The following is a 141,403-nucleotide window of genomic DNA, read 5'->3' as shown; positions in this document are numbered from 1 at the left end:
AGTGTAGTGCTCAAAAAAGCGGAAGCCGGCTTGTAATCGATAAGAAAATCACCCAACCAACCACCCACCCACCCACTCTCTCAATCAGTAGCAGATCTGCAGCTTTGGTGGTAAATTCCCGTCTGAATTAACGCGTGTGCCAGTCGCAGAGCATCCAAGCATCCCCAAACATCCAAACATCATTCCATCAGTCGGAAAGCGTGCCTGTGTCTACCGCCAATTTGTTGCTGCCTCCTCGTCGACCTGCATTCTGCTGGCCCGGCTAAAGAAACTGGCCCCAAGAGACGGACTCTGTGCATTTTGGGCTGCTTTTTTGTTTTTTGCTGTGGTTGGCCAACGTCAAATTCGATTTTTATGACTTTTGAAAGCGTGACTAAGACGTGATTTATGATGGCGTGTGGTTTTTAATATTCATGTGGACGCGCGCGCTCTTCCCCAGCCCCAGCTACGGCACCAGCACCAGCACCGATCCGATCTGCAGCTCTCAGGAACCTGCGTAGGTGCGCCAAACAATAAAAAAAAAGGGTTGCATCTTTTTTGCAGCAACAGCAAGAAGCCCACGGGGCACAGACTCCACCGATATCCAGCTGTGTGTGTGCGTGGATTCGACTTTTTTATGGATGCAGTTAAGCATTTGAGTGCTGCCGCTGCTGCTGCAACAGAGAAGAGCGATATGCAGGAGAGGAGTGCAACATCTGTGGAGGCGGCTGTCAATGAATTGGTGGAACTAGAGGGCAGTGCCACAGCCACAGCAACATCCAAGGGGAACAGTGGCTGCCACAAGGAATCCCCCACGACTGCTGGCAAAGACGCCAACAAATCCGACAAGAGCCACAGCACTGCCAGCCCCAACAAATCTCCGCCTGCCACAAAAGCCAGCAACGCCGCAATGGCGGCTGCCACCGCTGCCACAGCTGCAGCGGCCACCAATGACCTTGCGGCGGCGGCAGCAGTAGTGCTCTCCCTCCAGGGCACGATGGTGAGCAGCCTGCAGCAGGCCGCGCTCCTTCCGGCCAACTCTGCGGCGGCGGCAGCCCTCAATCTGCAGGCCCTGGAATCCTACTTGGCCCTGCAGCGCCTCACCGGCAAATCGGATGTGTATCGGTACAGCAACAATCAGAACAGCAACAGCAACAACAACAACACGGCTGGCAGCAGCAACAACAGCAGCAGCAGCATTGGCAGCAGCAGCTGCCACAACGAGGCAGAGGCCAGCAGCAGCACTCTGCCCAGCCTCATAGACATCGCCAGCATTGAGCTCAAGTCGAGCTGCTCATCGAGCTCCTCGGTGGGGTCTGTTGTTCCGTCCAGCAATGCTGCAGCCTGCCACAACACCTCCTCCTCCTCCCCCAGCAGCGGCAGCACCTCCACCCACAACAACAGCAGCAACAGCCACACTTCATCCAGCAGCAAGTGCCTGCCACTGCCTTCAATTGGAACTGTAAGTGCTGCTGTGGCAGCAGCTGCTGCCGCCGCCGCGGCTGCGGCCAATCAACAGGCGGCCCTTGACTGTGCCACAGCCGCAGAGCTGGCCGCCGAGTGCGATCTGCCCCTGCTCGATGGGGAGGATGCGCTGTCCTTCGAGGCCGGGGATCTGGACAGCAGCTATGGCAGCTTCATCTTCAATCCCTCGACCTTTGGCCAGGCGGAAGCGGACACCTCGCTGCACTCCCTGCAGGCCACCATGTACCAGGACAAGATGAGTGTGATGGGGGGATCGGGATCCGGATCGGGCTCGATGGCCGGAGGCAGCGTGGAGGAGGGGGCCAGCTCCACGGCAGCGGCTGCAGCGGCGGCCCAGCGCTCCAAGAAGCAGTTCATCTGCAAGTTCTGCAATCGACAGTTCACCAAGTCGTACAATCTGCTGATCCACGAACGGACCCACACAGACGAGCGACCCTATTCGTGTGATATCTGTGGCAAGGCCTTCAGGCGGCAAGATCATCTAAGGGACCACAGGTAGGTGCATCAACTCCACTGCCAGAGTACGAGTTTGGGGGAACAAAATCCAACTTAAGCATATCCATCTATTTCCATCTTTGAATCTTTGTTCTGCCCCTCACAGATACATCCACTCCAAGGAGAAGCCCTTCAAGTGCGTCGAGTGTGGCAAGGGGTTCTGCCAGTCGCGCACTCTGGCGGTGCACAAGATACTGCACATGGAGGAGTCGCCGCACAAGTGCCCCGTGTGCAACAGATCGTTCAACCAGCGCTCCAACCTGAAGACCCACCTCCTCACCCACACGGACATCAAGCCCTACAACTGCGCCTCCTGCGGCAAGGTCTTTCGCCGCAACTGCGATCTCCGGCGGCACAGTCTCACCCACAATCTCTCCGCCACGGGCGGTGTGGGTGGCAATCTGAGTGATCTATTCGGCCCCGGCACCCCCGGCTCCAGCTCGAGCTCCGATCTGGCTCTGGGTCTGGGTCTACCTTTGGTTGGCGCAGCAGGCGGCTCCTCAGCCACTTCCTCCTCCTCCTCCAGGGATCTGGTGGCCGTCAGCGATTGATCCCCACTCCCACAGATCCCACTCACACTTAAGATAATCTCATTTGCAGCTCTCATGACACACGACACGAATCCCTCCACGAACTCCCCCAACAGCTAACAGCATTTAACTTACAGTTAGTTTAGCCTAGCCCTAAGACAGGTTTAAGCCACGGATATTTGTGACGTAAGCCTAGCAGCAAAGTTTGACTTTGTAAGAACCAACTCGATATCGATACTACGTCTAGTGTTTAAGCGAAATTGTGAACTCTTATTGTACAATCGAATAAATGATAATAGATTAAAAGAAAAACTACACAGCAATGGTTTACTTTTTGGGATGCAAAATTAAGACGGGCTTGAATTCTGAGGAATTCAAAATTTGGAGAAATTGGAGACATATATACATGATGGGATGGAACTCCTAAGATATTTAATTGTAAGACTCCTAAAGTGCCTGGAACTAAGACTGGATCTTCACAGAGTTTACATTGAAGGATGTACAAGTTCTATGCGATGTTGCTTCTTGAAGTTCATCCCAAAGCGTATTTCCAAGAAAGGAAAGATTACTCTTTGCAGACACAAAAACCTCAGGGTTTAAAATCTCAGTCGAAAACTCCCATAAGTTCTTAAAGTCTGCGATGAGCGAATGGTAAACTCTTTTGTATACCGACAATATCCTTTCGAAGCATTCAATCTGGAAAGTTCTCTGAATTGAAGTTGAAAAATTCCCTGAATCGTAGCTGGAAAATTCTCATCGTTTAGCCACCCCACCTATAACCCTACTCCTATTCCTCAGTGGACTCCTCTCCTGATTCCTCTGTTGTAGTGACATTATTTACACACTTGTAGAAAACTAAAATCAAATATTTGTACCGATGTTTATCACTCAAGTGCCAACAAGGGCAATTAATGTACCATTAAAGGTGTACACCGAACACCGAACACCGTATACCGATCTCCACACAACAAGCCTTTGACAACAAACGACAACGACAACGACTACGACATCAAACAAGAATGACAACCAACAACCAGGGCGAGACAATGCGACGCTTCGTCGATGACTGCTTTTCCCATCAGTTTTCCCCCAGTGCAGGCAGTGCCCAGCAGTACTGTATGTCTATTGGTGTGGGAGGAGGATATGCCACTCTCAGGGCTGCCTTCCATTTCTTTCATTCATTATCTCGCGCTCAAGTCAAACAATGTTGAACAAGGCGAGCGACAAGCATGTAGGGCAGGCGCTATCAACCGATTTGACCACCCACGATCCCTACCCTACCGATCCCTGGAGATCCTATCTGAGAGGAGAGCAGCACAGCGCTTTCCCATGGAGTACGAGTATTGTATATCCCGCTCTGTGCTCTGTTAGGTGTGTCCGTTAAAAGTCTGCGGAAATTTTATAGCAAAAAGTGGGCTGTTCGGCCAAGAACAAGGGTGGAGCTCCAGCAACAGCCATACAGCCAGACAGATGGTCCGGTACGGATGGCCATCCGTTCGGACTGCCACAAAGTTTACAATTTTTATTATCGACTACAAAAAGATGCGGCCATAACGACACATACAACAGTTCAAAGGCGAACACCGACCCGGGGTCCAGTCGCTGTCGCAGTCGCAGGTCCAGTTCCAGTTCGAGAGTCCAGCCCCCTTTCCGTTCTTCTTTTAAGGCCACGTTTGTCAATCGTTAAACGGATCAATGTAAAGCCGCCTGCAATGTTGTCTCTCTGCTGCATTTCCTGTGCTCCAGCTACAGCTCCAGCTACAGCTACAGCCAAACCAATTACAACGATCAAACAACAATTATGGTAAGCGAAGAGCCCAAGCCCATACATAGTCTCCCCCTTTCGGTTCGGCTCTTCCCAGAGAGAGGCTTCGAATGGTTAAACATTTTCAACACGATCTGCCTGCTGCTCTCTGCAAATATTTGCGCGGATATTGTTCTATTCAATGGAGGAACAAGCGTGCTGGGGAGACATCTACATCTACCCATTAGGTTAGGCCTTAAACAGAGGAGTTTCAGAGCAGCAGAGCAGCAGAGGAGAACCTCTAAAGTGGCAGAGGAGAGGAGCGCGGCTCCAGAACGGAGCGTCTCTGCGAATTGCCAGCAATTTCACACTTTATGCGCGACGGCTTCATTTCCACAAGGAGGAGTGCAGGGCAGTGCATCCACTCTTGAGGCAAGTCCTACTACGTCCTCCGTCCGCCTTCCTCCTCCTTCTTCCTGCTTTGCTGGCAAAGCGGCGCGTGCGGGCGAGGCGGATGTTTAAACGCTTTCGAGGCAACATTTTCAGCCGGACTCGTATTGATGGGAAAATTATGAAATTCATTGTTTGTGTTTGACTAATAATTATGACAGCAAACGCATTGTCGTCATAAAACCAAAGGGACAACCCGTAGATGGACCCGGGTTTCGGTATGGTGCAGTGGGTTTATTTTTGGTGAGGGGGAAGGGGAGCAGCCGCACTAAATTCCCTTTGAGGCACCGAAAAGCTGACTAACTCTAATAAGCCCATCAGCAGCAACAACACCCGACAGTCGACAGTCGACAGCCAACAGCCAACAGCCGCTTCGATCTGCAACACTTACAGGAAGGAGAACAACAACCAACAACCAACAACCTACAACCAACAATGTAGTTGTCTAGTGTCGAGGCGTGGCACCGTGGCTCTGGGCCTCTGGGGCTCTGAAGCTCTGCAGTTCCGAGATTCTTTGAAGTCGAAGCCCCCCATTGGACTGGGGGGCTCTTTGGTCAAGGTGTTTGTTGGCAGAAGAGAGAGAGCGAGAGAGAGAGAGAGAGAAAATATTTTGTTGCGTTTCCCGGAACCAACGCAATGCAAAGCCAAAGCCAAAGCCAAAAAGCGGAACGTTCTCGTTGTCGCCGGTTGTTTGGTCGTTGATTTTCTTTTCTTTATTTTCTGTCGTTTTGTTTTTTCGGGGTGAATGTGAATGTAAATGTCATGGCTGTCGGTTGGTTGTTGGCTGTTCTGTTTCTGTTTCTCCTGCTGTTGCTGTTGCCGTTGCCGGTTTCGGGTTATTTGGCCATTTCGGCACTCTGGCCAGTTAGTTGTCGGCACCATTTGCTTTATGATTTGATGTATGCCCCACCAATAACTCGGCGCGGGTTATCGGCACCTCAATGGGAACGAATCCATGTTTGCACAACGCTGATGCATGCCACGTATAGATCTGCCCACCCCACCCCATCCCATCCCATCCCGTCCATCCATGCAGCCGCCGGCGTCCCAAAGTTCTGGGTCGGGTCGGACTTTTGTGCTGCGCCACGCCATCCTCAGGGGGAACGTAAATTTCTGTGGCGTTCTTCTGTCTAATTAGGTGCCATATCGTAAAGGTTTGGCAGACACATTTGTTGCCTTTTGGAGGAGCCATTGAGAGGTTTGCTAGCTGCAGTGAGGCTTCAGTACCAAATGGCAAGGTGTTGGCATATTTCTACATAGACTCCTGAGAGACACTGGAATGTGGGAGGGCACTTGCGGATGGGTGGGAGTGGGATGGGGAGTAAGATTGCAGATGCAATCGATTCGCCTATCCTCTAACTTTTATCAGCTGCAGCCATACCCAAATTCTCCCCTAAAAAACCCAACCATTCTGTCATCACAGCTGTCTTAGGAATGCAGTGTCCCCCCCCACCATACCCACCCCATCCACATTGCTGCCTTCGTCACGCTTCGAAGCCCTCGTCAGCCGCCACAAGATCATAAACCATGGAAAACTCAATTTCTGGAAACGCCAAGCAGACTGGCAGCGGCGGGTCGGTCGGTCGGTTCGGTCTTTGTGCCAATGTCATCATACAGAAGAAAAGCTGCCGAAAATCGTGCAAGTGAATAGATAGAGCTTGCTTATCTCGGATCGCATCGTCTATGGGGGAAGCCGCACTCGCACTCAGCACTCCGCCGTGTGGGGAGGGGGGGGAGAGCCAGAGGACTGAGGAATTGTGTCCCAAGTGGTTATTAGATTTTATTGGATGGGACACTTTTGCCGACGGCAGAGTTGGGAGTCGCTCTCACGTTGCGGCAGACTACTGACGCATGCATATCCCACATATCCACCCCCCCCACATACCCCACAATCCACACACACACACACACACTACATACGAGTATTCCCTACGCACTCGTATAACTCTTGCGCCTTGATGTTGCACCGTTTGTCGGTTGTTGGATTTTATTGCAGGCAGGCGCAAATGCAAACAAAATTCTATGTATGTATGTACGTATACGCGCTATAATCGTTATATATTTAGAAGTTGTACGCCCTAGAGTACTCAAATAATTGACAATCATGAGTGCAATCATCCGTTCGTCTGCACTTTTGGGTTCGTTCTCTCTCGCCTGTCGCTCTCCACACACACCACACTCAACACTCTCTTGCTCTCTGTGTGTGTGTTTGCACAGGGCTTGTTTGACAAGTTCGCGCGGCACGTAGCACGGAGCAGTCGCCGCATCGAGTTGTGTACTACACATAATCATCAAACAGAAACAGAAACAGCAACAGCAACAGAGCCCAACAGAAAGCAACAGAACCCATCCAGAATGCAGCGTATACCCCAGCAGCACTCAGCAGAGAGAGCGAGAGAGAGAGAGAGAGAGATAATGGTATGGGCTTATCTCCCCACCCCCCCAACCCAACCCAACCCAACCATCATCCCATAACTGGAGGGTTATATGACTTTTCGGAAACCCGATAAGCTCGTTGGTTCCATGGACAGCCCAGTGTACTCCATGGCACTCGTAGTACTCCCCAAGTACTCCCCTTCGAAGCTAATTGACGACGCGGTTAAATTAAAACGAAATCATTTGCAAGCACAACACTCCACCCCATAGCTCCTCCCCATTCCCCATAGAGAGCAGAGACCAGAGTACCAGTACCAGTGCGAGTACGAGTACGAGAGGGTACTACCTAGGCGGCAGTCGGCGATGATTAGAACCAAAACAATCAAACACAAAACACATCAAAGAGCACCGGGGCCCGGTGCCGTCAATTTGTCATTAACGTAATATACTGACAAGATTGCTTTGCACGGATATGGTTGAACGTCGCGTCGAACGGCTAACGTGTCAGCCAACCCCTTCAGCCCCACCACCATATATGTACATACGTATACGGTACTCGGTACAGTACGGGGGGGTATTTGTCGACAAATATAGAGTTTAGCGTCTGTCAAGGTGTTGTAATACTGTTACTTACTCGCGTCTCCCCAGCGAGGTTGGAGGGTTGGAGTGGCTGGCTGGGGCAGTTATAAATTTCCGTTTTTAACAAAAATGTGACATATTTTCAGGTATCTGTTGTTGTTGTTGGTGTCGCTGTTGTTCTTGGCTCTCGAGTGTTTCTAAGGTACGTAACTGCGATCTGCGATCTGTGTGTGATCTGTGTGTATATAGGGATTAGCAATGTGTGGGATTTTTCCCTATAGAGGTACTCGTGGAAAGAGTGTACTCGTAGTCGTACTTCTATTTGGACAAGTGATTAATGTGCCATTAGTGAAATCTTTCGGACTTTCAGAGTATTTGCATATAGAGCGGCGGCTTGGCTCTTTCAAGTGAAATGGAAGAAGAAATCCAAGAAGAAATATGTGACTGTACATTTACCTTTCTGATTACCCTTCACAGGCCCCTAGTTTATGTGTCAATCAGCATTCCCTTCCATTCTATTGGAATCTGCCCCCTTTTATTCAGTTGTAATCCGACATTTGTGACATTATTGGCGCTCACTTAATGGTTAATTGGGTCTGTGTCTGTGCCAACGATTACCACACCTAATACGAGGAACAGAGTGCAATCCAACGGATAAATCTGTAAGAGAAAGAAGAGTTAGAGGCACATTTCCCCATATACCACAAAGCGCAGCTCTAAGCCGATGGCAGACCTGCGATAATCCCAAAGAAAGGGAGAGAGAAGGCGAGATGGTTCCCTTACCAGTTTACGGGTTCCCTTCGAAACCCAACAGATGCAACAGACTCGAGAGCCACATCCACAATTATGGTTATATAAGCCGTTTTGTGTTCAAAGATCAACGATGCATATAACCAGGGAAACGACAATATATCCGGCACCCGGCAGCCGGCAACCGGCAACCGACAACCGACAACCGGTACCATCCCATCAGAGATGAGATCCCTTTGGTCTGGCTCCGGGTCTGGCTGCCGTTGACAGTTCCAAGGGGCGGCCTTTAAAGTGCTTTCAGGACATAGATAGATATATTTCACGCTTATCAGCATTCTTAGTTTTCAGACCCGCTCCCTACTACCCCAGAAACAGGGCTACAAATTGCTGCTTCCCTTTTCGTATCCGTGTCCGTATTTTTGTTGTTTATTAGCTTAATAATTTGTACCCACTTCGCACCGCATTTGCAGGTCTAAACCCTCGGACATCCCCCCCATACCATTTATAGGCCTAAGCCTTGGAATATCCCCTGAATGGATAGGGTGGTGGATGTTTAATGAACTTCTGATGGGCGTGGCATGGTGTAGATTACAAGCGAAACAGTTGCTACTAATGGGTGAGTATTTCGGGGGTTGATTGCTCAGGGTATGGGATGGCAGAAGATGGGCGTCGATGGCATGGCATGGTAGAGCATGGGGCCACCATGCTGTGATAATTGAATCAACATTGAGGCGGGACAAAGCGCGTTAATGTTTGAAGTTCGTTTTGATTGCCGTTTATTCCGGGCCCGTTAGGGGTTTCCCAGAACAGTTTCCCGACGATAAAGAGCATTGCCGATCTACGGGGGCGTCGCAACTCGATTTAAATCATGACTTTTTGCTTTGTTCGTATTTTTGCATATCTGAAATGGAAATCTGACTTTGGAAATCTGATTTTCAAGGGTAAAATACCAAAGAAATTTTATAATAAAGACATAGAATTTTTCCGTGCAGTTTTGATCCAATAATCATCTCTAAATTTATCCAAAAAGTTGAAAGAAAATACAGGGAAACCCATAGAGAGGGTACACTGCAGGTTGGATGATACTTAAACCCAAATGTATATAAAATCCACAAGTCCATGCCACGAAAGTCCACATACAATAATTAATTTGTTAGACTCGTCTGGTTTTTGGCCAAAAGAGAGAAGCGTGAAAAATGTTGTATTTCAAGCGACTGAGCTTCCTCCCAGTCGTGTCCCGAATTCCCCGATCTCTCGCTGGAGATTGATGGGCCCAAGACGCGACTTCTTTGTACCAATAAATTCCCAGCAAAATTCAGACACAAAAGAGACAAATTCTTGGCCCAGAGATAAGGTCACAAAACACCAGAAAATCACAGAGAAGAGCAGAAGAAGAAGTGTGGAAAAGAATAATCATCAATGGGGAATCTGTGGACCTGGACCTGGAAATGGGACGGGGGGAATCCACTCCATCTCTGACGGTCCGTCCGTTCGTCTGTCTGTCTCCTCTTCCGGTTGGACATTTGACATTTGCTGCCATAAATAAGCGTACAATGATTTTGTATAAACAAATTAGAAATCACACAACGAAAACTTGACCACTGATCGGGTATCTGTGAGTGCGGAGAGTGCGGAGAGGATGAGCGTGTGCGTGAGTTTACTTTACAGATGATAACAAAGTTGAAACAATAAACATTTTTCTCGCACAACAAAACACACAAATCCACTTAGCCACGCGCGCGCGCGCGCTCGCGTCCCTAGAAAGAAAGCCTCCAAAGAAGAGACCACCCGAAACCCAATCGAAAGAAGAACGTTTCAAATATACTTCGACCCAGTGGATACCCCCTGAATGGAGTTGCATTTCCCACCACTGAATGGAAGCCTCATATGTAATTAGAATGGTTAGAATATGTAATAGGTAACTCTACTAAATGGTAGTGAGATATCTTAGATACGGGGAACACCAAGGCTTTCTTGCTGTGAGATTTGGTTACTCTTTTCCCTATTGCAGAACAGATCATACCCCTTGCCTTCTATAAAACACAGGGTAACACAAAATTCCACATGACTGAAGAAGAGAGAGGAAGAAAGAGAGTGAGGGCATGGTGGTGCGGTGGTGCAATGCGTTGCGTTGGTGGTTCGCTGGCGTCATACTCGTATAACCAATGCGAAACAGACGGCAATTTATTGATGAGTTTATTGCAACCACCACTCCGAGCTCCGAAAGAGGATGGAATGGACGGAGGGAGGATCGGTTGAAATCTCCTCTTCCTTCGAATGAGAATGATGCTCGATGATGTCTATGTCGTCGCTTGCGCATCAGCATCATCATCATCATCAACAGTTGATTCTTTGTGTTGTGCTGGTACGAGTATCTTGGAGAATGGAGTCTGAATGGAGACGAAGACTCGGGACCGGCGTACAATTTGTAAATTTCGTTTTATGACAACGCGCGCCACGTAAAATAAAAGCGTCTTCGGGTCCATGTGTCGCCCAAACCCAAAAACCAAACCAAATCCGAAAACCCCAGAAGAGAGGAAAACAGAAATGCTAATTTAAAAAATTATGAGTTTCGTTCGCTTTTGGTCACACCTTAAAAATGTGAGCAGAGACAAGCGACGAGCTAACTTGATTTGAGTTGAGCTGAGCGGAGTCTGAGCGGAGCAGGGACAGCAGAGCCTCTGACTTGGTGTGTATTTTTGGGCAGAGCAGAGCAGAGCACAGATCTTCTTCTGGCGTATACGGTAGGTACAGCTCTAACTGTTATTTATCGTTAGACAAGACAAGCGGCAAGCTGCCGCTGTTTTCGAGTGGAGTGGCCCCTCTGCCTCTGTCTCTGTATGCCTCATAACCCTCTCCCCCTGCATCGTCTGCCGCTGAGACAACGATATTTGTGTGATATTTATAACGAATATTTATGGCCAGACGAAATTTGTTTTTGTCTGTGACGAGGTTATAACCAAAACTTCAACAAAAAGCCAGAAAGGAAGCCATGGCCATAGAGGAACCGAAGATTTTGATACACTTTCAAAACGATTATAGAAAATTTAGTTATGTGATTTTCCACAAATAAAATTATAGCCTTCGAAAAGAATAAATTTTGATATTTATTGACAGATGGGGTGATTTTTTTTAAATTATTTCTCTGCATTGCAAACATCTTGTGAAGTTTGTAGTACCCTTTAAAAGAGTATGAAAATCAGGAAAATTAAACAACATTTCAATATAGTAGATGAATGGAGAATATTGCACTAGAACTGAGATTTATAAGAGGTGAAGTGAGGTGAGGTTTGGTGACTTACAGAGTCATTTGCCGTTAGTCTAAAGTCACACTTAAATATGAGTTATATCTTTATTACCAAAGCACCACGCCAAAGCACAAACATAAATCACACGTCACAATTTACAATTAATATGCTGAATGCTCAAATAATGACTCAAGAATGGTTCGACAAAGATTTAAGTCCACGTCCACATCGAATCTTTTAATTTTATTGGTAATTTTGAACCTTTTAAACCGACGTGATCGAGAAACTATTGTGTAGCGGTTATTAATTTACCGGACCCATTCCCTCTGAAAAAAATTCGCAAGTTTTTTACTGATTGAACTCCGCAAAAAAATAATATTATGGAGGGTCAACACTCTACTAATAAATACAAAAGTAAATGAATAAATCTCCAATAAACATTTTCTCAAGCATGAAGTACATATATATTTAATTATATATTTTTAATTATTTGTTGGTAAAATATTCAAGAGATCCATAATGCACTCCTTTTCGCTTGGTTCCAATTTCGAGAAAAGTATTGAGACAAGTGTATAACAATTCAATCGGTGTCTGGCATTGGATATTTCTATGCGTTTCTCAAGTGGATGTCCGTATGATAATAGTACAATCGTACAAAAGTAGCTGAAGAACACTGTTAATTTCCAGAAGTAAATCATGATGAGACTATGCGGCTGCCTTGCGGATCATCGGTTGATAGTCGACTGGCTGATCCACTGAATGATCACTTCTCTGTCACGTCTTAATTAAAGACGGATTCCGATTTCAGACGACCTCAGAGATAGCCTTTCAGAGTGCTATCACTCCCGCAAAATCTTGTTTATATGGCAAGAACATTTGTGTAACTTTATAGAATAAGAGCACAGTTCGATTAAGCTTCATAATTTGTATGTCGAGTTCTTAAACATTTTCCTTGCTGATTTCTCTGTTGACAGCCATTTCCAAAAGCTTTTTCCAAATTTGCATCAAATTGTAGAAGAATAACTAATGAAATCCAAACAAGTTTCCACAGAATATGCATTTGACTGGAAGGTGGCTGTTGTCAGCTCGAGAATCGATTTACAACTGAATGAACACTGGGATTGCACATGCAATATGCAGTGGAATGATTATTGAATAAATAACAAATGGAATTATGCTTCGAATACACTCACTCGAAAGATTACAGCCACCGACAACTGATTGCCTTTGGCAATTCATTCGGAATGACCCACAGATCAATGCTCAGTAATAGTACGATTACAGGGTATTACGAAAAGTTAAGTTTAAAAGTGTATTATTCCATTACCTATTTTCCGCAATATATTTCCATACATGGATCAAGCTGTTAAAACCTGCAACTGATATAACAAACATGAAATATTTTCCATTTATTTTATAAAGTGTGCTTTATTTATTTATTTTAATGATTAGAGTATGTTTGATCTGGTTAGAGCCAAGTTTTGAATATCTACTCTGAACACATATATGTACATATTTTTTATAATAAATTTCTAATTCATTCTCAGGCATTGACCAAAGGCATTCCTCCTTCGACATTCGTTTCCAGATGCAATCCATTTGGGACTCCAGTCGGAATCCAAATATACTGTTTGTCCATACGACAAATTCAATATTGCGAACCAAATACCAACGAATAGTAACAGCTCAAAGATTCGATGCATGCTGCCTTATAGAATTATAATGCTGCCTTTTTGTTTCAGAAATAATTTACAACTGAACGCAAGTTCGCTTAATTCCATTGAGACAACAGCGACCGAGATTACACTGAATGACCCCAGATAGCTTTTGATAATTAAAAATATTACATTTCCATCAATCAGCCGATAAGAGAATACATTGAGTCGATCAGGAAATAGTAATTATTATTATTATTCTTATTATAGTAATTATACTTATTTATTGATGTGCACAGCTTTTCGTTGCAGAGGGACAGCAGATTCTCAATAAAGGAATATTCTAAAAGCGATCTCCATAGCTTGCAACCCTTCATTTATTCAATATTACGACGGAGTACTCAGACAGTGTTCAGTTTAGTGTTTAGGCCACCTGAAGGTGTTATTGAACATGTTTCCTAAGCCACATTAAAAACCGAGACAGATTTTGGCTCACTTCTCCCCACCTTCTGACAAAGTTGCAATGTTCGCAGGTCCTCGGATCACTCACCAATAAAATAATGTTTTCCATCGATCTACATGGCATCGATCAAAATGCTATCCTGTATTGAATACATTCAATCATTCAATAGGCGGCGCTGAGTTGGTGAGTGAGTGTTAAAGGCGAATAATTTTTGGAGTGCAGTGCAAATGTTCCTCGTCGATGTGGATGTTGCTGTTTGGTCTTTTGCCGAAAATATGATTTAACTAAATTATTACCTGGAGCACACCTTAAAGTAATACAAAAGGCACCACCACCACCACCATGGGCACCACCACGAGCACCACCAGCAGAAAAGCACCAGAAAACCAACAGCAACAGCCGGCAACAACAATAAAGGAAACGCTTAATTCTGCATTGTCTTTCGGGGGAACTCTGGGATCTGGGACTGCGGCTCGAAAGCAGACTAAACCGAGCCAAAACCAAACCAAACCGAAACCGAACCAAAGTCAAGTCAAGTCAAATGGAATGGATGGATGCACCTTAGCCAACTCGAAGTCGAGGCAGTGGAGCCGTGGCGGGGAGTGGCTCTCGACGCGAAGCAGTCATCATCATAGTTTGGCCGACTGCTCGTGGGTGGGTATCATACATTTGAGCAGAACGCCTCTCTATCCGACGTGCTCATGAGAGTGAAGTGAGTCGCAGATGGAGATGGGGATGGGGATGGCCAAGGAGACGGGGTCTCTGGGCCGCTTGCTGGGTTCACTTTTTTTTCTTGGTTTTTTTTTTTTTGGTTTTTGGTTTTTGGTAGAGAAGGCAAAACGCATCACCATCACAATGTGCCATCAATAAGTGGTAACAGCGTGTGTTGTGGCCACAGATACCGCTCGCAGAGGCAGACCTTTAAGGGGTATATTATGCTTTCGGTGAAGCTTGTACACGCTTAAGGGGAAATCTCGAATGGAAGTGGAATGCAATAAGTCATAAGTTGTAGGGTTTCTTACTGTAATATCTAAAATTTCAATCAATTTAAATTTCGAACCAAATCGACTTTGAATTATTTCAGTCATATAACTTTTTAGTTTCCATTACATTAAATATCGTATATAGATAGGTACTCCGCGGTTCATTCTTCACAGATCTCTTCTAGCTTTCTTATTGTTGTAGTTGTTGTTGTTGTTATTGGTGGCGCGTACCCTGGCCGGGGTTCACTCGTGAGCGGAACGTCCATCAATGTGGCAATACTGTTGCTTATGTTGCTGTTGGGCCGTTGCGCCGTTGCGACTCCGACGACGACGACGATCATAACTTGAAGTTCAATCGCAATGCCGCGGGCCATTTGCCGAGCCTTAGTGCCAAAGCCAAAGCCCAAAAGCAGCAGAAAACCCAGAGCCAAAAGAGCCAAGAGAGCCACAAGAAGAAGTCGCAGCTGAGGCCAAAAGCTGAGGAACAGATGAGGCCACGAGAAGAGGTACGAGAATCAATCGCCCACGTTTATGAATTGCTGCGGCGCCGAAACCGAACAAGTCGATGGGGAAGGGACCGCGACTGCAACCGCGACCGCGACCGCTGCGCCGCCACCAGCAACGTGCAACATTTTAGTTGTCCACCATGCCCCCGCTTGCCACAGCCTGCGACCGAATGCCTTGCAACCACAAAACGTCGCCACTTGCGCCTCATAAAAATCGAAAGAAAAAAAGCAAAAAAAAAAACCTAACCAAAGAAAGAATGAAGCAGGGAAAATAAGGGCTAGGCACACGCGCCATCGAAGACTTTTCCCTTTTGGGTCTGCACCAGACTGCGCCTCATGCTCCATTGCTCCATGCAGCATGCCGCATGCAGCATGCTTCATGCACCATGCTCCATGCTCCATGGGGTTAAGCCCAAGCCACCTACGCTCCCTCGACTCATGGCCAGAGAGAGAGTGAGAGAGAGAGGAGCAGAGAGAGAAGGGGGAATCAACGGCGGCTCTACATCCACATCCGCATCCATTTGGCGGCATCGTCAGCGATGGAACGATGGAGATGGAGCTCGTGGATCGGTGCATGCGACAAATATTTCAACACAGTCTCCGCTCGATTCTAATAGACCGATTTGTCAGGGATCAGATTACATGCCTGCCTGCCAACGCCCACATCCGGTCCGGTCCGGTTCGGTCCGGGGTCTTGGTCAGAGCTCAGCCCCCGAGTCTGGCCCGGCCCGGCCCCATGATAAAGAAGTGTTGAATGAATGTTAGACCACGGCCAGCAGTTAAGACTGTGAATGAACATATTTCACGCACACACTCGACTGGGAGTCGGACTCGGGTTCAGATTTGGAGTGTGGTCGACACCCTCTGGGAAGGAGCAGAAGAGCAGGCTACCAAATGGGGGGGTGAAGCTGCGCAGATTGATCGTGAGAGAAAGAATTTCGAAGATCTGCTTATGATAGGAGGAGATCCCTGCACATATCGATGTGCTATGAGCAGCTATTTCCAAACTATTTCTTCCATAGGTGGAGGAAATCCCACTGTTGGGTTCAAAGGTTACCAAATTAATCGTGGGGAACATGATCTCTAAAATAAACTCAACCTACGGGTATCTGAGCAAGCCAAACGATCTCTTCATGATCGGAACCCATTAAGGATCTCCCCTGATAGCACCCTCCCATAGCCCGCTTGGGACTACCACATAACTGCCTCCCCTGGGCGCATTGTTTATGGTTAATCTTTATCAATTTAAAGAAATATCTTTGTTTCGACATTTGCACATAAACAGCGTAAAAAACTTTTGAAAGAACCGAAGCAATCCAATGCACAGCGATCCGTTCCGATCCGATCCGCAATCCAGAGATCCAAAGATCCAGAGATCCAGAGATCGCAGGGAATTGCCATTGCGCCAGTGTCAGTGGCGTCTCCAACGGAAGCAAAACCACAGGGGGTGGGCGTGGTGGCGGCGGCATCTGTCTCTCTGCCCCACTCTGCCGCTGTCTATGGAGAGAGAGAGAGAGGAGAAGGAGACACCTTTCCCGATGGTCCACAGACATTGGGCTGACAACAAGAAGCACCAAAAAGCACAATTTTAATGAGAATATATTTTGTGAAGTGGTCAAATGACAGGGCCCCCAAATGGAGCGGGAACCAGGGGACAAGACGGGGGAGTAGACATTGTTCTGAAACAGAGAATAATATTCCGTGAATTATGAAATGTAGGGATGGTAGGTGGATGATCCTTAACGAAGAGCCCCAAGCCCCCCGAAGACCCCAAGAAAATGTCGTTCACACAGCGTGAAATGTTTTTGAAAATGCCATCACCAGAGGCACAAATCCACAGAGTTGCAAAGGTTGGTTGATACCCGCGATACCCAGATCCCCGGACCATTCCACTCGAAGGTTCCAGCATCCCCCCTGCTGTTGGGTGATGACTACTACCAGGCCTGGCAACTACTACTGTGGCTCCCCCGAAAAATGGAAAAAGGCAGCTGAACAAAGTCCCCAAGCCCAAGCCCAAGCCACAGACCCAGTCTCAAGCCCCATGGAAGAGATTCAGCATTTATATGGTCATCAATAAAAATAAATCAAAGCGCATTTTTAGAAACCATTTAAACAAAATAAAAAACAAGAAAAGAAACCCAAAATTTACTTTGGCGCATAGAAGGTTATATACCCTTGAAAGTTTGACCACTCATAAATATATATTTATTTTCTGGCTGCGAGAAATATTTCGCTACTATCCTTACTATATAATATGGTGATTCATTATGGGGAAATCTTAGAGGATGCAGGAGCAGCAGCAGCAGCAGGAATATAGTAGATGGGCAAACTTCTAACTTATCTTATAATACCCGTTTCAAGGGTATTAAAAAAGATGGTAAGGTCACAAGATTTCTGTTTTGGCACAAAAAAATGCGAGGCTATACTTTGGTATATATGGAAATTAACAAGAGTTGCCAGGAACCTCCTTCAGTCACACATCTCTTGAGGGTTGGATGCGAAATCCTTGGCACAGCGTTTTGCGAAAACAAACATTCATTCACATATGCCAACATCGCTACCGGATTAAATATATATGAGGAATATAATGCCAACTGTGACGGCTGTCCCTGTCCCTGTCCCTGCCTCCACTCCTGGTTGTGTGCTCGAAGATCTGAGGATCATCGTCACCACTTGGCACTCTCGGGGCGTCTTGTTAACATATCAACATCATGTCGCACTCTCGTTTGTTCAGTTTCTCAGATATATACACAATCCTCCCTCTACCTCTACCATTGCCTCTACCTCCCTGCCATCCCATCACGTTGCCTTTTTTACGATTATTATTATTTTTACCGCTGCGGCGGCATCGGCATCGGCATCTGCATCGACATCGACGGGATTCACACACGAGGAGGCGCCTGCCTCTTCTCAATGTTGGGCTCAGTGTTTTGGTTATGGCTTTGCAGCTAATTGGGAATTATTTTTATGCATGAATTGTGTGAAGAAATTGGTAATCATTTGCCGAGTGTAAGCCATGACAGCGGCGACAGGCGGCCAAGACAGCCACGACAGCCAAGGCGGCGATCGGCGAGCGGCCTGCTGCTGTGTTAATGCCTCTCTGCCGAAATCAAGGAGCAGCTTTGAGCTAATCCCCGCTTCAAAGGCGCCATCTACAGAGGGATTTCACTGGATAGCCAGCTGTCATTTCGTTGCATATCCAGACAGCAGCCCACATTTAAGCTTAAAGAGAAGTTGCCTCTTGAAGAAATATGTGCCTGAAGTTAAAATTGAGATGTTCTCTTGAGTGGCTCCAACTACAGAAATAATTGAACTTGAGTGAACTTCAGAGAACTGCAGAGAAGCTTCAACTGGTGTCTTAATGTCATCCATTTAATGATATTGAACCCTAGCACTATTACTAGTTTTAATTTCGCCTTTTACTGATCTTCCAGTGCATCCATTGATCCTTTATTAGTTTGGTCATAGTTTCCAGCTGCTCTTCGGTTGCAAAAACTATTCTTGGGGACTCCATTTACACATAAAAATAAACTCAAAACTAGAACAAACAGTCTCCCCTTTGAACTAGTTTAACTTTTGCTGATCTCTTTTTGAGGAATGATACCTCCATTAGTCATATGCAGGTTCTTTCACTCCCCGCTTCCCCTGAGTAATAACCATTTCCGCAGTGTCAACCACAAATCCCAGGCCACAGGCTACAGTCCACCGTTCACAGTCATTACAAAATGCTTAACCGCAGACGATGTGGATGGCAGTACTACGGCCGGAACTACGATTTGTTTGAATGTCAATAAGCTCTTCAGAGGCACACACATGGGACACACGGATGGGCTCTTGGGAAAATTGATATTTCGCATTAGCGGCAACAACAACAACAGCAACACCAACAGCTACAGCTACAGCAGTGACAATGAAAAGGTGTCAAAGTCAGGCCGACCAGGTGCGTGGGATTTTCAGGGATTGCAGTTGCATTTAGGCCCTGGGAAGCGCGCGGCTCAATGAACCCCAACGCCGAAACTCTGACCAACATCGGGGTACTGCGACTGAGGACTGCATTGAGCCATTAAGACAAATGGGTTAGCATTCAAAGCAAAACGCAGACAAACAAAGCAAAGCAAAGCTCCAGCAAAGGCAAAGGCAGACTCAGAGTCAGAGTCAGCGGCCAAGACAAATGAGGCAGTGGCTTGGGGGGCACTCAGACAATGTGTTGACACGCTTTTGCCGAGCGGTGCTGTGCGGTGAGATCTCCTTCTCCTTCCTCCATTGGGACACAATTTGTCAGCACAACAAATAGCTAATGTACGTGAGCGAGCAGCACAGCCACACAATTCTCGTACGTGAATTGGGTGACAGACAAGCAGAGTGACGAGATCTTCGATCTCCCATCTCATCTAGCATCGGCGCGAGATGCTGTCTATTGATCTTATGCAATCGCCCAAACATTTGTCTAGGAATTTCATCGATTTGTTGTGACCACCAAACAAGACTACAGAATCCTACAGACGAGGGACACCGCTTACCCTTCCCTTCCCTACCCTTCCCACCAGGCAGAAGAGTCTCTCGTCTCTCGCTGGGATTCGGGCCCTGATATCAATCTTGATCTTGATTTCAGTTCGGCGCCTCTTTGATGGCCGTTCCAAACAAATTCCTTTCGAGCTTTGGCTACACGACACCATGCCGTGGTCCGACCTCAATGTGCGCTGAATTGTGTAAACAAGCTGACTCCAAACATACTCAACATCATCAATTTCCAGAGCACAGAGCACAGAGAACAGATCCAATGCGGAGAGGAGAGCAGCGCAGCAAAGCAGCAAAGTCTCTTATTGGAAATTATCATAGCAGAGCATCTGAGTTATGCCCTATGCCGTCTCATCGTCATCGTCGTCGTCGCAGTTGTCGTTGTCCTGCCGATAATCAGACGCGCTTGGTGGCTCTGGGGGCTCTGATTCTGAGCTCTGACTCCTGGTAGAGGAGGCACTGCTGCATGCAACGCAGTTGGAATATTTCAAGCGAAAATCGCCCGGGCTTCGCAAATCCGCGCATGCGCAACGCGCGGTATCGATTGACGCGCCACAGAGAGAGAGACTTCGACATCGACTTCGACTTGGAGTTGGAGTCTCTTTGGGTGCTGCTGCTGCTGCTGCTTTCAACAAATTGACTCGACGATAATTGAAACTGACATGTGACTAATCTGCACCGAAGAGACTGCGTTCAGGAACTGGTTGGGCACCGACTTGTCTTTTCGTTTTGGCCTTCTTTTTGGCCTTATTTTATTTTATTTATATGTAGTTTTTTTTGTTGCCTGGTTGACAATCGGGCACTGTACTTTGCGCCATAAATTTCCCAACTGTTTCTCGCTCTCTGAAGTGGGGATCGGGGGGCTCCATTCGGCTACTTTGTTGGACACAGTTTTCAATCCGATTCGATTGCCTAACATGCGGGCTGGATATTTTATTTACGATATATACAAATACAAATGTACATATATGTACACACGTCAGTGCGTGTGTGTGTGTGTGTGTGTGTTTTGGAGTGCCCCTGTGCTTGTGGGTGGCTTATAGAAAATGTTACTTTTGATTATTATTTATGCGACATGATGAAGCGACGCAACGCGACGCGACGTCTCGCAGCCAAAGCGTGAAAACAACAACAATGATGTGGGAGGCCCTCTATGAGACGGAGAAAGTGTCACCAGAGATGATGTAAAGCTCCAATCTTGAGTATGAGCGTATCTAAAGAACTTGCTAATGGGAGAGATTTTAATAATAGTCGCAGATGGCTCTCGGCTTTAGAATATTAGAGAATGTTGAGCGGAGAAGATAAGCTCATAAATCAGAGCAGGCTTAACCGCAAGTTCCAACAGTTGATGAATTGAGACAAATTCAATGCTAAAACTACATCATAGCCAAAGATCATTCCCTGATGACTCATATTCCAATTTAATTCTCTTATCATCATGACCAAAATAATCTGCCATGGGATACACCAATTATATTTTCGTTGCAGAAAACCCAACAAAAGAAAGTTCTTATCTATAATTTCAATGGGAAGCTACGACACGAGTACTACCTTCCCCTTTCGTCACGCCCTGACCACTCGTTCGAGTGGAAGCCATAAAGTAATTTCGATAGGCATGGGATCGGAATATAATTCCAGTAGTTTTTCCATATACTTCTACATGCGTTTTTATATATAAAGCTTGTGCCCGGGGCCGATTAAAGGTTTATGGCACGAAGGTACTGAGAAAATTAGATTTTGTTAGATGTTGTCCGCCCACAAAACGCGAATCGATAAGTGGTGTATCTTATCGAATAGCAGTCGATAACACGTCACCGAACACTTGGCACACTTACGAACCGAATCGAGCGGAATCTCTCACCGATAATGGGTTCTTAATTAGCCATTGCCGTTGCCAATTGCAAAAGGAATGCCGCAGAGCAGACACTAGAAGCGGGCCAGGCCCCAAAGAAAAGATACGATTACGGTGGGATAAGGGAAGGTGCCTTGGGGTAGGGGATGAGATTGGGGCGACTCGGGCGACACATTTCGGGCACAAACATTTCCCTTGGTTTACTTTTCAGAGAGTCAGCCTTAACTTAACTTTTATATATTTCGATAGCATCGATCGCCATAAATTCAAAACGCGCTGTATGGAGACAAATTTTCGAAATACTTGTTGCAGCTTTTTAGGAAAGAAATACCCTTTCCACCGGGAGGCATATGACGATCTATTAAAGATGATACCTCTCCTTTGTTATTGATTTTGTTGTTGATTAGTCAGTTAGTTCTCAATCTCTTTTGAACAAAGCTTATAATATGTTTTCCCAAGAACCCATGTAAATATTTTTTTTTCCCCACAATTCATCATCAATCAATCAATTCTTGATCTACATATTCTCTTCTTTCGATAGACCTTTGTTAGATCATCTAATATTCGACTTTTTTCGATTATTTGGCTCCATCTTGTCATTCTTCTTTAAATTTTTTGTTTGGTCTTTTTGGCAAAAAGAACGCCACCATAAAGATAAACTCTAACATGCTTTATACATCATTAAACATTCCTGCACAGTCGTCGCTCTTTTTATTGGGTGCCCAACCACCTCCTCTTTCCCCCCACCGTCAGGACCTTCATATTGGAGAGAGGGTCCAGAGGAGAGGTTGGTGGTTGGCGCAAGCTCTTTTTCGGGTGATTTATACATGACAGGGCGGGTTTGGGCCTTTGGGGTTCTCCTTGCCCCACTCCCACTACCACTACCACTGCCAGCCACTCCATCCCACTCCATCGGTTATCGTTAAAGTGGCGTGCCACAAAAGCTACACGAGACCCGATAAATGTCACTGATATTTAATTAAGTCTGGTCGACCAGGAGTCCGTCTCTCTGGTCCCAAAAACGGGGGGACGCGGGACACATACATAAATGATATAGCTTGACTTATAGCCATGATGCCTGCCCGTATACTCACTCGTATTTATATGGCTATTTCGGCCAATCCAATAAATCGTTAACTGAAACAATGCCAACAGTTTTATTTCCTTTTTTTACAAACGTTTTATTGCCGTTAAATGGCCGACAGATCTCTCAGACTTAAACAGAATACCCTTTTAAATTAAATCAGATGAATGCACAAACATATACATATGTACATACATATGTATGTATGTATGTATTAACTAAGATTAAGAGCTTTCGTGGGCGGACATGCGAGAATATACATATATATAAAATAAGAGGGGACTTCTGACTAAGGTCAGAATATGTCATAGGTGGAATAACAATTAGTAGCGCAATTAGAAGAATTTCTCGTCATCATTCAACATAGCAAAATAAAATACCAAGGGACTGCATGAGGAACAAATGCACCCCCCGGGGCGCGCGGGGCTATTTTTGCAATTCTCTTTTAGGCTCTGAAATGCTACTGGCTTCGTCAATGCTAAAGTCTTTGTCGCGGCACAGTGGGGCTCAGCCGAAAAGGTGTTGCACAGGTCAAAAAATTGTATGCGCGCTTTGGATAAAATATGTAAGTATACGCATCCAATAGAGAATTTTACAAATCTTACGAAAATTTAATTTTGAAGATAATTTGATATAATTGTATCAGTGTACAAAAATGTATTGAACTCTTGTTCGGTTATTAAAATTAGACAGCTGAAATAGGCAAAGGCCCCACTGTGCGCAAGGCATGCAAATGCATGCACAGACGAAAGCCGTTGGGCAGCGGGTCTCGCGGTGAGAGACAAGGCATTGCTGAAAAGAGAATTGAAACGGAGCGCGCTCCCTCTGTCTATGGGTCGTAGCGATAAGCCCCGCGCCATGAACAGGTTTTTGGGCGCTCATACAGCATCTTGTCATTGTACAGTCTTTGATCCTAGTTGGTTCGTTATTGTCACATTAATTAAATGTAATATTTAAAATTCTGTGAAGTATAAGTGTAGTAGTAGTAGAAGTGTTCCTTTAGATATATGTATACCCCCAAGAGATATCTGTCCATTAGCAGATCTTTCACTGCAAAATACATACATATCTGGTGTATTCCACCGACAGACTCCAATTTCTACCCCCATTTCAACTCACATTCCGATTGTGCTGATTCAGCAAGCTATAAACTGAATAATTTATACGCCTATACCTCAAGAGGGGTGGCGGGGGGCATTGGGATCAGATCAGGGAATTGGTATTCGGATTGTATTGGAATCACAGAAAGTATCTGAAAAATCTCCGCTACCGCTGCACGCGCCATAAATATGTGTTAAGTATGGCCTTATATCGAAAACTTGTGTTCATAACAATTTAATTTTGCTTTTGTTTCCACACCAGAAACAAGGAGGAAGCCTCGGCCAAGGGAGCTGGGGGGAGCCACAACAGAAATCCGAGCACAATCCAAGAACAACAATGACAACGAGGCTACAACGTTGTAGCCAGGCTGAGGCTGCTTATCCAGCGAAAAAGATTGTCGCGTGTCCAAGACAAGACGACGACAGCAGCTCGGTGGAGAGCTCTGGTCCAGAGTCAGTCCCCCAAGTGGGCCTCCGTCTCCGAGTGGTAGTGGAAGTGGATCTCGAGCGACGAGCGACAACAAGAGACGCGTCGCCTTGCAAGACAAGAGTCGTGCTAATGGGAATAGTATGTAAACGGATGTTTTAATGTCCAAAAAGTAAACTGCGAAAAAAAAAAACAACCAACAGCAACAACTTAAAAATCGTTCGTTCCGTTTCGATCGATCGGGCCCAAGAAAGTGTACATTATAAACACCTACGAGAATTTCTGTTGCTGTTGCCACAAGTTTGCAAGTTTCGAGGCGAAGCCTCCATGCGAAATGCGTTGAAAATGCGTACAAATTGCCCAGGAAAGTGGTGACAAGCTCTCCACCGATCTTCGGCGACAAAAGCATCCAAAAAGTAAGCAAAAAGTAAAAATTCCAGCAACAGCGGCCAAAGTAGAATGGATGAATGAATGCTGGAAGCAGGATCGGCGGAGAATCGTATCGGGCCGATCACACAATGATCGGTAGATGAGCTACAGGAAGGCATAAACGTGAGTATTTATGGAGTTTCTTTGGAATATGTAATATTAATACATTCGATACAATCGATTAAAATAAGAAAATTGAATTTCCACGCTTGATTCTCCCAGATTTTGGAGGCTTTCTAGGGGGTTTCATGCTCATATTAATATCAATGAAAAACATTGATAGTTATAGATAAATATATCACTGAAAATCTGCAGTCAGTTCGTAGTTAATAATTCCTTCGTTGCTTTCCGAAGATACTTTTCCCAAAGATCTATCCTCGACAAAGCCATCTTCCCTGCTCATTCCTGCATGCCTCACTTTTGTAGGGCACCTCCAAATACCAAAATACCAATAGCCGTGGCTTATCCCTTCTCCATCCAACAGGGGCACCAAAATGTCGTCCTACAAATTAACAAAAATTCCAACAATTTTTCAAGTCTGCAGAGACTGACTCCTTCTTCTCTCTGTCACACGCACACACACACACACATGTTTGGGTGGGGGCATAAAAGTTTCCTGCCACACTGATTCAATCATTTTGGGGATGCTATCAACAAGACATTATATGCACTATCTCACTCTCCTCTAAGTCGGGTGTCCCGCTCTAAAGGCAAACGCATTCCAATTCGATTGGGGTATAGGAGATCTGTTGAATGGCCTGCAGAAGAGGGAAGTATAGATTCTTGATATCATAGGAGATCATTATAATTATTGGGAATAATTAATGTATATAGCTCCATTAGAGAAGAATTTGGTTCGTTAGGCAGGATTTATAGGTGACTTAAAAGTCTTCCCATCCGAACACCAAACCTCAACGATCCTCATGATAATATCGCACAAAATTTGTGTAGTGCAAAGAGTGAACGAGGAACCCGGTCAAGCTTGACCAACGAACGAATGAACCAATCGACCACAACCGGACAGGGAAGTGAAGTGAAGCTGAGGCTGAGGCCGAAGCTCAACTGGCTGTCTCTTTCCCGCCCTCTTTTACTGCCTCTCTGTCGCTGAGTCTGTCTCTTTCTCAGTGTCTGTGTCTGGGGGCCCGCGCCCATTCATGTCATCAAGCGTGGTAAAACATGCAACGTGCCATTAGCCTGGGCGATGCGACAGACAACATGGGGAACGGAACCCAAACGGGGGAACCCACAACCAGGAGGGAGCCAGGCAGGCAGAGAGGCAGGGAGCCAGGGACCTGAGGACCATGGACTGGACTGGAACTTAACTGAACGCCTGGCAAAATCGAATTCCTTGTTAGATGCATTCCGACAAGTTGTTTCCTGACACCTCTGTTGGAAAATACACTCATAAGCAGTCGTCCAGAGTCCAGCCTGGACTCCGACTCTGCGTCTCTAGGTGTTGGCTGCAATTTTACGACTCTCAGGCCACCACACCACACAACACCACACCACACCACCGATGATGTCGAGGGCCCTCGCTATCGACTCGACTCTTGACAAGAGTTTATGAAACGAGCCACAGTCGTCGCCTGGTTTTATATGGGCCGTAAGTTGACAAGCAACTGGGGATTGGGGATTGGGGTTTGGGGTTTGGGTTTTGGGATTGGAGATACTGTAGGTCCGGTTAGTGAATCACTGCCAAAGAGCTGCTGTCTGCTGGCTGCTGTCTGCTTTCTGCTGGCTCTTTGCTGTTGTGGTTGAATTAATTATGAAACTTAAGCAGAGTCGCTGCTGCCGCTTGCAATTTATTTTAATCGCACTTAGCTAGACGCATTTATAATCGATTAGCTTGTATCTTTCTCTCTCTTTTCCCCAGGACGGGGGGAAATGTGTGTCAATGGCTGTCGTAAAGTTAAGCCCAGTGTCTGGTCTTAGTTTTATGCTAATTCGGTGTGTTTTATTCATTTAGTTAGTCAGAGACTTCATCGTTGTGGCTCGCCTGCTGATCGCATTTTAATTGCGGTCTTTCCCCCAAAGATCATCCATTCAGCAGGCAGGAGGCAGAGTCTGAGGCTACTGTCGGACTCCAACTGAAACTGAAACTGGGAATGGCTCTCCGTCCCCGTCTCCGTCTCCGACTGAGTCTGCGTCTGCGTCTGGGTGCTTAATTAGCGTTTGATTTGTTTGATTCTCAACTTAAATATGGAAATTTGTATCATTTGTGTCCGGGGAGCGTGACTAATAGGCCTAAATGGGTCAAATTGGTCTGCTTGGCTGCTGGTTTTCCGATCAGTTGGGGGTAATACTCTCGGTATCGTGCTGGATATTAAATAATCTATCGAAGATCATCTATAACATAATTCAAAATTGGTTAAACGAAGGCGGAGGGTTTGAGATTTAATTTTTTGAATATTTACTCAAGAGTTGTAGACTGACTAAAAGAGTCATTCACTCACCAGTTAGCAATTAATAGATGAATTACCAATTAAAATTGATAATCACAAATATGATTTATTGACATTTATTAGTGCAGATATGTAGGTACATTTTCTTAAATTAAAATTCATTCCTTACCAGAAACCACAAAACAAAAGTACACCGTCGAAAGTTCCCACAGTAATTCCCACACTCATTTCATTTCATTCTCCCATCAATAGTCAGGGGGTATTCAGGGGTGGGGTGGGTATTCTCCCATCTAATTAATAATAGAGCAGACACAAAAAGCGATAGCATAGCACTTGCCACCGCGCAAAGTGAGAAGGTTATCGGAATGAGAATGAGAATTCGGGGAAAGGTATGGGTATGGGGCTAGGGCATGCAGGACAGACACAGACACAGACACAGCCACAGACACATTTAATCTTAATCATAACTTTGTTGTGAAGTGGCACTGAAGGTAGAGCTAAGAAAGATCAGAGCAGAGCAAAGCAGAGCAAAGGAGGTCCAGTTTCCAGTGTACGATTCCCAGAAATCAATCAGACACAAGGCGGTGGCGTTGTAGTAGTCTGGCTCGGGCTGGGGCTGGGGCTTTCGGTAGCATAGCCAACGGTTCCCCCCCAGCAACCAAGCAAGCGAAGGGGCAGCCGCCATAAGTTGTGTGTGCGTCTTCTGTTTTCGGTTTTGGGGCGCTGCCCCGCTGAATAAACGCATAAATCTGAAAACCACAAATTGTAACATTGGCTGTAATAAATGCCGCGATCCGCCCACCATTTGCCCAGGCCATCGGACCAGCGGATCTGTGGCAGACAGAAGTAGCAGCAGCCACAAGGCGACGCTAATCGAGAGTGAGACAGAAGGAGAAGTTTGAGTTCGAGCTGAAGTTGGAGATGGTTGGAGGAGGCTGACCCGGTACAGACATTTTGGAATTTTCGACAGTTTTTTAGCCCTGAGCCTTTGAAAATTCACACGGGCCTAAACACAAAATAAACAAAATGTTGTGGCTGCCACAGCCACAGCAGCAGCAGCAGCAGGGGCAGCAACAGCAGCAGCAGGGGCAGCAGCAGCAGTCAGGATCATCCCGAACCCCTACCCAAAGCCATATTGTCTTAATGCGCCGTGCCCTGTTACCGCCCCCTGTGCGTTGTGCTGTGCCCCAACCGTTGTTGCCCCAATTAGTCCGATCTGCTTCTGATACGCGCGCCGAAACTCCGCCTGACCCTGGCCCAAAAGGGTTCAGCCTAGAGATGGCAACACACAGACTGATTTTAATCGTGAGAAATCGTGTTGTGGAATGATCTGGAATTAGCTAGGGATTCGATCCTTATGTTGGGGAATTTATTGGGCAAGCAAACGGTTGCAGATCTTTATTAATGATTTTGTAAATATTCCTGGATACTTCGGCAGAAGTAAACAAAAGAAAGAAGAAAGCTAACATATAGTAAGATCTGAAAGTTTTCATTTTCTGCACTCCGTATAGTGTATAGTAATATATAAATTTCATTCACGCAAAGATCACATGACCCCTCACGCACTCATCACCAGTCACAAAACTCATCCAAAGATAAGCGACCACCTCTCTCTCTCGCTTGCTCTCTCTCTCTCACTGTTCGTTTTGGTATTATATATTTTTCGACCTTTTGACAATTTAATAATAGGTTTTCTCCCGTGTTGTACTCGCTGACCAAATGACGGACTACAATGTGGCTGCTGTGGCGGTGGCTGTGGCGGTGGCTGTGGCTGCGGTTCGGTGTGCGCCCACCACATTTCGTAGAAATCCATGGCGACCTCTCTGGTCAAAACGAAACGAAACGAAACCCTGCTGCCCCTTGGAATCCTATATTGCATGCAGCATATAGCATATAGCATGTAGCATGTCCATCTCCCCTGTGGATGGTTGTAGTAGCTCCCTTTCGTTTTCGATGGGCGTTAAAATTGGGCTGATCACGTTCCTGCACGCCGTTCACTTTAGGTAGCCGTTTATATCTGCGTGTAATCCGAGTTTCAGTCCCATAGCTACAACTCCAGTCCCAGAAGAATCCCACAGTTGTTCCTCCTCCTCAATGCATCATCCATCCACAGCGTCGCGTCGGCGTTAGATGAAATTCTCTCTCGCATTTAAGCATCGGTTTCGAGACCCATTCTATTGGATTCTCAGTGACTGATTCCGTCTATGGCTTTTGGTTTTGATAAACGCTGCTAAATTGTGGCAAATTAAATTATTAAACAACATTTTTTTCCGTTGCCTTTTACTGATCGTTTGGCTCTGGCTGTGGCTCTGACTGTGGCTCTGACTCTGGCTTTGGGTTGGGTTTTGGCCAGGTTTTGATTTGGGGACGCTGCAAATTGTTGGCAAATTATTTTTGGCCTTGTTCTAAGTTTGGCTATATGGAACGTGATCCGATCCGATCCGATCCGAGCTCCAAGTTCTGTGGGCCGTCTACAGCCATTTGCAGTTTGTAGATCGATTTAAGCCACAATTTGGAGTCACTTTGATGTGGTTGTGATGTGTGGTCGAAAGGGAAGCCGAAGGCTGCCGCAACGTGTCATTAGACAAAATTGTGGGATGTTTTCTGTGGGATGTGGGTGGGGTGTAACCGTAAAAGGAAATTTGGTTTATTTTAAGGTTTATTTATAGATGTTTAGTTAGTTTATTGGTATATTCATTCGGGTTTTTATATTTTTATTATGAATCCTCAACGATATTCTTCCCCATTCAACCAACTCTCTGGCTAATTTCCGCTTGATAATTCAACCCAGATTCCATTTGGCACTAGTTTCCCTGCCAAATTGCATGACACATTCGACATTCGACATTCGGACATAATCACGATTACTTTCCCGCATTACCTGTCTTCACGGTTCACTTTCCCCGCGCATTCTGCCGAAATGCCATTGACTAATGATTCAGTTGACCATAAAACAAAAATTAACCAAAGGGAAAACCAGTTCCCAACCGAGGGCTCGCTCACTCCACTGCATTTTGGGGCTGACAAATTTGCTGACAAATTCAAGGCAGCAACAGCCACAAAAGCTGCCAGCCATCAATCAAGCCATTAAAAAGAATGCACCGCACAAATGACTCAAGGAACGCCACCTACAAAAATGTACGCTTACCCTGCAAAAAGGGTGGGGTGCAGGGAGGACGGAGGAGCAGGGGTCCTGAACCTTCCTTTTCGGATGGGGATCGCTTGTGGGGATCGTTCTTCCGACGACTGGCGAAATTATCAGCAAACATGTTGATTGTTATTGATCAGCGATGCTGATTAAAGCGACGGTACCCCGGAGTTACCTTTCGAAGGGATCGCATTGGACATCGGACATCGGATATCCATGGCCTGGGTGGCCATCAAAGCGACACTATGTCGCCTGTCAAAATTCTTAATCAAATACGCAGCGGAATGTCATCATTATGCAAAAGAGGCACTCTCTGGAAGGTAGGTAGGCAGCCGGGCAACCGGGCAACCAGGCAGCCAGGCAGCCAGACAACCAGACAGCCAGCCATCCATGGAGCTGCCTTCCTCTCTTTGGAGACATGCAAAGAGCTTGCCGCTTGCTGCATGCCGCAGACATTTACAATTACATGGGACAGGCATTGGTGGTGCCACCTCTTCTAGGCTTGAAGTCTCGGTTGACAGACGGCCAACAACATTTGCGCCACATTTACTTCACACGGCGGCCATCATCGTCTCCAAAGTCCTTCTCTCTCTCTCTCGTTCTCTCTCTGGTTCTCTGCTCTGCTGATGTGACATTTTAATCGCATTTGCTAAAACTCAGTGAACAATTCCCCTTTCAGCGGCAAAGGGATCCAAGAACTGCGATCTTTTGGGTGTTAAAATAGTAGAATATTTAGACACACTATTAGTCGGCCATCAAGAAGGAAAGTTATGGATATTCCTATAGGAAATGTATGCCTAAGAATTAAAAGGGAATATTAATGTAAAACCCCTTGAAGAAGAGACTTCACTTGATTCAAGATTCAAGTGTCTAAGTGTCTCTGCTGATCACCTTTCCATTTCTTGAAATTCTCTGAATAGACCATTTGAAGTTCTAGTTCTTTCACAGCTTCGAAAGTCAGTTCTTTAACTTAATCTCGCATTGGCGGTAATAAAGATAAAATTGTTCTCTAAAGCAGTCATTCGCCTGCCCAAATCTGATCATATAGTCACCATACCCTGCCCATAGACAGAAGAGACCACGAGTGAAGCTCCGTCTACGACTGTCATTAAAAGAGAGGATCGCGAACGCGCGCGACTCGCACACGCATTTTACGAGGCAGAGGCAATCCGCAAGATCTGGGCGTTCCTCCACGTTCCCGTGCCCCCAGAGCACATCTTGGCCTGGCCCACTGTGACAAAGCGTAGCTGGAGCCAGAAGACTCCTCCGACTGAAGCCTGAGCCTGATGATAGCTTACTTAGCGACTGGAGAGGGGACTGGACTGGACTGGATGGAGTCGGAGTCTCAGTCTCAGTCTCAAGTCTTCTCTCGTGTGCGCGCCTGTGTGTGTGTGTGTAATGTATGAAGCGGATTTGTGCAGACCGCGTCGCCTTATTTAGGAGATCGTGATAAAAGTTGGAAGTCGCTTGATTTATGTCAACGCACACACCAGTGCCAGAGCCCCCAGAGCTCCCAGTGCCCAGAGGGACTTGGCCAGAAGAAGAACTCCAGATACGATACCGCCTAAGATTCTCATTCCCATTCCCATTCGCATTCGCATTCTGGGGGCCCAATCCCAATGCCGCTCAGCCTCATTGAATTTAAGTGCCAAATTAGGAACAATATTGAAGCACAATTGCCAGGAGGGGAGCTCTCTGGGTTCTCTCTCTCTGTCTCTCTCTCTGGCTCTGTCTCTGTGTAGAAAGCCCCCAAACACTGTCACTGGATGAAGTGAGCTGTCACGTTTGCGGTCTGCTTATGTCAGATTCAGCTGCAACCGTCTGCGGTCTCAGTCTCAGTCTCAGCCTCTCCTTTAAGCCCTTTAAAATGTGTTGTTATGATCGGGCGGCAACGATAAGTTAACTTTTCAGTTGGAAGTTGGAACTGAAACGAAGACTGGCGACTGCGACTGCAACTGCGACTGGGATGCTGATGGAGAGACTGCAATCTCAGTTGCAGCCTTGCGACAGGCTCTAAAGTTACGCGGCATTGGGTTTTAGGTTTTCGACTTTCGATGCAAATCATTTTACGTGTTGGCGACATTAAGCGCGAAATGACCCCGTTATCCCACTTGTCATCATCACTTCATAAATTAATGCTAAACCCAAGGAGGTAGCCACAGACACAGACAGAGACAGAGACACAGACACAGACACAGACCCAACCAGGCCTTCGCCCTCCCATGGCCCATCTGTTTGAGGGCACAAAGAGGGTCAAGATCAGAACCAGAAGTTGCACTCCCAGTTTGGGTGGAAATTTTGAATCATAAACTTAATTCCTAGCCCATGCCCCTGTACCCCCTACCACTGCCATCAGTCTCAAATTTGTGCCAACAAATTGGTCCCTTTAGCTGGCTGTCTGTGAGTGTGTGTGTCTTGGCCTGGCCTGGCCAAGAAACAGATCTCTGTGGTGGAGACTCTCGGTCTGGGGCCGCCTCGAGTGTGTGCTCCGCTTTGCGATTACGATCACTTTTAGATCCAATATATCAGAGGCGCGTTGACGTTGTACATTGGACGACAATTGATATAAGTTGTGGTGAAAAGTTTAGTGGCATTCAACGATTGCTTTGCTAGATTAAAAGCGACAGGCAGCCAGGACGGGACTTGGACTCGGACTGGGACTGGGACATCGATGTGGACTTGAAGCTGGAGCTGAAGAGCTGCAACGAGGCGGCACCGGGATCGAGGCGACTGTTGGCTGCCTGTGCCCTGGCCCACAAATCTTTTGCGGTCCCACCAACAATCACAATGCCAGAGGAAAAACACAACAACAACAACAAAACGAAACGAAACAAAAAACAAGGAAGAAGGCTATGGAGTTGATATGTGGAATTCAGGATACCCACTACTTACACTCTGCTATTCGAAATACCGTGTAAGAAAAAGGAAATAACAATAGCAACGTAATTTTTGAGTAACTTTCCCAACATAAAGGAAGAAGATTTAATAATATTCAAGATTCTTCAGGATATATCAATATCAATATCTGGGATCCTCCTGCCTGTTACAAACTTCTCAACATATTCAATATACCCTCGTAGTCCCCAAAATACCGATCGCAACAAAGTAAAATAAAATAAGTAAAGAAGCAAGCAGACAAGTCAGCAGACAAATAGCCGCACGTTGTACGTGCCGCTTTGGAATCTGTTTGGATATATGTACATACATATGTACACACATATATAAATCCGTATATATGTACATACATACATATATGTATCTGATCTGTTGCCGTGCTCTCTGTACATTTTATGGTAGTTGAGCTTTTTTAATTGCGGCCACAGCCACAGCAGAGCCGCTGCTTCAGCAGCAGCCGCCACAGGAGCGGCCACATGTACCCATCGGCCGTCTACCGTCGCCCCGTTAACAGTAAAACGCAAAATTATGCGATGCTACGTGATGACAACAAGGTGGAGCATTCCAATACGTCTCGCAGATGCTATCAGATCCATGGGGATATATCTCTGTGGCCTGTGGCCAGCCCACTGTCGGTTATTACGTATAAATTAGGGAAGAATATTTTAGTACGAATATTAGATGCTCTCTTTAACGATTTTCCCTTCATTCTTTTCATATTAAGATTTTATTGTGGCATTTATTTTGAATATTTTATTGATATAGATATTGGTAGGGCAAAGTTTCAGTGCCCCATTACCATTAAAATTTCTACATATATACAACTCCATTTGCTGCTTATAACATTCACTATACCCCACCTGCTAAAGAGAACACCGAGAGTTTATCATCAAATGACATCTAATGAGTTAGACATTGTCGCTTAGCGGGTTCCAGAGGTTCCACTGGGGTTCCAGAGCGCGCTCAACCTGCGGCTGCTTCTGCGGCTGAGCGCACCTTGAAGTTGATCGTTCGGATGGGGAGGAGGCTGGAACCTGTTGCCAAATATCTCGTAGATTCAGTGAGATTTATGCCTTTGCAAGGCTTAGAAAGAAATTTGGATGAGTCAAGGCGCGTGGTGAGGCGACTCAGTTTTGATGTGGAAACCGTTGATGATGAATCAGATGAGAAATCTGCATCTGCATCTGCATTTAAGCGGAGGAAAAAACCCAAGCCAACCAAAAGAGTTGTCACCTTCCCGAAGACGGAAATGATGATTGGGCTACCGAAGTGTTGAATCAGTCGCTGGTCCCCGGGAAGATGGCCGCAATTGATAAGTCCGTATGGAAAGAGGTCTTTCAGCAGCGAGTGGGTGCAGTGGGTGGGCAGTGAGTGGGCATTGAGTGGTACGCCCCCTGGCCTGGAGTGCAATAGAGCCTTGGCGATCGGCTTCGATCGGCTTCGATCCGCAGATCCTAAGCCAATGTGCGGCCAACAAAAGCAGCGGGTGACGGCGCAGCGCACACAGCGGGCCACCTCCTTCAGGTCGGATTTGTGCGTCGTCTCTGGATGGGAGTCGGAGTCAGAGTCAGAGTCGGAGTCTGAGCCGAAGTCAAACTGCGTGGATGTCGTCCTTTTGGTGGAAGGTGGAAACAGTTTAGGTTAATGCCATAAGCAGCAGCAGGCCAAAACCAACGGCAGCGGTTAACTGGAAAACCACACGTGCCTCAAAAGGCGACCACATGCCGATCTATATGGCCACAGCCTACATACAGAATACAGATCCCAGCAGCCGCATCCACATCCACAGTCCACATCCTGGGACACACTCGCCACAGTAGCTGCTCTGGCATTCGTTTCGCATTTGGAAACGCTTTCATTATAGCCAAGTCGAAGTGCGTTCTGGGTTGCTGGGCTCTCGGCTCTGGGATCCTGCCGTGAGACGCGCTAACATTTAAATTTGTCGAAAATGAACCTCAGAGAGGGTCCTCCTCCTCCTCCTCCTCCTCCTACTCCTGCTTCCCGGGCAATGTTACGGCTTATCAAAACATAGTCAATATTTAATTAACACGAACGCAGCAAGCCAGCAAGGGGGACAGACGCTTCGGACTTGAGTCATGCACGGGACGAACGAAGGCCCGAATGATTTATGATCTCTCATGTGAAATTCTCACTCTCTATCTCTTTCTGTACCTCTATACCTCTGCACCTCTGTATCTGTACCTCCTTTTTGTTTCTGTTTACCAATTGCGCTCACCACGAATCAATGTGCGAGCCGACAAAGGAACAGTTGTTCTAAATAGTGTACTTAATTGTTGGTAAATACCATCGTACGCAGTTCCCCTAAATGCTAAGCAAATGAATTGATTATCGCATCCCGCACAGTAAACACTCATAGGGTAGGGACATATCCTAAATATACAATGAATACACCCACATAGGGTAGATCCCAATTGAGTGCATCAACATGTGAAATCGTGGTTTTTACCAATGCAAGATGCTCGCAAGAGCACATGTAAATATCCCCTTTATAAGCAGTGGATTTGGTTCATCTGGTCGAATGGGCACTGTAGTTTCAACCATCAATCAACTGCGCATCAATTTAATTCTGCCTCGTATTACAAAACCAACAATTAGCTGTAAATGCGCACGAGAGGGAAGAGAGCGAACCACTACCTGCTTCAGATTATGATTCTGCTTCTTCACCTCTTCTCCCACCACCCTAAGCTGCTTGCTTATATGCAAAAAACATCGACCCATTGCCCATGCAAAAACAGAGCGGCGATAAGAAGCAAAGTAAGAGGAGACGAAATGAAAGCAAGCTTATGCGGTGTTCATGCTTGTGCATGCTTATGCATGGTGTGTAGTAGTGCAAGGTGATGCATTGGCAGTAAATGCTCTCATCATAGATGCAAATATCTGATGTGTAGAATTTTAGTCGCGCAAGGATGCAAATAGAGCAGCAGAGTGACTACTTTAGTACATATGTACATATATGTATGTATGTAGTACCACTTTTGTGGGCCTACCCTATGTAAACAGATCATCTTATGACAGATACACATGAAAGCAGAAAGTTCCAGCCAGTTCCCAAGTTTAACCCAAGCAGCTTATTACCCACTCAAAAATCATATAAAAACACATCATTTAAGGCTTTTTTTTGTCTTTTAATTGTATAAATATGTTTATTTATTAACTTATTGGTTTGCTGTCTCTCTCTATGAATATAAGTACATTAATTGCGTTTATTTTTAGCTGATTTATTGGAAAATAAAACAGAAAATTTCTAGAATTTTACACTGTCTGCATTTTATAATTATTTTAGTTTTTGTTTTATAGTATATATTTGTATAAATTGTATAAATAGCGGAAAAACATGTACAATCTTATTGCCGGGCACTTACAAAAAGAAATAAAAAGAACAAAAACAATTTCGGGGTAATTTTTTGTTTAAATTTTTGTTTTGTTTTTGTGATTTTTTTTCGCAAATTTTGTCTCATTTTTTATTCATTTAAAATTTAAACTTAAACAAAACAATCGCATATCGTAATATTTATTTGATAATGTTTTTTTTGTTGTTGTTGTTTATTATTAATATTATTATTAATTTTATGTAATACATTTTCAACGTGTTTTATTTTCATTTTTTGATTTTAAAATAAAAATACTTATGATTTAGGGGTGTCTGTGTGTGTGTGTTTTGTTTTTTGTATTATTGTTAAGTTTTAATTAATTTCATTATTCATAAAAATATAGCGAGGGAGGGCAGGGGGTAAAATGTTCAATTTTGAAGGCAAGAGAATTGCAGCTGATTTATGTTTCTATTTCTAAATGTTGCTAAGGGAAGTTAAACCCTCTGTGTGTGACTTTCGTTACCGTTAGTATAGAAAGCGCAAGAAGCTTAAGCTTAATTGCACTTTCGCTGGCAATTTGAGCCACACTTGAGAAAGTTTCTGGCAACATTTTGGTGGAGTTTATGTGGTTCTAATCAAGCGGTTAAGTGTTGCTTCCTTCCGGTTTGCTGGATCGGTTATTGTTGCTCTAGCTGTTAATGATGCTGGGTAGGAATATCCTGCTGGGTTGACAGATCCCTTGAATCCTGTTGGATCCTTTAAGGGGGGTGTTGGATCATCCCCCCCCGAATACTGCTGGATCGAGTGATTATATTGCGTTTTTAATGTGGCTTAAGCGAAAGCTCTATCGGTTATTGTTGCTAGGAATAAATGTTCCACTGGTTGCTTTAGTGGTTTCTTCTACCTCCCATAACCACCACGCCCACAGGTGTCCTTGTGTAGATTTCTGCAAGTATTTTGAAGAGAATTTTGTTGCTTCTGTTCTGTTGTTGTTGCTGCTATTGTCGTTGTTGTTGCTGTTGCTGTTGGTGGTGCTGCGCCTGCGCAACATTTTGTGAATGTTTTTTGTTGATGGATGGGGGGGCGTGGCAAGTGCATTGAAGAGACCAAAGAAACCAAAAAAATCGAAATAGATAAAACCAACACCCGATCTAGCCATCCATTCATTCATTATAGTACACGATGTTGTGGCTGTTGAACTTAGGCTTAACGTTTTATATATATATATCTATATTTTTTTTTTTTGAGTGGTGAATGAAGAAGGCGGTGTGTGTGTGTGATTGTTGTAGGCTGTTGCTTTTGCTTTTGCGTTTGCTTTTGCGGCTGTTGCTTCGTTTTGCTGTTCAGATCCCATTCAAATGGATTTATTGTAGTTTATATATATAAGATATAGCTGTGATATTGCGTGCTGTTGTTGGTGCTGCGGTGCTTAGATATCGGTTTTACTTTATATATTGCTCTGTGTGTGTGGTTTTTTTTTATATATATTTATATATATATTGTATGTATATATGGTATTTTAGCTTATCGCCAAACACACTGACTACATCTACAAATAGAAAAGAGAGAGAAAACGAGAAAAATATAGAGAATAATTCGTGATGTGGCAGAAGGTTGTGCGATAATTCGGTGAAGAGAAAAAATTACAATATTAATGATATATTAACAAAGCGATTCGGTGGTTCTGTTTGCGCCCGAAATGAGATTGCGATTGCGGTTCTTTTATGGTTGGTTAGGTGTGTGTGTGTGTGCGTGCTGTTGTGGGTGTGTGGGGGTGTATTTGTATGTTTATGTATGTACATTTATGTATGCGTTTAAGCTTTTTTCCCCACTCGAGAGCTTTTGTCCGGAAACTATTTCAATTTTGTGACTTATGTCCTCAATAATGTATCGAATTGATAGATTAGAGCTCTACCAAAATTTGGTATTTCCTGTTGGCAGCATATGTAGAATAAATATGTGGGGACTAGACACATATTTAACCCATATTTGCACGAATCTATTTTGGAATATAGTAAATAATTTGTTGGAAAATATATAAGATTTCCCAATTCTAATGATGTGAAGACTTCTCAACTGCTTCCCGAACTCAAATGGTAATATTCTCAACAAATTTCAGTCATAGTATTCTCTCTTAGGTATTCCATTTCATTATGATACTTAGAAATGAGCTCTACTCAATAAATCATATGTTAACATAAGCTACTTTCTATGGGAACTCATTATAGAGACTAAATATAGGCATATTCTGTATATTTTTACTATTTCTAGCTATCGCTCAATTAGAGAGAATTACGCTCATTGAAAGGTGATTACTATATCCATCTGCCTGTGCAAAACCTTCTGTTATCAAAGTTTTTCCCCTGGCTATAAATACCTCTGGTATATCTCTCGTATACTTCTATATTCTATATTTAATTCTTTCCATTTAAGGGGTTTTTTTATATCCAGCAATATAACTTGATATATGAATAATCTGCCCAAGCAAAACGTTTTACCAAGAAAGTGATTCCCACTGGCAATGAATAGATATCTACAGTGGGGAGCAAAAGTGAGTACATACTCAGTATCACCGACTTTCGTCGCCCATAACAGCTAAACGCATAAAGCAAAACAAACCAAATATTTTTCATATATCAATTACTTTATTCTTAGAAAATAGGTAATAACAACAAAAACAGATGGGAAGCTTTCATTGAGAGAAAAATAGAAAACCAAAACAACTCGCATGTACTCAGTTTTGAACTTTTTACAAAAATCTAAGAAAATCACTTAAACTTAATATTTTGTCCATAGACCCTTATTAGAAATGACATTATTAATACGCTTTGGCATACTCTCTACCAGTTCTCAATGAGCTTCGAATACGATTCCATTCCATCTGTACACGGCCCCAGAGGTCGCCTAAGTTAGATGGGGCTGATTCGTACTGCCCAAGCCGTCGTTTCACGATTGACCATAGGTTTTCAATCGGATTGAGGTCGGGACTTTGAGCTGGCCATTCCATCAACTTAAAGCTTTGATTCCCTAGCCATTCCCGAACAATTTTCGCTGTGTGCTTCGGATCCCCATCTTGTTGAAAAGTAATTTCTGCTTCGGAATAGGCACATTTGTCAAGAAAATTGGGAAGATGGGCTTGCAAAATTTTTAAATACTCCTCTTTTCGCATGATCCCATCTATTTTTTGTAGAGGACCAACGTTCCACCATGTAAAACATCCCCAAACCATGATACTGCCGCCGCCATGTTTCACGGTTTGCTTAACATGATGTCTTTGCAGTTTTTCTCCGGGCCTACGCCAACAATACTGCTTCCCATCCGATTGATAACGGTTAAATTTTGACTCATCAGACCAGATTACGCGTTTCCAGTCATCCTTCGTCCAATTTTTATGCTCCCTTGCAAATTTCAACCTTGCTTTGACATTTTTTTCCGACAATGCTGCTTTGTTTTTCTTAACGGCTGCAATGTACCCAATGTTGTGAAGCGCTCTTCTGGCTGTCGAGCGACTAACATTTTTGTTTATTGCCATAGAAGCACTTTTGGTGTTAGTACTATTTTTCCCATTTCCGAAACATAAGTCTAGCTTCTGAGTCTGTTAACTCTTAGGGCGGCCTTGGACTTGCTGTTTGGGGACAACATTACGCCCTTTTCACCTGATCACCACCGATTGACTAATTCCAAGCTTTTTAGCAATAGTACGTGTCGAACAGCCACTATTAGTAAGGCACACAACACTATTTTCAATTTCAATAGATAGTTTTCTCATTTTAGGCACAAAGTATAAAAAATTTAGTAAATTCAATAAATCTCACCGACTCGTAAGAAGAACACTTAAATTAAATATGTATGACAAGAACACAAAAGAAGAGTTTAACTGTAAATCTTCAAGCTTTTTGCTGATAAGAAACTTGAGAGCGGAAAAAAAGTGCAATGACGAAAAGTTCAAAACTGAGTACATGCGAGTGTTTTGGTTTTCTATTTTTCCAATGAAAGCTTCCCATCTGTTTTTGTTGTTATTACCTATTTTCTAAGAATAAAGTAATTGATATATGAAAAATATTTGGTTTGTTTTGCTTTATGCGTTTAGCTGTTATGGGCGACGAAAGTCGGTGATACTGAGTATGTACTCACTTTTGCTCCCCACTGTACGTCTAGGAATACACATCATAATGACACCTAGTTCCCCAACTCTGTCTGTGACCAACACCGAATATAGGGAATTCTGATCCATGCACTTTAACCTTAGATGTGCCAGATATGTACATACGAGTGTGTGTCTTTAAGCAAGCCCAAGGCACAGCCCTGACTCGGAAGCGATTGGAATTGAAGGGTCAGAGGGTAGGATATTAAGACTCACCTGTGCTGGCGAAGATTATCACGCTGCTTGAAGTACTTGCCGCAGACCTCGCACGAGTATGTGATCTCGGGCGATTTGTGGGTGCGCTCGTGGATCATCAGGTTGTATGGCTTGGTGAAACGCCGCTGGCAGTACTTGCAAATGAACTCGCACTTTGGACGCATCTTGCGACGGAAGTCCGACCGGCAGTCATCGTTGTCGATTCGCATTACAGCAAACATTTTGACGGCGGTATGTGGCGGCTTCTCCCTCGGGGGCTTTTCGGTGGCTTTTTCGGCGGAGTGTACTCACTGTACTCACTGCTCTCTCTCTCTCACCTCACTCTCTGTGCTGGGCTGCTCTCTTTCTCTCTGACTCGCTCTCTCGCCCAACCAACAAATGGGGGGACTGACAATGACTTGCTCGTTCTCTCTCTCTCTCTCTGTCTGTCTGTCAGTGGGGGAGTTGCCGTGTGCCGTGTGCTGTGTGTTTGGGTGAGCTTTTGCTCGGTGTACACTCTCTTTCGTCTAATCGTTATCTCTCGCCAGATAACACCGTTAATTACGGTGAGTGTTGCCAGTTGGTTGGTTTTTTCCTGGTGAAATGCGGCAACGCTGCTCCCGTCCGACTATCTTTTTTTCTGCTGCTGCTGCTGCTGCTCTATCTGTGATTTCTCCCTATGGTGTTGTGGGCGTTTTGGGTGGGCCGCACTGCTGCTGCTGCTGCTGTTGACTTTTTGGTTTATGGCGCACTTTAAGGCAAACACCTAAAAACAGAGACAAAAATATAAAGTTAGCAACGCCTGCGACAGCTTTTATGTGCCAATAAATTCAGTCAGAAAAAAAAAATATACACATATGTATATTGTATAATGTATATTCCAACCGACAAGTTGTCTGTGTCCGCTTCGGCGCTCACGCAACATGAAATTGAAAATGACTCATTAACCAGCAACCAAATCCGTGCCTGAAACTCGGTGTTGACATTTACAAATCACCACAGATGCCCCATACTCGTACTCTCCATTCCCCATACAGCATACACCATACACCATATCCATGCCCAAGTCTCGGATGGTAACCTTCGAGAGGCCTTATAATAATTTGTCTTCAACGACACCATCGATTGTTCACCGTTGTCTCTGTGTAGTGCTTTACGCAGTGTCGCCTTTCGGCTTCGCTAGGGACTGTGCTGTACTGTACTTTACTTCCGCAAACACAATTGTTCAATTAGCTGTAGAGTAATCATATGATTGGAATCATATTTATAATCATATTATTTTGGGCATTTTTTATACAACTGAGTCATATCAATAATTCACCCAATTGGGGCTACGGCTACTCCCCCGTCGCGTTATAACCAAGTACAGTTGCCAAATACGCCCTGTTCTTGGCCACTTCATTAAGGTGGCGCTGTAACAAGTTTATTTTTAATTGGCGCCTTGCCAAACCGAATGAATATTTATGCCCAACGCTTCTCTTGGGATTCCTTGATCCCTCGATTCAGAGTCCGCGCCCGCGTCCGCGTCCTCGCGGTAGTTAACAACTGTTATTTTTTATGTAATTTTATTTTTGTCATTTCGGCGCCGCTGGATGGCAGTTTTTGTTCTTTTTAGGATATATATTTCCCAGATTTAGTATGTCTCTGCCTTTTCTTTGGCTCGGGGTTTGGGATTCGGATTCGGATTCGGGAATTTCTGTGCGAAACAAAAGCCAGCGCTGACTGGTAGCGACAAGCGTCTCGGCAAGGCTCGATTTCGATATTTATTTATATGTTATGGTGCTTTCAGCTCGCAGCTGGAGCACTTTTTGGGTATGGGAACGGGTTCCCGATTCGGGATCGGTTCGGTTAGGGGAGCTAACGTTGACAACAAAAGCCAAACGTCACAGCGGGTGCTGCACCGGCCGCAGACGGTACGTAGTTATTGTCATTATAACATTAATGCCCACTAAACATATTCAAATTATAACACTGACTTTCCAGCCTCTCTGGATCTTTGCTTGTGTTGGTGGAAGAGGTCCAGGTCCCCGGTTGGGTCCATGGCTGGGTCGCTGATCGCATTGGTCATGTCTGTCTCCGTCTCCGTCCACGTCTGCCTTGCCGTCTCCGTCTCCGTTTCGGTGCCCAGTCTCTCTGAGGGGGACTCTGCGACTCCTCCAATGTTAATTTGTGTACACAATGTGGCGTCACATTGGCATTTTAACGCCGTTAATCATGCGACACAGGGCGCCTGCATAAGGCCATCCATTCGATATGGATTCTTTGACTCTGTCGCTTTGGCTGCCCCAGCCTCGCTTTGGTCTCGGATTTGGATTTGGATGTGACTTCGACTTCGACTTTGGCTATGCTTTACTTTGGCTCTGACTCTGTGGCTTTCAGCGTGGGCTTAAGTGGAGCACCATTAGCCACGGGTTACGGCTGGGGGTTAAGCACTCTATTTGGTCATTTGGTGGATGAGTCGCAGATGATGGTTGAATTATATGCAGTTGCAGAGAACAAGGAACTGGGGGGACAGTGCTGTAGTCAACTGGGAGAAATTCGAGCTGGCAATTGAAGAAAAATCCAAGGTTAAATGAGTTGGGATTAGAGTACAGATCATCACCTAGGGGTTTCGGAGCGCATACCAACTCGTGAAACTTTTCCCAACTCATTTAACTACATATACCCAAGAAAGAACAAGGAATTGCCATTTTTAGCGTTAGCCAAATGCCATTTTCTGATCCACTTAACAGATTAGTATAATCTGTCGAAAATCCATCCAAACAATCATGGCAAACCATCACACAATCTTGCCAAAACCATCGCAAATCCCAATGGGCGTTTCTTGGCACCTTCAGCCGTCAGCAGCCGTCTCCAACTGTTAGTATTTGGCAACTGCGAATCCGCTTAGCCACCGGAGCCACAGAACACCCACAGATCGGACCAGAGAACTGCCCAAATATTGTATAATAAACTGTTGTCCAACGCAAAGATAATCCCATTAATCCGCACTGAAAATAATTAGTGTTGTGTACACACACACACATACACTGAGAGAATCTTTGAGGGAGAGATGGAGTGATAGGTGAGAGAGAGAGACCTTTGCTCAAAAGATGGTTCACACAGCGTGATCCTGACTCTGCCTTCAACTCATCCCGAGCCGAGTCCGAGTCCGCAGTCCCAGAGTCGCAGTGAAGGGCATGCGAAAGGCGTTAATGCTGCGTGAAATTAGATTTGCAGCAGGGAAAGAGCAGGAGAACCAAATAAAAATGGCATGCCAGCGACAGAGAGAGAGAGAGGGAGAGAGAGAAAGAGCGAGAGATTATTCCATATCTGTGATGGGAAGAAGTGCAAAGTAAGTGCGACTGAAAGAGCGCCTTCCACGAACCCACAGACAGAGTTACAGTTTAACACCCCGACAGAACCGAACCAGAGATGAGATAAATGTACGAACGTAGCGGTACGAACGATAACCAGAGTGACACACACGTCGAAGGGCCGAGGGACATGGTCAAAAGCGATTACCACACTTCTCCTGGGCTCCTTTCACAAAACACTTCTCTCGTTTTTTTGTTTCATTTTCAATTTTGGAGGCGGACAGTGAGTTGGCAAGGTGCCATTAAAAATTACAACCGAAAAGTGAAAAAAAAAACGCAGGGAGAGATGACAATAAAGGGACAAAAGGCACCGAAACCCATTTGATACGAATCTAATTGTGCTAATGGCACAGAATTCTTGGGAAAAACACCCACACCGTCACCGAAAAAACAGAGAGATGGAGAGCAGAACCAATATGTTGGCAGTGGAAACAATTAGGATATGTGGCAGTGCCACTTCAAGTAGAACAAAAGGTGAATGCAACACACAAGAAAAGATGACCCCAAACAACACACCGCAACAGACAACGGACAAAGGAAGAAGGATCTCTCTAGATCTCTGGTTCTCTGGTTCTCACTCATCTGCTGCCAACAACGAATGGGGAAGAATGGGAAAGAAAGTTGATTTCTTATGGATCTCACAGCTCACATCTGAGACGATATGACAGTCGGTCAAAGTCAGGGAAGATTAGGTGCCAGCTGAAGTCCATTTACAGTAATCGTTTAGCAAATTAGACTCTAATTGATGAGGCACAGCGTGTGGTCTAGACGAGGTCACACGCACAACAGGCAGAAGACCAGACACCCAGAAGGTTGAAAGTCAAGAAAGAAATGGGAAAGGAATGAAAGATAAAGGAACTAACTACTCAGGAATACCTAACATCTAGTTTAAAAGTCACACCAGTTTCCCTCTTGATTCATGAAACTTTTTCAACAACTGTTAACCCATTCGACTCGACACTCATTGGTATTTCATAATCCAACGAAAGGCGAAAACTTCATGGCTCAAAGCTATGACTCACCATCTGGAAATTTTGGCCAAATCTGTTGCTCATGATGAACAGATCATCGTTCGACATTCCTGGCGATGATTCGCCTTGCTCGGTGGTGCCTTCTGTGATTAACCTTCTCTAGGCTAGACCTTGTTTTAAGCCACAAGAAGTTTGCCTCGTTTCATGCTGACTCATCTGTTGACCAAACCAATGGGGAAGCTTTTGACTTGACCAATTGCCGACGGCTCTTTGGTGATATGTTTTTTTTATTCCTTAAGGTGGAATAGTGTTGAAAACTTTATATTCAGTTGAAAATGAATAGGAAAATTATATTTTTAGGAGTTTCTGATATATGAAAGCTTTAGATATTGCTGCTGATTAGTAGGGAATACCCGTGGAAACTTTAAGGAATACTCGAGAAACGCACAATTTTTTTAAAGATCTTCTAAAGTTATGAACTTTGCTTTGTTAAGAATAAATGTATATAAGAAGATATTTTTATGACTCTTTGATGGATTCATAATCATAAACTGACGAAAGTTTTTCTGCATCCCATTCTTTGTTTATTTTAAAATTCCGGAATTCTTTTTTAATGTTTCTGATTTAAATTTAATCAAAATAATTAGTATTTCTTTGATTAAAAAAAATTGTCTTTCACTGACGATCTTCTAAGATATTATTCAAAAGTGCTAGTTTTAATGCCCTGATCAAATAGATATATTTTCAAGAGATCGAATAATTGGGAATATTAAGGAACGTGTTCAATTCTAATAGGTTTGCTATAATATTTGAAGTTGGGTGCATCTTTATTTTCTCCCATTTAAGAGTATTCTTTGTTTTACTTTCATCTCCTAGAATCCAATAGGGAAATGTTCGATTTGCTGTTCGCCATTTTGGCAAATGGCGACACTTTCCCACACACACAAAAACATCAGACAAGTGGCCGAAAAAAGCTCCATTTGCCACACGCACGCCATATTAGCATTAGACCAGCAGCTCTATCTCCCTCATGCACACACACACACACACACACGCATACACATTCCCAAAGAGAGTGAGAGAGAGAGCGAGAGGGAGAGAGTCACGCACCCACATTACGTGGTTGTCCAATGAAAGAGCGTAAAACTGGTAGCCGAAGCAACAAGTGAAGTGAAGACGGGGCATGCATGCGGCAAGGCAAGGCAAGGCAAGGAAGGGGCAACAAGCCAACAAGCAAGTAAGAGGCAGAACAAGAACGAACACGAACGAGCGCCATTGCTACTGGAATTGAAATTCGAGAATAAAACTTACCCAATGGGAGAGAGCGGAAATGTTACGATGCTGCTGTTGCGGCTGGGAAACAAACGGGTGGAATGTTGTGGAAACTGGAAACTGGAATTACGCGACGGTTGTTGGAATCGGTCTGTGGTCCGGGCCTGGGCCTCTGCTCGAGTCACGTACTTAACGATGTGGTATTTCTATGGGATCTGTCTGGGGATAGATAGATGGATCGCTGGCTGATGGCTGATCTCTTTCTGGAGGTGCTCGTACTCGCGAAGGAACTGAGGGAACTACGCACTGCGCGGCACAAAGTTGAATGAATGAATGAATAACTGAAAGAAATAGTAGTCAACGCTGTTGCTGCTGTTGCTGCTTGCTGCTGGCGTCGCTGCCAGCGTCGCTGCTGGCAAGTGAGGAAGGCGACGCAGAAGCAGAAGCAGCAGCAACAATCGCTCTGTCTCTGTCTGAGCGAGTGAGTCAGAGCATAAAATACCAGTAGTCCCGAAGCGGGTTCGGGTAAAAGAAGAAAAAAAAAATTTCATGCTACTGCGCATGCGCAACACTTAAGCCGTCTCGCTCTGGCGCAGGGCTCCACACTCTTCGGGTTTTAGTGTATGCGTGCGTAAGAGCAGAAGCTTTCTTTCGAAAAAGGGGTAACGGTCACAAAACGGTAGCCACAAAATGGCTACACTTCTAAGAGCAACAAAATGGCGGTGCGCTTACCTACGGTGCGTTCTGTACAGCTTTTGTTCTGCGTGCTTGCTGGTATTTCTTGTTGATATTGTATATTCCACAGATCGTATACACCATATAGCCTTTGTGGCAAGAGACCTCTGTTGCCTCGACGGTAATATTATTAATAAAATATATTTCACTTCCGAACGCTTCTGTGCGCGAGAGTCAACTGCAAAGTTACGATCGAAACTTCAGGCTTGATGGGTTGTAGCTTTTTGTGTGTGGTTTTACCTTATTTTTTTGTTGCTCACTCTCACTCTCCCTCCCGCTCTCTCAGCTGTGAGTGCACTGGCTCTGTCCCGCTCTAACCTAAGCGCTGTGAGCGTAAAACAAGTTTTGAGTGCGACTGCTGATTGGTTGTCCAGCGATTGAGCTCAAGAGCGAGTGCCAACAGAGTGGTAAAGTGTGTGTGCTACGCTCTCCGTTGAGTGTTTTCTGGGGCGTTACATGATTTGACTGCTAATTAGGTTTAAGTAAGGCAACATTTCAATTAGGCGCTGCTGCTTAATGAGAGAAAGGTGAGAGCTTTTAATGGCTTAAGCTCTCTCTGTTTCAATGCAACGGGAGCTCTCTTTCTCTCTGCAAACTTTCTTTCACTTGGCTTAGTGTCAAGTGGGCGTGTCCTATTCTGTGGCGCTTTGGGCGGCGCTCTGAAGCCTGTCAAGAGAGCAGCGCAACCGTATTACGCAGTTTCAATCTCTCCCTGTCTCACTCTCTCTCTGTCTCCCTTTAGCTGTTGTTCTTCTTCTGCTTTCAGCTCCATTTTGTTCATGTGTGTGGGAAACTTTTTGTTCAATCCACTCTCGAGACATTTCCTTTTGGCTTTTGCCGCCTTTTGCCGTGTGTGTGGCCTCTTTTGTAGATTGTCTGTTTGTCTTTATCTTTCTATAGATATAGATTCTCCCCTTGCTCTTGCTCCCCCTCCTCCACTGCGTTCGTCTTCTCGTTTGTAGCGATTTCTCAATGGAATCTCTCATTCACAAAATATTTCATTAATTTTTTACATCTGTTTTTTCGGGTCTCTTTGTTTTGTTTTGTTAATCAAGTGTTTCGCCAAAAAAGGATTTGCTGGCCAATTTTTTAATTAAGTTTTCGCCTTTCGACATCCAAGCATCAATAAAGTTTAACAAATTATATCTGTCTCGCTGGCCCTCTGTCTCGTTGTCTCTCACTCTCTGTTTTTGGGCATTTTTAAGTGCAATCTGTTGGCGGTATTCAATGGAGACTCCAACTCCATTTGATGGCTTCATTTTTGCTTTTGTTTTTGTGTCAAATTTGCATATTTTAAATGGGCAATCACGAGTCTCGAAAAGGAGACGCTCCGGCAATTGTGAGGAGCTTCCTTATGGAGGCGAAACTAATTATGAAACGGCCACAGAAGACGCTCCACAAAACAAAAAGGGGGAACAAAAATGAGAAATCAACTTGAAGACTTCATTCGTATGATGAAAAAATTGATTAAAAGTCGGCAGTTATATGGATGAAAACAGGGGAATTTTATTCACAAAATGTCTGAAATTAATGCCATAAAATATGATCGGAAATATTCTACATACATTTTTACGGCCCTCTCATCACTTTTCTCTCCATTTTGACTCACCTCAAAAGTCTTTCCAATGTTCTTTTAACCCATTTGAACTCCCATCGATCATCCGTCTATCATCAGAAACCCTTCAAACCCATTCAAATGGACTACCCTTCTAACTCGAATGATTCAAATGACTTGCCACAACTTTCTCAATGACCAAATCAACCTCAAAGAAGGCAATCTCTCAAGCCAACAACCACTACCCCAGACACAGACAGTGCACAAAAAGTATTAAATTTCATTAATTGCCAAAATTAAAAAGGCAAACAAAATCAGGCAAGGCAACAAACAGCAAGCACAACAAAAAGAATAAAGATTGGTGAAAAATTAATAATTCATACGGCAGCGATGCGGTCACATAAATTTTAGGGGAGCAGCCAACAAACCGAGGGCAAAAAGCAGACAGATTAAAAAAAATTATAATAAATATACATATGTGCGAATACACGGAAAGAAATTGCGTTAAATATTGATGGGAAATGTGGTGGTTAAACACAGTTACTTTCAGGAAAATTAAGATTCAAAAATTATGATCACAAAGATGATGGATTATAATGATAATCTCTATTGTAGACGCTGTCCCATTTAATATAATAATTTTTCTCTCTGTAAAAATGGGAATCTGTTGAAGAAGCCACCAAGCAAATGCTAAAGACGTGGGCGTTCAATTTGATCTTTTTGTCTGGGGGTTTTTTTATACATCTTTTTTTTTTTTGGTTAATAATAATGAAACTGGACCGCAGCCACCGCAGTAAGGCGTTGTCAACAGTTGGAGATGATGATACCCGTTTGATGAGAGGAGGCTGATGACGAGACCGACCTGGCCCTCGGAGCTGGAGTCCCATCTTCATTTGGCACACGGTAGTTGTCTCAGTTGTCATTTAGCCACAGCTCTCATTCAAGGTGTACTGGCAACCGTTCGAGGCGAAGAGGTCTTTCTCAGTGTCGTGACTTGATTTATTTTGGCCCACACTTGGGCTCAGACTTGGGGTTATACATAAATTTGAATTATGGTACGCTGGCTCGTAAATTCGTTGGATGATGTTTCTATTTTAACAGTTAGTCGCTGGTGGTAGGAACCGAACGATCTATCAATGAACTCGCAGCTGAATGAATTGCCCCAAAACCTGAACACAACATTCGATTGATCGAATCGAATCCCTCATTTGATATGCAGTTTCGATCTTCAGTTTGTATGCTAATTTCCTGCCTGTTCGGTTTTCAGTTTCAGTTTTTAGATGTCCATTGTGTTCGCATTTTCGGTTGGTTTTTGTTTTGTTTTGTTTTGTTTGTATTTTTTATTTAATTTTAATTTTTATTTCGTAAATTTTAAATTTGTTGTCAATTCTGTGGGAGCAGCAAAGGTTTATCCACACTCCACTCTCCACCGACTGACGACTGGCTTTCGAGCTGTTGGTCGTTTTTTTATTATAATTGGGTGCGGTTCGGTGTGGTTCGGTAGTGTTTCTGCAGAACTCTATGAATCGACGGTATTGTTCAGTTATAAAAAAAAACACACACGACTCTTTTTTGTGCGGCAGCAGCCATAGAAATTAATAAAATTTATGGTTTATTTGGAATTCTTGTTCGTTTTTTCGGTCATTAATTCGCCATAAAGAAGTAGGCAAAGTGTGTGGCAAAAGCTTTTAGAGTCGAATGACAGGGGAGAAGCTGTAGCTGTTCATTGGGTGTATTTTTGGAATGATAACTCTATTGGCAGCAGAGTTACGATGCTGTGGTGGGGTGTATATAAAACACGATGGATTGGGTTTTAGTGCAGATTTCTCTTAAGTCTGCTCGCACTCGAATGGAGTCTCTTCAGTTGAAAATTCTGGGAAAGCCATTACTTTAAACATCTCATTTAACCCATAATAATCCCCTTTGCACTTTTGTCCATTCACTCTTAAGCATCCGCATCAAAACCTGGGCTCCCATAACACTTATCGCTGAACCATTTATCTCAAAAGGTGTCAACCCATGTCTTCTAGATTACTATGTACGAGTATATGGCAGCCCCTCAACTCTTCCAGCCCCATCCTCTGCTTTGTGTTTAAAAACCTGTAAATTGTCCTATTTTCATGGGAAGACAATCCAACTTCTATACAAATTACCAGCCCACATCTTTTGTAAGAGTTTTCACTTTGATTCTAAGTGATTTACGATCGATTTGGTTCTCTGGTGGTGTCCTAAGCGCCACATGAACTTCCGTTCCATTCGAGAGAGGTGTCGCCCGCGTGGGTGTCTCTCTGTCAAACCAGGAAAAAATACCAAATTCAATTCGAAATTAATAGTAGAGGAGGGTATCCCATGAGACACCGAATACGAGACCGAAAAATGTTTTATTACATTGATTTGCATTTAAATCGATGTTGGCGGCGGCGTCATTCATTCTGTTCGAGTGGGGACTTTGATTGGGGGGGAGGGCCCATGAGCGGGGGGATAGACCGATGATTACGGACCCAGCGAGCGGTCAAAATGTTGACAATGATCCCAGATATCCCACACCGAGAAGTTGGCTTCAAGTCGGAATTGGAATCGGACTTGGGACCCCCAAACTGAAAACTTGCAAGTTTTCAATGAATTTGTCTGTTTCTTTCTGGCTGTTCGTTGCGTTGATCGTCTCTTGTGTTGGTTCTTCATTCGGATGATCTTCTGCTACTTTTTCTTACGGATCTTCGGCTTCAGATACCTCTCTCTGCTTTCTGCTGCTTTTTTCGATTTCTAATTCTTTTTTCTAATCTTCTTTCCCCTCATTCTGTTTCCAGCATGAATGAACGCGTCGAAGTTTCTATCCTTTCAAACCGAAACTTTTTCTCTTTGTATATTAGATCATAAATTATTGGATCTTTTGCATATATGACAAAACAAATAATATTCGTTCTTTTTCCTGTTCCTTTTTGTTTGTCGGGTATGTCGTGCTTCCAGTAGCCACCCCGCTGTGCAACCCATACCTCCCTGCCCCACTGTTTTGGGCAAAATTTATTGGTTTTTTCATTTTTATTGAGAAATTACAAAGAGTCGGGGGGACAAAAAGAAGAAGGAAGTAAGGAATCTCTGGGGAGTAGGTGGCGCCTGGCTTTAGAGGATTAGAGACAAGCGCTTACTCACTCGCACAAAGAGGATGATGGAAAGAGGAAAGAAGAGAGAATCTGAGTGAGACAGGCACACATACAGTATTTCCGAGAGAGAGATAGAGTGAGATCGATCCCCCTCACGATTTATGCCCACAAAATGCTTTAGGGCACAGCATATTTCTGTTCATTCAAAGTAAAGTCGAAATCGGGCAACAGGTTTATCTTTTTGTTCCCCATGCCACAACCTCTACCCTACTCCCCTCCCCCGAAAACAATGAGAAAATGAAACTCTTCGGCAAAGCACTCGCTCTGCTTGCCCAGCAACAACAACAGCAACAACGAGAGCAGCCAACAGCTGCCTCCCACCAAGTGCTCCCGAAGCACAGCGCTCACCAAGCCGAGCCGAAGATTGGAGCCGAAGCGCCCAAACCTTACCCGAAGCCAGCCCCAGTATCGAGCTCAAGTCAAAGCCAAGAGAGGGGCCGCCACTCGTTCCACTCAGTGGAATGGCATCCGAATCCTACCGTGGGAAATGAACAGTAGTCGTTTCGCTGAGGCTTTTTGCCAGCAGCAGCAGCAGCCAGTTTGCTGACGTTCCACCTCCTCCTCTTCCCACTCTTCCACCTCTTGCTCTTTCTCTTCTTCTTCTGCTGTTGCTTTTGTTGCTCTCTTTGAGCTTTTCGCAATTTCTCTGCAGCGTTTTGCTTGTGTCTTCGTCGTCGGTCGGCGCATATCAAATAAGCCTAATAATAATGCAATTTATGTAAAAGAGAGAAAGAAGTACAGAGGAAAGGAGAGGAATAGTCTGCTCTATTTTGAGCAGAGCGAGAGAGAGATAGAGATAGAGAGAGATATAGAGCTACATTGTTAAGTGGGGAATAATATCAATTGGTTTCCTATGAGGAGTGGTTTTCTAGCATTACAGCGGAAGCTACCTAAAGCCAATAATAATGGAAAATTCTGTTTTACAGATGTTGCCATATTCATCTTCAATCAAAGGAAGCTTGCACAGTATCTAAGCCCAATTTCGATTTGGCTGGGAAACTCCTGTGCACTCCGCTTTAGGGAAAACCTTTTAGCACCTACCTCTGGCAGGCCGCAGCGAAAATCACAACAAGTTGCGGGCCAAAACCGCACTCTGCATCCATCCCACTGTACACACCGTGTGCAGAGTCCAGTCCCAGTCCCACTGTACACACCGTACACACCGTACACACTGTACACATGCAGGCGGCTTATCAGTGCGAGTGGGCAAACAAAGGATGCGCGTGCGGGGCAGGCAACACCTTCCCTTCTGGATTCCGGGTTTCCAAGGCTCTCGACGGCGGCGGTTCTCTGTCAAGTAGTACGTGCGCAATGAACGATAGTGCAACAGCTAACTAGCTCCCTCGCTCTCCCTTCCCGCTCTCACTCTCTCTCTCTCTCACCGTTATCTCTGATCGTAAAGGATCGCGCGCATGCGCATGCGTATATTTGTTGAAGGAGCAGATAACAAAGAGGTGATAATTGACCGCCCTATTGGCCTTTGCAACCAATTACGATACTTATCAGCGCGCGGCAATCAAATTAAACAGTCCCCGAACAATTCTCGGGCGGTTCAACGCCGGTGGTCCCACTCCCACTCTCCCACTCTCCCTCTCTCTCTCTCCCCCACAATGGATCACTAATCGCTTGCCAGATCGAACGTAAAACGAGAGCAGCGCCGCACGCACACCCATTGCCCAGGTGTGAAAAATACCTAAACCAGGCTCCAGGACGGGGTTTTTGTGTAGGGAGAGTATGGATTGTGTGAATTGTATGCTAAGCAGCCGCATTATCATTTTATCAGTTGTTTGCCTGGTCACCGGCCTGTCCCTGGGCCTGGCGCACCACTGTTTCCTGATCGTGGGCATGCACCAGGAGGGCCACCTCCAGATTCAGTTGCGCAATGTCCTCCTTTAGTTTGACGATCGATTTCTTGATCTGTTGCACCGAACCTGAAATGATAGCGGGATTAATACTCTGCATCGTGTGTGGTTTATGGGCGAGGATTAGAGCTGTGATTCAGATTCAGAATGGATCGCAAATAGTGAGTGTCTTATCAAGCCAGAGATCGGAGCAGATTGAGTGTGAAAAGTAGACGTGTGAAAAAAGGTATGTTGTTTGCTTGAACAGATTCATTACGATATTACGGATACGGATACCACATTGATAGCCCATGAAACTGTCTGTTCTATTTTTGTTCTATTATTTTGGAATTCCTTAAGATTCCTTTCTAAGATATTTCGATCTTTATTTGCTTTTTTTTTTGGCAATGTTCAGCAGCTATTTGTATGTAAATTCTTATGGACTTCCATCACTCTTTCAATATTCAAACTTGGTTCTTTATGGTATTCCCGATATTCTGATACCCCCCCCCCCATACTCACTTCCATCGGACATGACCTGACCGCGTCGCTCCATTTCCTCCTTCTTGAGCTCCTGCTCCAGCATCACCTCATTCAACTGCCCCAACTGCTTCTCGGAGTCCGCCTGCACCTGGTTCTGGGCATACTGAATCGTGGACAGCTCAATGGAGAGCTCCTTGAACTGTTGGATCAGAGGCTGCAGCTCGTTGTTGAGATGCTTCTCGCGGCTCTCCACCTTCTCCAGGCTGAAGGTGAACTCGCTGTGCAGCTTTTTTAGCTGCGCCTGTGTGGTCTCCGAGGACTCGTTTATGCTGCTCTTGAACGCATCCATCTGGCTGATGTGGGTGCGCCAGTCGCGTGCGTCCGACTTCACAAAAACCTTCAGATGGGGAAGCACTCGCTCGAGTTCGAGGCGCCACTCCTGATGGTCGCTGAGGCGGGCGTCGAGCTCTTGGGCCTGCTCGTCCAGAGTAACATCGCCGATGGACCGCTTCTGGGGGCGATTCAGCCAGTTTAGTTGCCTGAAATTGTGCGCCTCCAGCTCCAGGTCACTGTCGTCGCTGAGGCCGGCGGCGTTCTGTTCGTCCTCCAATTTTTCCAGTATGATTTCGGCATTGTCCTCCAGATAGTCGCCCAGGAATTCCTCCTCCTGCATTTTCTGCACCCGCTGATAGCCCACTTTGGCCACTTTGCAGGCCTGCGTGGAGAGGATGTCCAGGACGTTGAGGCAGATGGGTCCTGCACCACGAATCAGCTTGTTGGGTGGAAAGTCCACAGGGACGTCCTGCAAAGAAGCAACGGTTACGGAAAGGGATACTTTTTCAGCTTTTACCCAACTTACAATCTCTTCCAGCATTTGAATGATATTGGCAGCCACCGTATTCGGATCATCGTATTCCTGGGGCCGCTCCATGTCCTTGCCGAGCTTCTTGCAGAGCCACCAGCAGATGAGGGTGAACATGTAGAACTGCTCCCCCGGATTGGTGGCCTTCACAAAGTAGAACCGCGACAGTGGCTTTAGCTTGAACTCTTTCAGCAAATGCTTTTCATAGTTGAGTAACTTCAGTTTCTCCAACAAGTCATCCGACTGAAAGTTCTGCAGTTGTTGGGTTTTCTCCGGACCATCATCTTGCTGCATTTTTGCTCTTAAATGTGGTATACAACTTTTCTTAGGAAAACTTTAATGGAATGAAAATATTTGTTTTGAAATTAGGGTTAGTTTCCATGGTAACCAGGGACCAGCAAACAAAGTGACAGCGCAGGTGCCGAATGGCCTTATACGACGTAACAGAACTTTTGCGAGTATCAGATTTACTTAAAACGGATGATAACTGTGGATTGTTGACCTGCGAATAATTTTGCAAATTTAAAAAAAAGTTTTAAATATGGCGCCTATCTTGTTCCCAATAGATGGAGCCAGTTAACATAACATGCGTCTAACAGCACCTATTAAACATCACGCAAAACTACCGATAGTTTTCTGTTCGCGACATCGGGAATTTCATCGCAGGATGGCTAATTCTTGCGTTGGGAAGTGAGCTCCTATTATTTTTGTATAATTCCAATACCGTTTGTGCGCTATTGTGATTGAGCTGTCAAACGATTGATAGTTGAGCCATCGATAGTTTTGAATGTTTTGAAAAAACAATCGATACTATCGTGCTAGTATCGGGCTCAAATAAGTATTAAAAAACCAGTGAAGCCTTTTAGGAACTTGTCCATTGTAAAAATTAGTTACCACCTGTCGATTTGCTTACAAATTTGTCTTCGTATTTTATAGCAGCCAATCGAGCTACAGTCGATACTATCATGATAGTCGCAAAACTGTCGATATTAGAGGCTAGCATTAAAATATCGATACTATCGATTGTTTAAAAAAAAAAAAAAATAAATAAACACCCCCGAATCGAAAAACGGCAAAATTCATAGAAAAAACAATGGATCTGCAAGTGATAATGCAAAAGATGATGCAGGATTGGAACGGTTACGGCTATGGTAATGGAATGCAGGGCGGACAGCAGCCCTTCGACCAATATCCGCCAAATGGGATATTCGACCAGGCTGCAGCTCCAGACGAACAGGAGGACGAAGACGACGAGGACGATGATGAACAGCGCACGTTGTTCTGTGGCAATCTGGACGAGCGTGTTACCGAGGAGATCCTGTTCGAAGTGTTCCTGCAAGCTGGTCCGATTGAGGGTGTACGCATTCCCTCGGACAACACTGGGCGGCAGCGCAACTTTGGTTTTGTGACCTACCAGCGCATATCTGCGGTTCCGTTTGCATTGGAGTTGTACCAGGGCTTGGAACTGTTTCAGAAAAAGGTAACCATCAAGCAGCAAGGGGCAGACAAGATCAAGCCACCGCCAACATTTGGACAAAATCGTTTGCGGAACCCGTTCATGCACGAGTTGCCCCCTCACGCACCCAACGACCCTGGAGCATTCCGCCACGGTCGTCACAGCTTACACGGTGCTAGACCGTATGACCGCAATGCTGGCGCGAACAGCAAGTACAACATTGGGGACCAGCGTCGCCGCTCCGACAGCGCCGTTATGGATCGCAATCGGCCAAGGGCGCATCCGCATCCACCGCCGCAGCATCCGCATCCTCAGCAGCACCATCAGCACGACAGACGTTTGGATCAGCGCAGCAATAACAAGCGCCGAATGCTCTGACGGTATACGTACAAAGCAATCCGATTCAGTTAAAGATAACAATGTTTTTATTAGTCTTTAAGTATTGCTTAAGAACATCTAGATAGAAACTTTTGTATGTATCATCGTAAAGCAGATCACACTACACACATTCATCAATGAAATTCGCATTCCCCTGGAATGTGCCTTTGCCTTTGTATAAATAGAGCTAAGCTGTACAGATGACAGATGCAGATGCTGAGTGTTTACTAACGTGCTATGCTCCGGAGCGTCTTCTCCACATTCCTATACGTGCGCGGTGGTATTACTTCCAGCAAGAGTCGCTGGTAACTGCTGTGCTCGGACAGGGCGCGGAACAGGGACTTGGCATAGCTGCGAGTTTCCAGGCTTCCCTCAAGCAGCAGATTGGCGCCCACCACAAAGAACTTATCGCGATTGTCACGGCCCATGGCATATATGCGATCACTGCCTAGTCGCTCCACGAGTCGGAACAACAGCTTGGCCGTGGAAGTACGAACCAGAGCGTTCTGGTGCTGAGCACCCTTGGTTGCAAGTATATTTAGCACCTTTACTGGCTGGGCGTGATCCACCATCGACTCCAAGGCGTGCGTTGCGTCCGCACGTATAAAGCGATTCGTGTCTGCGGTTCGATGCAAAAGCGCACACACGAGATCATCACATTCCTGCTCCAGGTACTTGGACTTTAAGCTGAACAATTCGGCGGCGGCTTGACAGGAGGCGCGAGCCACCTGAGAGCGCAAGTTCCGGACAGAGCGGGTGAGTTGTATGCAGGTCATGTGCATGTGGCTGTCCAGAAACTCGGCATGGCAGCGTATCAGCCGTACCATGCCCTTCAAGCCGACTATGTTCAGCTCCCAGTTGCTGGAGTCTAGCTGGTCAAAGGTCTTGAGCAGGGCCTCGCGAGGCTTCTCGAAGCGCGACATGTTTTGGGGGAACAGCTCCGCCTGCGATATCTTGATGGCCTGCTTCACCGGAGAGACACGCCGTTGCCCGCGCAGAAAATATGACGTCTTTGACTTTTGCTTGAGCGGCGTGTGCTTGGTCTTCCCTCTGGCGTTGACAATGACATTGATGTTCCCTATTTGCGAACCAGACTGCGACGACGCATTGTCAGTGGTACTTGTACTGGTGTTATCCAGAGATCCTTGCTTCGAGGCAGGGCGTGCTCCACCGTAAAGCGACTCTAGGGAAATGCTGCGGGGCTGTATAGCCAGGTTATCCTGCAAAGGTCGCGATCTTGAGCTAGAGCAACCGCTGGTATGATTCGCGGTTGTTGAAATTTCGCTTTCCGCCAGCTGGCCCTCCAGTTGCTTAAAAGGCGAAGACTCAGTGGGTGACGCCTCCAGCTCGTGCTGAACTTCTTCCACCACCACGAAACTGTTGCTGCCCTCAATGTCTTCTTCAATGGGCAGCGACTTGGTCGATTGGGCCCTCGAAAGCTGCGGGGATGCGTCTTCCAGCTGTGTCTTGATGCTTTCTGTTTTACTGTGGAGGCTGTTGACACTCTCGTTACGTTTCAGAGTGTCCTCATGGCGCATGGCATGGTGTTCTGCTTCTTCCTCAATGTCTGTAAATATATTTAGGATTTATGTATTATGTATGGCTAATGGGTTAATAAGTAGTCGTACTTGATACAATGTCATCCACTACGAGCTCTCCAAAGGACTCCACCGCGTTGCGCTCCAGACTCAGGACTTCCAATTTTGTATCAACGCTGTCGCCACTCCTAGCCGGACTTGTTGGTCGTCTCTCCTTCTCGCAGTTACAGTTGCTGTTACTGTTACTCGACTTGGCCGAGGCTGTGGACTTTTGTGAGTAGCTTGTGGACTTCACGGATAGCGGGGACCCGTCCGTAGTTTCTTTGTCCGCTTGCGACCCTGTGGCCGATGACCGAGCTGTTTCCGGATCCGCTCCAGTGCGAACGCTTGTACTGGGAGAGATAATATTCGGTTTTAGAGTGGGATTTAATATGTAGATTATGGAATAACTTTTGAAATGTGTCAGGTCAGAGACTTACAACTCCTTGAACGGGAGCACAGCATACGAATTGTTTTTTTCACCATCTGCCGGTGCCTGAAACACTTCCCAGGTCGACTTATCATCGACATGTTCGCTCTGTATCTCTGCATCAATTTGCATCGATTTTCTGAACTCTTGACGTTTGGTGTCCACCGCCGCCGTGTCCGTGCAGCAGGTGCCGCAAAGCTGACGGTTGCAAATAGCCCCGCACAGTGTTGAATGCGCCTCAATGGCCCTTTGGCGAATGTACGCCCAGCCGGAGTGGAGGAGAGTGCGTGTCCGACGCAGTAGATTGGACGGCTGACCGCCGCAGGAAAATACATTCTGCATTTTGGGGAATGCCACCACACCAACTACCTCAACCTCAACTACAATATTCTCCTGGCAAGGCCCATTGGGGACCAGCGCAGAGCGAGGACAATTAACGCCAAGACAGTCGAGTCAACTACTTCCAGCAACACCACTGTGCAGACTGTTTGCAGTGTTCGTCCGAAGGCGCTTTGACCATTTCGACCATCGTCTTCTGCCCCCACGTACTTTGTGTATTTCCCCTACCAGGAATCCACAACAAAGCCAGAGTTGCAAATGGAAAACAGGACATTGCGTTTTCCAAGTACTCGTATTCACACGAATACTCACAAACAAAAGGTGGGCCTCCCCATCCCCACCCCCCACCCAGTGCACCCAAAAGCCAAAGGAAAAGCCACGCAAAAGGTCGCAGGATGGTCTAAAGTGGTAACTAGCGACGAACTTCCAGACGAGCTAGCCATGGGCATGGGTCTGGCCAGGCGGTCGCTGTATTCACAGTTGGACACTTCATTCTGGTTTGTAGACAAGCGAGCGAGCGAACGAGCGAGCGAGCGCCTTCGCCTTCTTAGTCATCTTCGGGTACCTTCGTTTCTCTATGGGGCCAGCTGCTGCTTCTACCCGAAGTCTGCCGTGTAGCTATGAGTGTGGGATGTAGGTACGAGTATGTATGTATCTGTAGAGGTGACATTTTCACCAATATTTCTCCGAAATAGATCGGAATATATGCATACTACTTACATACTTACATACATACGAGTATGTACATATTCTATGCACAGTTCTAAGCAAAGTTTCTATACGTAGGGCCAATAAATTGTATTACTCCTTGCTCTGCTCTGGAATTTTGCCTTCGAAGTCATAGCCTAACAAAGGAAAATTGATTTTCTTGGGAGGGCAGATGCCTCCAGTGCCCAGTGCCCAGTGTCCAGAGCTCGACAGTGGTCACTTAAAGGTTTCTCAGATTCCCCACATTCCCCAAGCCACAGCCTTAAATTTCACCAACGCGCGTCCTACTGCGCATTTCAATTATTTAGGTTGAGTGGCGCGACACCTTTAAGACCTTTAAGGGTCCTTTTTTGCTGTGCCTCAGGTACGGGTGCGGGTGCGGGTGCGGGTGCGTGTACCGAGTGCCAGGTGAGGCGCGACCGCTAAATTCGCCGACAAAAACTGCGGTTAATGGTTAACCCGCTTGGGGCTCGGAGCAGAGCTCGATACTATATCAGAGTTGGGCATTTAAAAATGTAGGTTAACATTCGTCAACGGATATGGGCATTGGCATGGGTAGACGGTTGTGGTTTTTGGCTGTATACAGCTGACCAGCAAAGCTAGTATGTGTGTGTGTGTGTGTGTGTGTGTGGGGGTTTGATTCCGGTTAATTAAGATATTGAAGGCAGAACTTACTCTGATTTTGCGGCGCCGGCGCACTCCCTGCCCAACGTGTGTGCCGATTGCAGATTATCTATGGAAAAGCTTCGCTGTTTCTTGTGTATTTCATTTGGTTTGAGCATTTCTCCATCTACAGAGTCTGGATATGAGAAGAGTTCAAAAAGGGCTTGGCTTTGATATGTGTTCCTTGCCTTGTGCTTGGCCGGAGTGTCGTGTCCTAGTGCTTTGCTGCGTAAGCGTGAAGGAGTGTTGGTGCTGCAGCTTCTTGCGCTTCATCTGGGTCTGGTGCGGCTTGGGGTTCGTATAGCTGACTTTGGGATATGCCTGACCATCCATTGTGTAGGATGTGGTGGATCTCTGCATGCTGCGCATGAAATTGTTCACAAAGTCCGTATGTTGGTTCATGGCGGGAAATCTTTAAGAAATTTGAACTTGCATTAATTTTAATGGAACTCTGTGCTCCGTGCAAGCTACCTTGAGCTGGGTCCTGCAAAATGACTCCCAGTGCGCGAGGTTAGCTGTATGAAACTGCCAGTGCTGCCACTGCTGCAAGTGGTTGCCGTGCTGTCAGTGCTTCGGCCATCCATCGAAGTATCTGAGCACGTTTTGCCCACCATGCGACGGTCCATAAGGTTGCCTTCAGTGGGCGGGGAGACATTACTTGGGAACATTGCCATGCAGATAATATTGAGCACTTACCATGCATTGTCCTAGCACCAAAACTTAATCGCTGAGAAAAGTCCTGCGGGAGAGAACGTTTAGGTTTTTGGTATGGGATAAACGGAGACTGGAACTCACATTGGGGCTAGTCATGTCCAGGGTCTCTGGAGGAGAGTGGAAGGAATGTCGGTGCAGGTTCTCATTGACGTGACTGAAACTGAAAGTAAAAGTAAAAGTAAGAGTAAAAGCATCTGCCTCTGAGTATGAGTGCCTCACCTGTGGAGTGTCTGTGTCCTGTCCTTTGGCTCTGTGCTTTCCTGGACGCCGCCACGCTGTCTGCTGGCAGCACGCATGCGTCGCCTCTTGATGGCATTTGGTGAGGCTGAGCCGTCGCCCTGGTTTATCCAGTCAACATCTGCACCACGCCTGTTGCCGGGCGTGTCAATTTGGTTGAACACAAACAAGACGGAACTGTCCGGCGTTATAATGGGCAACTGCAGGCGGGACAGACGCATTCGCGCAGCCTCGAGCATGGGCGGACCGAGCTCCACGCCCGCTGCCATTTCGGCAACGATTGCCAGAACCTGCTTCACAGATGAGATGTCAGCCAGGACGGCCAGGACCTCCAGGGCTGCCTGGCGCACGCGTCGCTTGCGATTCAGCGAGGAGTATATTGTCTGTGCCGTCAGCAGGTTGATGTCGAAGCAGGTGCCAGGAAAGGTCATCAGCGCGAATATGGACATTTGGAGGGCATGATCCCGGAACTGAAAGCAAATACACGGGCAGTTATTTAATGTCGAACGTGGAACGTGTCTCAGGGACTTACCTTCGAGCTCTTGGCATGCATGAACTCCGGCGCAGTAAGTCTGGCCACAATGGTGCCCGCTGGCAGGCGCTGCATCAGTGCCTTGCACACTCGATTGGCTCCGGCTGTGCCCTGGCGACACAGCCCCGTTAGAATCTGCAGAGTGCGCTCCTCCAAGTTGTCCAGCGGAAGGCGTGTGATCAGGTTTACCAGCAATTCCCGCTTGAGTTCGGCCACCTCAAAGTGTCGCTCCGAGGAGAGTAATGTTCGCAGCAAGCTGTCCAAGTACGGCTGCACCTGAGCCAGGTTGCTCGACGAGCTCAGGGCGAGCTCCAGGTGAGAGAAGCCCTGCAAGCGATGGCGCCAGTCCTGTGCACGAAAAGAAAGAACAGAACGCTGGTCAAACCATCGGCACGGCATATACATTTGTACGAGTATGTGGCAAGTGTTTTATTTCGCAAACTAGATATGTCCATGCAATGCAAATACTTCCCAAAAGTGTCCACTGGCCACAGGAGAGTGGAAAGTGGAAAGTGGAGAGTGGAGATGATTCCAAGCACTGCCTATGGCCATGCCATTTGTGGAGTCCTCGACTAGGCGACTTGTCTTACCTGTTTTGTATTTGGTACGCGCTATAATTTCGGTTAATGTTTTTTATATTTGTTGTGCTCGGACTGACCCACTTCCTGGCACGCTCTGCACCGGCCCCCCTCCCCTGCCACCAGCCGGCGTCTTCATCCAAACAGCGTTCCGTAATGTTGGTCTTACTATTTTATCGTCGCATTTGCAAGCTGGGTGTGAGTGATTGTTCTCCCACTTTGTTCTTGTTTTGGTTTTTGTTCCGGCAGGCTGGCTATGAATATCGCGTGCACTTAAATGATTGACCGGCCAGCTACGCTGCTGCAACTGCCGGAGGAGGACTCTTCTGGCACTATGCAGCCAAGCCCAAGAACTACAGCTGCAGCTGCTGCTGCAGAGAACCAAACGAATCCAGCACCCATTCCGCCGCATAACATGCAACTGTTTGTTACCGGAATCCCCAAGTTCTTTTTTGCTGTTCACCACTCAAAAAGTTCGGCTTGATAAGGGGGACATCTCAGAATGCCAGAAAGTTCCAGAATGATTTCCACAGAGTATGTCCAACTTTAAACTGCTGACGCACATTGACGTTAACATTTTTACAATACTCAAGGGGCTTTCCCCATGAGAATCGTGAATAACGTGGTACTTGATACAAAGTGGCAAAGTAAAAATTTGAAAAGTCTACTTTCTGCTTGGGGGGGTCTCCCTGAAAGACTTGCCCCAAAAGTGCTCACGAAAAATACATCAAACAAATAATTTTTGCTGCTTTGAAATGTATACGTCAAAAATTAATAGGTCATTGATACAGGGGCTCGCTTCGACACCAGAGCCACGGTCCGCATTGTTTTCCATCGTCATCGATATGAGTGCGCAGGGGGATGGGCAGGGGGTAGGGGCAGGGGCAGGTGGAGAAAAGGGGGGGGGAGCGCTTATCGCTGAAATTTTCATTAGCAAGCAAGGGGTCACAGGGAGTCACCGGTGCCGTTGCCGGCAATGCGAGTACGAGTACGGGTATAATAGCAATATTACTACTATACTCGTAATGGCGACTACGCTTTGGAGGTGGTTGGTTGGAGGTGGAGTGATGCGTGTCTCGTACGTAATAAAGCCAGGCGGCTGCCATTATGAAGGCAGAATTATGAACGCATATGAAATTGTACATATCCTAGTAACCCAGTTAGAAAGGGAAAAGAGTAGGGCGGCCCGGCCCGGTCCCGGGCCGCGACAGGCTGCGTTGGGGTAGCGTGTGGTATAATTTCATTTCTTCACTTTTGGAAGGGATATTTTGTGAGAGGAGTGCAGGAGCAATTACCCGGAGCATGCTAAATTTTTGGACAATAACTCGACTGCAATTATGGGGATGTGGCACAAGCAGTGCCACTGGCACCGGCAACCTATTTTCTGGATCAAAACTGCCCGCTAGATTAATGGACACAATTTCGCAACTTACCCCAGATCTAAGGTCCATTAGAGTTTTGTAGTTGACAATATCCAGGTCCTCCCAGGACTTTGGTGTGGTTGGGGACTCTGCCGACATGATGGAGGTGGTACGTGCTCTCCTGGATTGAGTCGGGGAGGGTGATGGCGATGCCCCAACGGACTCGGCCAGGCGCTGAGATCGCGGCGAGGGATCCCGCTGAAGATTGTGCAGCACCTCGATCTGTTTGTGCGGCACCTTGGGACTGATATTGTTGCTTCCAGCCGGACTCGTGCTGCGACTACGGAACAGGGGCGAGTGCGGCGGCGGAGTCAATCTCGATTCCCCTTCCTGACGTTTGGGACTGGGACCTGGCGGCGCCGGATCGGCTTGCACGTTGCTCTGTGGACGCACCGACTGAGAGCTAAATGGGCGAGGCAATGGCTTGGTATTATCATTGGGTATTTCCACGACCAGGGCCGATGTCTTGCTGTCGCCGGTGGCACTTGGTATGCCCATCCCGACAGCTTCATCCTCTGTCGGCGTTTGCAGAGGAGACCCCGAGGAGTCATCTAGCGCTATTATAGTGGGGCCCTGCATGGACTGAGCTGTGCGCTTGGAATTGTATGAGGAAATGGCCGCATCGCTGTCGGGAGTGCGCATTTTCACTATTTCTCCGCCAAAGGTCACTCGCTTCAGGCCACGAGAGGGCGTGTTGGGCTCCGACTTGTTCTCAGATCCGGCAGTACGGGGAGGCTCGTCCAATTCAGAGTCGCTGATAACTTGGACTATTCCCGCGCCCTCCCTCAGATCCTGATGGGACTTCGACTTCGCCATCGCCTTCGCACTACCCACCAGGGCGCGGCAAACAAGCTCCGTTGGTTCGATATCCTTGGCGTATACCCGGGCTGGACTGTCGGACTCTTCTGTCTCGGTATCCGCCTCGAGCAGCCGCATGGTAACAGTGTCGTCATTGATTTGGATCTCCGTCTCCATGATGACCTTCCCTTTGTCGGAACAGCTTGCTTGGTGGTCCGAGGGGTGGCTACTGCTCCGCCAGCTCTGTTCCCGCGGCAGAGCTCGCCACGCTCCCGTCTTCCCGACATCTCCCACGCGATTCAGATTCGTCTTTTCGGAGACTCCATACACCTGACACAGCTGATAGTACTTGGACAGGGTGGTGTGGCCGCCCACCGTGTTCATAATAGCTTCGAATTCGTGGACTCCCAAGAGCTCTCGCATTTTCGACAAGACCTTCAGCGTGATCTCCTGCTGGGCCAGTTGGTCCAGGTGCTGAACGACACGCTGCAAGGCTTGCTGCACTATGAAGTGCCGCTGGGGGGTGTGCAAAATCGATTGGAGTATTGCGGGAAGTGACAGCAAGACGCCGCAGCTAAGTCGGCCGTGGTCAGACTCCAGGGGAGTCAGGCCAGTGTCGAGTATCTTGAGTACGACCGATTCCGGTACAGCTGTTTCGGCCAGATAGACGCGCAGGCAGTCGAGGGCTCCCTTGCGAACAGTCGGCGCCTGGTGGCCCAGGTTCTCGACCAGCAGGCCGATCAGCTGGTGCTCCTCCATGTGATTGTCGGCCCTGTCTTGCATCACCACAAGGACGTCGACGAGAACTCGCAGGGCGTGCTGGCGCACCTGCCACTCTGGATCCTGTAGGCGTTCGTGGAACTCTGCATACATGGCGTTGGGGCAAATTGTTTCCGGCAGGCGGCGAGTGCGAAGAATATGCTCCCACAGCGGCGTCAATTGCACTGCACCCATCTGAGGCGGAGCCTCTGTTCGTCGCTGCATTTTCGTCTGGGTGCCCCCAGCCCCCACGCTGGCTGACTGGTTGTTATTCTTGTCCTTGACTTCGCTGCTCGTTGTACCACTCACGTAAGTGACACTCTCGCTGTCCTCGCTGTTGTAGTCATTCAACGGAGTGCGAGTACGAGTGCCAGTGCCAGTGCCAGTGGCAGTGCTATTGGCCGCTGCTGACGTTGCCGTGGTCGCTATAGGGAGCGGCACATTGTTACTGCTACTGTCTTTGCGCTCCAAGATACGTCGAAAGAACATGCTGGTCGGTCCTTGGGACTCACTTTTCTGACTGCAATTATCTCACTGACTGACTAACTGCCGTTGGTCGGTCCGTCGGTCGGTCGTCGGTCTATTCACTTGCTTTTAATTTTTAATTGTCACGCACGCTTGCATCCGGTCCGAAATGTCCCATGACTAGTTCCACCTTCTCTTCATTTTTCATTTTCTGTTTCTGTTCATTTCTAACTTTTGGGCACAACAGCAACTTTCAGCTCGCTAGCAACGACTGAGGATATATTACTGTTTGCTGACTGCTTTTGTAGCCAACGCTAGAATTTTGACACTGGGAGCCCTAGCCAGAAAGCAGTGAGAACCGATCGACTGCGCATGTCGCCGAAGCGTTGCTCTTCGGCTCGAATAACCGCTCTGCTGCAACAGATAGTTTGCTACCACCACCACCACTACATTGCACTGCAGACCCCTGGCTATGACATTTTGGAATATCACAGGAATATGGATACAAAATTTGGTTGCTCGAGCCAATAACCATACCGTATATAGATGTGCCACTTCATACAACGAAAGTGGCTCACCTGAGTTTTCAGCGTACGTTCCCAGGTCTTCGGCTCTGGGGCCGATCGTGTTCGGCTCTGGGATTGACCGCGTTCGGCTCATGACGTGACACGAGCCGACAGACAGCAAGCATGTACATACGTGTGTACGTTTAACACTCCAAAATATATGATTGTATGCATAGAATAGTTTTTAGCATGCCGAAACCGATTTTGCTTGAGTTAATAAATACAATATATAAAAATAAAAAATGTTTTTATTTGTTATTTGTTTGATTTATTTGAAATTGCACATTTACATATACATACATATCCCTAATTAAGACAGGTTTCTTTTATAAATTACATATTGTGCAAATGCCGTTGAAAAGGTTGATAGTACCTTCGTCAGTTGTCGCTTTGGAGTTAAGCGGCAGGGTATTCTGGCTATGTGGTCTTGTATTCTGATTTGGAGCATTTTGAGTATTCACTTCTAGGTGTGCCAGCAGCAGCCAGCATTCTACTCTATAACGGAAGAAAAAAAAGGAAGCGAAAAAACTCTTTAAAACGCGTAATTTTCGTTTGAATTGTTCAATTTGTAAACAATAACAAAGCTACGCATTGCTTTTAGCTAATTGCATTCTAGTTTTTACATTTTTCCCTTTATTTTACTTTTTTGTATCGTTTTTCGTGCTTGTCAGCGATAAATTATACGTCCCCTTTTGTCAGGAGAATTATTTCGTTTCATATCAGTCAGCTTTTGTCAGCGAGCAATTATAATTTTTCGTTTCATATCAGTCAGCTATTGTCAGCGAGCAATTATAAGTTTTCGTTTCATATCAGTCAGCTATTGTCAGCGAGCAATTATAAGTTTTCGTTTAATATCAGTCAGCTTTTGTCAGCGAGCAATTATAATTTTTTCGTTTCAGATAAGTCAGCTTTTGTCAGCAAGGAATTACAAATTTTCGTTATATATAAGTCAGCTTTTGTCAGCGAGCCATTCGAATTTTACGTTTCGTATCAGTCAGCTTTTGTCAGCGAGCAAATTTAATTTATCGTTTCATATCAGTCAGCTTTTGTCAGCAAGCAATTAGAAGTTTCCGTTTCATATCATTCAGCTTTTGTCAGCGAGCAATTAGAATTTTGCGCTTCATATCAGTCAGCTTTTGTCAGCGAGCAACTCGAATTTTTCGTTGCATGTCAGTCAGCTTTTTTCAATGAGCAATAAAAACATTTTTTTTGGGTTTTTTAACATTTTATTACATTTTTATATTTATTTTACATTTTTCCAAAATTTTTAAATTTTTCATAAATTTTAAAATTTCATTTTGCCCCCCGTAAAGTATCGACACTAACCATACATATTGTATTTATTTCCCACCCCAACCCACTTTTCCCATTCCTCATTCCTCATTTATGTTGCGACAGGTCATCTCAGGTTGCTACATCAGCCCCCAAAACAAAACGAAAAACCACTTTCGGTTCAAGCGGCCAAACATTGTAGAACCCACACAAGCACAGTGTGTAAGAATACATGGCACACACACATTTACGTAAGCTGAAATCTCAAGAATCTCTCTGACATCTATTTACTGTATAATTAGTGCTCGAGCTTTTATAGTCTCTGATGATATGAAAAACCGACGAACTAATTTTTGAAAAATGTATACTTAACCAAAAAAACTAAACTAAAAACTAAAAAAAAATTGTGTACTTTTATTTACTAAACAGAATTAGGGGTGTCCGCCTAAGGTCACGTCTAATGTAAATACATACGTACAGGATACTTTATGGTTTTGGAAACGATTCCTCTGGCTGTTCCTGGATGGCGAGAGTCCGGGCATTAAAATCTCGATTACGAAAATTCGATTATTTTTCTTGGCAAATTTAATGATGTAACACATCAGAACGGTCCTGTAGCAGGACCAAGTGAGTTATGGTAGGGGGGATTTCCCCTCTCTCCAACTCCGCCTTAACCTAACCTAATGATGTAACACACCATCAGAGTTATAGCGAAAATCATCCAAAAATATCCTAATCCAGGGATATCATAGCCAAGGATCAACTCTTCCATGATCGTGAGGAAGTTTTCTTTGCAATTGTAGCAGTGTTTGCAACAGCCTCGGCGGGCCCATCGAAAGTTTCAAACAGTTTACAGCATTTCAGAATATTTATGCTAGTGTTTTTTTTTAGGTATTTATTAACATTTTACTACGTAAGTAATTAAAATACCAATTTTACATGTACATGATCAAATGTAAGAGTATTGTATGTCTAGAGGAATGCGAAGTATTTCTGAATGTCATTGTCTATGGCTACGACTAAGGCGGTTAGGGGAAGTGTCGGTCGGAGTAAGGTGAAGTGGGTAGTGGGTGTCAATAAGTTAGAGCAATGTTTATAATGTAATGTACTTAAATGGCAATAAATATCAATACAAGCAGTAGCTACTGGAACTAATTTAATATAGCACACAGAAAACATATACACAAGTAAGGAAAGTAATTATCAATTAAATGATCCAATTTTTCTTTTTGCGGCTTCCTCAACATATATGTACATACACACTACAATATGTACATATGCATATAGATCAGTCAAAAACCTTAATGGAAGTTTACTTAGGATGGTTTGGCCTTGATACAAGGCGTTCAATTTGCAACTAGTCTCTAAATTAATACAAGGCATAAGATCTACGGATCTACAGATCTACGAAATTAAAAGCTACTTAAGTATCTTCGTTACGTTTTCGTTGTACATTGCGAAATGGAATGGCAATACTTAACACCTACTTAGAGGGATGGGTGAGGGGTGAGGAGTGGCAATTTTACACACAATTTACACATTAATTTCTGCCTTGCATTCCTTGCTTGTACTGGTTGCTGGCTAGCTGGCTAGCTGGCTGGTCGGTCTAAACGTACTCCTCTGGTGCTGCCTGGCCATTCGAGGGCATTCGCAGAGTGGACACGGACTGTGGCTGCTGCTGTTGTTGCTGCTGCTGTTGCTGCTGCTGCGTGCCCGTCGTATCGGGCAGCTCTGCGATATCCTTGAACACGCCCATCAGATTCTCATAGCTTGGCCCCCAGTTTAGCAGGTACTCCCAGCCCAGTGTTGTGGCGGATGGGGAGGCGGCGCCGTTCGCTTTGCGATAAATGCCGCTCAGGTGGTTGGCAATGTCGTCGTCACTGGCCACGAGAGTGCTGAGCGAGCCGCGGAACGAGGATTCGAAGCCATCGTATGGGTGCGGCGGTATGGGCGGGGTTTTCACGACACTCGGATTCCGGGTGGGCTCACCGCTGAGCGCTCGAGCGACAGGACTGCGGCCATCCAAGAGGCTCTTGCTGGTCGAGTACTTCCCATCCCCACTCAAGCTGTTGTTGTCGTACTCGATCTCGGAGCAGGTGAAACTGTCGTTGCCGCTCTCATCGGTCGAAGTTGAGCTGTGGGCATCCACGTCAGTGTTGTGCATGCCACCGCCCAAGGACATGTGCAGGGCGCTGCTGGGCACTCGTGGCGCCTCGCTACTGGAGGACACAGCGTCGAGTGTGGAGACGAGGCTGCAGGTTCTCGGACGGGCATTAAGGCGTTCGATCTCCTCGGCCGTCAGACCCATCGAGGTTTGTGGGGGCGCCTGCTGCGGCACGCCCGGCTTCTGCCGGCTGGCACTGGAGCTCTGCCCAGAGAGTTGCGACATCACGGGGCTGTTCAGGCTGCGCTCACTGTTGCTGTGCAGGGCATCCTTGCCCACGCCGCCAGAGCTGGAGGTGGTGGCCAGCAGCGCGCTCTGCAGCGGCTTGCCCGAAATGTCGTGCAGCGTCAGAATGCGCGGCTGCTGGGAACTCAGCTCCGAGCTGGGCGAGAGACGCGCCAGCGGTGTGCTCTGATGGGTGCGAGAGGCACTGTTCGGCGGCGGCGGCTGTCCGCCCTGGTTGCGGGACACGAACGGAGCGTTGACGGCGTGTCGTGGCGAGTGCCGATGCTGCTGCTGGCTGGCGGCGCTTTGGTGCTTGTGGTGGGTGTAGGCGGCCACCGGCGGAGAGGTGGCCTTGTACTTGCGCATGCCACCCGCCTCGCGGTAGCCCTTGTAGTGGTACACAATGTCAATGTCCGAGGGAGCGATGGAGCTGGCGTTCTCCAGGTCGTAGTGTTCCGGGTATTCGGAGCCCATGTCCACGGAGCTGCCGTGGTCGAGCGGATGCATTGAATTCGGCGGCGGTATGGACAGATGGTGCTCCTCCCTGATAAGGGGACTCTTGCCCACGACCTCCCGTTCTATGATGTCCGGTCGCTGCGGACGCTGCTGTGGCTGTGGCAGCTCTGCCGTGGGTGTCAGTTCGCTGCGTTCCTTGAACTTCTTGGTGAGGAGCTCCGGGCCCACCAGATGGTGGGTGGGTGGGCGCAGGTGCTCGCTGGCTCCCACCGGTGGAGCGGGGGCTTCGTTGGGGTGCAGGCCTCGTGCCAGCACGTGATCCACTTGACTCTGCGGCACTGGTGGCCCGCCCAACACTCCGCCAGGGTGTTTGATTTTGAAGCCCGGCACGCCGCAGCTGAGGCTGCCAATCTTCTCCTGCTTGCCACGGAATCGGTATATCACGTACGATCCCAGGATGGCGACCACCAGAATGACGAAGAACACGATCACCAGAGTGATGCCGATGCTCAGTGGGTCCGCCACTTGGGCCGCATCCACGCCAATGTCCCCGCTGCAGCCGAGCTCCACTTTTCCGTGATGCCGCACCTCGGGAAAGATGCTGCCGGACCCGTTCAGTGGCTGCAGCTCGTGATTGATGGTGAAGTTTGCCACGCAACCGACAAACACTTCGGCCTGCTGCTCACTGGGCGCTCCGCCCACAGTCAGTGTGGTTAGGTACGGGTCCAGGAAGTCGTGCACACCGGCAATGTCGAGCTCGTCGCCCACCTGATGGCCGTCGATGAACAGCTGCAGACTGCGACTCTCGCTGTGCAGACTCACGTTGTGCCACCGGCCATCGTGCAGCGTCGCTGGCTCCTGCACCGTCATGTTGATGGTCAGTTGTTGCTTGGAGAAGTAGACGAGTCTTCCCTCCTGCAGCGACAGCGAAGTGAACATCTGATTGGTGGCCGAATACAGGAGCAGTCCTTGCGCCTTGTAAGTGCGGAAGAGCAGACTGAGTACCTTGGGCGCTTCGTATATCTGGGATGCTGCCGAGATGCTAATGTTCTTCCTGGAGCTGGCACTGGCACTGGCACTGACACTGACGGTTTGGCGTCTTTCGCGTGTGCTAATGTCCGACCAAGCGTCCTTGCTGTTGTACAGGTTGTCCAGCAGCTGCATGCGACGATGCAGCTCGGAGATTCTGAACTCAAGGAAGGCCCCGCCGCTCAGGGTGACTGGCTCCAGGGAGTCGGAGCAGTCGGGCGATTGCAGGTGCCCGCCGCATTGGCACAACGAGCTCGACCAGCGGTCTATACACTGCCCGGCGAACCCTCCGCAGCGCTCTGCCGCCAAGGAAGGCTGACACGCCTGCCGATTGCATCCGGGCAGAATGCCCCTCTTTTGGAGCGGTGTGCTCAGGTTCAGCGAGCGTCCGGCGATGTGCACGCTGTGCAGGCAGCCCACCAGATCATCGCTGTGCACTTGGCCAGGCCGCTCGAGGATGGGATCCGCAGAGGCCAAGCCACCGATCAGCAGCGGTTGCTTGTTAAAGTTGAGTGTGCTGTGGGGGAGGGGGAAGGGCATACATATTATACATATATATAGAGATGTAATGTATCAGTACTCACCCCACTGGACCCACTTCGTCCGCATAGCAGCTGGAGTCACCCGGAGTGCACTCGGCACACACGTCCCCAGAGTCCGCACACTTGGCCACGCTCAGCGACATGACCCGTCCGTTGCGTGTGGCCGTAACCTTGTGCCAGCTTCCATCGGCCAGATTGCGGCCGGCTATCACGGTGCTGATGGCCGTTCGGGCCCCGCCCGACGAGAAGTAGGCCTGGCCCTGCACCAGCTCAATGGCCAGGAAGTCCGAGCGGCCGCCACTGTGCATGCCGTAGTTGTAGAGCAGCAGGGAGTTGGGCTTTGTGGTGGCAAACACAATGGATATGTCGTTGGTGGTCACGTCCAGGGCGGGGAAGGTCATGAAGGAGAGCGGCTCGAAGCCGTAGCTGAAGCGCTCGCAGTGTCGCCCGTAGCGACCCGAGGTGCAGCTGCACTTGTATCCCGGCTTAAGGTTGACGCACAGGCCGCCGTGCAGGCAGGGATTGGGTCGGCAGGAGTCCGAGACGCTCTCGCACTGGTTGCCCCGGAATCCCGGCCGGCAGAGGCAAAAGTACGACGATCCATCGGGGCTGCGTTGGCAGCTGCCTCCGTTGCGGCAGGGCTTGCTCCAGCACACGTCGCTGCGCTCCCGCTGGCACTGCTTGCCATCCCGGTTCGCTGGACAGACGCACTGGAAGTCGGTGCCGATGCGCCGGCACTGGGCCTGCAGCTGGCAGGGATTGGGCAGACAGGGGTCCTGCCGCCGGTTGCACTGTTCCCCGGAGAATCCATTGGTGCACTGGCAGCTGTAGTCATGCACGATGCGTGGCCCACTCAAGACGAGCGTCGGACTGTCCACGCTGGCGTAGCTGTGGGTGTCCAGCAGTCGGATGGCGGCACTGCATACGCCTCCATTCTCACACACTTCGGGCTCGCTGCACGGCTCGTAGCCAATGACCACCTCCTTCTGCAGCAGCTCGGACAGAGCGGCTCGCTTCTCCCGGAGACGCTCAATCACGTGGCGCGGCTGCTGGTAGCTGCGCTTGGCGGTGCGCACGGCCAGCAGCACCTCCAGGCTGCTGGCATTCCCCCCGTTTCCCAGGAGGCTGTACAGGAAGAGCTCATCGTCGCTGGCCAAGCGGGCCTTGAGCATATCCACAACGGAGCGATAGTGCTGCGCCAGGAACTGCGTCGCTGTCATGTTCCGCACCAGGACGGACACCGTGTGGGCAAGTGTCTCATTGTTGAAGCTGTGGAAGTCGACGGTCAGCTTGGAGGTGACATCGCTGTGCTTGCCATCGTTGCCCGTGTAGCTGTAGGCGTAGGCTGTGGGCGTGGTGTGCGCCGTGGTGTACAGGTCGCAGCCTCGGGGTATGGTCAGCTGCAGCTGTCCGTGGGACTGAGTCTGCAAGCGGCAGCGATAGTCGCCGACAATATCCACGTCATTCGGATGGATGTCGGCCAGTTTCAGGTGCGCGGGCAGGTCTCCGTTGAAGATGCTGACGGCCACGTGCAGGTTGCGTGGCGTCGATGGATTGTCGTTCTGGTCGAGCACGGTGATTGTGAGCGTGTGCTGGGCCCGCTGCCTCGGCTTGCCGCTGTCCTCCACCTCAATCACCGCCTCCAGGGTGGGCGTGATCTCGCGATCGAAGCTGGCCGTGGACTTCACCAGGCCGGAGATTTTGTCCACACTCAGCCAGGATTTGTGCTTGCCCGCCACCAGCTGATAGCTGAAGGGTCCGCCGTTGCGCGGCAGATCCGGATCGGTCGCCGACAGTGTCATGATCGATGTACCTGGGGCTTCGTTCTCGGAGACGTAGCCGAGTAGACCTTCGGGCGCGAACACCGGACCATTGTCATTGACGTCATCCAGATCTATGCGGACTGTGGCGCTGCCCGTTTGGGGCGGCAGGCCGGTGTCGATGGCCCCAATCACCAGGCTGTAGTGGGCGATATCCTCGCGATCCAGCCGCGCAGCCGTGCTTATCTCCCCGCTCTGGACATCGATTTTGAAGCCCTGCTTCAGGTTGCCGTTGATGATGGAGTAGCTGAACTGGTTGTTCTGCGGCCGCACATCCTTGTCCACGGCTCTGACTGTCGTGACTTTGGTGCCGATCGGAGCGGCCTCCGAGATGACTGACGTGTAGTAGCGCTTGAGGAACTCGGGGGGATCGTTGCCGTCCTGAATGGAGATAATGACCTGCGCCTCGTCGGTGTCGTTGCCCCTAATGCTGCCGTAGTTCTTGGCCATGACTGTGAGCACCACCCGGTTCTGAGTCTCGCGGTCGAGGTGCCGGGCCACGTGGATTACACCCGTGTAGGTGTTGATGGCGAAGCCCTTGTCGTTGCTGGAGCCCACCAGCAAGTAGTAGACGCGCCCATCCTCGCCGCTGTCCTTGTCCGTGGCCTGGACGGCGCCCACAATGGTGCCCACGGCCGATGTCTCGGACACATCGAAGTGGAAGACGGGCTGCAGGAACTGCGGATAGAACTCGTTCACGCCCAGGATGTGCACGTGCAGCGTGGCGTAGCTCTCCATGCTCGAGTCGGGGTTCTTGGCCTTCAGCTGCATCGTGTAGGTGCGCCGTTCCTCGTAGTCGAAGGTGGCCGCGGACGAGATGCTGCCGTTGCTCGAGTTCATCACGAAGAAGTGGCGATCGGTGCCGCTCGGCAGGAAGGCGTAGTGCACGATGGCATTCTTCGGCGAGTCCTTGTCGGTGGCGTGCGCCTGGAACACGAAGGTGCCCACTGGCCTGTTCTCCGCCACGTAGCCATGGTACTCGGACTGATTGAAGAGCGGCGGATTGTCGTTCACGTCGGTCAGGATGATGGTCAGCATGGCCACAGCGGACAGCGGCTGGAAGCCCAGGTCCTGCACTGTGATATTCAGGTGGTACTCCTGCACCAGATCGTAGTCCAGCTGCTGCCGAATCAGAATCCCGCCCGTGAGCTCATCCACCAGGAAGTCGCGGCGTTCGTTGCCGCCCGAAATGGCGTAGCGCAGCATTCCATTGGGCCCCACATCCTTGTCCGTGGCGCCCACTGTCAGGATTGTGGATCCTATCGGCTCATTCTCGGGCACAATCACCTGGTAGCTGCGCGCTGTAAACTCGGGCGTGTGGTGGTTCTCGCCCGTGACCACAATGGTGACGCGGGTCTGGTCCGACTGCGGCGGCACCCCGTGATCGATGGCCTTGACGGTGAGCTCGAAGCGGGAGTTCGTGGGCACATTCAGGAGGGGCTTGGCCAACGATATCCAGCCATCGTGCTTGCCGATGGCGAAGGACGCGCTCAGGTTGCCGTTCACCAGGGCATAGTCCATCTCATTGGCGGCACCCATGTCCTGCTTGTCCGTGGCATGCACCCGCACAATGCGCTGGCCCGGACGGGCGTGCTCCGGCAGCGGCGACAGGTACGCGGCCTGCTCGAACTTGGGCGGATTGTTCTTGGCATCCACAATGTTGATGTTCACCAGACACTCCGAGTAGAGGGGCGGCTTCCCATTGTCCGTGGCCAGGATCGTGAGGGCGTACATGTTCTCCGGAGAGCGGACGTACTGCGATCGCTTGTACTGGATCACCTTCTTGCTGAAGATCTCGCCCGTGGCTGGATCGATGCTGAACATGGGCGACGGCTGCTGCAGCGAGTACGAGATGACAGAGTTGGGACCCTGCTTGTCCCGGTCGGTGGCTATGATCTGGCCCACAAGGGCCACCGGATGCAGCAGCTCCGGGAAGCTGAAGCTGTAGAAGCTATGCTCAAACTCCGGGGCATTGTCGTTCTGATCCTGGATGGTGATCGTGATGGGCGTCTCCGCTCGCCAAGCGCCGTCCGAGGCGACCACCTTCAGTATGTACTCGTCCTGCTGCTCCCGGTCCAGATGTCCCGCCACGGTGATGTTGCCGCTGAGGGGCTCGATCCTGAACTTCTCCCCCTCATTCGCGCTGAAGGAGTACGTGGCGTTGGCGTTCTGGCCCAGGTCCAGGTCCGACGACGTCACGCGGATGACAAAGCTCCCGATCTCTGCGTTCTCCGTTACGTTGAGCGAAAAGAGTCGCGTGAACTTGGGCGGATTGTCGTTCTTGTCGAGGAGGTGCAGCAGCACGCTGGCTGTGCCCGTTAGCTGAGGCACGCCCTGATCGACGGCCTCCACCACGAAAGCGTAGTCGCTCAGCTCCTCGCGATCGAGTCGCATGGTCGTGTAAATCTCGCCGGCATCAGTGATCTCGAACGTGCCCTCGTAGTCGTTGCTCAGACGGTAGCTGACCTCCCCATTGTCCCCAGAGTCCCGATCCCTGGCCTTGACAACGGCAATCAGCTGCGGCGGCGACTCCTCCTCCAGAACCTCTGCGTTGTAGATGAGCCTCTCCATGACCGGGGCATTGTCGTTGGCATCCGTCACGTTGATGGTCACCAGCATAACGCTGCGCAGGCTGGGCATGTCGCCATCGGCCGCCTCCACCCAGATCTCGTACAAGTGCGTCAGCTCATAGTCGAGGCCGTCGCGACCCACACTGAGGGCTCCGCTGCTGGCATCGATGCGCACCGCGTCTCCCATATTGCCACCGGCTATTCCATAGCGTACGTTGCCGGCGGATCCCTTTTTGGGCGAGGTGGCTGTGACTTTGGTGACAATCTTGCCCGGCTGCACATCCTCCGGCAGGGTGAAGCGTGTGTTGGCCATGTACGAGTACGTGGGAAAGAGTTCGGCGGGGCGCAGCATCACCGACAGCTCCGCCGTGGAGGTCTGCGGTGTCTGTCCCTGGTCCGTGGCGTGCATTTGGATGCTGAAGATCGCGGGGTCGCCAGGGGGTTTCTTCTTGCTCTTCAGCTCCAGCCTTGTGCTTATCGCTCCCGTCTTGACGTTCACCTCGAAGCACTCCTGGTCCCTGCCACTGATGCTGTAGTGGATGACGGCATTGTCGCCCTCGTCCAGGTCCACGGCCCTGGCCCCAAAAACAAACTCTCCCGCTGCTATCCTGTCTGGCACCGCAATGCTGTAGCTGCCGGACTCGAACTTGGGCTCATTGTCGTTCACATCGCCCACGCTAATGGTGAGATTCACGGACGAGGCACGGGGCTCGGTGATGGAACTATCCTGGGCCATGAGCGTCAGATGGTACACGGCGGTCTCCTCGCGATCCAGCACAGTGGCTGTGGTGATCTCTCCCGTTTCCGTGTCTATGTGGAACCGCGCCATGTGCTCGCCCAGCAGATTGAAGCGAAGCTTCGCGTTCAGCCCCGCATCCCTGTCCGTGGCTGTGGGCTGCAGCACCAGGGTGCCTATGGGCAGGTTCTCCTGGATGCTGGCGTGGTACGACTGCAGCTCGAAGACGGGGCCATTGTCGTTGATGTCCTGCACCTCGACGCGCACGATGCCAGTGCCTGTGAGGGGCGGGGATCCCGTGTCCATGGCCACCAGCGTGAGTATGTATTCGCTCTGCATTTCGCGGTCGAGCGGCTTCAGCAGGGCGATGGCGCCCGTCGAGGCGTTTATGCGGAACAGATCCGTGTCGCCCTCCTTCAGGAAGTAGCGCACCTGCGAATTGAGGGGCGGTGTGTCCGCGTCGTACGCGTTCACCGTGAGGACGTAGCCATCGTTCGGCGGCACCGTGTTCTCCATGACACGCGCCAGGTACGGCGAGTCGAGGAACGTGGGTCGATTGTCGTTAATATCGAGGATGCCGATGGTCAGCTCCGCCGTGTCACTGGCACTGTTCTCCACGGCACAGTCCTCGGCGCGCACGGTGAGGGTGTAGCGTGCCTTCCGCTCGTAGTTCAGGTTCTTGGCCACCCGCACCACGCCCGTGTCCTCGCTGATGCTGAAGTCCTGGTTCTGGTCGCCAGTCATAATGGAGTAGCGAATGCGGCCGTTGGCTCCCTCGTCCACATCCGTGGCGGACACCTGCAGCACCATCGCCCCAATGCTGGCGTTCTCCGCCACCGAGGCCGAGTACTGCTTCGGATCGAACACTGGACTGTTGTCGTTCTCATCGAGTATTCGCACCAGCAGCTGGGTGGCGGTGGCCTGCGGGGGCTCCCCCCGGTCGCGTGCCGTTATATTCAGAACGTAGCTGGAACGCAGCTCGCGGTCCAGGGCATCCACAACGCGCACCAGGCCGTCGGTCGGATTAAGGGAAAAGGGAAGCGGCTCAGCAGCGTCATCGTCGTCGTCGTCGCCTGTCGCTGCCTCCTCAAGCAGATAATCGATGTAGCCATTGCGTCCCTCGTCGTAGTCGACGGCTTTCACCGCGATAACAACCGTATTGATGGCCACGTTCTCCATGATCGACGTTTCGTTTGCGGAAACGAACACGGGCACTTCGTCGTTGACATCTTTGATGAGTATCGTTACCTGTGGCGACAAGTGGAGGGCAAAAAGGGGGATTAGCGGATCGTAGATATCGATCTTAGGCTTAGGCTAATTGTGTGGATAGGCTGCCATGAAGCTGCCGATCGATGGCAGCTGATAAAACGGTAAACACACTTGAAACGGACCCCGCGATGGCCCAAGCAAATCTCTTAATTAATTAGGGCTGTTGCTATTGCAACTGTGCGGAATATTCCAAGGAGGAGCCGCCTCGAAAGACGCTTTTTCCTGGTCCTGTCTTTTATATATTGCAATAATTTCAGAGATCCCTGCCCGCCCGCTTACCTTCACAGTCGATGAGAGTCGCTGCTGCTTCTGATGGGCCAGAAACTGTTGCTGCTGGTGCGTCTGCTGGTACCGTCTGGGCGAGCGGTACTTGAGCTTCAGCTGCGTCTCCTCCAGCTCACTGAAAGTGGCAATTTCATCGGCACAGTCGCGGGCTGTCACCGTCAAAGTGTACGAGGAGCGGCGCTCCCGGTCGAGCTGGCGACGCGTTCGGATGGTGCCGTTGCTATCGATGCCAAACTCCTCGTCGGCGTCTCCTGCTGTGATGATGTACTCGATGAGTCCATTGTTGCCTTGAAATGAACAATAATTAAATTAAATAATAATAATAGTTGAAGGTTCCTGGCTGTAGCTTACCCGAGTCGATGTCCTTGGCTGAGACAGTGACCACCTCCATGCCCGTGGGCACATTCTCAAACACTTCGCTCGAGTAGCTCATGGGATCGAACAGGGGCGCGTTGTCGTTGAGGTCGAGAACGTTGCAGTACACTGTGATGGTGGTCGATAGGCTGGGCTGACCACTGTCCTGGGCCTGCACAATCAGAATGTAGTGCTGCACCTGTGCGACCCAAAGGAAAAGCAATGTGTAACGACACTTGTGGATGGATGGATGGATGGCAGGGGTACGTACCTCTTCGTAGTCCAAGCGGGCAGTGAGGGTGAGCATCCCCGTTTGCGGATTAAGGCTGAATACATCGTTGGCCCAGTCCGAGACGACGCCGTAGGACAGCTGGGCGTTCGGGCCGAGATCCGCATCTCTGGCCACCACCTGACCCACCTGATAGCCCCGGGGAGCATTCTCCGGAATATCGAACGAGTACACGGCCTCCTCAAACATCGGTGGATTGTCGTTGGTGTCGCTCACCTGCGGGCACACATTAGGTTAGGTTGGAGTCCAAAGCAAAGGAAGGGATTCGCTTACCTCGATGGTTATGTAGGTCTCCGTGTACTGTACCCCATCGGAGACCCGAATGCGCACATCGTAGTTGCTCTTCGTCTCCCGGTCGAGGGTGTCGTTCAGCGACAGCCTGCCAGTCGTCGGATCCAGCTGGAACTTGCCGTCATGGCCGTTAATCAGCATGAACTTGACAGTGCCCAGGGTATCGGGATCGTGGGCGCGTATCGTTGCAATGGTGTGTCCGATCTCCAGCTCCTCGCTGACATTGTAAACGAATGGCGCATCGAGGAACTGCGGGGGACTGTCGTTCTTATCGAGAACTGTTACTTTGACCTGCCGAATGGAAGAATAAAACATAACAGTGAGAACAGTGACCCATAAAGCAGCTACAATTACGATTACGAGTACGAGTATGTGTGGTACAGTGAAGCAAATAAAACGAATGCCGAATGCCGATTCCATCAAGCGGAAACTCGTTCCATATTTGGCACTAAATACACCAGAATACAGAATGTATCTACGAGTGCCCGTACCCAAACTTCTGTCGCAATGTCAATCGCATTCTTCATCTCTGTGGCCTGGGCTTGACCCGCTTACGCTTTGGCTGTGTGGCTGTGGCTTTAGCCTCCGTCTCTGGCCATATGCGCAGCCAGTTACGTGAACTTTCCGCCCGAAGCTGAAGCTAAACCTGAATGTTCCGCTTGTTTATGACCGAGCGGAATATATAGTTTAGGCCAGCCACTCGCATGACCGCCATTGAGTTCCAACACAAGCAAAAACCGGCTAAGCCTACTCGTTCGTTGGTACTTTAACAAATTTACTTTTGGCTGTCGCCATTGTCACCATTTAACATTCATTTGAATTTGATATGTCTGTGCGTGCAGCATGCCTCTGGCATCTATCTCTCTGCAAGTGGTGGAGTCCCGGAACATGAACATTTCACTACAAGACACACACCACAAGGGAATCTCGTAGAGTAGTGTAGTGTAGTGGGGCATATGTGGGGTAGGCGTTGAACACTCTGGGGGGACTCTCTAAACCCATTATTTCCCAGCGGAGTCTGGAGAGTTTTTCCCATTCCCATTCCCTAGTTCCTAGTTTTAGAATCAATCCTCTAATCAAGCCGCACTAAAATCGTGGCCGTTGGGCCACATAAACCGAGCTCGTAACTCTTGCTTAACTTTAACTTCCACACACAGTGTCCAGTGCCCAGTCTCAGTCCCACTCTGGACTCCGGACTCCGGAGGACAAAAGCCAAGAAAGCAATAAATACGCCAGAAGAAGAGAGACCAGACAGAGACAGAGCCAGGAGACTGAGGCTCTGCACGTAAAATATAGCATCGTGTGCTGGTGGGGCTGGCTGGGTGTTAAGTCGGTCGCTGGTGAGTCCAGGGAAGTGCATGCGAGTAAATACTGCATTTGTAATAAAATTTATGCAAATTTGTAACATCAGACAGCGCCTTGAGTGTGCCATTCAACAGACAACGACTAGGACTAGGACGTGGATGGAATGGGATGGAATGGGATGGGATGGGATGCATTGCTGAAGCGATCCTCAGGAGGAGCCGCACATTAGTAGACACTCAGGCCGGGCCGGGGCGGCTGTTTGGCTGTTTGCCTGTTTGCCTGTTGGGCAGTTTGGCAGAGAGTCGAGTCTATCAGCAAAACACCATTTACGGCCCCGGGGCAAAGTGAAATGTGTGCAGCTAATTGAACTAATTTGAGCAGTGGAAAGCGGGTGCAGCTGCAAGAAATGTGACCATTTGTCAATCCCCTTAATGGCCCACGGAAGAGGAACACTGCACTACACGACACGACACTAGAAGACACAACACGACTCGTAGCGGAGCGGAGTCGAGTGGAGTGGAGTGCAGCAGTGATTAGCAATAGGATGGCAATAAATTTGCGTAAAATTCTAGACCTGATCTGTCCTGAGACCGGCGACATTTTGATTGAAAGCCAGCAGCCCAGCAGCAGCCGCAAGACAATCTCTCCATTTCCGTTTATGCCACGCGTTTTCTCTACTCATTTCTACTTCTCTGTGTCTCTCTCTCTCTGTTCCTCTGCGCTTTAATTGAGTCTCGTCTGTTTTCAATCGGTCATGCGGCCAAAGCAGGTCACTCGCAGGCCGAAGCAGACTAGCAGACTAGAAACCGACACTAAGCACCAGTCAGTCCATTATCATTATAATCCCATATTGCCCGGGCCTGCCCGATTGTTCCGGCTGTTTCAAATTTCACGGGCTTAGTATTGGCCACCGGATGAAGGGACAGTCAGTCAGCGTGGCCGGCGGCGGCGACGGCGGCGGCTGGCGAATATTTAAAATTAACGCAAATAAAGCAACAAAAAATTGAAAACATGACAATCGTTTTAAATCAATGCAACCCAACAATGAATTGATTGAAACCCTCTTCGCACGCGAGCAACAGCCAGGGAAACATCCACTAAACCATAGTTCCATGTAGTGCCAGCGACGCATGTGTCTGTGGCTGTGTCGGTGTGTGCCTTAAACGCTGCTTCGTGCCCCATGGAGATGCTGCTGCGACTGCTGCTGCTGCCTGCTGCCTGCACGAAGCTGGAACTGGAACTACAGCGCTCACATTTGCATGCGTACATTGTTGGCATACCTACGCATCCAACGTGTCTGTCGGGGTCCCGCCACGAACACGCGGATCGGTATTAGCATCGGGGTCGAAGGGAGGAGAGCAGTGCAGAGCAGAGAAAGGGCCGACCATTCCGATGGCTGCCTGCAAACAGAGCAGCTCAGAGCGACGTCGGGGGATTTTTTTGTGCTTATATGTATTTTTATTCTTGCTTTATTTGTGCCTGCTTTCTGCCAGAAAACCAGTAAAAGAAGGCCAGCAGCAGTCGAGTTCTGTGCGGGGCGGGGAAGACTGGGGGAATGATGCTGTGCAGAGGAGATGCCTTGACTCCTGGCGTGTAGGGTACCAGCAGCAGCAGCAGCAGCAACAGCACCAGCAACAGCACCAGCCATAATTAAAGGCATCTGCCAATGAAGCAACTTATTATAATTCTATCCCTGCGGCCCATTTATGCAGGCAGCTCTCTGCGATGTAAAATATATTTTCTCGATACACAGGTCTGGCTGGTTTCCTCTTCCTCCTTTCCTTTTGCTCTCCTCCCTAGCCCAGCGCCTCTATCAAATTCATTCAGCAGATAGCAGGAGAGCCAGAGAGCAGGAGAGCAGCTTAGGGACGCCGAATCCGCCTGTTGTTTGTCTGTTAATTTGCATTTCAAGGCATAACCGCATCTGCATGTAGAATGTCCGAGTCCGAGTGCGAACCGAACCGATCCGATCCGAACTGGGGCCTCACTTGGAGTTGCAAGCTCCTTGGAGCGCTCCAGCGGCTCGCGTGTAATCAACATTTCATATCAGCACAAGACATTAAAAGCGCATTAGTGCGGTCTCGACTTGCACTGATAAGCCGGGCCCTTAAAGCTGCCCTGGCCCAGTAATGGCTGCCACAATGGGCCCAGGCCAGGCCAGGCCAGGCCAAGCCAGGCAGAAGGAAAGGCAAAAGAAGTCTCAGCGAGCCTCTGCTGCATCAGCATCTGCCCTCTGCATCATGCGAGTGGAATGTGAAATGTGAATGTGAATGTGGGGGATATGGGGACTTACCTTTGTGTGCGCTGTGCGCGGCTGTCCGCCCAGAGCGATGGCATAGACCTCCACCTCGTAGCTGTCCGGCCCGGCCTCGCGGTCCAGTTCGGCCGCCGTCGAGAGTATTCCCAGCTTCGCATCGATGTCGAACAGGCGGTCCACCTGCACGGGCAGGGCTCTGTTCCCCGCAGTCACATTCGTCACAAAGTACTCGATTTCGGAGCCCGGAAGATGGGCACTCACCGTGAGGATGCTCGTGCCGATCGGCTCGTTCTCATACACGGAGCCGGACAGGGCGTTGGGCTGCTCGAAAAGGGGCACGGGCAAATCGTTGCCGGGCGTGCCAGGCGTGATGATCGTTATGTACACCTCGCTGCTCCTTCGCTCGCTCTGCACCGCCTCGTCCGTGGCCTTGAGGGTGAGCTGGTGCCGGATCTCGGGCTTGTACTGGGCCCCCGGGCTGAAGGTGATGATGCCCGTGTTGCGCTGCAGCCGGAACAGCTCCTGCTGGCCGCTCACGATCTCGTATGTGACCAGGCCATTGCTCGAGGAGTCCGCGTCCCGTGCTTGCACCTGTATCACGGGCTCCTCCCTGTTGGCCAGCAGCTTCAGTGGCAGGATGGCCGCATTCATGGACACAAAGATGGGGGCATTGTCGTTGATGTCCTCGACAATCACCGTCACCAGCTTCTCCGTGGAGAGCTGCCTGCTCGAGGGCTGTGCTCGATCGGTGGCCACCACCGTCAGCCGGAACGTGTCTATGGTCTCGCGGTCGATCTCCCGCAGAGTGTGGATGACTCCCGTCTCCGTGTTGATGCCAAAGTGCCGTCCGCCCGCCAGCTCGGGCTCCTGCCTGCTGATGGCATAGCCCACTTTGCCGTTCAGTCCCGAGTCGGGATCGTCCGCAGTGACGGTGACTATCGGGGTCTTCAGGGCAATGCCCTCCTTGATTTGCCGCACAATCGCCGTGCTGGGGAAGATGGGCGGATTGTCGTTGTCGTCCACGACCACCACGTTGTAGAGGACGGTGGTGGACAGCGACGGAGTGCCGCAGTCCGAGGCCGTGATGTTGAGCGTGTAGCTGGTGATGTCCTCGTAGTCGAGCGCCTTGTGCAGATAGAGGCTGCCGCTCAGGCTGTCGATGTGGAAGGTGTCCCGGCGGTTGCCCGCCGATATGCTGAAGACCACCTGGCTGTTGACGCCCTGGTCCGCATCGCTGGCCCGGAAGCGCATCAGTTCCGTGCCACTGGGGCTCGTCTCCAGCACCGACACCTCGCTGCTCGACTGCGTGAACTCCGGGGCGTTGTCGTTCTCGTCCAGCACCACAATGCTGATGCTGGCATTCGAGCTGAGCGGCTGCTTCAGGGCTGCGTCGCGGGCCACGACGACCAGGTGATGCACATCCTGGGACTCGCGGTCCAGCTTTCTGGCCAGCGTCAGCTGCCCCGTGGCACTGTCCAGGCTGAACAGGCCCGCTCCGTTGCCCCTGGCGAGGGAGTAGTACACATCGCCGTTCAGGCCCTCATCCGCGTCCTGGGTGAACACGTGCATGATGTGCGTGCCCTCGGAGGCGCCCTCGGAGAGGGTCACATGGTACGGGGCACGCAGGAACTCGGGCGCATTGTCGTTGACATCCGTGACAATCACCTTCACCTTGACCTTGTCGTGCAGCCGCGGACTGCCGTTGTCCGAGACCATCGCCTCCAGGATCATATAGTTGGCGTATCCCCGGCTGGCACTGCGCTCCTCTTCGCTGCTGCTGCTGCTGCCCTCCGTGTTCCGGTTCTCCTTGACCAGGGCCTCCCGATCGAAGGGCCGGAGGGTCTTGATGAAGCCGTTGCGCGTGTCTATCGTAAAGTCCTGCGTCTGCGTGGACAGCGTGAAGCTGAGCTCTGCGTTGCGGCCAATGTCCCGGTCCACGGCCAGCAGTTTGCCAACGAACGTGTCCGCGGGCGCGTTCTCCGGAATGCTGAAGGTGAAGGTGCTGTTGGTGAACTGCGGCGCATTGTCGTTCTCATCGATGACATGGATGACCACGGGCACAACGGAGGAGCGCGAGGGGTCGCCCGCATCCTGGCAGGACACTGTCAGGGCGTAATAGTCGCGCTCCTCCCGGTCCAGTGGGGCACGCACGAACAGATAGCCGTCCGGGAATACGCCGAACATGCGATCCGCGTTCCCCTCAATGATCTCGTACGAGATGCGGCCGTTCTCCCCCAGATCGATGTCGGTGGCGGCCAGCGCAAAGAAGCGCGTGTTCACCTTGGTCGTCTCCAGGAGCGACGTCTCGTACGAGGTGTGGTCGAACACGGGCGTGTGATCGTTCACGTCGGCAATGTGCACCAGGAGGCTGAGCCTGTTGGACAGCGGCGGGCTGCCCGCATCCGTGGCCATCAGCTCCACGCGCAGAATGGAGCCCGGCTCCGCTCGGACCGGGCGCTGCAGATACAGCACTCCAGTCACTGGCCCAATCCGGAACTGCTGGTCCGGGTTGTGGGTGAGGTTGTAGCTGACGCGACTGTTGATGCCTGCGTCCCGGTCACGCACTCGCGACAGGTAAATCTCCTGCCCCACGGCAGCGTTCTCTGGCAGCGAGATCGTTGGCTCAGCATCACGATCCAGAGCGAAGCTGGGCGCATTATCGTTCAGATCGATGATCGCAATGTTGACATTGCACTTGCCATACACAATCCCAGTGCTAGGGCCAGGGCCAGAGCCAGAGCCAGTGGCAGTGGCAGAGTTGGAACTGGATGCCAAGATAACCAGCCGATAGTGGGACTGCTCTTCTCGATCGATGGGGCGTGCGGTGGTGATGCGGCCAGAGTGGGGATCGATGGCAAAGTTGCCAGCCCTGTCCCCATGGATAATGACGTACTCGATGGCAGCCACCTGTCCCTTAACCTTAACCTGCACAAGTCCCACCTCGCGACCGAGGCGCGCCGGCTGCTGCTCGTGATCCTCGGCAAGGTGAAACTCATAGGCGCCCTGGCTGCCACACTCCAGGTCTGTCCCTGTCCCTGTCGCTGTCTCTGTCTTCGACAGCAGCACAATGTCCACGACAGCGTCCTGTGCGCTACGTCGCTGGCCCGAGTCCCGGGCAGAGACCAGCAGCTTATAGTGGGGCTTTGTGGCGGTGCGTAGCATGTCGCCACGCAGCAGCACAGCGCCAGAGTGCGCGTCAACGTGGAACACGCCCTCGCCACCTGACTCCAGGGTGTACGTAATTAAGGCATTATCGCCCTCGTCCCAATCTGTGGCCGTGACATGGAGCAGCGTTCGTTCCTTTGCCTTCCCGCTCCCGTTCCCAGTCTCAGTCTCATTCTCCATCTCCATCTCCTTCTCATTGGCATGGCCATGGCCATGAGCATGAGCATGAGCATAAGCATGATCATCCACGTCGCTGAACGTGTAGATGTAGTGCTTGGGATAAAACTCGGGATCGTTATCGTTGATATCTGAGACGCTCAAGTAGACGGTGGCCGTGGCCGACTGTGGAGTGGGTGCACCCTGGTCGCGGGCGATCACAAAAATTTCATAATTCGCCATTGTCTCACGATCGAGCGCCTTGCGCGTCGTTAATTGGCCCGTTATGGAGTCGATCGCGAACTGCTGCGGATAGAGACGCTCCACGCTGGGCGCCAGCGCGAATGCGACAGAGCCGTTCGTGCCCTGGTCGTGATCGGTGGCAGTCAGCATGGAGACCAGGCTCTGGGGTGCCACGTCCTCGCTGAGGCTCACGTTCAGATGCCGCTGCCCGAACTGCGGTGCCTCGTCGTTCTCGTCCAGAACGGTCACCTTCAGCTGCGTGTAGGCGAACTTTGGATTGGGGCCGCCGTCGCGGGCCGATATGCTCAGCTCCACGCTGTCCCTGATCTCCCTGTCCAGAGCACCGGCTGTGGCAATCAGGCCGGTGGCGGCGTCAATCGAGAACCACTTGAGCTCGTTGCCCGAGAGGATCTCGTAGTGGATCTGCGCATTGACACCCGTGTCCTCATCCGTGGCCGTTATCGATGCCACGTAGCTGCCGGTGGGTGCCAGCTCGCTGAGCACCGCCGAATACTCGGACTTCTCGAACACCGGGTCGTGGTCGTTCACATCGTTCACGTCTATGATCAGATGGGCCGTCGTGGTGCGTGCCGGCGTGCCCTTGTCCATGGCCACGACGGTCAGGTTGTACTTTCCGATCTCCTCCCGATCGAGCACTCCGTTCACGCGCACAATGTGAAAGAGTGGCGTCTTCTCCAGCCGGAAGTGGCCCAGCTCATTGCCGGACACGATCCGAGTGGTGGTCTCTCCGTTGAGGCCATCGTCCGAGTCAATCACAGACACGGCGGCCACGACGGTGCCGTTGGCGGCATTCTCATCGACGGTGGCCACGCTGCCAGTGGGTGGAAAGTACTGGAATCGAATGATGGGATCGTGGTCGTTGGTGTCCAAGAGGTTCACCGTCACATAGGTGCGCCCGTCCTGCCGCGGGGAGCCGTGGTCCCGCGCAAACACCGTGAAAACACAGCTCTTCTGGCCCCCGCCTCTGGCATTCTGCTGCGTCTGCTGGGGGCAATTGACGCGCTCCGTGGTGGAGATGACGCCCGTCTCCGGGTCCACTGTGAACTGGTGCTCCGTTTCGGCCAGATAGTACGTCAGCTTGCTGTTGTCGCCCAGGTCGTTGTCCGAGGCCATGACAGTGACCACTGGGGTGCCGGCCACAGCCGTCTCGTTCAGCGAGACGTTGTAGTCGCTGTGGTCGAAGATGGGCGGGTTGTCGTTCACGTCCAGAATGGTCACGTTCACCTGCAGGTATCCCAGGCGGGGCGGGGAGCCGCCGTCGCGGGCCGATATGTTCAGCTGGTAGCTGCCCCGCGACTCGCGGTCCAGGTTGCCCGTCGTCTCCAGGTGCAGGTAGGATGTGTCCCCGCTGGGATTGGTGGTGGTGGCCAGGCGGAACTTGTGGTCCACGTTGCCGTCCACAATCTCGTACTGGTCGGTGACCCCGTTCTCGCCGGTGTCCGCATCGGTGGCTGCGTCTAGCAGCAGACGCGTTCCCGACACGGCGCTCTCGGAGAAGGAGACCGCGATGCTGGGCTCCGGAAACTCGGGCGCATTGTCGTTGATGTCGAGCACCTTGATGCGGACCTCTATGGGGTAGGTGGGCTGCGAGGAGAGCACCACCAGGTCGTAGTGGTCGCGCATGCCCTCGCGGTCGAGCACCAGGTTCGTTTTCACCTCCCCAGTGACGGGATCCAGCGAGAACTCGCGCGGGGGCTCGTTGAAGCGGTACGTGAACTTCGGCTTGGTGGGTATGAAGCCCACGAGGGTGCCACGCGGCTGGCCCTCGAGCACCTCGAAGTCTGCACTGGTGTCAACAGCGCGGGACTGCATCTCGCCCGCCGGCGAGGAGCTGCGTCGCCTCGGAAAGGCCGCGTACTGTTCGTAGGTGGTGGCGTAGCTGCGCCCGCGGGGCGCTAGTAGCTCCAGCGTGGGCCCCAGCTTGATCTCTTCCGCCTGGCAGCAGGGGTCCATGGCAGACAACAGGAACAGGAGCAGCAGCGGAGCCCCAACTGCTGCCTGCGTCCCCCATCCGCGGCCACGGATCCGCCCGTCCATCGTCTCTTTGGAGCTCCTGGGAGCTGATGGTGGCCGTAGTGGGCCGTGCTCCTTGATTTTCGCACTGTCTTCGTCACTTCTTCTCCTCTTCCTTTCCCTTTCCCTTCCCCTTTGTCTTTGTTTACTTTTCAATGTTTTCATTTGCTTTTTTACTTTCTGCTTTGCCTTCTTTGCATTTTTACGTCATTTCACGTCTTTCGTATGGTTTTTCGATTCGCCAGTAAAATTCGCCTGAAAAAAAAAAATATATGAGTAGAATTAGTCGACTTATTAATGGACAATTAATGCGCTTATCGAATACGAATATCAGCACGTGCTTTATAGGTTATGTACATATGTATGTCGGGTCTTGGTTACATTTTGCACCGGTTTCAGCATTCTGTTCCGCCCTTTTCCAACATTTCTCAAAATATAAAATCAATTGCCTGCGACGCAATTGCGTCTCCCTCTCTGTCTCACCCACACTCATCATTGCAGAGGCGCTGCTTTGATCCTCTCTGAGCGAGTCTATCACTACACTCACTCTCTCTCTCACACAGGTAATAGAATAGACAGACGACAAGAAGAACTGTAAATCGACCAGGGAGATGAGCACACAAGAAGGAGAGTGATAATACACTGAGAACAATCACATAGGGAATTCCATAGTAGCAGACAGAATGAAATACACTGAGAATATCAGATATTATCATTATTATGATTCGACATGCTTATAGCATACTTGTTGGAATAACACTTTCAATTAACCAATTTCGAGCCAGCGCGGCATAGCAACCACCATTTCATACTCCGTCGAGCATAAAATTGCATGCGGCACTCAATCGGGCGGCGGGTGCAAGAAGCTCTTCGCTCTGCGGTCCCCAGTGGCATATGAGGCGCGAAAGCGTAAAGTTTAGCCAGTGCTAAACTGCAATTCTGCTGCCACGAAGTGTGGCAAGCAAATGACTGAGGAAACGAACTTAAGCCTAATTTTCCCAGCTAATAAATCAACCCCTATTAGCCCACGCCTTTGCCATGGACTGGGGATCTTTTGCAGTCAAAATAGAAATACGGGCAGCGTTTGAAGTGTTCGAATTGATTGAAGGCAAGGCCAGGCAAGGAGAGGCACGGCTACGGCAGGGCAGACACAGCTCTTCTTAGGCTTTTTGGAAAATCTAATCAAGATTTAGGCGGCGTCTATTAATCAAATGAAATTCCAAAGCACACACACACAGGCAGAGGCAGAGGCAGAGACAGAGACACAGTGAAGAAGGGAGGGGAAACAGCATCGCATCCATTAATACCATGCGTGTCAGCTTTGGACTAAATTAATGCTTTGTGGGCAATCTCTTGTTAGTTTTCGATTCCATAAGAGTATCAATACAAAGACGGGAGACCCCCTGCCCCGCTCAGCGATGACCAAAGCCCAAGAACAACGTGCAGCACTGTATAGAATCGAGAATCGAGCTCTAAAACTGATTCGTATTCGTATTAACACTCGAATAGCGTAAAATCCCAAATGGACAGCAACAGCAGGGAGTGCTCGACCACGGTATACCCTGCCGCTCACCACGCATGGAGCACCATTGTTAGAAATGATAATACCCATTGGAAGGAAAAAGAAAAGGGTATATGCCACTGCTAGATGGACTAACTAGACAAAAGTATGGCAGGGGACCCGCAGTATCTGTCAGAATGTGGGCTGTGGATCGGATCTCTACGAGTATGCAGACATACATACATATGTATGTATGTGTGTAGCTGAAAATGCGTCGTAAATTTCGTTTTTGTTGTCCCGAAGCGAAGCTTTTCAAGCCGAACCCGTTCATTAATCTTCAAAATCTACCTGCTCTAATGGTATTGTTGGATGTTGTTGCTGGCTGGGCTGTTGCTGCTGCTGTTGCTGCTGGTTCTGGTGCTGTTCCTGGCAGACTTCTCATTTCGTTTTTGGTCTCTATCAAAGATATTTTTGATTTCTTAGTGTTTTGTTTTCTTTATTGCGGGACGGGACCAACACTCACACACACACACGTACACGTAACCCAGAAAGGGGTCTGTACCTGTGCCTGGCCTGTCTCTTGTTTCTATCGAATACCAAATACCGAATACCGATTGCATTAGTAAGACATTCAAAATGGTCCCCGAGTATTTCAAACTTTTTGAAACTTCTCCCCTTCTCCACCCCGCAACCTTCACCCAACAAGGCGAGCATGTCACTCTCATTGTACCGGTCCGGTCCAGATGTTTCCGATGTAAGTGAAGCCCTCGGGGGCGATATTCGCCAGTCAGTGTGCAGATTGAACTCCAAAAAGCTCACTCCGAAGAGTTCACTGTTCAATCGTGTTAGTGAACCCAGAGAGCCAGGCATCGAGATTTAAATATTGGCCCCACGAATGTCTCGAGGAAGGGAAAGAAAGGCAAAAGCCATTTGTTTGATTGATGTATGCATATTGTTTTATCTGTCTCTTTTACACTTTCCCATACTCATCGCCGGCCCATGGCATATCTGGTATCTGGTTTCCACGCCATTAATATCGATGGGATGGCTGTGCGGGCTATTTTTGAGAGCTCATAAATACGATATCTGTGCATGATTTGGCTCTGTCTCAGCCTCTGCCTCTGCCTGGTCCTGTATACACATACCGTAGTATACCAGATCAGAGCGAATTTGCAATGCAAATTCAAATACACAACAAAGGGCAGAGCGTAGAAAATATGCAAGTATCGCTAGAACAGAACAGAACACAACAGAACAGAACAGATATCTTTCGGCGACAAGGAACAGAGTCGTCGAAATTTCGTGAGGAACGCTCATTGCAGCATCGCCTGGAGCAAGACGAAGAGGCAGTGGCAGTGGCAGAGGCCCCAACACACCCATGCCCATGCCCCGCGCCCGATCCTTATTATTATGAATTTTTATTTTATTTGGGCTTTTCACTTTACATCTCACTACAAGTCGAAGCAAGCAGCCGAGCAGCAGAGCTGCGGAGTGGAGTGGAGTGGAGGAGCTTTGTGAGTTTGGAGTTCGGGTTTGGGTTTGGGTTTGGGGCAAAGAAAACGTGTTTTTCATATTTCCATATTCATTTACATTTCGCTGCTGAGCGGCGTGCAAGCGCAAGCCGATACCAGGCACAGATACAGATACACAATGGACACACCATGGCCATGGAGAGGGGTTACAAGATTTTGAACAAAAAGGAATATTTTCTTTCTTCTTTCTTTTGTCGATATTTCTTACAATAACAAAACTCACAGAAAACACACAGAAAATGCTCAACCATTTCAGCCATTACGTGGCAACAGCCATTTGTGCGCTCGCTCAACTCTCGGCTCAGCTCAACTCTCGGATCGGATGAAATCGGCTCACGGTCCCCAGCTATGGTTGAGCCCCAGCATCTCAGCATCCGACAACAACAACAACAACAGAGGCCAACCTTTACTTCAACCACAACGACAGCGGCAACGACAACGACAAGAGCAGCAACTGCCCCTGCCACTGCCTCTGCCTACGTTACCGTTGGCTTTGGCTTTGGCTTATAATAATTCAACAATTAATCTTATTTGTGTTAGTCGCGTCAAGACGCTGCGGCTCTGTCTGCTCAAAGGTACGAGAGTACGAGTAATCGTATGTGCTGTACGTGTGTGTCACATACATTTTACATTCACATTCATCGTTTCCTTTTGCATACCACACTTTTATTGTATTCATTTCTAATGAATGCCAATGCATTAGCCAAAGCTGTTTGCAGTGCGCGTGGGCGTGCTCCCAGAATGGGAATGAGCGGAAAAGCGATTTGTTTTCTGGTTTATGGATTTTATGCAAATTTTTAGTTCGAGTTTCAGCATTGGTTTGGATCATTGGTAGATCCATTCCCCAACTCCCCAACTCAGTATCAGATCAGTGTAATCCCCTCCAAGCTATATGCTCAGGCATGTGCTATCCATAGCATAACTATGAATATTTGTATGTACATACATACATAAGTATGAGGAGTACCTACCATTTTTCTTCACATTTTTACATGCATTTTAGTGTTGGTGGGCTCGCACGGATACGGACACGGACACAGGCAGAGGCATGGATACCGATACCGATGGGGGCACACACACACGAACGCACAGGGGCACAAACGGCCGCAGACGCAGCATATTTTTTTTTTTTTTTAGCAAAACGTGTTTTGCTTCATTTTTCGCTCTTGTATATGGCTTGTTGCAGCAGTGGCTGCTGCGGCTGCTGCGGCTGCTGCTGCAACGTTGTTGGAATTTTTCACTTATAAAAATTTGCAACGGCGACACACAGATGCACACGCACACACACAGGCGCAGCAGGTACACAAATACACTTGGGGCCAGAGCACAAAATTTGCCAGCTGCTTTGGATTTATATTTCAACAAATTGATTTGGATTTGTGCCTAGAGAAGGAAGCACTGCACTGCACTGCACAGGGGCACCTTCGGAGGAGGCGGCCTTATGTTCGGATATATGCAGTGGCATGTATCTCCCAGTTGGGTAAGGCAAACCGAATCCAAGTCTCCGACGCACCTTCACTTTTGTCAACCGTTTCACGCACGCGCGCCTTTTCAAATCGCAGAACTCGGCCCAAAGCCTCGCTCAGTGGTCGCAACGTAACTGAAAACTGAATGCCGAGCGCCACGAGTGGAGTTGCAAGCAGAGATTATGAGCATAGCGGGAGCCGACCCGAACCGAACCGAACCAAGCCTGCCTTGGAAAAGCCGCCTGACAGGTTTAGGCCAAGAGAAGAATCTCACACAGAGAGACGTAGAGAGAGAGAGCGAAAGAGAGAGAGACTCTGCTGACCGCCATATACGTGCCAAATGTGGTAGCTTGTTCTTCAGCGCTCTTCTCTGCGCTCTCCTGCCCAGTCTACCTGTTGTGGCAGCGGCGTTGTGGCAGCGGAGGCCTGCAACACATTTTTCACTTGTTGCAGTTTCGTTTTTCATTTTCTTGTTCGGAAATGTTGCCTGTGCTGCGCTCTCTCTCTCTCTGTCTCTCTCTCTGGGCAGCTCTTCTATGAAACTATTCGATTCGCTCTCGCTGTGCCTTGGACTCTGGGGGCGCAGACGGAGCCGGAGCCAGAGCCAGAGCCGCCCCTCCGACTTAGGCCATAATGCAGCCCCGCAGTGGTGCATACCCATAGCCAGTCCGACAAGATTCAATAGCCACCGGCGACCCATACACAACAACAATAAAAATTACTTGCCTGCTCTGCAGTGTACATAGAGTGTGTGTGGTGGGGTGTGGGGATGGGATGCTTCACTTGCTCCTGTTGTTGTTTCTGTTGTAGTTGTAGTTGTTTTCGTTATTGTGCTCAGTCGTGCTCACTCGGTCCCACTCCGACTCCGACTCCGATTCCGACTCCACCACATTCAACTCCACCAAGGAGCTGCTGCCATCCAAAGTTGGCCGGGAGGGGGAGAAGGAAACGAAAACGATGATGACGATGACGACGAAGGCCTGCTTCCAGGTCGGGTTTGGTTTGCTTTAGGAATAAGAAATTCTTCTGTTTCTTCGGCTCTCTCTCTCTCTCTCTCTCTCTCTCTCTCTCTCTATACAACAACACCGAACACTCACTCCCTCTCTGGGGTCTCTCCTAGTCTCTTTCTCGCCATCGCTCTCTTTGTTGCGGGCACTTTTTATTTGGTTACTTCCCTGGATCGGCGGACCGACCCGACCGTCTTGGGCAGCGCCGTAGAATTTTGTTTAGCATAGAAACTGGTTTCAAATTAAAATTATCGCTGGTCATTTTTCTTATGGTTAGTTGTCGTTTACTTTGCTGCTGTTGTTGTTGCTGCTGCTGGTGCCTCATTTTTTTTCGATGCTGGAATTTCGGTGTTTGGTGTTTGGGACCTGCGTTTTACTTCCCTTTACCGGGGCTGGACTGCTGCTGGGGCTGGTAGTGTGAACTAGCTCTGCTCTCTCGCCGTCCCGTCCATGTGATGCGTGTGTCGGCCACTGGGCGCCCTGGAGTATGTATGTATGTACATATGTATGCATGTATGTACATATGTATGAAGGAGTCAGAGAGTATGAAGGCTGACAATGAGTCTCTGTCTGGGGCTGGCTCGGATCTTGCCTGCAGACTGACGGGACGGTGGTTGGTGGTTGTCTTTGGTCGGATGTCGCTGGATCTGGCTGGCCATCTTTATTCTTATTAGGTTCGAAATTCGAATCTGGGACTGGTGAAATTCCAGGAATTCCTGATGGCACTTAAAACCTAAGCGAGCCCTCGGTTCTATATTGATTGTAATCTGTGTGGAACAGCCAAAGGTACCGTAGAGTGCAGAGGGAATAGGGTTGGGTTGGGTTGCATCCGAAAATCCCACACATACTTCAGGTACGTACGTATGTACCATGTGCACTCTGCCTAGACCACATTGAATTGCATGGAGAGTGTGCAGCATGTGAGCATGGGGCAACTGGGCGAGCGCGCGCTCTCAGGGAACGAACTGAAAACGAAGCAAACCGCAGCCAAGTCCCGCGACTCGCTGGCTGCCTCGTAAAACTGTCACTTAATGTAGTAAAAAGAGCATAACAAGAGTTTTGTCCGATTTTATTTCTTTATGAATGTCGTCGTCGTCGCTGCCGAAATGCCAGCCACGGACCGCGCCAAGCTGGGATGGGAGCAACAGCAACAGCAAACGGCAAACGGCCACAGCAGCCGCAACAGAGCAACAGAGGCAGCCCGGTCTGGTCGCATTCTTATCTTTTGAGAAATATTACAAAAACACGCAAAGCCCAGCACCAAATGAAACTCCAACTCCAAGTCCCAAGTCCTGGCCAGGCAGCAGCCCAGTGATGCGCCGCGGCCGCTGCTGCTCTGCTTCTGCTGCAGGCTGCGATTGGAGCCAAGTCCACGCTCGAGACCCAAGAGCAGTCAGAAAGGTAAACCAATAAAAATAGCTGAGCCTACGACGCGACACATTGCTGTTGTTGCCAGTAGAGAATTCGCGGATTCTCCTCCTCTCCCTCCTCCTACCGTGCTTATCGCTGCTCTTCGTTCCACTTCCACTTCCAGCGGCAGCCAGGCCTATAGTGTGGGCGATGGCCCCAACACAATGCCCAAGTCGACAACAAGTCCACTGCCGCGTCGTTGTCGTACGTGTGACTCGATCATTTGTAGCCCAGGAGCAGCATAATATTTGCAGTGGGATGCATCCAAGCACTCATTATATGAACATTTATATAAATATAAGAATTGGAGAGAAGGTTTTTAGATATTTAACCTTTTTTTTTGTTAATTTCATTACACATATTTCCTCTGCGAAATTACCTCCTCTGTGTTGTGGTTCACGTGTTCTTTTGAATTGTTGAAATTTACCCGGGTACGTGTTCAGTGCTGTAAATTGTGGAAGAGCCAGTGTTGCAAAGTGGACGCATATTAGCAAACAGCTGAGCCAATGTTTTCATGACGGTTACTTATCCATACATATGTACATATGCATAACAAATAAAGAATATTCGTATCAATACACATATATACAACATTCCTAGTATATACACGTGTATATTAACAGATGTTCAATTCCCTTTTCCTCAGGCATGGGGTGATGTTCCCTCGAGCCAAGCATGATCCATCCGACTTTATCTAGCAGTTTTGGCGGGTGTGTGGCCACATCATCGCTTGACGAGATTAGATAAGATGCAGTGGATTCGTCTTTATCTCACACTTAATTTATTTGATCATCCAACGCTGGGAAGAAGCGTGGTCTCGAAACACAAACACGTTAACACAAATACGTACATACACATACAATTTAGCCCTAGGGAGTGGATTGGTGTGGTGTGGAGGAGTGTAGCGAGGGATAGGAGAATATTTTGACTATATGTATACTGAAAACTGATTTGATTACCATACATATTTAGAGTATAATGTAGATATTAGATATAATATGTAATGCCTTTGAAATTTCCTAATGCATATACTGGCTACTGGCTCGTACATGTGGCCAACATGGCTCTATCTAGTCCTGCTTCTTTTGTGCGGCTGTCTTTTTGGTCGTGGGGGCCGCCGCCTCGATGGCCGCCCCATTCGCATTCGCCTGCCCCTCCAACGGCAGGGGCTTTGGCTTGGCGCCAGCTGCTCCTGCTGCGGCCTCCTCCTCCATCTCGCCGGAGAAGCCGAATTCGTTGACTCGCTTGAGGTCGACGCGGTACTGCCAGCGCTGGTAGAGGAACACAAAGAAGATGATGTCGTCGCGGAAGCAGCCTAATCGGTACATGGTGGGCATCTTGATCACAAACGCGAAGATGTCGTCGATGAATGTGTTGAGGAATTTGTAGGTCATCATGCGCCACGGCATGTGGGCGACCGACTTCATCTTGTAGTTGATGAACAGCTGCGGCGTCATCAGGATGAATCCGAACGTCAGCAGGTAGCTGTAGAGCATGTTCAGCACAAAGGAGTACCAGCCCTTGTGCTCGTTGTAGATCAGCGAGTAGATGAAGTAGCACACCAGCAGGGGGAAGCAGGCCCAGCCCAGATACTTGAAGGCCAGCCTGTCGTACTCCTTGGTGGAGCTCTCAGAGTAGGAGCCCTTGTCGTTGAAGCTGATCCGGGGGAACACGCCCAGGATCTTTTCCTCATGGTTGTAGTTGATGTCGACCACCTTGTGGATCTTCCACACCTCGATGCCCAGGCCCACGAAGCAGGATATGCGTATCATGAAGTTCGTCTCATTGTCCAGCACGTACAGCAGTATGATGAGCGACTGGAAGACGGCGAAGAACACGGAGCGGACGGACAGGCCCTCCAGCGACTTTCGGTTGTTCCAGAACTGAATGTCGTTCTTGAAGGCGAGCAGCTCGAACACCGAGTGCAGTATGGAGACGGCCACAGTGATGCCGAGCAGATAGATGTTCGTGTCGAGCAGGGTCTCCTTGAGCGAGTCCTGGTCCTCGTCGGTCTCCTCCACCGCACCAGCTGCCATAATGTCGCCCAGCATGTTGCCAGCCCATTTGTTCTTCATCTGCTTGGCGGCATACAGCTGCCACTTGAACATGCCGAGCGGCTGGAAGGTCAGGTGCAGCTCCAGCTCGGGAGTGGTCTGGTTTATGGGTAAATATTCACGCTGCAGATTCCAGTAGTCATTGACAAACAGAATGGGCAAATAGGTCTTACCGCCATCCACAAACTTGACATACTCGTCCAGTGGCGGCGGCACCGATCCCTGGGCCCAGTTCGTCTGGTCCACCACGAGGTTGACCGTCAGATTGGGATGCCAGTGGGACACGATCTGGTCCTTGAGATTCGCGTGCTTCAGCTCGTGCTCCAGCTTCTCCTTCTCGCTGGCCAGCAGGTTGTAGTTACGATTCACGCGCAGCTTCTTGAACTTGTTCAGCTGGTGCTGCTGGTGGCCCATGTGACCGCTCCGGGCATAGTTCGCCGATTTGGGGTCCGGGCTCTCGCCGCTCCTCGTCACAAAGGCGTGCAGGTAGACGCTGCCGTTGTTCATTAAATGCTGACTGGCCCTAATTTTCAGGTTGTGGCTGTAGATGCCGTCCCTGGAGGGGCCCGAGCTCCAGTCCCCATACGTGAGATCCTCCTGCAGCCACAGCAGATTCGCCTTCTGCTGGAAGTTCACAACGTCCGGTTCCTCCGACAGCCAGACGTGCAAATCGAAATCTGTTCCGTTCTCAAAAAAGTTCCACGCGGTTATTTTTGGACCCGCTGCGGCCACGCTCTTGTCTTCGCCGGCATTCGTCGTCGGCTTTCGGAAGAACGAGCTGACAAAGTAGATGATCAGGGCTCGCAGGATCAGCGACTTGGTCATCGCAAAGAAGGACTCCATGCGAGAGGGCTGATTTTGGGGTGGCTGTGGCTGCGGTTCTTGACCTTCAGCACCCGCATTGTTGGCCAGCTCAGCGTTCCCATTCCCAGCAGCCACCTAAAAAATGGGGGCATTGAAATGTCTTTAGCACGGCTGATGCAATCGAAGAAGGCCTTGATTTAGCTTACCGCGCTCTCAGCCGCAGGCTGTTCATCACCCGCAGTCGACATGTTGTGTACTTTAAACGTTATCCACGTTTTTCTCTCAGGGTTTTTCTTTTTACACAACGTTCTTTATAAATTGCAATTAGCGCCCAGTGTGACCGTGGTCGCCAAAATATACCTGCTAATTTTCGAAATATACCGTAATATACCAAAAATATATACCTACGACAAAATATACCAAAAAGTATATAGTATATATTAGCTGACAAAGAAACGATTGTACTAAAGAGCTTGCAAATTCTATACACATTGTGTTACCTGATTCAAATGTTTATTTTTAATTATTTAAATGTCAAATGTTGTCCCAACACTCCCACTAATGCATCGTTTCATACCGCATATCGCACAAAAGTATCGATTTCATTCGCAGCTACCCTGCCTGCTTATATCGATGTATTGACATATCAATGTAGTCACACCCCTAATTTTCCTTTTCTTTTGAAATAGCATTTGGTTGCACGTTTTTCTGGGTAAGTTTCTGAAATAATGTGAAAATAATTGGCAAACAGCGAAAGTGTTACAAAAACATACTGCCCATGGGCGAGCCATGTGTTTGTGCACCGAAAACTGGTGGCATCGAGGCGGTTTGCCCGGAATAGAACGCCAACAAGACCGCCCACTTGGCAGCAGGTCGGACCTAACCTCGAAGCCGCCACACAAACGAAACATGTCAGAAAATGTGACGCTTTCGTGAAATTAAACTAGTGCGAACTGAACTAATTGCGACTTTTGTGCTTGCAGCAACGATCCGAAAATGCAAATTTTTGTGAAAACTCTCACTGGCAAGACCATCACCTTGGAGGTCGAGCCCTCTGACACCATCGAGAATGTCAAGGCTAAGATCCAGGACAAGGAGGGCATTCCCCCAGATCAGCAGCGTCTGATCTTCGCCGGCAAGCAGCTGGAGGATGGCCGCACTCTGTCCGACTACAACATCCAGAAGGAGTCGACCCTGCACTTGGTGCTCCGCCTGCGTGGTGGTATCATCGAGCCCTCGCTGCGCATCTTGGCCCAGAAGTACAACTGCGACAAGATGATCTGCCGCAAGTGCTACGCCCGTCTGCACCCCCGTGCCACCAATTGCCGCAAGAAGAAGTGCGGACACACCAACAACCTGCGCCCCAAGAAGAAGTTGAAGTAGACGCTGTCCCTGCCACCCGGCTGTGCCTGCTGCTGCAGCAGCAGCATCTACTCTGCCCCAACACCATCCATGGCGGCAACAACAACATCTAATCCAATGGTTAACAATCTAAGTAAATATATGGACATTTTGTAAAACGGTCAGCCCAAGCTACGATTCACTGAGAAATGTATTTGCCTGTATATTTGCTACAAGGCGCACCGCAACCACCCCATCCCATGTGTATCTGTTGTTGTGTCTTGTTATGATCTGTAAGCCAGTCTGCAACCCGTTTTGAGTCACAACTGGAGCTACTGGTACTGGAACTCTTATACTGCGTCTCTCTCCCTCGCTCTGGATGACACTCGAGCTTCGAGCCTGGCAAGCCTGTTTTCTGTTTATGTTTCTGTTTGGGTTCTTGCCATGCCAACTGTCGATGCGATTGAGCAGCAGCTGGTTTCAGCTTACATCCAGGAAGCGGCGGGATGGCGACCGCAGTAATTGATATGCCATTTTCCAGCGACCTTTGCTGCCTGTTGCGAGCTGCGGCCGAGATGTGGTTAGCCAAAGGGAAAGGGGTCCGCGTCGCGTCTGTGGATCGTCATGGATCGATGGAGCAGACCTACTTGGGCACGACGACTGCTGCGAGTACAGTTAATTGGTTGCATTGGATCTGGACTCTGCACTGGACTCTGCAAGAACTGGCACTTGTCCCGCACCAAGATGGCAAACGGCTTCCGCTGAGCGAACAGGTTATGATGCCATACCCATCCATCCATGCTGGTCGAGATTCCCCCCACTGCTCTTGGACCCCCACCCCACCCAGGCAGAGCTTATTTTATGAATCTCTTAATAACCCAGTGGGTGACTGCGGCAGAGCTGTGGAATGGCATGGCCCCCCCGGGGGGGCCGGCGCTACCTGGTGACGGCCCAAAGGGTTCGCGCCTCCGTGCGAAAAGTCCTGATAAACAAAACCTGATAACACAAACGGAGAAAAGCAGCTGCAAGAAGGACCAGGACACAGGACGGCGGCCAGCAGCCAGGCACAAATTGCGGTCAACATTAATTAAAAAGTACAGAGTGGGCCACCCAAGCCAGATGCCCTGCCCCACCCTTGTGGCTGGTACCGCGCGAATGATGAAACAACGGATTCACAGCAATGCAAAATGTTGATGGCCGCCGCTTACCTACACCTCCGGCTGTGTGCGGGGCACTGGAAAGGTGGAAAATGCGAACACCAGCCAGCCCTACCGTGCGGCTGTGTACTGTGGTCCATGGAGGACCGACCTTCGCCAACTGCCTGCAGTAACTACGCAAAGCTCCGATCTCGGAGCTGCCACTGTGTGCGGGCCACGTTCTCTGCGTGCTCCCTCCGAGCATGTCCCCCCCGCATGTCCCTCATGCTCTCATATAATATAAAAAGGTGTTGTGTGCGGGCGTGGGGCGTGGGGAAAAGTATTTTAAAAATTAAGGCACTGCTCCAGGACAGGTGGCCGCTTATTTATGGGTCCCGGGTCCTGGCTCCTGGCTCCTGTCTTCGTTTTTAATTTTTGCAACGCACGAGAGTGGGAGGGGCAGCAAGCAGCTACCGCACCGCAGCCTCCGCACCACGTCGCCGTTTCGGGCTTTGTCTTTTGGGCTTACTTCAGGCGGCGCCTCCGCCTCTGCCATCTTGGGGGACTTTTATGGCCTGGTCGCAGTTTACATAACAGATGTGACCAGAATAATTAAGAGTGCGCTTCGTGGTCGCTGCGAAGGATGGGATGGTGAGTGCCTTCGATTCCTCGATCCGGGTCCGATGCCCGATGCGGGCCTCCCGAGTGACCCAAATATCCCCGCTCCCCTTTCCGCACAACTCCGCTCGAGGACATCCACTTGGATGGCTTCTTCTCTGGTCACTCGCCGGCTGACACTCTTAACGTTTTGGGCGTTTCTCTTTTGGGCGGGCTGGGCTCGGCTGGGCTGGGCTGGGGGGACGGGCGTTTGAAGCGCATTAATATTGCAAACGGAGTCCGTTCCTCGTCCCTCCCCCCTCACCGAGCACCGTTCTTCTTTACGACGAAAAGTGCTCATTGAAAATTGAACGAGTTTCCTTTTGCGCCACTTCCACTTTGCGGATTTCTCGTTTCCATATGGTGCGGCAGGACAGGACAGGGCGCGGCTCGGCACGGCACGGCACGGCAGGGCACAGATGGGAGGATTGCGTGAGTTATGGCCGCCGCTTATGCAACAAAGTCAACTCCTGATTGCCTGGATGTTCGAATGGATAGTTTCTGAATATTGCGGCTCCGGCAGCAGTGTCGAAAAAAGTCGAAAAAAAAAAAACGAAAAAAGTAATTCTCCTTTCGCTCTCCCAAAACCAAGCCAAACCAAACCAAACGGAGGAGCACTGCAGTAAGTTGCTCTAAAATATGCACTCCGCGGCCTTCGAATTGGAGTGGCATGGGGAATGGGGCATGGGGCATGGAGGTGTCCCTCTGTGTATATGGCGGCATGAAAGTTGTTTGGCTCCTGGGGGCTCACTGAGCGAGAAAAAAGCGGATTTTTCAATCGGCAAGAAGAATTTTCAATTTGAAATAAATTTCCAGCTCGACTGGGAGGGCCCCGGTCCTGTCCCGCCTTATCCGTGCGTCTCCATCTTTTGGCCCGACTTTCTCTTCCTGCTTTTCTGGACTTTTCTCTCTGTGGACTCGCCGCCAAGTGTCCTTGCAGGGCGGGCAGAAGAAGCGAAAGAGGCGGAAACAGCCCCAAGATAAGCCAAACAGCCAAACGTTTATAAATTGGGCGCTAGTGTGGAATCCCAATGGTAATGATGTCGAAGCAGGCGGAGGCCGAGAACTGAGATGTCAGAAATACACACGCAGTGGCACAAGAGGGGCTGGATGGCCAATAAGGAAATATAAATTGCTCGAAAGGAGCACCGGGCGGCGCACGAATCCATTGGATACAAATACAAATACAAATGCGAGCAGAGCGGAGCAGAGCAGAGCGGAGCGGAGCATAGCGAGTATTGTGTAAGGCAGTGCGTGTAATTTAATATGCATAAATCGATACTTTTGCTTGGGGGTGCCCGCATCCGCATCCACATCCACATCCACATCCTCCCATTGCCCGCCCCCCATCCTCTACAGATATGTGAATGCGATTGGCTGTGTAGGCGCTCCTCTCGCGCTGTTCCTTCCTTCTGTTGTTTGTGTTCTATTTTGAGCGCAAAATTGTTATTTGTTTTTACGTATTCTCCGCTCACTCTCTACGGCCAGGACTACTGGCAACAGAGCAGGGGAGTGTGGTGTGGAGGAGGAGGGCTTTGCATATCTACAGTTTATGGGTTTCATACAGTTAACATTTTCCCATAGATAAGCACTTCTGGCACCGCCATGTGCTGTCTCTGCCCCCAGCGCCTGCTCCTGCTACTGCTCCTGGGTGTCGCTCTCCTCCGCTGTTGTTGTATCGCAAATAATTTGAAAAGTAATTTTATTCAATTTCAATTGTGTCCGTGGGGGGGGGTGGGTTGGGGGGGGGAGTGAATGGGGATGTGAATGTGAATGGGCGGAAGTGAATGGTCTCGATTTCATATGCCTCTCCGATACGAAACGATACGAGTACCGAGCGGAAGCTGGGGAGATGGGAGATGGGCAGGGAAGTAGGCAGATATACGGATAGGCGGATACACAGGCACAGGATAGGATGGACGGACAGGCAATCGGTTAGGCGACATATTGATTTCCTTGATAAATCGCAAATACTTAATAAAAATACACTCCAGTGATGGTGATGGTCTCCGCTACCCATCCTACCCATTCTACCCATCCGCCTTCCGGAAGGAGTTGCTCCAAGTGGAACCCAAATATATTCTCGGGGGGTGACGGGGACTCCCAAGGACTCCCATCTAATCGCGTTACAAAGGTTACTTTAAGCTTTGAGTCCTTGCCGCGGCCTGCGGGTTGGCTGCATGCAACGAGAGTCAACTCTGCGTTGCAGTCTGCTGGGACTAAGAAGACTAAGGGACTTCCCCTTCCCACCATTTCCACCCTTCCCACGCGTCTATTTGCATGGCGCACAATAACATTTCTATAACTATTCGAGAGTAAACAGAGCAGTCGACTACACAATCCAACGTGCCGGCGCGGAGGAGTCTGCTCCGTGCTTTGTCCTTCTCCTTCTGCTGCTCTTCCTGCAGCCCGCATCATCGACAGCCACAACTATTTTTCTTCCAGCTGAATTTTTGCTGCCGCTGCTGCTGCTGCTGCTGGTGCTGCTGCTGCCTTTGCCTTGACAGTCAGTGTGCTATGCGATTAACCAGACATCAATGGCTAAGGCCAAAACCGTAGCGTAGCCAAACTCAACTCAACTCAACTAGTAGCTGTGGCCTCCCCATGCCACTTGCCGCATGCCGCATGCCCCCCTTTCCATTGCTGTAACCATTGCCGATGCTGTTCCCTGGTGCTGCATCTCGGCAAACCACAAAGTTGGAAATTAGTTTGTTTTTCTGTCAAGGTGCCAGTGGAGCTACTTGGATTTTTGGCTTTGTTGGCTTACATTGCCAGTGGGCCCCAGTCCCGGTCCCGGTCTCAGTCCCAGTCCAATACCCCACCCCCCCGAACCACAGAGGAGTTCGTTCTCTTGCCACAATGCGGAGGTCTGAGCTTTAACTTCAGTCTTCGGTCTTCAGTCTGATATCTGGATTGTATCAGGCTGTGCTGTGTGGCATGGTGTCCTCAGAGATGGAAGCGCATTGATAATGTATTAATCCTTGCAGGACGTATGCAGGATGTGGCCACGAGTGTAACAGCAATTGCCCCAGATTGGTCGAAAAATGCGACTAAGAAGTATTCAATGACGGTTTTTGTATTTGCTTTGGCCCCCCCGCCCAATTCAAATCGATTCGATTCGATTTGTGGACATTCCGCCTGAACCTCTCCTGAGCATTGAATGAATGCCCGGTGCCCGGTGCCCGGTGCCCAGTGCCCAGTGCCTTATGCCAGCTCCAGCTCCAGCTCCGGCTCGTATGCAAATTGAGTTTGAGGACAATTGTCCTCAATTGGACGCGTTTAAGTTGTCAAAGCTTCACTCACAATGGGAATATGTGGATAGGGGGTCAAGGGTGCGAGAGCGATAAAAGGCATAACACAAATCAAATATTCTCGATTGTCTATCCATCCGGATTGTTGCTCTACCCACTCTCCACCCTCCACGCTGCTCCTTCCGTTCGGATCGAGTTCAGGCACTTTGCACAATTCCGAGTCATTAAAAATGCAAACGGCTTATTGGCCAGACAGACAGGCAGACAGACAGACACAAGTCCTTCCTCCCCACCCACCCACTTGTGTACCCCCTTCAGCCCCGTGTCCCAGCACACCACTTTCCCCCACATTCGGACTGTGCCAGCTGGAGCTGAACCAATGTGTGTGTGTGTGTGTGTGTGTCCAAAAGTTTACGGCAACTTTGCTGTTTTTCAAAAATATTGACACGCAAAGTTTGTGCAATCACCAAACAAATTACTTCATCAATTTTACAAAACAACAGAAATTTAAGATCTTTTAAAAGTTTTCTGCCAACCCAAGCAACGTGCCCATAAAAACACGGAAGAAGTGGCTCTGCCACTGCCTCTCTCTCGCACACTCGTACAAGCTGCAGTCGGCCACTGGCTGTCCTTCTCTCCTCCTCTGGCATCCGGACACACGCACACGCAGAGTCCGGACTACGGACTACGGACTACGGAGTTCTGCAGAGTTCAGCTCTGGATGGAGTGGAATGGTACGATGATGGCCAGCGGCTGACGCTGAGGCGGAGGCTGAGGCACAACAAAAGCCAGAAACAGAAAAGTTTGCAACAAATTGCTTATGCTCCCAAACATACAGAAATACATGGAGAGCAGTGGCCAGGCCAGGCCAGGCAAAGCCCTGCTGGAACTTGTTAATTTTGACCAGCTGTCCCAGCAGTAAACTGCCGCCTCCTCCCATTCGGCTACCCCAGTCCATAGGATCTGGTCTGGAACCAGGCGTTCGTTCAGTCTGGCCAGGCCACCGCCAATCGACCCACTCCCCTTCGGGTGAAGGATGAAGGTTGCAGGGATGCGGGAAGGGTTTGTTAGTAAAAATGCTACTTGTGCATAAATGAAATCCAAAAGATAGATGATACATGGATACAAGGATACATGGATACAAGGGTAGATTGGAGCCTCTAGGGCCTCTGGTCTGGTTAACCGGATCGCTTTGAGCTGCACTTCCTGGTCTGGTCTGGTCTGGTCTGGTCTGAGTGTCTGGGACTCTGTGCTTAGGCCGCCATGCACTTGCCCCAGTTACCAGCTACTCCTCGAGCAATAAAAGCGCATTCCGCATGTACGTTTCGCTCCGTTGGCGACGTCTTGGTCATAGAAAAGTTTGGCCTGGGCGGGAGCCTGGGCCCGAAACCGAAATAAAAATAACGGAGCATTCCTTCCCTCGGCCTGGCCGTAAAAAGTTCATTTGATGCTTTTGTTTCGGGGTTAGGCCGGGATCCCTGTTCCCCCTTCCCCGTTCGGCCGGAGACAGTTTTGACAGTACATTTCGTTGCTTGTACGTAACATGCTCTGCATATTGAATGTGAGCTCCTCCTGCCTCCCCGCTCCACGCTCACTACTCCCCCACTCGTTGTGTGTTCGGGCGGGGAGTCAGAGGCATTTTACAGAATTCGATTTTGACAAGTTGACTTCACTTATTTGCAAATTACTTGTGTACAAGCACAAGTACAACCTGCAGCACCCCCCACAACACTCCCACCAGACACCAGACACACTCACTCTCTCCCTCTCTCTCTCTCTCTCTCTGGGTCTCTCCTCGGGAAACCGCACGATGGGTCGTCTGGTCTTGTATGTTTATCGGAATGTAGTGTCATTAATTGCGTGATACTTTGCCCCCCCTCGGACTTTGCCTTCGATATGTTGTGCACGTGCTCATTGCCCTGTCCCTGTCCCTGGACCTACTGGACCAACTGGACAGACTGGACACACTGTCAACTGGCGAGTCGATGTCCGTGACAAGTGGCTCATTGATTTTTAGCACTTTGTGCCGAACTCTGACACTTACGGACAGCTGGACGGGACGGGACAGGACACGTTACGACAGGGCTGCAGTGGAGTGTAGGGCAGCCAGACAGACATTCAGACAGACAGACTGACGGGCAGGGCGGGGCAGGTCAGGCAATTGACGGTCAAGCGAACGGGTAATACGTGTCGTCCATGCTTACGCTGCTTACGGCCATGCATTATGAATTATTCATGCAATTATGCGCGATGTCCACCAATTTCCATATGCCGATGCGACGCCTCGCAGGGAGCTGTGGGCCACGCCACCCACCGCCCGTCGTGTGGTGGTGGCCGTCTTGCATGTGCAGACGGAGACCCCAGAGAGGAGCGGGCCAATGGCATGCATCAGCAGCCTCAATGGGCAGGCGATGCTCCCCCGAGGGCATCGAAGTACTGAAGAGTGTCGTTCTCGATGCCCAATGCCCGTTGCCCGTGGCCCGTTTGCTCGATGCCCGAGCAAAGTTTAGCAATTTCATGCATTTCTGAATAATGTCCACAGTTGAAAGGCAAACATTTGCCCAAAGTTTCGCCCTCGTCGAGCACCGCAAGCTGCTCGGTTGGTCGGCTGGCTGCTCGGCTGCTCGGCTGCTCCGTTGCCTGCATTGTTTCACTCGTAGTTTTGCATATGCCCGCCAGGGGCCTCCGGCAGCTGCGTCCTCGTGTGAGGACCTCAACTTTGCTGTAGTTGGAGCCTGCCTGACTGAGCGTGGTGAAGTGCCCGGCGTGGCAGGTTGGGGCAACTAATTAGTTGAGTCTCAGCAGCAGCAGCAGCAGACCTTGATCCAGGCCCAGGTTGATGGCCCCATCTTGGATGCACCCAACGCATTCCTCAAGTGCAGCAGCAGAAGTGCACAACATTGCATGTGGCATGCATGGATGGCACACAATGGCACAAATTAAGTTATCAATGGCAACACACATCTGCCGCAGCCAGGGTGGTGCAGGGTGCCGGAGTGCAGGAGTGCCGGAGTGCGAGTGTCCTCTGTTCAGTAAGGATGTCAGGCACGCATAATTCCATTGCATACATTTGAGCGCTAAGTGCTGGGAGAACAAACTAATCCGTCGCTCGTTCAAATGTTGGCTGCCTGCAACTTCGGCTTAATCGCATTTGACTTTAAAGTTATGCAAAATTACAGCAAAAAACAGACTCTGAGCTGCACACAGAGCAGACCCTTCCCCCCCCCCCCCCAGTCAACACTCCCCACTGAAGCAGCAGAAGCAGCAGCAGCAGCAGCAGCAGCTGTCTATCGCGCTCTTGCTCCTCGCTAATAGTTTCAATTAGGAAAGTTAATGAGTGCGGCTATGTCGAGCGTAAAGGACAAAGTTTCCAGCATTCTAGCACCACTGCAGTGGGAAAGGGGCAGGGGCAGGGGCAGGGGAAGAGTTCGATCTAACTAGGCGTGAATTTTTACACAATAAATATTGGAAGCCAGAGAGGAGGGTAGCCTTGTACCCTTGTACCCCAGCCACCCTCTGGCTGTGTCTGAGGCAGGTAAGTGTGGAGGTAAATTTGCAACAGTTTTCTGGACAGTTTCCCGCCCTTCAATGGGATCTGCCCCTCGCGGCACTTGCCATGTTTAATGACTGGGATGTCAACGAGGCGCATCTGCATCCGCATCCGGATCCGCATCCCGAGCCCCCCCCACACACACACACACACACGTACGTGTACAGACACTCTCGACTCCACACATGGCGCAGGCGGAAAAAGTTTATTTAAATCCGAGACGTTAATTGCTGTTGAACATTTATCTTAATTAAGTCGGATCGCAGTGCGACGCAGCTTCTATTTAAGCAGGAGCAGCAGCAGCAGGAGAGAGCTGAGGGGACAGGTCTCGCATCTCACCTTTATGCTGGAGCAGGCAGACATTGTGGGTGGAAGACAATTTCTCATATTAAATCGTTGTCGCCAGCGGCTAGGCACGAGATTCCAGCTCACGTTAGACGCTCCTTAGCCTCACGCACTCTCTCTCTCTCCCCCTCTCTACGTGCTCAATCTACGCTCTTGCGAGGCGGCAATGCAATGCCACTGCCACTGCCAATGGCAATGGCAAATGAAACAAATATAAATCATTTGTGGCCAGAGTGGCAGACCCAGATTCTGATCCAGAAACAACACAACGGAGAATAAAGAGAGAGCGGCGAACGGCGAACGGAGATGCGGAGATTCGGGTGGCAGTTAAAACTTGTCAAATTTCCTGCAACTTTTTGTGCGGATGTTGTTGTTTGCGGCGGGCGGGCGCACACAAAAAAATTATAAAACTAATTTACAGCAATGCCACTTTGTTGCCAACAGCAGCACGCGGAGCGGCACACGGAACGGCAGCGACAGCCACAGCCACAGCCACGGCGAGTGAAGAGCCGAAAAAAAAAGAGAAGAATATTTTCAATTACCACGCAACGGCAATTTCCGGTCGTAGTCCTGACGGCGCTCCAGCCGCCAGCCAGCGGGTGCTCCCCCTGCTCCTGCTCCCCCTGCTCCTGCTGCTGCTGCGCCGATGCTGAACTTAACAGGTGGACGACAGTTTGGATAAACGAGCTCGTAAAAAACGCATTTAATGTGTTTTTGATGACATGTCAAGTTTGGCTTCTGTGAGTCCTGCGCGTGGGGCTGCCAGCCTAACGGCGTGGGTGGGTCCCAGGAAGGGACATCCCATCCATTTTTTAGAGTTCAAATTTGCTCTGTTCTTCTCAGCTCTGTTCTGTCTCATGCCCCCTACGTGGCACGACTCCTACCATACTGAAACATATTTGCGGCCGTATTGTGTCGGCCACTGCAAATAACTTCCTTACTGCGTTAACAATGCTTCTTTGTTCGAGCGTACACACACCCACACACTAGCACACACACACACACACACATAAAAGAGGAGCACACACACACACATATCAGGAGCCACAACAGCAGCGGAAGTGCGTGGCATAACATGGCATGGCACTTAGGAGAGAGCGTAAGAGTGTAAGAGTAGTTTTTCCATTCTTGGCGGGACAGCAGTACGAGTAGCAGGTGGGTGGGGGAGGGGAGGGGGAGGAGGAAAATCATCTCGAGTTGGCGAAAATGTGAAAAATTCAAACCTCGAAGGGTCCTTTAAGTGCAGATTGTGCACGTGAGCTGAAATTTTAATGAGCAGCCTACTATGTATCGCTGCTGGGCTGTGGCCTCTGATAGAGGCATATCTACAGCTTTACAGCTTGAATGCGGACACATGCCACACCCCCATACCCATACCCATACCCATCTTCCTGTAGAAAGGGGCGATGTAAATAGTTGTGTGGTCTGTGTCTGGTGGTGGTGAATGCGTTCGTTATAATGCTAAATAGAAGGGGTGACATTTTCTTTTTGCACACTTTACCTTTTCGCACACATCATACACATGTACATGTACATGTGTATGTGTGTATGTGTTTATAGGTGTGCCTGTAAGTCCGCACATGTATGAATGCACACGGACACGGCCTGATGGCACTTTGCTAAGTATACGCAACGTGTGCCCCGACTCGACTCGACTCGCCTCGCCTCGCCACACCTCAGCCGACGGTAAGTGATTTTTAACTTATGCCACACCGTGTGGAAAGCATAAGTGTTGTTGTGGCTAGATATCAACTCACTCGTTACCCCTTCCTGCCACTGCCACGGCCACTGGCACTGCCAGTGCCACTCAGATTTATCCCAAAAAAGTTTCAATGTCCCTGTGATAGAAGAAAATTTATTCAGCAAATCAAACGATGGAAAGAGAGGGAGAGGGCAGGGAAGAACAAGGTCGATTAGAATCGGGCAAGATGAAAGTTTTGCTTTGCCTTTACGCTCAATAATAATGCCCACCTAATGCCTCAGCCCAGGCGACGGACGAAAAAGTCCAAAGTCCAAGACGAAGTCGATGGCGGGTGCGGTTCGGGTGCGGTTCGGGTACGGTTCGGTGCGGTTCGGGTACGGTTCGAGTGGCTGCCAAAAAACTGAAGCAAAGTTTCTTCAACCGGAAATTAATTGTCCTGACCGCAATTTCCAATGTCCTTAAAGACCAGTCAGCGTCAGCAAACTTCAAAGCAGAACAAAAGGAGCCGCGCCGAGCCAAGGCGAGCCAAGGCGAGGCGAGCCCAAACTAAAACAAAGGGCGCCCAAGAAAAATGGCAGCAGAACAAGCAAAAGTACAAGAGTAATATGTTTGAGTTCTTAAAGCGAATGTCGAGGCAGCCAGCCAGCCCCAAAAATGTCGACAAGCACGAGCAGATAAGCTCCTCCTGGCGCCCTGCTCCCTTCTGCCGGCTGCTGCCCTCTCGGGGAGCCTGCTTCGCTGCTTCGTTTCGGCCAAGACGACATCGTCGGGAACAACAAAATGTGCTGCTAAGCATATTAACTCAAAAATGCACAAAAGCAAAACATAAAGTGGCCAAGACGTCCAGAACTCGTCCAGACAGCGACCAAGAGGCAGAAGCAGAGGCAGTAGCAGAGGCAGATAAGGCTACAAGATAAGATGGGAGCGACTGAAACATGTAAATGACTGCACAGGACAGGACAGGAGAGAGCAGAGCAGAGCAGAGCAGAGCAGAGCACAGCAGCGGCGAGCAGGAGAGGAATGGCTTGTCGCTGTCACGCGGCAAGACGAGGGACAACGGACAACGAGGCGAACGCAGCGCCAAAGAAAGGTAGAGACGGAGGTAGAACTAGAGCCAAGGATACTGCAGCAGAGTGTAACGACCAGGGCAGGCCAGGACGGTGCTCTGTGCTTTGCTGTGCTGTGCTGTGCTGGCATTTACACAGACGAGTAATAAAACCCAAAAGCTATGCAAACATTATTATGCGCTGCCCGACAGCCGTCCTGTCCTTCCGCTGGGGAGGCATGAAGGGGAATTGTTCATGAAGAGTTTATGAGATGGCAGCGCGGATGGCGCTGGAGTTGACCAAGAGATCCGGCTGGGCAGAGGCATCTGCACCTTGCTGTTGCTGCTGCTGCTGTTGCTGCTGAATACTTGCAGGACTTTGCCGCGGGACTTTGAATTCTTTCAACTTTCACGGACTTCTCCTTTGACTGTCCTGGCTCCGAGGCCTAAGCTGCTTATAGAGAGAGATACACGGCTTATAAGATGCAGCGTTCTGGCTGCTTCGAAGGGTGCCAGTTCCAGTTCCAGTTTCAGATTACCTGCGAGGAGTCAGTCTCCCCCAACTATCCCTCCATTGGTCATATAATGTTTCCATCCTCTGCCCACGGATCCCCACGCTAATGATATGAAAGCGCATTCCATCGCATCGTTCGCATCGTTCCCCGAACAAGGATTACCGCGCTGTGTCCTGATACATGTGCGTACTTTTCGCTCTTGTTTATTGTTTAAACACTGTGCCAGTGGAGTACCTCATTTTCCACTCCAGTGTCGTGTGTGTGTGTGTGTGTGTGTGTGGAGGATGGGGATTTCCCCCTCACTGCGCCAGCCCTTCCCCTTCTTCTCCTTTCTCTCTATCCGGTTCGGTTCTTCTTTCGTCTGGTTTGGCTGCAATCATGCAATTTTAGCTTCAATTGAATTGAAACAATATTTTTCTTTTCCGTTTCCGCTCTGCCGCTTGTGCTATTTTCCTGTACGCTATCCCCTGCCCGGCCCCTGTGCCGGCTCCTTCTCCTTCTCCGGGTTGGAGATGCTCCGAAATATATCTATTTTCGTTGGCTGCTGTCAGCGGCGGAGGCTGCCATGCCAAAGGGATGGGAAGGGCAGGCGAGTGTTTATATCGTGTGCCTTTTGCTTCAGTTTCCACGGACACCGCAGCGGCCCAGCCCAGCCCAGCCCTTGGCACAGCGGTCGGTTTCTTTTACCTTTCAACGGTAAAGTGGCACACACACACACACACACACACATCTAGTCGAACATGGAATCAGGCGGAATGCAGAAGCCAGTGCAGAGAGCGGAGAGCGGAGACCACAAACAAGGAAAAGATACGAGCAACGAAAAGGAAAATTTATAAAATGTGAAAATAAAGCGGGCTTACAGTATTTTCCATGGCTTTCGCAGGCTTTCTCTCTGTTCTCTGTTCTTCCTTCACTGTTCTCGGTTTGCTTTTCCTTTTCAAACAGCCAACAGCCTGGAGAAGCCAGAAGACCAGACAGCACCCCCACCCCCACCCCCACCACCATCTCCGGCCCAGCGAAGATGTGCACATCGGAGTAGGAGGAGGAGGAGGAGGAGGAGGCAGTCCAATTGCAGCAATTCAATAAGGACAACCCTACAGACCGACCAGCATGAGTGCCTGCTGACTGCCGACTGCCTCCTGGTCCGCCTCCCAGCCTTCTAGCTAGGCTCCATCTCCACTCAAGGGTTGGGTCTCCAGACTCAAGACTCCCGACTCAAGAGTGGCCTCTGCTCGGGGAAACAAATAAAGAATTTGTGATTTGGAAAATTAAATTTTTCGCTGAAAGCACACTGATGTCCTGTAATAAAATTAGGTATTTTGAATTCGGCCGCGAACTCGGCAACGGCGACGGCGACGGCTCCTTTCGCCGAGTCCTTTTCGATGGCTGGCTGGCAGGAATTTCCTCCACTGATTTTGGTTTCTTCTGTTCGCACGAATAATGGCATGGCGCGACTGTTGGTCGTTGGCCGTTGACTGGAGCTGCCTGGAGCTGCCTGGAGGCAGTGGGGCATTTGAATGAGGCTCTCGCTGTTGTCTGGCGGGGGCTGGGGCAATAATCAATCTGCTAATCAAGTCCGGGCACTGAAATCGCGGGAATTGACAGCCTGGTCTGGTTCCAACAAATGGCAACTCTTATCCCTTTGTTCTCCTATCCTATCTGCCTATCTGCCTATTCGCCTGCGATATCAAAGTCCGTGGCAAACAACAAAATTAGTCAGCAAAACACGGAATCAGAGCCAGAGCCAGAGCCAGGCCCAGGCCTGTGCCGTGCAATTAGCATCATGAGCACTGTGCAATTCTGATGACCAAATTGCCATAAGCCGGTCACTGACACACCAGAACAGAACACAGACACGGACACAGACAGTAGTGGACTGTGGACGTTGGGCCATTGCAATGTACGCGACTGGGGCGATAATCACGGAACACTGCACCGCACGCTGATGCCAATCAAAATTCAAAATTTCGACAGCATTGGCAAACTTGTGAAACGATCTCCCTTCCCCCCTTCCCACCCAACCAACCCCCAAACCAACCCCATTCCCAGCGCTTTCCTAAGGGGCAAATGCCATTGCAGTTGCACGTGCAACCGTGCAGCGTGCAACGGAGTGTGGCTACCTCGATAAGTACAGGACACAGAACACAATGGCGGCCTGTCTGCCGCGGGTCAGTTCATCACGCTGACCACTGTACTGGTCTCTGGTCTCTGGCCCGTTCTCTGTTCGATTTCCAGTGTCCACTGTCCAGTGTCAAATCGGAGAAGAGTCGCGGACCGGAACAGGAGACGGGGGCTGGGACTGAGGCTGCTGCAAGCATGATGGCCATTAAGCAGATAACATGCCGGTAAGGTGAGGCATGCCGCTGGTGCATGGTGCACGGTGCATGGTGCACGGTGCACGGTGCACATGCTCCTCACATGAGTACGTACGGCACTGGTTAAAGTGCAGTCTCGTTTCGGTGACTTGAAAAACGTGAAAGAATCAACGCATCCGGCATGCCGGTTGCATTCGCATGCACTCGTATGGCAGGGAGCTCGGGGAGCACCGGGAGCATAGGGGGGGCACCGACTTGCATAAAACTCCATTAGAGCCATAAAAGTTAAAAGCATTTTGCTTTTCTCTGCGCCTCGACAACGACATTGCCGGCTGCCAGCTGCCAACTGCAGACTGCCAAGCGCTTGGAGCGTTCGATTGTTGCTGCTCAGTGATTGGAAATGGGACTCGACGACAGAAGCGGAGGATGTGGCAGATACAGGGCAGAGGCAGAGGCAGACAGAGGGGGGCAGGGAGCAGGAGCAGGCGCAGGCTCTGGCTCTGGGTAATGGCAATGGCAGGAGGACGAGACTACGAAATACAATAAAAATAAAACGAATAAGCGAAAAGAAAACGTTCCGAGGAGCGTGGAGCGTGCAGCGTGGGGGACAGAGGACAGAGGACAACGTCGACGCATTAACCAAACACCGTGAGTGCCAGTGGCAACAATAACAGTCAGGCCCTCCCGAGGGGGCCGTGTGCATGTGTGCCACACCTTCCATGCCGATGCAGAGGGATGGGCGGGGCGGGAATGGAGCATTGCGTACGCGGCATCAGCATCGGCTGCATCGTCCACGGGGCATAATGTCGGGGGGTCAGTCCCCGCCACCTCCTCCCGGGTGCAACGCGAGCAGCCCTCGGAGCAGCAGCGGATCAGAGCGGTGCCCAGCCGAGGGGGGTAGAACAGAACAGGACACTTAATGTGGCCCGTGCAGTAATTAGCAAAGCGCCTGCCCGAAACAAATGTGAACTTTTAATGAAACGAAACGAAGCGGAGCGTGACCAGCGCTGGCTCGGCTTACTCATGTATCGATTGAGGAGCAGCTTCATGATGGTGATGGGGATGGTGCTGGTGATGGTGCTGGTGATGTCGAAGGCGACTCTCAAACCAAACCAAAACAAACAACGCACGGTCGGGGCAGCACGTGAAGCAGCCCCCTCCCCCAGCCCCTACTGCTGACTGGTGCTCGGCAGCTGCGTGGAGCGTAGAGCTCTTAATCCAACCCACATAATAAACGAATCCGACACGTCCCTGCATTTGCTGGTTCCATTCCTGCCAGTCCTGCCAGTCCAGCCATCGTCGAGCGGTTGCCAGATGCAGGGGGCGTGCACGGTGGGGCATCGGGGCCATCTCGTTCGGTTCGCAAAATAATTAAAGGCGACAGCCAAAGGAAAATCATTATTTTTTCGATACAAGCCATCCGCATGCGGCATGCGGCATGCGGCCCGACCCGACCTGGCCCGTATCCATATGTGACTCTTCCCGCAGGGAGTCCTGACCCGTGCGCGTGCATCGGAATACAATACAGAGTCGTGGGGCAGGTGGCAGGGGGGGGGGGACTGGGAACGTTTTATTATCTGCATGTGTGTGGGGCCCTCGGAGGTGAGGTGTTCACCTCGCTCGCTGCGTTACGTTACCTTTTGACCCGACCAAAACAATTCCAAGCAGCCAGCAATCCACCAGCGCCATCCATCAATAACCACATCACGTTTTTGTTATAAATTTGTTTTATATATTTTTCCATGGCAAAGAAGAACCTCTCTCTGTCCCCCCTGCCGTTGCTGCTGCTTCTCTTGTTTAATGCCGAGCGCCGAGCACTTTATGTGCAAATTTATATATCAATTCGTGCGTGCGTGTGTGTGTGTGTGTGGCGGGACTCGTGTGTAGGTGTAAATCCTGCCATAGCCACTGAAGAGTGCTAATACATATGCGAGTATATATGTATGCATATGTATGCATGTGTGTATGTTTGTGTGTGGGATTTTAATCAAAGTTCTTGATGCGTCAAATCCTTGTCGCGATGCCTACAAATTAACTTTTGTAAGCGCGACTTTCGAGAGTCAAGCCGAAAGAAGTAAAGTTTCAAAAAAGAAATTAGTCTCCCCCTCCCACCACCGTATGGGTGTCGTTCATTGTGTGCGGGGTTACTAGAGAGGGATGCTAGAGGGTAGTCGGTACCAATCCCCACTGGCAGTACACAACATGCACTCAAACTGCAATTATGGATCCTTGCAGTAAGCTTCTGATGTATCTCTAGCCACAGTCAGTGCAGGAGGACCATTCCCTTCCCCATGCTCCTCTTCCATGGATAGAAGGAAAAGCTTTAAGTAGGATAAGTTGAGTGGAGTGGCGCAGAGTGGAGTGCAGTGCAGTGCAGTGGAGAGTACCTTAAAGCGTGCACACTCATTTGGGTAATGACATTTTTATGCACATTCACTGAAAAGTGGACTCACATCACATAGCATAGCATAGCATCGCATAGCATCGCATAGCATCGCATTTTCCATTAGAAAATCTAGCCAGAAAGCAAGAAAACATTTCCTGTTTACATTCTCAAAATTGCAAAGTTGCAATTTATGGCGCGATTTGTTTATTTTCATCTTTTTTCTTTGTTTTTCCTTCATACACGTCGGCCACAGATGCATTTGTATCCAGTGTAACTGTGTGTGCGTGTGTGTGTGTGTGTGTGTGTGTGTGTGAGACTTGTCGCTGTTTGTATGCTTTTGTTGCTGTGGGGGCGGGTACGCTGTGTTGTGTGTTGTGTGTTGGTTCCTGCCTCCTCTCTGTGTTTGCTACATATTTTACAGCTTTGTGCGCTTGAAACGTGCCTGCTGGACATTAGTCGCCATTCGCATTGAGCTCCGGCCACTTGTCGAACGATGGTGGTGGTGGTGGTGGTGCTGCTGCTGCTGGCTGGCTGGTGGATGTGCGGATGAAGGGGGGGGCTGAAGGAGACTACGGACTACAGTCTACGGGAGGGCCAACACATTGAGCAGAAGAATGCAATAATACATGAAACGCAGAACGGAAAACAGAATGGGATAGAGAGGAGCATCGGGTCTCAACGACCAGATACCCCCCGGAGAGCGACCTACTCTGGCTGCTGCTACCCCTTGATCCTTGTGGGTTTACAGGGTAAACTCCAGCATGAACAATATCTTGCGGACTAAGCTGGGGCAGCTATAGCAGCGGATGGCCTTCGCAGGAGGTGTGATTGATTGGCACCCACTCGTGTGTCTGCCTAGCAGTTCTGCTCCTTGTTACGTATACGCCCCGTGGTGTCCGTCATCACTCATTATCCCACGGGCCGGGGCATATGCATCCCCGTTGCAGGCAGTCAGCCAGGCAGGCTGGCAGACTCCCACTCCCACTCGACACTCAACACTCGTACACATTCCTCGTGCCTCCCTGTCCCGCCCTTCCCTGCTACTGCGGCCATTTTCTACACTCTTAGATAACTTTTTCATGCTGCGCTCCGGCGAGAGCCCTGCCCGGCACGTCTTTTTGTTCTGAATACAAAAACGCGCACAATGTGCAAAAGTGTAATGAATTTTTCCGCTGTTGGTGCACATAAAAGAAATGGACAACAACAGGGCATGGCAATGGAGGATGGGGAATGGAGAATGGGGGGAGCCAAGAAAATGAAGGAAAACGAGGCAGGGAGGCAGTGAGCGAGGATGGGGCATGGGGCATGGGACATGGACAAAGCGCAGCTGCATAGAAATTTACTTTTTGTTCTGCACTCACAAAGAGCGGCTAATTAATGTCATTGTTTTTTGACAGCGCAGCGTCCGTTGCATTATTAAAAATGCATTTGGCAGAGGAAGCGGCAAAGGCTACACAGAGAGAGGGGAGAGTGGAGAGTGGTGTGTGGTGTGTAGAGTGGAGCGGAAGCTCATCCGGACGCCCTCTGTCTCTGTGTGGGAGCTGCGTGAAGGCCTTGTTGATGGGTGAGCGGCACTTGGCAAATTCCTTGGGCGCACTGCCCAAGGAAACCCTTTTCCGTCTCCTTATTTCCTTATGAGGATGCGTGCGTCTGTCTGTCCTGCGCCTTCCTTTTGTCTGTTGTCTGTTGGCTGCCAAACATTACATCCCATCCCATCCCATCCCGTCCCATCACTTTCTTGGGCAAATAAGCGGCGGCAGTGGCGGCGGCGACTCGCATACAAAGGACTGAAAGGCTGTTTGCATAACAATTTCTATTGATTATTTTTGTTTGTATTGAGTGCTCCCCGCCACTGCGGCCACCGCCACTACTGCCTCGTGGCATGCCTCTGTCTGGGGCAAACAATGCAGCAAAGTATGCCCGGAATTTCTATTATAACCGCAAAACAAAGGACAAAACAAAGTTTCAATAAAAACCCATATCCCCATAGCCCCGTGCGCCGTTCGTTGTTTGCCTCCTGCTAACTGTTAATGCGTAAAGTGGGCGTGGCTGTGGTCCTGCCTCAGTCGACAAACATTACCGCTTCGAATCTGAATCAGTCCCGCCGCTGCCGCTGCTGCCCGCAAGCATCAGCCAGGCATCCGGCATCTGGCGGCACTCATGTGAAGCGAAATTTCAATGATTTTCCTCGTGTCGTGGAGGCCAGGACTAGCGCCAGTACCAGCACCAGGACCAGGACCAGGACCTTTCCTAATTGAATTAGTTAAGTTCGTCCAACCATCCATCCAACAGCTTTCTGTCGCCTGGACGTGCAACAAATTCATTTTGCAACTTGTGCCACGACTCGAGGCTCGAGACTCGAGTCCTGGACTGTCTCGCTGGCTGGCTCGACTGCTGGTAATTATAATAAACAACAACTGTGTCCTGTTTACTTCATCATAATTAACATAATGGGACTTCAAGTACAAAGATGTTGACAGTAAACAAGAAAAATATGACAAGATTTTCATGTTTTCCTCGCCTTTGTCGTCGTTTTACGACGCTCCAGGACGAGCAGCAGCAACACCAGCAGCGCCAGCAGCTCTTGGGGCAGTAACTCTTTGGGCCCCATGCTCGTCTTGCTTGGAGGAGCCACAACATACCCAGCTAGAGATTGTCCTTGTCCCGTTTAGCCATTTTTCCCTGTTACTCAATGTTTGTATTGTCATTGTCTCTCCGCGCCGCCGTAGCCTGGCCACTCCGTGTGTGTGGGGCTCTGGGAGGGACTGCGGCAGTGCTGTTTGCCCCTCTGCCTCTTCAGTCGTTACGGCTTTGTTGCCCCAACTCTTGCTCTTAGAGGGTCTTCTGCCCGCCTCGTTGTCCTCTGTAACGCACTCAAATTAATGCGACTTCATTAACACTGTTTACCCGTAAATGTGTCGTGGTCAGAAGGGAGACGGAGACCGAGACCGAGACGTAGACGTAGAAGGAGTCGTTGAAGCTGCGGGCTCAAAGCAGCCACTGGGAGCCAGAGTTGGAGCCATGCAAATGCGACAAAGATTTCACTTTAAGGCTCACATATTCAAATTTCATCCCGCAAAAGAGCAGCAGAGCAGCAGGGCAGCGCCTGCCACAAGGATGCGATGCCAAATAGCGACACAAAGCACTTTAAAATAATTCAACCACCCATCGGAGCTTCTGCGCCCCGCCACCACGTGCCGCGGAGGAGGCGCCACGACTCCACTCCTCAGGCGACGGCCTGAGGTTGACGTTGACGCAGCCTCCGAAGAGAACGACTTTAAAATGCGACATGTCATTTCTTACTTTTCAGCATTTCCCCCCGTCCGACGTTCCCTTCCAACACCCACCTTATGCCTGGAGGGTCGGCGGTAATTTTGTTGGGGCCCCACCACCCACTCCATCGCCATTGCCATTGCCATCGCCATCGCCATTTGAATGTCCCGCGGGAGTAATTTTGCGTTTTGTATTTTGCGGTTTTTTGTGTGCTGCTTCGCGCTCTCACCGGTCGCTGTTCCTCTCCGCATTCCCCGCGCTTTGAATTTGGCTTTCGGCTCGGCGGCGGCGGCGTCTTTTTCTCGCTCGTTTTTTATTTCACAATTTTACAAATTTGCTGAGGTCTACATATGCTCGAAAACACACAGGCACACACACATATACATGCATACATATGTGTACATATGTGTGTGTACATGGGAATACACTGAGCGAAAAGTGTGGAAACCGCAGCAGTGGCAGTGGCAGTGCCAGTGGAAGTGGGGCTAAAGTTAGTGCTGTGACTATCTGTTAACCCCAATTCTGCCTGGCTGGCTGTCTGGCTGTCTGGCTGGCAGTTAGGCTTTAGTCTGTCGCACTAATCAAACTTTATCTGAGCAACTTTATGCTTGACTTTGTCTTACCCTCAATCCGTACTCCCTACTCATCCGAATCCTTGTTCTCGTTCTCATTCCCATTCTCGTTCTGGTCCGCGTCCTTCGCTTGGCTCTTCGCTTCTCTTCTCTTTCGCCGCCTAAGCCGTAGTCAAACACAAAACACACACAAAATTTTGGCCATGTAATCAAACACATGCGGATGGTTGAGGGGGGGCCGGCGCGCTCTCTTCTGTTACATAAGTGTGTTTATCTGTGTGTATGTATATGTGTGTACAGTACACACACATACAGCGAGTATACTCGCTGGCGCTTGCCTCTGTATTTGTTTTAAGATGAGTTAGAAATATTCGTGCTTGGTTTGTTTTATGGCACCATAAATGCTTGTTTCATTGCAAAGTCGCACATTTATTTCCTTTTGGCGTTTTGCGGTTACAGTTTGCCCCGCCCCGCCCGGCGCATCCCCACCCAGAAGCCAGCACCCCCTCCTGCCCCTGCCTATACCCCACCCCACACATGCGCACATTAAAGTGCTGCAAAAGATTGGAGGATTGTTGGGAGCTTGCTTTAAAGCCATCACTGGGTACTGGGCACTGGGTACTGGGTACTGGGCACGCGTATGCAGCAAATCGAATACTAAATTTACTTTACGCCCGATACGATACGATACGAGAGTTGGCACCGGGAAGTACGAGAGTTGTATTGAAGTTTATGTTCGAGTGGGAACGCGTTGTGATAATAAACGCAAATGACTGCTACGGGAATTGGTGAACAAGCGCCCTCTGGAGGAGCAGAAGGAGGAGTAGAAGGAGGAGCGAACCGCAGCAGGGCCTTCTGCCCCAAGTTGCACAGCACATACATATGTCTGTATGTACATTCTCTTCTCATTTGCCGTAGAGCTGGGCGGGCGAGATGATTTTGAAATTACAAAACAAGAAGAAAGTGGAAACTCGAGCCGAGCCTCATTACGCATGCCAGTGTTTTGGGAATACGGTTCACAAGTTCACAAGGAGATGGCAGGAAGAAGTCCTAGCCGTAGCTGTAGCTGTAGTCGTGGCCGTGGCAGGAAGGGTGACAAGCAGGAAGCAACGCAAAAGGACAACTCGAAACGGGCAAATGGGACATTGCTCCGAGGCATCTTAAGGGGCGTTCGTTGTCCTCTGTCCGTACCTCGGAGTCGTTTGCCCCGTAATGAGCTAAAAATAAGTTCCCTAGACCAGGCCAAAACACAGAAGAGAACATAGAACACAGAACACATAACGCAGAGACCAGGACCAGGACCAGAGCGAGAGCCAGAGCCAGAGCCAGAACCAGAAGCAGAACTTTGAGAGCAGCAGCCCAACCAAAGACGCAGCAGCCAGAGCCATGCCGCGTCTGATGTGATGTGAGCTGCCTGCTGATGTCTGTGCATGGTTTATGCATTAGCAGCAAAGTAAACCTCAATCAAGCACAACGGGTAGGGTTTGGCAGGCAGGCAGTGGCGGGGCGGGGGCGGGGGGGAGTGATAGTAGACAGGAGCTTTCATTGCTTGGTTCTCGGTGCTAGCTGCTCCTCAGCCACAGCCTTTACCTCGTCGAGCGCCATTAACGTCTTCAACTTCCTGTTAGTGAATATTTCAATTATTAATGCCGCCCAGGACCCGTCCTTTGGCACACCCGTACACCCCTACACCCGTATAGCAACACATAAAAATGTAAAGCAGCGTCGTCGTCTACCTGTTCTGTCTCCTGTCTCCTGTCCGCAGTCCGCGTACTCGTCTTCGTCTTGTTGCCTAGAAAACTTTAAGCTTATGAGGATTCTAGGGGTAGATTCGAGACGGGGAGACAAAGAGAGAAAGAGCACTGATGACGTCGTTACAGTTGTCGCCCATCCCATGCCGTTCCGCTCCGTTCTGCTGCTGTTGCTGCTGCTGCTGCTGCTGCTGCTCCTTCATCTTCAGCTAAGCTCCGTGTGCTGATGGCACATTGTGCATTTTTCATAATATGCCTGCAATTGTGAGTGGGAAATGTCGCCCCATACACATTAATGGAGCCAACGGAACACGGATAGGGACCCATCCGGACATCTTCGGCGGGTGCGTCGTCCGTGTGACCACACAAAAGTGGCTTAGCGCAAAGCTCTGGGTCCCCGGGTGTGGTTGTGGGTCTGGGCAGGAAGAATGCGCGCTTTTAGAGTCATCATCTGCCCAGTCGTCCCCCCTTCCGCCCCTCCATCATCACATCTCAGCGTCAGTGACGCTTTCTCTACTCCATGAAACATCTCCCAGGTTCGGTGTACTCTGCTCTGCTGTGCTCTGTGGTCTCGGCGCTTTGTTCACTTATCCGTCGGGATTGGAAACAAGCTGGTGCCTGGTTAGAGCCGAATGACTGACTGACTGTCTGTCTGTCTGACTGACTGACTGACAGGCACTCTGGTCTGGCTGCCAGCACTGCCTGGACTGGGCTGACGAACTGACAGATGGACAGGCAGACGAAGCCGCAGAGGAATGCTGCCATCTTGACTGCCGCTGACATTTGAGGCATGGCCAGTGGGAAATTCGTATGATCTCACAGCTGGAAAGCGGCTGGGGATGCAGCTGTCTTCTGATTTATGCACTTGTGGAGACACGGAGTCCGAGGACAGCAGATTGATGCTCCGGGCTCTGCTCGGTCTCCCTCTCTACACGGCTCTCGCTGGCGGACCATTCAAAGTCGTCAACAACAGACCACGTGCTCTGCATCCAGCCGTGCCGTCATCAGTCATTGATACGCCTTCGTAATCGTTGTCATTGCCACAATCCACGCCCACTTTGGCCCCCCCATTTGAAGTCTCTGCTCGGTTCCGTTCTCTTGAGTTTCCGGTCTGTCGTCGTCGTCGTCGTCGTTGGCGTCCTGGCCTGTCCTCGGCATATCCCGGACTTCATTACGGCTGTTCGACGGCTGTTCCTCGGCGCGTTCACGGCGAATTCATTTACATTGGTCCTCAGGTTAATTTTGACAAATGGCTTCGATCTCCCTAATGTATTGGAGTAATTTAGCAAAATTAATGCCCTAATTAATCAGGCAGCGTCCGCCTCGACTGAGCTGAGTTCTCTACACCCGAACCCAAACCCGAACCCAAACTCGAATCCAACCCAACGTCATTACTCCTGGCGGGGGCCACTCCCACATTTATAGACAATCTGTCGGTTATCCTGGTCTTATCGATGTGTATTGGCTGCCTGTCTATTTAGCAATCAGTTGCGCAGCTTGTCTATGTCTTACAGTCAGTCCTCAGTCCGTCCTCAAGGGGCGGCTGCAGGAACGAGACAGGGAGACAGGGATAGGCGGACTGGGATAGGGACTGGGTCGTATAATGAGGCTTAGTTTGTAGCTTAACTAGAGGCGCCCCCCCCCTATAAGGTGGAGCACGGGAATACGTGAGCGCGCGAAAGGAAGTGAAGCGGAGTGAAGCGCCGCACAATACGCCAATCAGTGTGGCAAATAAATTGGTATAGTTCGGGACTCACGGACTCACGGACTCACAGCTTGCCACCACTCCCACTCCCACTCCTCCTACTCCTACTGATGAGGTGCGTGTGTGGGCAAGTCGATTCCGGCAGATCTAATACGCAAAGTTTTCGTGATTTAATGCTGTCTGTGGGCTGCCCGTAATCCGAGATGCCATCCCCTTCCCTGCGTTCCTCCTGCCTTCAATTATCAACAACTCAATTTGAATTTGAGGGGACTTTCTGTCGGCAGTTCGGCGCACCGGAAACCCGAAACGCGAGCCAACAAAGTCATTAGATCGAAATCATCAGCGATAGGCGGCGACGCCCCAAAAACATTTTATTGCTTAATTATGTCATTAATATTGAGAATCATAAATGTAGCTCACCCCCTCCCCACCCAACAACCTTCCTATTAATACTCCTGGAGGGACTGTCTCTGTGTCTGTGTCTGTCAGTGAGCGAGGAGGAAAAAACTCAATTGGTAACAAAGATATTTAGCAATTTCCGGTAGCTGCGTTCGGTAGCTCCAAGGCGCCTGGGGAGCTTCCCTGGTTCCCTGCTGATAAATTCGACTGAAAATAATTTAATTTTGTAATTTTGCCGACGCTACGACGGCAGCCAAAGACACAAGCGAGACACGAACCAAGCGGAACCAGGCGTTGCGGCAGAGGGAACGAGGCGGCTGTTTCTGTGCCTCTGCCTGTGCCTCCGCCTGCCTTCTCAGCCGCATAATTTTTCCACTTTCGCTATCGACTTTTCCGATGCCCCGCCTCGCGTCTCCTCGCTTCGAGTTGTCAGCGCGCCAAAACGCAAATTGGCATAAATGTTTTTCAGCATTGACAAAACGGTTTTTGGCATAAACATGGGGAAGCCCTATCGATATCCTTGATCTAAATTGTGCACCACCGCAAGCGATCAATAAAGGAAAGTATACTCCTCTTTGGACAAGTATATTTCGGGTCTAGTGTCCTACGGTGTACGGTCTACGGTCTGGCGTCTGGGCGCCACGTCTCAGAGGTCGAGGCGAGGCGAAGCGCAGCGCAGCGCTGGCAAGGTCCTGCCTGAGTGGGGATTTGCATGAACAACAATTGAGGTGAAAGTTGCCTCGAATGGCCTCTCAACTTTTGCGCCGATAAAGTTTCGGTTTTTATCCTGTCCCCGGCCCACGCCCCAGCCGCTGAGTCTTATCCACCTGCCTGCCTCCACCCCCCAATTACGCCTCCGTCACGTCCTGTTTGGAACAATAAAACTGTATTATGAAATTAACAAGTTGTAAAAGCAATTTTAATAAGCATTTGTGTAAATAATTGCCATTGCCACTGCCATTGTCTTCTCTTCTCCGCTCTGCTCTGCTCTTCCCACAATTGCCGCACGTAATCGTAGTTTCCGCTGCGAGTGCGACTGGGGCGACTTGTGCTGCAGCTGCACATTTGGGTGACAGAAGATAGTGTGTCCCGTTGGCAGGCACTGCGGTGACCGTGCGGCCGTTTCTGCACTGCTTGCATATTCTTTTAATTTCGCAATTAAATATTTAATGAGCTGCGCCAGCAGAGTCGGCAGCATTTTGCAGCCATTGCGGCACTCTCATTAGGGCCAGTCGCAGAGATGTGAATAATTATGCCGACTGACGAGAAGTTGTCCCTGTCCCCTGCCCCTGTCCCCTGCCCCTGCCTATGCTGCCTGTCCTGCCAGTCTAATTGCAAAACTGTTGGCCCCCTAAACTCTGAGCCCTGAACCCTGAGCCCTGAACCTGGTTCCACATCCACTTAGAGCTGCCGCTCTGGAGTGGCCGCCAGTGGCTGCCTTTGAACGATCTGATCTGCATCAATGGATTGCACCTGCAACTCAATTTGAAGAGTGTCGATTGGACAATTGTCGAGCGGCTCGCTGGCTCATTCGAAATGCAAATGAAGATGAATTCACGGCAAGTGCAAGAAGATTACAATTCCCTGACACTGCCGCTGCCACTGCCACTGCCACTGCCTGGTCCCTTGCCGTATCGATTGTACTCGTATTTAGTTGGATTCATGGAACTCCGTTCCGTTCCGTTCCGGTTCGGCCTGCTTAATTGTCGCCGCACGGACTCGGCAAATGAGTGACCCGTGGGCCGCCTGTGGAAAATGGAAAATAAAATATGGAATTTTCCTGCGAATTCGCATTGGATCGGGTCGCTCGCATCGCATCGTGCATTTATGGGCATTTCACATGCAATTGCTGAATTAATTGCATACTTTTATGCGACTTTAAGGCCGCCATTCGTGCCAGAGAGCCGTGCGCCCGCCCAACCGCAGAAATCGACTTTAATCGCTGTTCACCGTCCAGGGCCACGCCCTCGCCCTCGCCCTCGACTAGCAGCAGCTAGTAGCAGCAGAGGCAGAGGCAGCAGCAGCAGCAGCAGCAGCTACTCGCTGCAGACGACGATTGAGGGCTCTGTGCAATGGTCTTGCAAATCGAATGCCAATTTTCGACTCATTTCACGGAACACTTGAATTGGTTTGCAGGAACCAGCGACCAGGGAGACCGACCAGCCGGAGGACCACTCGTCGTTGGTGGGGGGGCTGGTTTGGGGATTGGGCTGGGGCTGGGGCTTGGGCTGGGGCTTGGGCTAGAGCTTGGGCTCTTCTCGTTTCGCTTAATCGTAAAACTTCTGTTTTCGATGGCATCGACGACAAGCGCACTCGCAAGTCCCGGATTGCCGGACTGCCTAGTTTTTGTTTTCTCTGGCTTTATTACAGCTCCGCCTAACTGAGAACATGGCTGCAGGACTGCCCTGGCTGCCCTGACTGCGAGGGTTGCTCCACCAAGTATTGGACTCCACGAGGAGTACAAATTGCAGCCAAGAGACGTATCTGCCCTCGCGGAGGAGCTGCTGCTGCTGCTGTGCTGCTTTCCGCCGTAATTGCGCGTCGCGTTGCGACTGCTTCGACGTTCGCGCTGGTTGCGATTGGGTTTGGGTTTGGTTTGGTTTGGTTTGGTTTTCTCTGGTCTGGTCTCTCGTTCGTTTAATGCTTTCAAGTCAAGTTCCAATATATCGTCAATGGGCGCCACATACTTCAGCTGCAGATAGCTGAAAGCAGCGCAGTTCAAGGCTGGCTCTGGCTCTGGCTCTCTGCTGCTGGCTCGTGGTTAAGCCCCCTAATTGCGTGGCCCGTGACACCGCAGAGGCCCCTCACTGTGTCGCCTCCTCGCATTTGAGTGTAAGTGTGTGTAAGTGTGTGTCCCCCGAAAGTGTGTCAGCTGTGTGCAGCAGCCAGCGTCGAGAGTCGAGAGTCGAGCGTCGAGCGTCGAGAGCCGTGCGGCAGGCAGGCATCCTGGCAGCGTATGTGGCAATTTCTGAATCGCTTAAGTTGTTGCTGTTTCTGCGGTCGATTTTCCATTAAATCGAATCGTCCTGGTCCTCGTATTGGTTTTGCGGTCATTTCCACCGCTGTCCGTCGCCCACCCCCACCCGGTCCACTGTCCGGTGGTTATTCCGCACTCCACGTCCCCAGATCCGACAGATTCGGTAGATGTAATGGCGGCGGCTCCTCTGGTCTCTGGCCGGTCTCGGCAATCGAGTGTTTTCGGTAGTTAAGGAAATGGACTCGCCTGGTCAACATTCGGTATACATTTTGCCCGAGTTTCCCCCAGATAGCGCAAAATATAACAAAGTTGCGCAACGCATGGAAATTCCATTCAAAGGGAAAATGCTTCGAACGTTCGAACGTTCGAACGTTCGTTCCGTGATGTATTTTCATTGTAGTTCAATAAGTGCGAAAGTTCCACGAATAACACGGAGGAAATGGGAGGGCGAACGGCAGAACGGGAGAGCTGGAGAAATGGAGTTTTGCAACAATGTTTTATCCATGGCACACATAAATTATTCCACACTGAAGTAAAGTCGCCGTCGCCTTCGCCTTCGACTCGCCTTCGCCTGTTTTTTTCCACTTGCTGTGGGAGGATGTTTGTCAAAGTTATATTATGATGTTTAGTGTTTAGTTTGTGCTGTCCTTTGGCAGTGCGATGCACGCCTCCACGGCTCTGGCAGACTGGCGGACTGGCTAAGGATTAGTGTATCCCGTTGTCTGCCCTCTTGGTGGGGTGGGGGTGGGGGTGGGGCTGGGTGGCCACGACCACAGAGGCCTCAGATGTTAAGGCGGCTGCCCTTGATGTTGCGTTGCCTCCATGTCCTTTGTGCAGCGAAGTGCAAAACTTTTCAATGGGCAGCCGAGTGGAATTGACTGCACACGTAAGCGAGGATATGGCTGCCGCTGGTGCTGCCGCTGCTGCTGCCTTGGAGCCTGCTGCTCGACTCTTTTTCTCAGCTTTTGTTTCGAAGGACTTTTAACGAATTTCATTTAACAAACTGCGGCTCCCCGGACACATGAAACAGAAGGTGTTGCCCCAGAAAGGGAGTCAAACAACGGCCACAAATGCCCCAATTGTGTGTGTGTGTGTGTGATGTGTGTTTGAATGTCTTTATGTGTGTGGGCCAAAGAATGCTCGTTGATTATTTATGGGGCACCCCGGGAAAACGGGGGAGCATTCATTAAATTTGTATACTCTGTAGGATACGAGGTACGAGTGTGGGCACGCGTGTGGGTCCTCTCCTCACGGCCAGGGAAGCTTCTGTCGGCTCTGTCCGCTCTGTCCGCAAATTGGTACATTCTATTTTGGGGTTACGGTTACCCCCAGGAATCGGTTACAATGCGACTCGCTCCCTTCCTCCCTCCCTCCGGCACATACTCGTATACTCATTAGCGCGGTGCCCGTTATCATCAATTTGCATTAAATAACGAAACGCTAAAAAAGTTTAACGACAAAACAAATTGCCAACTCCTCTGCGACGACGACAACAACAATAACAGCAGCAGCAGCAGAAGCAGCAGAAAGTGGAGCTCTTTTTTTTTTGCCGTTGATTAACAATTTGTGTGCTTTTCCTCTGCTTCCCTTTGCACCCACCCACCCAGCGCTGTACGTGTGGCTGTTGTGGAAGTGTGTGTGGTGTGTGTGGGTGTGTGTGTGTGTGCCTCTTGATGTATTTATTTATGCGACACGCGAAATGATAGATTTCTGCTCTCCACATATTTATCAAAATGAAAAGCAGCCAAGTCGGAATCCGGAGTGCGACCCACAGCTCGGAGAGCGAGAGGAGGCAGGCACGAAGCGAAAACAAAGCTCAAGGGAGACCCGAACGGGATGCCGATGCCCCTTGCCACCCCTTGGCCCATCGCACTGCAGGGCAGCGAGCAAGCAGACATTTTTTTTTTTGTTGGCCCTTCATGGCAATGTCACGACGCGGGCTGAATGTTAAAAATTCCTTGATAAATTATATGACACGGCATCATGTGTCACACGGGGGTGGGGGATGGGGGTGGTGACAGCAGCAGGAGCAGCCAAAGTAGGCGTCCCGAATCGGGGGCACAAACACAAATAGACGGACGTGCAAGGTTGTGTGGAGATGACGGAGCTGTCAGATTCGGTGGCAGCGCAAGTGGGAAATAATTTGAATAATCTTCGTTACTGGGGGGAATTTGTCTATAGCTGCCGGGCTCTGATTCGCGAATTCGGGTGCGGCGGGGTGCGGGGGCGGATCGTACTCCAGACTCGTACCTGGACGCGACATCCGTGATTGCTGCTGGCAACGAAATGTGTAAAAATATTTCATCTTTATGGCTTTAATATCCTGTATGGCTGGCTGCAAGCAGCTGCCAATATTCCGCCCTTCCTCCGTCCGTCCGTCTGCACTTTGCGCTAAATTTCAAAGGGGATCAATGCGAGCGAAGCCTGCCCAAACATATTAACTTAATATTTCTGCCCCCCGGCCACCAAAAAACCCCGCCAAAGGAGCCAACAAAAGGACCGTTCGGCAGGAGCGTTATGGGAGCTTGTTTGTACGCGTATGAAATGACATTTTAATGCCACGTTATATTTTCATTGTTGTTGCTGCTTGTCACCATTGTTGGTGTTTCTTGCCGCCCTCCGCCCACACCACAGGCCAGGCCAGGCATGCCACAAGCAAGCAGCGAGCAAGCAGCGAGCGAGCATCGAACGGTTTGTGGCAACATGTAAAATCCATTTATTTTGACATGAAACACATAAATCTATATTTGATCCATTTCTTTCTTTCTCTCACCCACACACACACACACACACACACTGACACACACGTGCAGCAAGCAAGCCAAGGGATGGCAAGGTGGCAAGGTGACGGGGAAAGAAGGTGTAAAGTCATTTCCTTGGCTCTATAGAAATTCCCTGCGGCTGCTCGGGCTGCTCGGGCTGCTCGGGCTTTGTCTGCGTGGCTGCTTTAAAAAATCAAATTCGACGTTTCTTATAGAAAATGACATTTATGCTTTTCAATTTCACGTTGCGTTCACTCGCATTACGAGCATCATTCTGCCCCATGTGGTGCATGGAGCATCCACCATGGAGCGTCTCCTAATTGAACTTAGCTCTGGGATAAGACCCAGATAAGAGTGCTCGGAATCTAGTTTGTCAGCCATCGATGATGGGATGGTGACTCCAGACTGCTGACTCCTGACTCCTGACAGGACAGGACAGGGCGCCGCACTCCCTGTGTGCTTGCCATGGAAACTGGAGCCTTCAGTCTCGGGTATCATTGCCAGGGCAGCAGCAGCAGCAGCATAATTGATTATACACAGTGGCTGCAGATACCAGACCAACAGTGCATCTAGCTGCAACATAAACAGAACGCTGGGACGCTGCGATGCTGCCACGCCTCTACCAGGCCACGCCCGAGCCACAGAGAAACAAGTGTGTGTGTGTCATTAGTACTCTTCATTCGGAGCTGCAGTTGGGGCACGGCACTTGCCACAGCTGCCCTGAATGGATACCCATGAGGCGAGGCCAGGCCAGGCCTTGATTGGTCTTGGGATATGCTCAGATTTAAGGGCATTTGGGCCTCGACTCCGACAAACTGTTAATATGAATTATGTTGTAAGCAATGTTGCAACAATATTTGCTACGCAAATGTCGCCCTGCAGCGGCAGCGGCAGGGGGTGTGGGCGGTGCTTTCCTCTCTAATCCACGACTGTGTGTGATCCTGATTCTACGTCTCCTGCCTGCTGCTTGCTGCCTCTCTGCTGCTGGGTTGTGTTGCTGCTTAAACAGCATGGATGCTGTTTCTGCTTGGCCTGCGCTTCGATGATTAATTATATTGCTTTTGTTCTGTTCGGTTCTGTTCTGTTCTGTATATCTGCTGCTGCGTCTTTTGCAATTCAACTGAGTGTGCTTTCCATTTGTCAGAGAGGGAGAGAGAGAGAGAGGGGAGAGAGAGAGAGGGAGAGAGAGAGGGAGAGAGAGGGAGAGTGGGTGTGTGGGTGGGTGTATCTGCGAATGTTTCAACTTTGTTGGCCTGCTCGTAGCCCGTTGCCCGTTACCCGTATCTTGTGCTGCAGCCGACGCATATAATTTATACATATAGACACACACACACACACACATAAATATATGTGCATATATATGTATAGTATATATGTACATACATATATATAGTAGTGCAGGCAATTTACATTGTTCGCCAACGCAGCATTCAAACAATGCGGTTGTGCACTCCCACACACACACACACACACACACAGACACACACACATGCAATTACATTCGCGACGGGTGGTGGAGGGTGTCAGCTGCAGCGGCAGCAGCAGCAGCAGCAGCAGCAACAACAACAACAATGGCTACACACGTTTATTGTATTTGACATTGTTTCAAAAGTTAAGTTGGCTGTGGCCACACATCAGCTCACTCACTCAACTTGTGTGCTGGTCTGTGTGTGGTGTGTGTGTGTGTGTGCTGGTATGTGTGTGTGTGGAATGAAATCATAAATCTGGAATTGCAATTGTAATCATGTTCTGCCCGCAACGAGTGGACGAGGACGACAACGACGACGACGACGCTAAATAGTTGCATCTGCCAAAAAGGTTTAAAGGTTTATTTCACATACATATTTCATCCTCGCAATGTGCTCAAATCGAGTGAAGTGAAGTGGAGTGAAGTGAAGTGAAGTGGAGCAGTAGGCTTTGCCCCTCAAACTAATTTACATCAGTCGGTCAGTCGTGTCGTCAGACCTTTTTTTTGGTATGAACAAAATTTTTGTTTGGAATTAACGCAAGCTCTGAACTGAAGTGCAGTGGAATGGCTCTCAAGAAGAAAGCACAGACCAAGGCGTCGCCCAAGAAGAGGGGGAAGGGCAAGAGTTCCCCAGTGCTGAAGAAGAAGAAGCCCCAAAAGGTGCCCAAGTCCAGCCCCAAGCAGCAGAGCCAGCTGAAGACTCTGTTCAGAGCCTCCAAGTTCAAGACCACATCCCAAGGCAATCCGGTCAAGCGGCAGGCGCCGGTGCCGCCCAAACAGCGAGTGTGGCGCAAGACGATCGTCCGCAACAAGCCGAAGAAGAAGGAGGTGAAGCTTCCGAGACTCTTTCGAGCGGATCGTCGGACCGGCCTGCCCGTCGACTATGAGCGCACCGTGGAGCACGTGATGCACTACGTGAATCCTTATATCGGCAGCAGGCGCAAGCGCACTCCCGAGGAGGAGCTGGAGGAGGTCATGACCCGCATGTTCGTTGAGTTGATTCAGCAGGGAGGTGCTCATCAGGATCCCTGCCACATAGCCCAGCAGCTGCGCTCGATGCTGCAGAAAGGCCAGTGCAACGGCATCGGCAAGGGCAACGGCAACGGCAACGGCAAGGGGAACGGCCAGTGCATTGGAAACTGCAACTGTCAGTTGGGAGAGAAGTGCACCAAGAGTCCGCGGAGTGATGGGCGCAGGGAGAACGCAGAACTGAGCGATTTCTACAGCGCGTGGTGAGTGGCTGTGGATGGGGATTCGAGTATTTTGATTGCCTCTTTCTTTGACAGCAAACGGGGACCCCCGGCGACCATCAGCCCCCTCCTGGGTCCCACCCGCAAGAGCCGGTTCAACTACAACCAACTGAAGATAAGGAGCATTTAGGGCCACCTTTTGCCCTCTCGCCCTGTCCTTAGACGTAGCCATAAATTGTAGTTGCAGATGTTTTTATTGAGTCAAAGAGTTCGCCTTGATTGATCAATCAATAGCAATCAATGGCTTGGCTCACCGGTAAATTAATCGAGTTATGGTCTTGGCAAACCCGAAAGACAAATGTCGGTAAATAAATGAAATTCCACAGCCCAGTCCATTCCACCAGCTGCCTGCTCGTACATATTTGGGTGCTGCAACTTCATCAAATGCAAATACATGCAACATTGATGTGGCAGCTATGCCAAGCAATGCCTCAAATTAAATTTGCAAATTCTGTTGCATGAATGCAACATTTTCCGGCTCTCCTAAAAATAATAATAGCTGCCTGCCGTAAATAAATTTGGATTCGTATTCGAATTCGTACAAAGTGCAGTGTCGAATGTGCAGTTGGGGTCACTCCACTCATATCTATGAATTTATTTGCCGCTCTCAGTGCAAAAATGAAATGAGATTTATGGCTACGCCTGCCCCATGCCCCATGCCCCATGCCCCATACCCTCTGACCTCTCCGGTCCCCTGCTGCAGACCGCAGCTCAACTCTGGCAATTATCACTGCAGACAAAGGCACTCGAATGCATATAATAAATTCATAAATTGATAAATTGAATATAGGGTACTCGAATTTTTCAGGGCTTCTTCAGCAAAAAGAGCTTTGCCTTTGCCTTTGCCCGAACACACAGCAAATACGCAATCAGTGGCCAAATCTTTTAATTAAGAAGTTTACTTACCTGCCTTCCATCTCCTCCGGAGTTGGAGGCGGAGGCGGAGTCGAAGTCGAAGTGAAAGCCGAAAGCTTTGCGAGCGACAAACTTTGCTCCTCGACGATGGCAGTCTCCTGGTACCTGGTACCTGCTTCCTGCTTCCCGCTTCCTGGTCCTCCTGCAATAATAAAATTCACGCTAAACTTAACTAATTTCGCGAAAACTCGATTGAACGTAAATAAAACCCAAATGAAAATTTCACAGCAAGACGCCTTTCCCTCCACGTTCCCGCCCTGCTGCTCCTTTTTTGCTACCTCTGGCGGCGGCACTGAACTGAATTGAGCTCAAAATCAATGTGCGTTTGCGAATAATTCATAAAGGAGGAAAAAATAATATCAGTCGAGCGTGCTAACAACCTCAGCGCCTTTCCTCTTTCCCCTTTCGCCACTCGTTCTTCTCTGCGTTGTGCCCTTCTGCGTTCATCCGGGAGCGCCAGGTGGGTGGGAGGCAACAAGCAAATGAAATGAATCCTTCGGATGTCGGCTTTAGTTATTGATGAGGCTGTGCGTGTGCGTGTGCGGGTGCGGGTGCGTGGCGCACTTGCGGCGTATACGTAATATGCAATCAATTTCCGCACAAAGAAATCTGTGGCGGCTCTGTATGCAGATTGCATGAAGGGATTGACGGCTTCTCTCTGCCAAGAGGTTCGACCTGCTCCTGGTGTCTGCTGATCGAGGGGCAATCTCACTGTATGGTGGTATGATGGTGCCAATATCCCGGGCCCCGCCCATTAGTTATATGCGGCGAATTATGCCAATGTGTTTGGCCAATGCCCCATGCCACGTGACCCATGCCCATGCCCATGCCCTGCCCCCATGCCCATGCCCATGCCACTGCCTCTGGCACACCCATCTCTGCGCTCTCCAGTGCTGCTGCTCATTGGGCGCGACAGCTAAAAAGCCAGCTACGACGCATTGATGTCAATGATGGCGACAAGTGCACTCCGCTTCCGTTTCCGCATCCGCGTCCGCATTGTGCCACTGTCAGGCAGGAATCGATCGAGTGGATGGAGCGGCAAGCGGCAGGAGGCAGCAGGCAGCAGGCGCTATTGGCTCTGTCACTGGGCTATGGCCTGATGGGTCTGTGGGGCCACTTGAGCCGAGTCCCCAAGTTGACAGACAGCTCGCAACGAGCGCGCATTTAACATTGTCTGAACGAGTGCCATTGTGCTGCCCGTGGAGTAGCGCAGCGGCATTGCCAATATATTCGCCAACGCTGCCCCGCCTCTCTAGCCCAGATCGGGTAAGGGGGGGAGGACGAGCCAGAAGTCTCCTGCGTGCAGAAAGTCGGTTAAGCGCCTGGTAAATACGCCAAGTAGCCAGTAGCCTCATGCTTCACACCTCTCCCTGCCAGAACTGGCAACAGCTTTGTGTGCACTAATTTGAAGGGGGCCGCTCCATTTGAGAGTGGATACATCCCCTTTAGCATAATTTGATGCGTTTTTAAAGGCAATTCCACGCCGTTTTGGGCAGTACATTTGCCGGACCAGATCGAGAGCTCTCCTCGGGCTGTGGATGCTGACATCCTCGAGCAAATGTACCCCTCAATTGGCCAACGGCTGCTTGGGCACTGGGCAATGGGCATTGGGCAAAGCAGATGCTTGGCCTGGATGCTGGATGCTGGAACATGCTGCAAATCATCATAATCATAGCCAGGAGCGGGTAGAAGCGGGTGGCAGGCAGCAGCAAGATGCGGATGGGGTAAATATTCAAGTGGCTAATTATGAGGATGCTTCTCTGGTCCTGCTGCTGCTGGTGGCCTCCTTTGGGCTTCGGACAACTTAAAAATGTATAATTTAATTCTGCGGAAAATAATGTTGCGCGTGGGCGCTGAATATTCATGGCTAATTTATCAGCTGTCCTCCTGCCCGTCGGTCAGTGCTCGCTCGCTCCCAATTAGCATTTGGAAGAGATAATTGGCATAAATAGCCAAGGAGCTGGAATCCGCATGGGGCACGGAATACGCAATCTTTCTGGGATCTATCCCCTACGGGTTTTACTCAATCCCATCCCATCTCCCATCCCATCTCGCTCGATTCCCCTGATCCTCTTTCTGGGCTACAACACTCCACACTTAAGGCTCTGCCTTGTTTATCTTTGTCGAATGTGTGTCCACTTGAAGCTTAGCACAAATGTCGAAAAAGAATCGTGTTTGCCCAGCGAATGAGCACTACTCACTCTCATTCGCATTCTCATTGAGAAGACCCATCCTACCCGGCTCCATTTCCATTCTGTGTCCCTCCCCAGCGATACGCGCTATTTGCACTCGAGTCTCTGTGTTGGGCTTGCTCCGACCCTTGAGAGTGTGTGGGGTAGGGCTGGGACAACTGAAATCTTGTTCCGCCAACGCCTTCGCAGCTAGACAGTTGACTTTGCCCCTGAAACACACACCCTCCAGTCTCCAGTCGCCCCTTTCTCATTGTCGCGAGTGCAATCATTGCAGCGGAAATAAAAACTTCATTTTTGGCCCTCAACTACTATGTAGCACAGTGTAGGGATGTGAGAGGATCCTGCAGCTCCTGCGGCCCTGGAGAGCGAGACTTTTACGATTCGCAGCTGTGGCAGTGGCTCGGTGCTCGGTGCTCGGGCGCTGTGATTTTAATATTAAACTCATAAAAGTTCCAGGAGATTCGCTCGCTGTCTCGCAGGCATTTGACAGCTGCTAATCTGTGCCACGATTCTCAGTCTGCAGTCTCCGGGCAGCGGCCAGAAGGCAGACCACCCAAGCTTGTTTGTCCTCCTCTCAAGAAGAATGGTCAACGGCAGATACCGCGACGACTCCTCGAGCCTGTGCTCTGTGTCCATGGGGGGGGGTTCGGGTTGCTGTGTGTAGCCGTGTGGCCGTGTGGCTAAATAAACAAACTAGAAGCCATCGTCGCCATCGTTACCGTGTCATCAGCATTCAGCAGCTGCTCATCGTGTGGCCTGTGGCATTGTCCGTCCTCCTGTTGCTCTCCACACACCACACACCACCCTCTCCCCATACTCCCTTTACTCCCTCCATACACTTGGCCCATCCGTTTGATTGCTATTGTTGCTGTTGCTGTTGTCGTGCAACAATATTGAGATATCGTCTCAAGTGTAAATTGTTATTGACACTTTGCGTAGCGAGGGCTTCAGTTCGGACGGGACGAGACCCCCGGACAGCAGAAATATCATCAATGCCAGTGGCACACACTTCTCCCTGTCCCTGTCCCTGTCCCTGTCCATCCCATCCCATCCCGTCCCGCAGTTCTTTCGCGTGGTTATTTCTCCATTGCTCTGCGTTGCTTGTTTACGTTTCTGTTTGCTTTGTGCATTTGATCGGCGACAAACAGAGCAGCAGAGCAGCAGCAGAGAAGCAGCAGAGCAGCAGCAGAGCAGCTGTCCAACAACAGTTCCTTTTTTTTTGTTTTTTCCAGCAGTCATCATCTTCGACGCTGACGCGAACTGTGAAATTTTTAATTAAACTGTGAAATTTGTTTTTGCTCACACTCTGCTCCCACTATACATATAACTATGTTCACGGCCTGCGAATGCAGTTAATTAAAGTTGAGACTGGGCCCCGGAGAGCGGACTCTGCTTCTGCTGCTCTCTACTCTCTACTCTGCTGTGCACCCTGTTGCTCTGGCATTTGCTTTGGCTCTAAGCCTTTGCCATCAGTAGATGGGACCTGATGTCAGCAAGAGTGAGTAGGGTTCTGTTGTCACAGTTGAATAGGGGGAAAAACAGGGGAAAAAACATGGAAAATACTCGGAAAACACTTGTACTGGCCGCACCCCCTGACCCACACCCGCACACCCGCACACCCACACACCCACACAGTCAACCCCCTTCATAAGTCAATTGTATATTCAAGAGTCGGAAAACGAAGATGATTGAATGGAACATCATCAGCGGACCCTTCTGGCTGGTTGCTCCTCCTCTGTGTTGTGTTCCTGTTCCCGTGCCCGTGCCCGGGCCCCTCTCCTTGCAGACAAGAGACTTATGGCAGACTTTTGCGAAATTCGCAATAAAGTGAATCGTTTCGTTGAGCTCATTTCAATATTCTGTTTAAGCATTTTATAATATTATCATTGTGCCTTTTATATTAAATTCCGAGGAGCGAGAGAGCGCAGGACGCACGAACAGCGGCAGATTCATTTTTTATGTGCTCGCAGAGGAGCGGCAGCAGCAAGAGCAGGAGCATCCTTGGCGGATGACGATGCGTCCTGCCAGTGGAATACGAGCACGAGTATATGTTAATAAAGTGCGTAAACTCGACCAAAATATGTACATTGGATGAGGCTTCAGCCTTTCCTTTGCTTTCCCTTGCTTTCCTTTCCCTGCCTTTGCTTTCCCTTTCTCTTCTCTGAAAATATGCATGATTGTGTACGCTATTGTAGTGTATTCATGCAGTGTGCTTGGCCTAACCAATTTAAGCACCACCCCAAGGCCAAGTTGCAATATGATGCAGTTTCGGCGGCGGTACTAATAGCAATGGGCTGTTGTATGCTGATACTGAGGGCTCTATTATGTCATCTTTTATAAGTTTCTTTATTTGAATATTTATTTCGTCTTTTTGGCTATGGGGTATTCGATAGTTTTTTATGTAAACCGGCTCATCGTTTAATAGTTTTAATTCCTGTTTGTAAAAGTTGTTTACTGTTATTGGTTCACTCTCCAATGCAAATATATCAACGTATTCAGAACAGAGGGTATTCATTTCCTTTTTTATAAATTTCGGAAAATTCGTATTAAGTTTTTCCATAATTTCTTTATTTTTGTTTATTTTTATGTTTTTATTGTTAATTAGTTCATAATCCTCAAGGTTTTCCGTTTGAATATTTGCATCGGATACTGTGCAATTATTATCAGTTGTATTGATGATTCGGACAAAAGCTTGTTTGCTTGTGGTAATTGTATTTGCAATGAAGATGCCTTTGTGAATTTCCTGGTTCGGTATGAGAACTTCTTTGTGTTCTGAGCATATTTTCATTAAACGGACAACTTCGGACCTAGCTGGAATTGTTATTGTATTTATATGTTGTGATTTCGCATAGGAATGGCTATGTCTTCGTGAAAGTCGTGTGGTCTCAAAGTTAACCAATCTTGATTATCTTCGTAATCTAGAATGCAATTATATTTTTTAATGAAGTCTAAACCAATAATTCCAGTACAATTGATTGGAAAGTCATCTTTGACAAGATGAAAAGTATGTTTTATTAAAATATTGCCGCATATCAAGTCCGCCTCCACTATTCCTAGTGTATTAATTGTTCCTTTCCCTATACCATTGAGGTTCGTTGTAATTGAATTATTTATTTGTATATTATTTGTAATTTCGCCAATTTTGAAAATTGAAATATCAGCCCCTGTGTCTACCAAAAACGTTGATACCGCATTGTTTAGTGAAGTTTTTGTTGATATAAAACTATTGAAATGTAAATTGAACACGAATATGGATTTTTTAGCGCTATTTATTTTTGTGGGGGAGTTTATGCGTTTTCCGCATTTTCTGTACTATCTACAACGCGGACATTTTGGTGGCCTCCTCGTCTATTATTTTGTTGATTATTTCCGTTTCGGTAATAGCCACCGTTATTGTACCGACCGTTGTAGTTTCCGCGGAACTGGTTATTACCACGACCTCGGGTACCCTGGAAACGGCCTCTGTTTCCACGATACCCCCTATTTGAATAGTACATTACGGTATCTGCTCGTCCAGTTGCTTCGGTGCAACTGGTAACGAATTTTGCTACCGCTTCGCTCATGGTCGAGAAAGTTCCAGCCTGCATGATAAGTTTGACCTTATCATTGGTGCAGTTTTGAATCATTGCCTTGACCGCCTGCTGGGTACTATATTTTTCTGCCTGCTCATGTGTCATTCCGTCAGAAATAAAAGCGCATTCCAGAGTTTTTGTTAATTGCTCAATTTCTTTTGTGTACTGGTTAGCGGTCTTACTCATCTGACGGATGTTCATTATTTTGGCAGTTATTGAATCTATTGATTCGCCTTTTACGTTTGTTTTAAGTCTATTTATAATGGATACAAGTGTGCATTCTGTACTAATTAAATTCCTAACAGCACCTTTAAGTTTGGTTTTTACCAATGACACTGCTGTGGCGTCATGTTCACCTTTGATGATGTTAACCAAAGATAAGGCATCCAGAAAACTTTGTAGGTTTTCTGCCTACCGTCAAACTCTGGGATGAGTTTGCTGGCTGTATTAAGAAATTCTATTATAGTTTGAGGCATATTTGAACCTGAAGGTTTTTCACCTTCTGAACTATCGTCGCTATCTGAACTATTTTGAGCAGTTCTCGTGTGAAAACTGCTGGGTTATTTAGCGCGATTGGTATCACTAAATGCAAATGGTGTCTTTTGTTAATGTTCTCAAGGCACTCTGTTAGCCGTTTGAGGACATCTGTGACCTGGCCGTTATGGAGTTCAGAAAGGTTATGGTGGGCTGCTTTTATTAAGCATTTGATTTCGTTGTAATTGTGAACAACGATCTCAGTATGCTTAATTAGCGTTTGTCGCTTAATGCGCTTTGTCTTATTTAGACATTTATATGATTTATCAAATTCCACCCTGAAGTCTCTAATTTTTTGTCTTAATGTTTCCCATTCCATTCCGAGTGGTAGCTGGGTTGCAGAATTTTTATCAAGAGTTAAACTAGATTTTATCTAGTGCATCAGCGCGAGACATATACCTTTTTTTCAGGCTTCTATGATGCATGTTGTAAATTTTGATTATTAGATTTATTGCTGCCATGATTACTAATATTAACAGAAGAAACCACAATTCATTGATGCTATTTGTGTGATCGACAATTTGTATCTTGTTCACCACATTGGCATTGGGGTTTTCTACTTTTGATTGCGTTTTCCCCATTGTAATTATTAATATTTAGTATTTAAAAAAAAATATATTTTTTTTTTTTTTAATTAAAATTTTTTTTTTTTTTAAATTTGTTTAATTGTTTAATTTTAGAAATATTTTTATTTTATCATTTTATTTAATACTTATACATATAAAAAGGAAAAATATTATATATATATATATAAATTTAAGAATTAATTTGGGGTGCTGGTTTGTTTGGCCAGCAGCCGTTTCTTCGCATCGCGAAGCGCCAGTTTGGTGGCGTCCAGCAGCTCTTTGTAGCGCCTCTGGTCATCCGGTGATCCTCGTGCGGCCTTTTCGCACTCGATTAGTAGGCGACGAGTGCGGATCAGGCGAGC

General features: G+C 49.2%; 9 protein-coding genes across 15 annotated transcripts; 4 read left to right on the top strand and 5 right to left on the bottom strand.

Moving 5' to 3' along the window:
* The first annotated feature begins 670 nt into the window (after nt 1-670).
* On the top strand, nt 671-2,796 carry LOC111080156 (protein sister of odd and bowel). Its single transcript, XM_022375619.2, has 2 exons — nt 671-1,959; nt 2,066-2,796. Exons 1-2 carry the CDS (start codon nt 674-676, stop codon nt 2,508-2,510), a joined length of 1,731 nt encoding a protein of 576 aa, XP_022231311.2. The 5' UTR covers nt 671-673; the 3' UTR covers nt 2,511-2,796.
* Nucleotides 2,797-36,743: 33,947 nt separating this feature from the next.
* LOC111079156 (protein drumstick) lies at nt 36,744-47,276 on the bottom strand. 6 transcript variants are annotated; one of them, XM_022374196.2, is made up of 4 exons: nt 47,101-47,276; nt 46,408-46,709; nt 40,791-41,535; nt 36,744-37,376 (listed from the first exon to the last, which is right to left on the bottom strand). In XM_022374196.2, the coding sequence occupies exons 3-4, from the start codon at nt 41,009-41,011 to the stop codon at nt 37,331-37,333; spliced, it is 267 nt and encodes an 88-aa protein (XP_022229888.1). In that variant the 5' UTR covers nt 41,012-41,535; nt 46,408-46,709; nt 47,101-47,276; the 3' UTR covers nt 36,744-37,330. The 6 variants fall into 6 exon arrangements, with proteins under 6 accessions (XP_022229888.1, XP_022229904.1, XP_022229920.1 ...); XM_022374212.2 differs by having other exon boundaries at nt 46,408-46,674; XM_022374228.2 differs by having other exon boundaries at nt 46,408-46,587.
* A 5,349-nt stretch (nt 47,277-52,625) lies between these two features.
* Nucleotides 52,626-55,725, bottom strand: LOC111079725 (intraflagellar transport protein 57 homolog). 2 transcript variants are annotated; one of them, XM_022375000.2, is made up of 4 exons: nt 55,608-55,725; nt 55,003-55,507; nt 54,183-54,945; nt 52,626-53,750 (listed from the first exon to the last, which is right to left on the bottom strand). In XM_022375000.2, exons 2-4 carry the CDS (start codon nt 55,297-55,299, stop codon nt 53,599-53,601), a joined length of 1,212 nt encoding a protein of 403 aa, XP_022230692.1. In that variant the 5' UTR covers nt 55,300-55,507; nt 55,608-55,725; the 3' UTR covers nt 52,626-53,598. The 2 variants fall into 2 exon arrangements, with proteins under 2 accessions (XP_022230692.1, XP_022230701.1); XM_022375009.2 differs by having other exon boundaries at nt 55,632-55,665.
* A 301-nt stretch (nt 55,726-56,026) lies between these two features.
* LOC111080329 (RNA-binding protein 7) lies at nt 56,027-57,056 on the top strand. The gene has a single exon (XM_022375889.2). The coding sequence runs from the start codon at nt 56,099-56,101 to the stop codon at nt 56,837-56,839; it is 741 nt and encodes a 246-aa protein (XP_022231581.1). The 5' UTR covers nt 56,027-56,098; the 3' UTR covers nt 56,840-57,056.
* LOC111080321 (TOG array regulator of axonemal microtubules protein 1) lies at nt 56,869-66,099 on the bottom strand. The gene is made up of 10 exons (XM_022375881.2): nt 64,051-66,099; nt 62,040-62,387; nt 61,490-61,977; nt 61,352-61,430; nt 61,253-61,295; nt 61,028-61,190; nt 60,745-60,968; nt 60,569-60,683; nt 58,468-58,769; nt 56,869-58,406 (listed from the first exon to the last, which is right to left on the bottom strand). The coding sequence occupies exons 1-10, from the start codon at nt 66,082-66,084 to the stop codon at nt 57,067-57,069; spliced, it is 5,136 nt and encodes a 1,711-aa protein (XP_022231573.2). The 5' UTR covers nt 66,085-66,099; the 3' UTR covers nt 56,869-57,066.
* A 2,404-nt stretch (nt 66,100-68,503) lies between these two features.
* LOC111078969 (cadherin-related tumor suppressor) lies at nt 68,504-89,238 on the bottom strand. Its single transcript, XM_041594765.1, has 8 exons — nt 86,893-89,238; nt 83,527-86,841; nt 79,911-80,219; nt 79,620-79,853; nt 79,346-79,547; nt 78,989-79,281; nt 72,357-78,688; nt 68,504-72,289 (listed from the first exon to the last, which is right to left on the bottom strand). The coding sequence occupies exons 1-8, from the start codon at nt 89,110-89,112 to the stop codon at nt 69,505-69,507; spliced, it is 15,690 nt and encodes a 5,229-aa protein (XP_041450699.1). The 5' UTR covers nt 89,113-89,238; the 3' UTR covers nt 68,504-69,504.
* A 7,733-nt stretch (nt 89,239-96,971) lies between these two features.
* On the bottom strand, nt 96,972-99,212 carry LOC111079463 (cleft lip and palate transmembrane protein 1 homolog). The gene is made up of 2 exons (XM_022374645.2): nt 99,069-99,212; nt 96,972-98,997 (listed from the first exon to the last, which is right to left on the bottom strand). Exons 1-2 carry the CDS (start codon nt 99,108-99,110, stop codon nt 97,075-97,077), a joined length of 1,965 nt encoding a protein of 654 aa, XP_022230337.2. The 5' UTR covers nt 99,111-99,212; the 3' UTR covers nt 96,972-97,074.
* A 259-nt stretch (nt 99,213-99,471) lies between these two features.
* On the top strand, nt 99,472-100,451 carry LOC111079483 (ubiquitin-60S ribosomal protein L40). The gene is made up of 2 exons (XM_022374677.2): nt 99,472-99,574; nt 99,846-100,451. Exon 2 carries the CDS (start codon nt 99,859-99,861, stop codon nt 100,243-100,245), a length of 387 nt encoding a protein of 128 aa, XP_022230369.1. The 5' UTR covers nt 99,472-99,574; nt 99,846-99,858; the 3' UTR covers nt 100,246-100,451.
* A 32,008-nt stretch (nt 100,452-132,459) lies between these two features.
* On the top strand, nt 132,460-133,592 carry LOC111079473. The gene is made up of 2 exons (XM_022374667.2): nt 132,460-133,244; nt 133,299-133,592. Exons 1-2 carry the CDS (start codon nt 132,577-132,579, stop codon nt 133,390-133,392), a joined length of 762 nt encoding a protein of 253 aa, XP_022230359.2. The 5' UTR covers nt 132,460-132,576; the 3' UTR covers nt 133,393-133,592.
* The last annotated feature ends 7,811 nt before the right edge of the window (nt 133,593-141,403 follow it).

This window comes from Drosophila obscura, unplaced genomic scaffold (genome assembly GCF_018151105.1).
Source record: "Drosophila obscura isolate BZ-5 IFL unplaced genomic scaffold, ASM1815110v1 contig_36, whole genome shotgun sequence".
Classification (NCBI taxonomy): domain Eukaryota; kingdom Metazoa; phylum Arthropoda; class Insecta; order Diptera; family Drosophilidae; genus Drosophila; species Drosophila obscura.
This window is presented reverse-complemented; position numbering and strand designations above follow the sequence as displayed.

Bases quoted from the DNA above. Each gene is read 5' to 3' on its own strand.
- LOC111080156 (XM_022375619.2), top strand. From the start codon at position 674: ATGCAGGAGAGGAGTGCAACATCTGTGGAGGCGGCTGTCAATGAATTG. The intron at 1,960-2,065 runs GTAGGTGCATCA...TGCCCCTCACAG, and splicing joins GATCATCTAAGGGACCACAG to ATACATCCACTCCAAGGAGA.
- LOC111079156 (XM_022374196.2), bottom strand. From the start codon at position 41,011: ATGTTTGCTGTAATGCGAATCGACAACGATGACTGCCGGTCGGACTTC. The intron at 37,377-40,790 runs GTGAGTCTTAAT...AAATACTTGCAG, and splicing joins GATAATCTTCGCCAGCACAG to AAATCTACACAAGGACACCT.
- LOC111079725 (XM_022375000.2), bottom strand. From the start codon at position 55,299: ATGCAGCAAGATGATGGTCCGGAGAAAACCCAACAACTGCAGAACTTT. The intron at 54,946-55,002 runs GTAAGTTGGGTA...GCTTCTTTGCAG, and splicing joins TTCAAATGCTGGAAGAGATT to GACGTCCCTGTGGACTTTCC. The intron at 53,751-54,182 runs GTGAGTATGGGG...CTATCATTTCAG, and splicing joins TCAGGTCATGTCCGATGGAA to GTTCGGTGCAACAGATCAAG.
- LOC111080329 (XM_022375889.2), top strand. From the start codon at position 56,099: ATGGATCTGCAAGTGATAATGCAAAAGATGATGCAGGATTGGAACGGT.
- LOC111080321 (XM_022375881.2), bottom strand. From the start codon at position 66,084: ATGTTCTTTCGACGTATCTTGGAGCGCAAAGACAGTAGCAGTAACAAT. The intron at 62,388-64,050 runs GTAAGTTGCGAA...TTTCGTGCACAG, and splicing joins TAATGGACCTTAGATCTGGG to GACTGGCGCCATCGCTTGCA. The intron at 61,978-62,039 runs GTAAGTCCCTGA...ATTTGCTTTCAG, and splicing joins TGCATGCCAAGAGCTCGAAG to TTCCGGGATCATGCCCTCCA.
- LOC111078969 (XM_041594765.1), bottom strand. From the start codon at position 89,112: ATGGACGGGCGGATCCGTGGCCGCGGATGGGGGACGCAGGCAGCAGTT. The intron at 80,220-83,526 runs GTAAGTCCCCAT...TCCATTCGGCAG, and splicing joins CGCGCACAGCGCACACAAAG to GTCAAAGTAACAGTTCTCGA. The intron at 78,689-78,988 runs GTAAGCGGGCGG...TTGTCGCCACAG, and splicing joins GACTCTCATCGACTGTGAAG to GTAACGATACTCATCAAAGA.
- LOC111079463 (XM_022374645.2), bottom strand. From the start codon at position 99,110: ATGTCGACTGCGGGTGATGAACAGCCTGCGGCTGAGAGCGCG. The intron at 98,998-99,068 runs GTAAGCTAAATC...CCCATTTTTTAG, and splicing joins AGCCTGCGGCTGAGAGCGCG to GTGGCTGCTGGGAATGGGAA.
- LOC111079483 (XM_022374677.2), top strand. From the start codon at position 99,859: ATGCAAATTTTTGTGAAAACTCTCACTGGCAAGACCATCACCTTGGAG.
- LOC111079473 (XM_022374667.2), top strand. From the start codon at position 132,577: ATGGCTCTCAAGAAGAAAGCACAGACCAAGGCGTCGCCCAAGAAGAGG. The intron at 133,245-133,298 runs GTGAGTGGCTGT...TTTCTTTGACAG, and splicing joins AGCGATTTCTACAGCGCGTG to CAAACGGGGACCCCCGGCGA.